This window comes from Bubalus kerabau, chromosome 2 (assembly GCF_029407905.1).
Source record: "Bubalus kerabau isolate K-KA32 ecotype Philippines breed swamp buffalo chromosome 2, PCC_UOA_SB_1v2, whole genome shotgun sequence".
NCBI lineage: Eukaryota > Metazoa > Chordata > Mammalia > Artiodactyla > Bovidae > Bubalus > Bubalus kerabau.
In genome coordinates, this window is record NC_073625.1 from 126,900,936 (window position 1) to 127,018,933 (window position 117,998).

At 41.2% G+C, this 117,998-nt stretch overlaps 3 protein-coding genes and 2 long non-coding RNA genes across 11 annotated transcripts; 2 read left to right on the plus strand and 3 right to left on the minus strand.

Annotated features, from left to right (window-relative positions):
* Positions 1–16,395: 16,395 nt before the first annotated feature.
* On the minus strand, positions 16,396–49,086 carry KNG1 (kininogen 1). 3 transcript variants are annotated; one of them, XM_055568795.1, is made up of 11 exons: positions 48,895–49,086; positions 46,666–46,776; positions 45,583–45,667; positions 32,951–33,123; positions 31,679–31,786; positions 28,440–28,524; positions 26,198–26,364; positions 20,258–20,365; positions 20,055–20,141; positions 18,605–18,682; positions 16,397–16,720 (listed from the first exon to the last, which is right to left on the minus strand). In XM_055568795.1, the coding sequence occupies exons 1-11, from the start codon at positions 49,084–49,086 to the stop codon at positions 16,610–16,612; spliced, it is 1,305 nt and encodes a 434-aa protein (XP_055424770.1). In that variant the 3' UTR covers positions 16,397–16,609. The 3 variants fall into 3 exon arrangements, with proteins under 3 accessions (XP_055424771.1, XP_055424770.1, XP_055424769.1); XM_055568796.1 differs by lacking the exon at positions 18,605–18,682 and having other exon boundaries at positions 16,396–16,720; XM_055568794.1 differs by lacking the exon at positions 16,397–16,720 and having other exon boundaries at positions 16,819–18,682.
* On the plus strand, positions 36,238–47,144 carry LOC129643744 (uncharacterized). 2 transcript variants are annotated; one of them, XR_008710478.1, is made up of 4 exons: positions 36,238–37,259; positions 42,790–44,921; positions 45,231–45,510; positions 46,479–47,144. It is a non-coding gene; the product is annotated as an uncharacterized LOC129643744 (long non-coding RNA). The 2 variants fall into 2 exon arrangements; XR_008710479.1 differs by having other exon boundaries at positions 45,312–45,510; positions 46,479–47,143.
* Positions 49,087–55,367: 6,281 nt separating the features above from the next.
* HRG (histidine rich glycoprotein) lies at positions 55,368–65,143 on the minus strand. 2 transcript variants are annotated; one of them, XM_055570314.1, is made up of 8 exons: positions 65,038–65,143; positions 63,638–63,753; positions 61,811–61,927; positions 60,942–61,032; positions 59,356–59,522; positions 58,315–58,395; positions 57,505–57,606; positions 55,368–56,285 (listed from the first exon to the last, which is right to left on the minus strand). In XM_055570314.1, exons 1-8 carry the CDS (start codon positions 65,054–65,056, stop codon positions 55,440–55,442), a joined length of 1,539 nt encoding a protein of 512 aa, XP_055426289.1. In that variant the 5' UTR covers positions 65,057–65,143; the 3' UTR covers positions 55,368–55,439. The 2 variants fall into 2 exon arrangements, with proteins under 2 accessions (XP_055426289.1, XP_055426288.1); XM_055570313.1 differs by lacking the exon at positions 65,038–65,143 and having other exon boundaries at positions 63,638–63,844.
* A 306-nt stretch (positions 65,144–65,449) lies between these two features.
* On the plus strand, positions 65,450–68,810 carry LOC129644894 (uncharacterized). Its single transcript, XR_008711038.1, has 2 exons — positions 65,450–65,914; positions 67,671–68,810. It is a non-coding gene; the product is annotated as an uncharacterized LOC129644894 (long non-coding RNA).
* An 11,175-nt stretch (positions 68,811–79,985) lies between these two features.
* FETUB (fetuin B) lies at positions 79,986–100,715 on the minus strand. 3 transcript variants are annotated; one of them, XM_055568801.1, is made up of 8 exons: positions 100,579–100,715; positions 95,176–95,404; positions 94,747–94,857; positions 93,280–93,367; positions 90,896–91,065; positions 90,083–90,184; positions 81,515–81,604; positions 79,986–80,518 (listed from the first exon to the last, which is right to left on the minus strand). In XM_055568801.1, the coding sequence occupies exons 2-8, from the start codon at positions 95,401–95,403 to the stop codon at positions 80,144–80,146; spliced, it is 1,164 nt and encodes a 387-aa protein (XP_055424776.1). In that variant the 5' UTR covers position 95,404; positions 100,579–100,715; the 3' UTR covers positions 79,986–80,143. The 3 variants fall into 3 exon arrangements, with proteins under 3 accessions (XP_055424776.1, XP_055424777.1, XP_055424778.1); XM_055568802.1 differs by lacking the exons at positions 81,515–81,604; positions 100,579–100,715 and having other exon boundaries at positions 95,176–95,523; XM_055568803.1 differs by lacking the exons at positions 93,280–93,367; positions 94,747–94,857; positions 95,176–95,404; positions 100,579–100,715 and adding an exon at positions 93,541–93,649.
* Between the last annotated feature and the right edge of the window lie 17,283 nt (positions 100,716–117,998).

Consider the following 117,998-nt stretch of genomic DNA (forward strand, 5'->3'; position numbering starts at 1 on the left):
TAGCAAATTCACAAGTATTTATATATTCTAGAAAACAAGAAGACAATTAATTTATCACCAGACCAGTAACTTACTAAAATGACAAGCATCAAGCAATCAAACTTTAGATGATAAATGTGATGAGGAAAAATCATAAACTTTTCTGTGACAAGACAATCGAATTAAGACATTAAAAAAAAAAAAAGGCCTGATTTGTGATGGGTGTTTCCCAATGTGCATCACCCGCATGATACATTAGCCAGATCTCCTCAGAGCAGGACAATGTCATCAACCTTTGAGAAAAACGGACTCTTTCTTGAGACACCGGCATTGTAATTTGAAGATTAATATTCTTTTTAATCCCCAAAGGGGGTCACATTGGTCAAAGGCTAACTCTGTACACATATAACTAAACATCTCTGATGAACTTGGTGTACAAGGCTGAACTGTCAATGTGTTCCATAAATTCTTTGTCTCAGGATTGTATAAAAATACATCTCTAACTCTAGGCCAGTGGAACAATTCTGGAGCTTCTGCAAACCTGTGTCCTGGGATATAGTCCTCTTCTTGGCTTGATTGTGACTAGATTGTCCATCAACAAAAGTAACTTATACAAGATACAACAATCTCTGAGCTAAAATATTTCCAACTTACTACATAATTTTTCAGCTCCTAACTGCCTAAAGTTTCACCAATCCACTTGTATATGCCCTCTGTTCTCAGGGGAGTACAATTTGAGAACTTATTTTTGCTTGTAAGATTTTATCTTTAGTGATATCAGTGTTACAAAATCTCTTTGAGGGTTTTTCAGTGTAAAGATTTTTGCAGGTATCACTTCCACTGGCACGTCTTTATCCTTGGTGTAACAACCACTTTCCTCATTTATGACACTAAGTTCACCTTTACAAAATTCCCCTGGCTCCATGCCTAGATGCAGTGGTACAAACATTCTAATCATTTCCAATTTCACTTTTTTGGCTGCACTTTCATCTTTCTTAAACAATTCTCTCTTTTATTACTGGAAGACAAAACAGCGACTGCATACTGAATAACAGATTCATGGTGTCATCTACAGCGGAGAAGGCACTGGCAACCCACTCCAGTACTCTTGCCTGGAAAATCCCGTGGACGGAGGAGCCTGGTGGGCTGCTGTCTATGGGGTCACACAGAGTCGGACACGACTGACACGACTTAGCAGCAGCAGCAGCAGCAGTCTTCTACAGACTTTGAAAGAATGGATGTGATTGGCTGCAGATCTTGCTACACATCTTTTATTTCCCTAGTGCTTTGAGGACGGTGAAGTTCGTACTATGTCGTTGCAGGCAACGTCCTGTGGTAACTGAAGTTTGCATGGTGCTGTTGGGGGACTGGTCTTAGTTTAGACCACTGTGACTGAAATCTGTGGTTATCAGAACTGTGCAAAATGAGGATCACCTGTAGTTATTTCCTAGTGAGAAAGTGATCAAATACATTTCTGGCAGAAAAGATCATCAGTGTAGAGGTTCTACATTATTCATTTTGTAGTCTTTGGAACCAGCTTACTCAAGTCAAAGGTGAAACGCTGATGGATAGCAAAGGTAAGTCTATGTTTAAAAGAAATGAAGTACTTGGAGACAAGTTTGAACCAAACTTTCCCATCAACAAGCAGGCCAGTTGAATGTTCCACTGAGAATTTTCTGTTCTCTATTAGTTCCTCCCTTCTCCTTCTCCCTCCTTTTAGTTATTAAAACACTTCTAATCAGAGATTTTTAAAGTTTAACCTTCAGAATTACCCAGGGCTTGGTAAAACACAGATTGCTGGAAATTTTCATGCTCTCACAAGCTCCCAGGTAATGTTGATGGTCTGAGAACCGGACTTTGAGAACCACTGCTTTTCATGATAGACTCAAGAATGGAATGAAAACCTCTTCAGTTAAGTGGATAATTCACAAGCTTTTTGACTAGTAAAACCTTACGATCAATTGATAAAACATGAGCAACCCTTTCAGGCCATAATTTAAGTCTCTTAAGCCAAATCCACAATTCTGCAGATGCCACTTTTTTCAATATGAATTCAGTTTGTCTTATCGTACCACGTGCATGCATGCTCAGCCGCTTCAGTCCTGTCCGACACTGTGTGACCCCATGGACTGTGTGGCCCACCAGGCTCCTCTGTCCTTAGGATTCTCCAGGCAAGAATACCGGAGTGGGTTGCTATACCCTTTCCCAGGGGATCTTCCCACCTAGGGACTGAACCCACATCTCCTATGTCTCCTCCATTGGCAGGTGGTTCTTTACCACTAGTGCCACCTGGGAACCCCTTATAAAATACAAAAATAAATATTTAAAAATCTTCAGAATACTATTTAGTTATTTTGAACATTTGCAAAAATATTCGTGATGAAAGTTAAAATCTAAAGACAAAAAGTACAATTTATTTTGCTGTGTAACAGAAAGAAATGTTTATGCTCTTAATGGCTTGATTTTTGAATCAAGTAAGTTTTGAAACATAGTTTGAATGCTCACAGAAGTCAGAATGAAGTCTGTGATGTAGTACTGTACTAATGCTAATTTCTTATCTTTGATAATTGTGATATGATTATGCAAGATGTTAACATTAGGGAAAGCTGGGTGAATGGTGATGTCAAGAACTATCTGTATTATTTTACAATTCTTCTGTAAGTCTAAAATTATGTCACAATTTTAAAAGTTTAAAGAAATGCATAGGAAGAGCACTCTGGTATATGCATACTTATACATCAAAAAGAGTTTTCATCTGTGGGAAATTACTTGGGTTTCCTCCTTTGTCTCTACAGAATAGTTCAGTTGCCACATTCTTTCTATTTCTCAGTCTTGGGATAATTTCAGAGATAGTCTAAATGGATTTTATTGGGATACCAATTGAAATTTGGTGGAGGTATAAAAAATGTCTACGGAAGAGGTTTTTTGAAATTGGTAACATTTCACTCTTATCCTCTTCTTCTGTAAGTTTTTATTTTTATAATTTTGAATAGGTAACACATTTACAAGATTTAAAGTTTAAAATGTACGAAAGTGTATACAGTGACGAGCCATCCTCTGACTCTTGTCTTACTCCTGGATAATTTTCTCCCCAGACTCAACCAATAATATTATTCTTCTGTATCCTCTAGATATATTTGTTAACACATAAGCAAGAAAATGCATGTCTATTTTATAGAAAATGATAGCCTCGTTTACTTTTCTGTATCTTTTATTTTTTAAACATATTTTGGAGATACAGAGTCCGTATCCATGCATAACAGCCTGCTTGATCCATCCTGAGGTCTGCATTGTATCTCATTATACGAATGTAAACAGTTTATCTCACTGATCCCCTTGGTGGACATTTAGATACTTCCCATCATTTGCTATTACACACAGTGCTGCTGTGAACAGCTTTGCCCTATCATTATTTGCACATGTACAGTTATATCTGTATTAAGTGTAATTCAAGGATCATATATGTGATGTTATAATCTGGAAGAGTTCATTATTATATGAACTTTTTGATAGGCAGTTATACACACTGTACCAAATGCAAAAGAACAAAAGTAGATGGTAATTCATATTCCTCTCCCCGGAGGTAACCTCTGCTACTTGCTTCTTGGGTATGGGCAGTATTTCTGGCCACTTTAACCCAGGTTTTTCACAATCTTTAACCAATGGGTTGGTCCTTCCTTCCTGCCTTCTCCTCCTTCTCTCTTTCTCCTCCTCTTCTTTGAAATTTCTATTTTAACATCACCCTTGATTAATCTAAGATGGCAAAATCAGTGAAGGCATTACTATATATACATGGAGCCTTAAAACAAAACTTTTTTTACAATCTATCCAGTGAAATGTATCCAGCTATTTTTAACAGGCAGAAGTGTTCCAGACCTGGAAATAAACTATTTCTTAGAAGTCTTTTTTCAAATAATCATTGTGTCACCTTTCTATGTGCGCTGTTTCCACGCATCCTAAAGAGAGGCTCACAATCATGAGAGCACACTCATATTAACAACTCTTCACTGAGTTCCCAAGGAGGGGAGGAATGCTGCCTCTTACCATCGTTTTCAACATTGAAGTAATGACCAAAAAAAATGGCAGCTTTTACAAGACTCTGGAGCAATTCTGGAAAAACTACAGCATATAAATCAGGCCCATTCACTCCTGGACTCCCTTTCTTGTTGGCAGGTGCTGACCTGAACGAGAGAAGGGAGTCAATCTTGGCTACTCTGGGGAGCAACAAAGATGGTTGTGTGAAAATGATATCCTGTGAGTGCCTAAATCTTCTGAATTTCTGGTTAAGTTATAGAAATGATATATGATAAGGTGGCCCAAAGAGACTGGACAGTTGATAAAAATAATGGCAAAAGTGACTGAAAATTAAAAATGGATATGTTATAACAGCCATAGAGAAGTAACAGTGGAAAATATAATTCTTTTAGCAGTGAGGAACCTCAGTACAATCGTGAAGTATTCAAAAGTACCCCAAGGATCAGTATAAATATTGACACACTTGGGAAAGGAGAGAGGGCACACACAGAGGTATGACAATTTTTACTCCCATGTTAGAATATAATTTAGGAAAAGAACTTCCACCTGCTTCATGTTGACAATAAATGACATACCCAGAGACCAATTTTCCTTTCATAAACAAGTCTCCTCTGTTATATATATATATTTAAATTATTAACCTTAATATAACTTGGATATGCACATGTGCACTCATGCAATGATATAGTCATCTAAGTTTAAATAACAATACTTAAAGCTTTAAAACTCCAGCTCTTAAAACAACTTTATCAAGTATATCATCATTTGATGTTTATATATATAATGGCTCATCAGGTAAAGAATCTGCTTGCAATGCAGGACAGAAGATGCAGGTTTGATCCCTGGGTTGGGAAGATCACCTAGAGGAAGAAATGGCAACCCACTCCAGTATTCTTGCCTGGGAAATCCCAGGGACAGAGGGCCCTGATGGGCTACAGTCCATGGAATTGCAGGAAGTTGAATATGACTGAGCAACAAGCATGCACATGCTTTTTTATCTTGAGTATTCTGAATAAAAAAGTGTTCATGCACAAATGAGAATACATGTATAAAACCATGCACAGGTATTATGTAGGAACTATGCATTTCATTTTTTATTTCTCTCTGTGTTGGGAGACCATTCTCCATGGGTTTCTCAGGATTCTGCACATCCTAAGAGCAGAAGCAATGACTTCCTTTGTTCTGGACTATCTTTCAAAGATGTCTGTACTGTCAACAACCAGGAAATAGAAATTGTTTCTCCCTCCAGAGCAAAGGATGTGTTTTATTTACTGCCCATCATGATAATGTCCCCCTCCAGTATAAAGGTTAGATGATCTTACTGCTCATTGTGAAATATTTGTGTTCTTTAAATTCAGGTGTCCTCCCTTGTAAATGCAGTCCACTATGTGGGCAATGCAGGTACATCCTGACGCTCTTTGTGTTACTCTGTAGAAACTGGCACATAGGAGATTGATGAAGCACTGGGTTGCTGGGAAGAATACTGACTCTGACCCAGGCATCTCATGCTTTCTCCTAACGTCCATGAAACTGGGGACGACTAGCTTGTTGGCTGAAATTAGAGTAAAATCTTAGATTCTTCACAGTTCTTGGTTCTCTGAATTTTAATATTTTTTAAAGTTCCCAGGGAAATATTAATTCATAATTAAGTATCTCAATAAACTATTAGTCTAAGTTTCCAAAGACAATCTACAATTTTAGACAAATATATTAAGTGGACATTAAAGTCCAATGCTGATTTTAAATTTTTATCAGAGAGCTGTCATAAGTTATAAGCTTATACATAAAAGGTAGTGGAGAAACTCCACAATAAATTACAGTATTGTCTAAGCTTTTTGAGACTAGTTTCTAATGATACCAGTCATTCAAACAAAAACTCAATCCAATTGTATGTCATACATGTTTATATATTTTAAGCAATAATAATTTATAGGGCAAGTGTTTAGAATTATGGAACTTTAGCGTTTTGTAAAATGTTGAATTTCTCACATGAAATAAAATGTGATGTTGCATTTTTATTTCTCACATAGCAAAACCAGGAGAAATACAGCTATCTTCCACATCCAGAATATATGAAATAAATTATTAAAGTATTTGAATAGTATTATATAAATCTGGCTTATAGTTTACTGTTTATTTAATTTTATTCATGTATTTTAAAAGTAACATGAAAACTGTGAATCTTGGTTAAAAGGATTTTTCAAAGTCTTTTCAATTGGAAGCTGTATCTTTATAATTCATCATCTTACAAATGAAAGGGGTCTCCTGTATTTGTTTAATCTTTTCCTTCCCTTTTTATAACTACTCACTTTTGGCCTGTGGTCAGTCTGCCATGTTTTACATTATAAATTCTATCTCTATTTTTTACAGTATAAATAAGAGAGACAACAGGTCATTCAATGAAGTTAAATTTTCCTTTTCCTCATCTAAAAATGTTTTGAGAGTATTTATAGTAGAAAATGGTAATGTTTAAATTTGTATTATTAATAAATTATATTAAATTATTATTCAAAAATATATAAATTATTAAATTTGTATAATATAGTTATCTTTATACATTTATATATTTTAAATTTTATTTTGGTTAGAGTTTTAACTCTCATCTAAATTTAAAATTTTCCACTTAGAAGTTACCTTTTCCTAGAAAAAAGACCTTTTAAGTTTCAATTTTCTGAAGACTGATGTTAACCTACTTGATTCCTTTCTATAAACTCTAGAGTGTAATTTTATTTGCAGACAGAGTGACAACCCAGCATTTATCTTTCTTCACAGCTTAGAGAATTTCCCATCAGGCTTAATGTTTCACTTTTTTTGGAGAATCTTTATGATCCTTTCCCTTAGACTCATAAGTCTTAGTGGTCTTTTGTCACCAATTATAGGAGGCCCATTGAATTTGAGAAATTTAACTCGACTTCCTTTTCTAATTTCTTCCATGCTTGAGTCATCCTATATAATGCAAAGACTTCTACCGAGGGAGGCTCTTGCCCTCTGTCTTTTGTGGCGTATCTACACTGGTCCTCCAGGACAGAAATCTTTTGTTGCTTCAGAAAGGCTACCTTGCCCTTCAGAATCCTACATCTTCCTGGGTACATAAGAACTTGCATATAGGAAAAAAATCCACAGCATATAACAAAAGGAATTGGTGAACTCTTAGGCAAACTGAAATGATGCAGCAGCCCTCTAAGAACAATGAAAAGAAAGGATGGCAATACATTCTTTAAAAAGAAAAAGCACTTTCTTCAAGTGGCCTTGAGTAGCCCGTGAGGCTCCTCTGTCCGTAGGATTTTCCCTGACAAGAATACTGGAGTGAGTTACTATTCCTCCAGGGGATCTTCCCCATCCAGGATCGAACCTGCATTGCAGGCAGATTCTTTACCGGTGAGCCACTACGAACTTCCCACAAAGACCGTCACTTCTGCATTTATCCTCTGGGGGGCAGCAGTTCCCCGTATAGGAGGAAAGAAACCGGGGGAAGGTGAGGGCCACTTGTGCTCTTCAATTTGTTTCTCATTTTTCCTGGCCACGAGGGAAAACTTGCTTCTTGCTGGGGCTAAACTTTCACAAAGAATCCTCACTCACTTGAATAAGATTTAAGCTGAATCACCTTTCAAATTTAGAACACTTATTCAGAAAGTAAAGACTACTGTGAGTCAGCTACTCAGATGAGTCTCCGCCTATTTTATGGATCTACCTTTTCTAGTATCCCCAGAGTAACAGCAACAACAAATACCATACTTACTGAATTTTCTTACCCGCTACAGTTTCTCAGCAGTGTATCATTGTTAAAAAGTTGTTCATATGTTTATCACAGTTGGGAATGAATTTATGAAAATCAAATCTATGGGCATAAAAAGTGGTCACGATATATTCTGAGTAAAAATTAGAGATTATATGTTATATTTACAAGATAATTTCCTTTTTGGAATACCCATACCTTCAGGTAGTTGGAGAAAATATTTCTGAAAAGTCATAACCAAAATTTCAACAGTAGTTTCCTTTGGCTGATGAGATTGAAAGCAGTCAAAATGTTAGTCACTTAGTCGTGTCTGACTCTTTGGCACCCCATGAACTGTAACCTGCCAGGCTCCCCTGTCCATGGAATTCTCAAGGCAAGAATACTGGAGTGGGTTGCCATTGCCTTCTCCAGAGAATCTCCCCGACCCAGGGATGAAAACCAGGTCTCCTGCATTGCAGGCAGATTCTTTATCATCGGGGCCACTAGAGCAAGTCTGATGAGATGACAGGAGTTCTTATTTCTTGCTTTACCTTATTCTGTATTTTCTACATTTCCCACACTAAACATTAAAGTATGTACTATAAAATAGTATATAAAAAGAAAGAATACAGATGTCAGGAACCTTAGAGAAAAATTAATAGTGAATTTCAACATTTAAATGAATATTTGCATGTGAATAGCCTCCATCTTAGTCCTACATTTTCCTGTCTTATGTTCTGGTTTATATTGATTAATATTTACCTAGAACTAGCACATAGAACTAGCGTAAAGTTGTTTAGGGCTTTCCTGAGGACTCAACCGGTAGAAAATCTGCCTACAATTCAGGAGACACAGGAGACAATCCCTGGGTCAGGAAGATTCCCTGGAGAAGAAAATGGCAACTCACTCCAGTATTGTTGCCTGAAAAATCCCATGAACAGAGGAGCCTGGTGGGCTATAGTTTATGGGGTTTCAAAGAATCGATACGACACAGCACACAACAAAAGTTGTTTTGAGGTGATTAAGATTTTGGAATGAGGGTAGTAGATGTTCAAAACAGAAATGAAATGCGGGAGAGAGGTTTCTGCTCATTATTAGTCTTTCAGGGCAACTGAGCAAACGTCACTGCCTATCTCTTTCTCCTCTTGGTCCATAGGTTTAGATTGCCTCATTATAGAATTCTAGGATCTTGGAGGACAATAGCCATCTATGTCATTCTGTCCTGCCCGCCTACCCAGCTCAGAGACCCTCCCCAGAATACCTCTAACTTCTGACCTCTTCAGCACCTCTGGAAATGTGGAGCTCAGTTCTTTACCCTGAAATACTCTTTCCCTTGGCCTGCCTGGGACACTTCTATGCATCATTCAATATTCAAATCAGGCGCGCAGTTTCTGTGAGGCCCAGTCATTGGTCTTCTAAGTGTGGATTTTGAGGTCAGAAAGACGATTCAATCCTGCCTCTCCTCCCAACACTTGCTGTGTGATTTTAGCCAGCTTATCTCACCTCTATGAGGTTTTCTTACTTGTAAAATGGGGTTCACAGAGTGATAATGCGTATGCACTCCTCAGATGTGTCCAGAACATAGCAAGCAAGTAATAAATGGTAACTGCTACCATTAACATCAGTGGTTTCAACCCTGACCTGCAGATTAAAATCACCTGCAAAGCCTTTAAAACATGATTTAATAGGTCTGGGACGATGCTCTAACAGAGTTTGTATTTTCCGAAAGTTGCCAGGTGGGGAACTGTTACACCAGCAGTTCTGAAAGTCTGTTACCTGAATCGGAAGCACTAGCATCTCCTGGGAACCTGTGAGACACTCAAATTCCAGGGCTCCACCACACACCCACCTTGTAAGAAACTCTGGAAATGGGCCTCAGCAATTCAGGTTTTAACAAGCCTTCCAGGAGATTCTGATACATGCTAACATTTATGAACCACTACACTAGTTGGAAGCAGAACCACTGTGAGAACCACACTATGAGGAATTTATCTTAGAAATTAGACTTTGTAACAAGTGGTGCTGGGAAATCTGGTCAACCACTTGTAAAAGAATGAAACTAGAACACTGTCTAACACCATACACAAAAATAAACTCAAAATGGATTAAAGATCTAAACGTAAGACCAGAAACTATAAAACTCCTAGAGGAGAACATAGGCAAAACACTCTCCGACATACATCACAGCAGGATCCTCTATGACCCACCTCCCAGAATATTGGAAATAAAAGCAAAAATAAACAAATGGGACCTAATTAACCTTAAAAGCTTCTGCACATCAAAGGAAACTATTAGCAAGGTGAAAAGACAGCCTTCAGAATGGGAGAAGATAATAGCAAATGAAGCAACTGACAAACAACTAATCTCGAGAATATGCAAGCAACTCCTACAGCTCAACTCCAGAAAAATAAATGACCCAATCAAAAAATGGGCCAAAGAACTAAATAGACATTTCTCCAAAGAAGACATACAGATGGCTCACAAACACATGAGAAGATGTTCAACATCACTCATTATCAGAAAAATGCAAATCAAAACCACTATGAGGTACCATTTCACACCAGTCAGAATGGCTGCGATCCAAAAGTCTACAAGTAAAAAATGCTGGAGAGGGTGTGGAGAAAAGGGAACCCTCTTACACTGTTGGTGGGAATGCAAACTAGTACAGCCACTATGGAGAACAGTGTGGAGATTCCTTCAAAAACTGGAAATAGACCTGCCTTAGGATCCAGCAATCCCACTGCTGGGCATACACACTGAGGAAACCAGAAGGGAAAGAGACACGTGTACCCCAATGTTCATCGCAGCACTGTTTATAATAGCCAGGACATGGAAGCAACCTAGATGTCCATTAGCAGATGAATGGATAAGAAAGCAGTGGTACATATACACAATGGAGTATTATTCAGCCATTAAAAAGAATACATTTGAATCAGTTCTAATGAGGTGGATGAAACTGGAGCCTATTATACAGAGTGAAGTAAGCCGGAAAGAAAAACACCAATACAGTATACTAAAGCATATATATGGAATTTAGAAAGATGGTAGCAATAACCCTGTGTACGAGACAGCAAAAGAGACACTGATGTATAGAACAGTCTTATGGACTCTGTGGGAGAGGGAGAGGGTGGGAAGATTTGGGAGAATGGCATTGAAACATGTAAAATATCATGTATGAAACGAATTGCCAGTCCAGGTTCGATGCACGATACTGGATGCTTGGGGCTGGTGCACTGGGTCGACCCGGAGGGATGGAATGGGGAGGGAGGAGGGAGGAGGGTTCAGGATGGGGAACACATGTCTACCTGTGGCGGATTCATTTTGATATTTGGCAAAACTAATACAATTATGTAAAGTTTAAAAATAAAATAAAATTAAAAAAAAAAAAAGAAATTAGACTTTACACCATTGTGGGAGGGGCTAGGGAAGTAAGATCCAGGGAAAAGGCAAGAACTGTTTGTCTTGTTCAATGTGTATGTATTTTTAGGGCTTAATGCTGTGCCATACACAAGTTCCGTTTACTTCAATTCAGGAAATGTTGACTGAACATTAAATTTCTTTATGGCAGTGTGCCTGGGCCCTGGCAATACAATGCTGTATGAGGCATCTCAGGTTGCTTACAGCCTCTCAGATTCAACTTTTCCTTCCTGCTCTCATTGCCCCTTAAGCACACCTCTACCTACTGCTGTAATCTTTATGCTGATCTATATACACTTTTTTAAAGTTATAATTTACATTTATTTGATAATTATGGGTGTGATAAAAATTGTATACTTTTCAAATGTTTATTGGCCTTTAAAATTTTTATTTATTTTAATTGGAGGCTAATTACAATATTGTGGTGGTTTTTTCCCTACATCGACATGAATCACCCACACATGTACATGTGTCCCCCCACCCTGAATCTGCCTCCCACCTCCCTCTCCATCCCATCCCTCTGGGTTGTCCCAGAGAACTGGCTTTGAGTGCCCTGCTTCATGCATCGAACTTGCACTGGTCATCTATTTTACATATGGTAACTATATATACACTTTTATATGTCTATGTCCACCACTAAATTGATCTTCTTAGGGCAGGAACAAACTTTACTTATTTCCTAGGAGATGCTTAAAGGCAGTTGTATTCTTGGGCCTGGCTCTGTGTTCCAAAGCGATGGGTTGTGTTCCCCTAGTGAAAAAAGATAGGAGGGAAAAGCCTGGTGTATGAGTCAAGGTTTGATCAGGAAAGCAGAACCACTGTGAAGATTACAGTACAAAGAATTTACCTTAGAAATCAGACTTTACACCATAGTGGGAGGGGCTAGGGAAGTAAGATCCAGGAAAAGGAGCTGAAAGGTTACAAATCAGCCCTCCTCAGGCACTGGTACTTTAAAAAATTATATTGGAGCATAGTTGATTAACAACGTTGTGTTAATTTCAGGTGTATAGCAAAGTGATTCAGTTATACATATATATGTATCTATTCTTTTAAAAGCAGAGACATTACTTTACCAACAAAGGTCCGTCTAGTCAAGGCTATGGTTTTCCCTGTGGTCATGTATGGATGTGAGAGTTAGTCTGTGAAGAAGGCTGAGTGCCGAAGAATTGATGCTTTTGAACTGTGGTGTTGGAGAAGACTTGAGAGTCCCTTGGACTGCAAGGAGATCCAACCAGTCCATTCTGAAGGAGATCAGCCCTGGGATTTCTTTGGAGGGAATGATGCTAAAGCTGAAACTCCAGTACTTTAGCCACCGCATGCGAAGAGTTGACTCATTGGAAAAGACTCTGATGCTGGGAGGGATTGGGGGCAGGAGGAGAAGGGGACGACAGAGGATGAGATGGCTGGATGGCATCACTGACTCGATGGACATGAGTCTGAGTGAACTCTGGGAGTTGGTGATGGACAGGGAGGACTGGCGTGCTGCGATTCATGGGGTCGCAAAGAGTCGGACACAACTGAGCGACTGAACTGAACTGATTCTTTTAAAAATTCTTTTCCCACTTTGATTATTACAGAATATTGAGCAGAGTTCCTTGTTCTATACAGAGGCATTGGTGCTTTTAGAAACCAGAAATTTTAGGGAAATCTGGACAAACACATCCGGCTGCCAGAGGGACAGTGAAGGAGAGTTGGTGAAGACATCTGTGGAAGGTTGTGGTCCTGGTGGGACTCGTGTGGCTGGAGGTCCACGTGGCTGGTATTGGGGCGGCGGGGGGTTGTCACATTCAGAGCAGGGAGGATGAAACCAGCAGGAGTGAGCAGCATCTCTGCGTCTTACCCCACGACTTTCGGGAGTAGCAGCACTGCTCCATTTCATTTTCTCAATCACAAATAAATTTCTCCTCTGAACAACTCTAGCCTAGAGTCACATAGCAAAGCAGTTTTTTTTTTTTTTTTAATAATTCCTATTTAGCCCAGTTGACACAGTACTAAGTCACTCAGCTGGTAAATATTACTCACCTAAAAAGCTTGTATTTATATTCTCTCCAGGAGCTACTGTTTCATCCATTTTTAAATTGCCGTAATAGACTAGTGTTATTTCCAGACGCAATAGAGTACCATCTCCAAACGTCATGTAGAGAAGATAAAAGGCAGGAGAGCTGTTATAACAAAAGTCTGCTGCTAGTTTTGGGTTTCTAGCTCAGTAGTAGAAATGAAGGTTATTTTCAGGGAACCATCTCTTCATGTTCTTTTTGATATAAGGAGTCATGTTATTGCAGGTTCTCACATGTTTTCTACAGGCTTAGTCCATAAAACTAAGCTATCTAATGCTACTTCCCCATTTATATGACAGGTCCCACACTGATTATTTCAATCTGTTAGGTAGGTAGAATAGGAAACAGGAGTCCAAAATGGCAGTGGCTAAAAGACAAGGAAGGGAAAAGCCCGTGAAAATAGAACAAAGGAAGGTCAAAGAAAGGTCCGAGGACCTGAGTGAGGACCTCAGGTAGAACAAACAGCACTCCTGGCTAGCCCAATTTACATAGGGCAGGCCCAGGGGGATGCAAAAAAACATAAAAAGAGAAGCCAAAGCACACACTGTCTTTCTCTCTCTCTCTCCCCACCGCACGCTGGCGCGCTCCCCCACTCTCTTCTTATCGCATCCTTGAGTTGGCATGCCCTCAGCCTCGAGGATGGATTCTCTTGCTATTTTCTAAATAAAATAGAGCTGTAACACTGATTTGTCTAAGAGCTATAACAGAGTCTGTCCAAGACCCAAGAGCTGTGACACGCCAAGGGCTTTAATGTCCATCGCTCCAAATCTTTGTTGTGATGAGACAGAAGCGAGACAAATCTAAACTGACAAATCTAAACTCCCACTTGGTAGCACAGGGAACTATACTCAATATCTCTTAATAACCTATAATGGAAAAGAACCTTAAAAAGAATATATCTACCTATCTATCTATATATATACACATAGGTATACACACATATGGGCTTCCCAGCTGGTGCTAGTGGTGAAGAACCTGCCTGCCAATGCAGATGTAAGAAATGCAGGTTCAATCCCTAGGTCGGAAAGATCCCCTGGAGGAGGGCATGGTAATCCACTCCAGTATTCTTGCCTAGAGAATTCCATGGACAGAGTAGACTGGCAGGCTACAATCCTAGGGTCGCAAAGAGTCAGACATGACTGGAGTGACTTGGGAGAAGGCAATGGCACACCACTCCAGTACTCTTGCCTGGAAAATCCCATGGACGGAGGAGCCTGGTAGGCTGCAGTCCATGGGGTCGCTAAGAGTCGGACACGACTGAGCGACTTCCCTTTCACTTTTCACTTTCATGCATTGGAGAAGGAAATGGCAACCCACTCCAGTGTTCTTGCCTGGAGAATCCCAGGGACGGCGGGGCCTGGTGGGCTGCCGTCTATGGGGTCGCACAGAGTCGGACACGACTGAAGTGACTTAGCAGTAGCAGCAGCATGCATATACACATATGTCAATCATTTGCTGTACAGTTGAAAGTAATGCAACATGTTAGGTCAACTATATTTTGATAAAACTTTTTTTTAAGAACCATCTCACTTGGGCTTTACTTTCTCTCTCCACTTTGGTCCTTCCACCTATTCAACATCTTCCCATCACATTAGTCAAGTTCACTGCTCCACAAAGATGCTGTTTGGATTAAATATCTGTTCCCTATGCTTTGTCTTGGTTTCCCAAAGGGACTGTAAGCTCTTCAAGGTAAAGCATTCATGTCTTTTGAAATTTATTTCTCTTCTTTTTGCTTTGAGGCTCCCATAGGCTGAACGTGAAGTGAAGTGAAGTGAAGTGAAATGAAAGTCACTCAGTTGCGTCCAACTCTTTGCGACCCCATGGACTTCTCCATGGAATTTTCCAGGCCAGAATACTAGAATGGGTAGCCTTTCCCTACTCCAGGGGATCTTCCCAACTCAGGGATTGAACCCAGGTCTCCCACATTGCAGAGGGATGCTTTACTGGCTAAGCCACAAGGGAAGCCAAAGAATATTGGAGTGGGTAGCCTATCCCTTCTCCAGCAGCTCTTCCTGACCCAGGAATCGAACTGGGGTCTCCTGCATTACAGGCGGATTCTTTACCAACTGAGCTATCAGAGAAGCATATAGGCTGAATATGTGAACCCAATTCGACTAAAAATGACTAGAAGCACCAATCACCACACACATGCTCTGAGCACTCAGGATGCCTCAAACGTGTGATAAGCTGCCAAGTATTTAAACTAAGACTGACAAAAAAGAAGACACATCCACTTCTGTCGTCTTGTTGATGGCATCTTCATCTTAGTCTGTAATTCTTTAAAATGATTGCACAAGTTTCTTTTTGTTGACTGCCTCTTCAGTCTGGACAGTACAATGGAGGGGAATGTTTTAAATAAAAACTCAACATTTAAAATGTAATAAAAATATTTCTTTTTCTCAGTTGACTATGGTAAATAGCTAATGCCTGTGCTTGACTCTGTTCTAGTTTACCATGAGCAGGACTCAGAATAGCACCAGATACGATGAAATATTTCATAAGGGCTTTGGAGTGAAATCATAATCATCCCAGAGTCAGAAATTATCTTGATGTGTTTTTCGTAATGACAGTATTGATAATACTGTAAAGCCCCGTGATAACACAGTGTGCTAAAGTTCAAAGGTCTGAGTTTGAATACCAGCTCTGTCGCATATTAACTTTGTGACTCTGGGCAGGGCTCTATGAGCTACAGCTTCATCGTAAAGGAAAGGTGATCACAGAGACCTCAGAGTGGTGGTGAGGATTAAGTTATGCCACAAAAGGAGGCTTCAATAAGTGTTTGTTACAGAAAATCCTAAATCTCTTATCTTGTATTCTAATGGTTTTCTATTTCTTTTCTTTTACCCAGATCAGAAAGATAATTTTATATTTTCTTTCAACTTTTTTGAGACTCAGTATTTTCTGATAATGAGAAGTTGGTAGATATATTAACAAAAGATTTTTTTTCTTTTTTGGTAATAATTTAGATCATAAAAAATAATATAATAAGACAAATTCTCTCAGCATTGGGTTGGCAATCAGGAGGAGAAGGAAGAAGGAAAGGGAGAGAGTCCTTAGATCCTTGGTGGAAACATGACCCACTACCCCTTGACTGAGCACCCATGACAAGGTCTCTGTGATAGGGAAGCCCCAGCTACGGGATCCTGCCTCAGTGAACAAGAATGCTCCAGGGCTGCACTGCGAGCCCCTAGGGCAGAGCCCCAGTGCTGGCTCTCTGATCATCTCAACTTGGCTGCAGGTTGGTCGTGACTGAAAGGAGACCAGCGTGAATTAACCAGGAGGGGAACATAAAGACAGAACTTTATTTCAGTCAGTCACAGAGGGATAAAACAGCATTCTTCTCTATTTAAATTCTACCCCACCTTCTCGTCCTTCCACGCAGGGCTGCTGACAGAGGTTGTCGGGTCTATTGTGCCAACTGTGGAGATTCTGCCGGTAAATTGAGCTCACCCTGAGGTGCTGGCTCTGCCCCTGCCTCTTGAGGTCGGCCCTCGTATTCACAGGACCTTATGTGCGTCTGTAAGTATAGTAAAACTCTGTTAATCTGAGGTTATCATTCAAAGAGAGGAAGGTGAAGCCACTAATTGACAAGATGAGACCTTTTCCTGAGATCATTGGTTCTTTATTTGCAAGTACAGATAATATTTTGAATGAAATAAAAACTCAGTGGCTCAAATGCATCCAATAAGTTGAAGAAACAGTGATGGGCATCCACAGGTGAGTGTGGGTGTATAAAGCCCTATTTCCCTAGGCAAAAGCACAGCAGGGGCTGTGAAAGACATGCCTCCATCACATTACCAGTAAATTAAAGATAATCATATTATTCTTTCCTGCAAAAGTCCATATACTTCAATGTTATAGAAAAAGAAAATGCAACTATAAAGGCTAGAAAGAATTTCTCATAAAATTTCTGAACAAAATTTGCATCACATATCATGATATTCCCTTATCAATTATTAAAAAAAAGATTTCCTCAAGCAGGCCAGCCTTTGTATTACTTCTGCTTTCCATCCTTATCATTAAACTCAGAGCTATTGAACTGTAAGGATTACTCAGTCTAATGCTGGCAACATACAAACAAACAGAAAACTCCTATTTGAAAGCCCTATTGCAAAGCATAGTTAATGAGTAAACAGAAGTTACTGACTTACAAGAAACACTCTCACCCAGAAAGAGAATTATCAGAATAGCTTTGTCACATGGGAGTAACTGTTTGAGATTACTAACCCATTTTGGAAACAGAAAGTCAATTAATTTATTTTCTCTGTCCTCCCTTTGGCCAATCTGTCTTTCTCTCTTTTTCCTCTTTGACCTCTGGAGGTTTTTATTATTTTTTTCCTCCATTAAGAAGTTCGGCATTCAGTCTCTAACTTCCCTTATTGCCACATATGGACCAGATGTTACAGTTTATTCAAAATGTCAGGAATCTTTGTATGCAAATTGATGATGTACATTTGAAGGTACACATTCATTATCAGAAAAGCAACTGCAGTAGGCCACAAGTATATTAGTTTGTCCATTTTCTGTACTAGTTAAGAAAACTTGGGAGGAAACCTCAGAAAGGAGTTAGAATTCTGCACACAGTTTTATGTCATCCATAGAGATTGATGGGGAGTCTCACCATTTATTTCTCTCTAGGCTGTTCTGAATGTTCATGGTTTTTGTTGTATTATATGAGGATCTTTGGACAATGGGGACAGGGGTTGATGAGATGTTAAAGAAATACCCCTGGCTGCCTAAATTAAGGAATAGCATCAAAGAGATCAAAATCATGAGACTCTTTCATTTCCACAGTTGGATTCTCTCCATTAACTGGCTTCCAGGGGCGACCAGGACATTTGGGGGAGGTTGTTTCTGGAAAATCTGAAATCAATTTAAATGCAAGGCTATTTGGCTGTATCTGGATGTCAGGGATCCAGTTATCATCACTCTCTGTGGGAGGTGGTAGTGTATTAGGCATCACAGTTGCAATGAGATCTGAGTCCTGAAAGTCAGGAAAGGTAATGGCTACACCTGGCTGGGCTAGGGAAGAGAGTGTTGTCTCTTCTGTCTTCTCTTGCATCTGTGCAGAGGATGTAGTGCTGTCTTCATAAGGACTTGCCAAATAGTGTGTCCTCCAATCATAATGCTTTCCATTGTTTTTTCTTTTGTTTTTATATTTTCCGTGGCCATGACCATGCTTATGTCCATGGCCAAGACCATGTTGCTTTTGATGTCCATGGCCAAGACCATGACTCCTATGGTGCCCATGACCTTGGTCATGCTCATGTTTATGGCCAAGGCCATGTAATTTTATTTGATTTCCATGGTCCCAGCCATGCCCATGAGTGGGTCCTTGTTCTTTTCCTGAATCCCGCTCTTCATCTTGTACAGGTGACATGGCAGAGTGGGGTAGACTTACAGCTGTGTTTCCTTCAGTTTTCATCACTTGAACTGATCGGAAAGGTGAAAAACCTGGAGGCCTTTTCATGAGTGAGGTCTAAACAGGAAATATTAAGATGAATGCATTACTGTGAAAACCACACTATCAAAAAAGAAAGAAGGGATGGGGGCCTGACAATGCTATCTTAGTTTACGATAGGGAACGTCTTTGCCAGATTTTAAGTGCTATATACATTAATATTCCATAAAGGATGAAAATGAAAAATTTTTCCTCTTTTGATTGATTTAATAACTTAGAGATATTGATTCTTGTTCCTAATAATACTCTAAAATAGAGAGTTTTTAATCAGGAAAAACTGGATGGTTAACTACATGATCTCTAGGGTACTCTCTAAGCCTATGATTCCATAAGCCATGGCACATTATTTATTAATTGATACTATTTCTATTAGCATATTACTGCTTTTTATCCAAAAAGACCTTAACTGGTTTTAAGAATGGAATATATAAGCAGCATATATCTACAATCACTCTGCTGAATTGAAACACAGGATATATATGTTCACAAGCTTGAAACACAGCCTTTGTATAATGTTTGTATTAGACTATATACATACCTACATATGGCAAAAACCTAAATGCAGAACAAAGGGAGCAGAGGCAACTTGCATTGAAGCTATGGATTTGTGGGTTATTTCTACCTACACACTTACTACCTGTGAGAATGTGGTGGTTGGAGGCAGTGTTTGGTGATTTAAAGAGTGTGGTCTTTGAGGTCAAACAAGCCAGAGCCTACTAGCTATCAGTATGATGGTGAACAGAGTAGGCTCTGATTTGACCTAGATTTGTATCTGAGCACCACTAGCTTCACTTCCCTTGTGTGTAAAATAGGAATAATAAAATCACCTGCCTCGTAGAGTTGTCAGGAGAAAAATATGTGTCAATGTCAAGTCCTCAGTACAGTGTCTAAGATGGAGGAAGCACTTGATAAAGTTATTATCCACTTTAGGACTTTAGCATCTTTGTAATTTTTAGTGTCTCAATCTTGAAAGTAGGGAAAGTACTACTTACCTCCCAGGGTTCTTTTAAGAAGTAAAAAAATGATGCAACTTAATGCTTCTCAAACTTGCATATGGGTATGACTTTCCTGGGGACTGTGTTAAAATACAGCTTTTGATTCAGGAAATGTAGAGTGGGGTGTGCGACCTGCATTTTTCCTAAGCTCCTTGGATGTGCTTCCCTAAGAGAACCTGTGAACTCACGGGACACTGGCCGTGTCAGAGGAGTGATTAAGGGGACAGCTGCTCTCCCTTTCTAGCCATAAGAAGAGATCAGCATAGAAATGTGAGTGTTCTCCCCATTTAAAAAAGATAGTCCTCCAATTCATGTAAATAGTGGTTCATTTTCAACCTCCAAATATTTTCAGAATGAGCATAGTTAACCCAAAGCAACTGCGATTAGAATCATACCTGTCCAAGTGATTGACAGTTGACAGTAGGGTAAACTTTTCCCTCCCAAGGCACCATATAGACATTAGCATCACAGTGTAGAATTTGCTATCCATGAAAATCGAAGCCAAAGAGAAAACAGTGTTATTCATGGGATACATAAATAAGCATAAAACATCATACAGATTTCCAGAGAATCAGTAAGACAGCTGCATTATACTCACACCATGTATATTGATCTCACAACTCTTGGTCAGCTCTTCATTACTTCCCTTAGGACATGTGGTTTCCCTTGCTATGAACACAATAGAATACTTTAGTCCAGCTACCACCTGGAAAGTGAATTAGCACAAAATAGGAGCTTAATTAATGTTGTGTAATAAATCATACATTTTTATCATAAGGGCTTTTAGGGGAGAATCTTGACATTTAAATTATGTACTGAACAAATAAGAGTTACCCTCAAAAAGTATAAATATTTGACAACAAAACTTTGTATGTACATTAAAATATTTGGCAATCGGGCTTATTTCCTTTTTTAAATGGGAAAAGAAAACCATGCTATCATTTTTGTTTTTCTATTTTCCTGAGTTTTATTTTTCAGCAACTGCAAGATTCACCAGCAATTCAAAGGCTCAAGTCATAATATGTAGAATCTAGGACAAGTAGGAAGAAAACTTAAATATTTCCTTTAAACACACCTTTTTGTTCTACCAAAGCTTGAATCAGAGAAAAGCCTCTTGATGAAAGTGAAAGAGGAGAGTGAAAAAGTTGGCTTAAAGCTCAACATTCAGAAAACGAAGATCATGGCATCCAGTCCCATCACTTCATGGAAAATAGATGGGGAAACAGTGGAAACAGTGACAGACTTTATTTTTGGGGGCTCCAAAATCACTGCAGATGGTGACTGCAGCCATGATATTAAAAGACGCTTAATCCTTGGAAGGAAAGTTATGACCAACCTAGATAGCATATTCAAAAGCAGAGACATTACTTTGCCAACAAAGGTCCATCTACTCAAGGCTATAGTTTTTCCTGTGGTCATGTATGGATGTGAGAGTTGGACTGTGAAGAAGGCTGAGAACCGAAGAATTGATGCTTTTGAACTGTGGTGTTGGAGAAGACTCTTGAGAGTCCCTTGGACTGCAAGGAGATCCAACCAGTTCATTCTAAAGGAGATCAGCCCTGGGTGTTCTTTGGAAGGAATGATGCTAAAGCTGAAACTCCAGTACATTGGCCACCTCATGCAAAGAGTTGACTCATTGGAAAAGACTCTGATGCTGGGAGGGATTGGGGGCAGGAGGAGAAGGGGACGACAGAGGATGAGATGGCTGGATGGCATCACCGACTTGATGGATGTGAGTCTGAGTGAACTCCGGGAGTTGGTGATGGACAGGGAGGCCTGGCGTGCTGCAGTTCATGGGGTCGCAGAGAGTCGGACATGACTGAGTGACTGAACTGAACTGAACTGAACTGCTATAGAAATTATGTAGATTAAATTATGTGATTAGGAAAGTTCTTTGGATTTCTAGCTTGCTTCTCTGAGGGATTTTTTTTTTTAATATTAAGAAACTATTTTAAGCTCTAGCAAGTTTTAATCATTATATAATACTGTCTTCTGTTAATATTTGTGGCCCAATTTTTTTTCTTTTTGGTCTAGAATACATGTACTTTATTTACTTAAAAATTAAAGGTCATTGTGTGGTTTTTTCCCAATATACTGACTTCAACAGAATCACAAGCACAGTTTTTTTTAAAAAAGCTTACAGCCTTTACAGACTTGAAAAATATACTTTTTAAAATGTTTTAAAATTATATATATAAATTTAAAAGGTAGTTAACGTGGCTCAATTTTCAGGCTAAGTTATTCAGCATTTCATTCTAGGATTTAAATGTGTGTGTGTATAATATTATATAGTTATCAAAAAGAATATATTATACATACCTGTTTCCTGGAAAGCTGACCATTACTGAAAAAATAAAGTTATGGAATGATAGTATAATTCCATAATATAAGTCTTCCGTTTTTCTTTGTGTTTTTTGAAAAGCATGGAGGAATTGAAATGGGAGGAGGATGAGAAGAGCAGAGAACAGGAAGAGCTAAACTACTCCTCTACCTTTTCTGGCAACATTTTCTAGGTAAGCACAGTAAAATTTATAAGACAAATTTGATAACTTGTAAAACTCCAGACCTATATAAGCTGGGCAGGGAAGTCCAAAAAGTGTTTTCGAGTGTATACATTGGTGATCATGAATTTTGTTGCTTAATTTGAGAGTATACTTTAATCCAGTTTTCTGACATTGTTGTTGTTATTTAGTCACTCAGTTGTGTCCAGTTCTATTGAAACCCCATGGACTGTAGCCCACCAGGCTCCTCTGTCCATGGGATTTCCCAGGCAAGAATATTAGGGTGGGTTACCATTTCCTTCTCCAGAGGATCTTCCTGACCCAGGGATTGAACCCCAGTCTCCTGCACTGCAGGTGGACTCTTTACCTCTGAGCCACAGTTGATTAATATGATGTTGCCTAGGAAAGTTGACAATATATGACAAAAATCACAGCTGTTGGCTTAATTCTATTCAGGGTCCAGAGGGGAGGAATAAAGTAGCCCTAGTCATGGCAACCCACTCCAGTATTCTTGCCTAGAGGATCCCAGGGATGGAGCAGCCTGGTGGGCTGCTGTCTATGGGGTCGCACAGAGTCGGACGTGACTGAAGCGACTTAGCAGCAGCAGTAATATCTTGTATTCAAGAACCTCAAAATCGCATCTATATTGCTGTTCTTATCAGAAGTCTTCCCTGCTTAAATCTATCTTGTCCAAGTTTTGTTTTTAAAGTATAGAATACTACTTAGTAACATAAGTTCCAAATGCCTAAGACATTTAAACTAAATAAGCTAGAAAGGTATAAAAAACATTAATCAGTTCTTAGGGTGATGAGGCTTTTCATAGGTGAAAAGCAGAGGAAAGAACCTAAAGGAAGGGGGAAAATGTCAAAATTTGACTAGACAAAAATGAAAACTGATTCTCAAATGTCACAGTGAATAAGGTAAAAAGGTAAACTGGGAAAAATATGATGTAGGGTCAGTATGCTTATACACAGAAAGCCCAACACTAAAGAAATGAACCAAGGACATAACCAGCTCTTTTGGAGAAGTTAAAAAGATCATTACTCCTGAACAAGCTGGGCTTCATTAATAACCAAGGATATGCACATTTAAAAAACTATACAACATCATGTTTAACCTTGCATCTTGTCAAGGATAAAAAACAGAGCTGACACCTGGTGAGGTGTGGGAAACACGGAATCTCAGTCACTGCTGGTAGTATTCGAATAGGTCAAGTCAAGACCATCAGCCAGTGTCTTACATCCACATGGTGTGAATGTAAATTGACATAATTGCAAATCATTTGATGATCTGTCAATTTGCATCATAAATCTTAGACATCTACATATTCCTTGACCTTTCTAGGACTTTTTGTCAAAGGAAAATTCCTGAATGTGCACCCATAGATCCTTGAAGTGTTTTTATCTGAGCAGAGGCAGGGAAGAACATTGACAGCAGCCATGGGGATAGGGCAAAATGAACGGTATATGACAGAAATCACAACCATTCACATGAGAAAACAAAGGATTTAAGAAATGTTTGTTATCTGAAATATGAAACCAACCTGGAATGGACATGTACCCAAATAGGACTAAACATGCAAAGCCAAGGCAAGACTAAAATTGTAAAACAAATTAGCTATTTGGCAAATGGGTCACTAAGAGACTAGCTATTGCAAATTCATTATGGTAAGCTGATTTCCAATAAATCAGCTGCTTCCACTAGGGCTGCCTTGAGTGACCAAATTGCTCTCTTTAAATGCAAAAATAAGTAAAAAGTCACCTCTTAAAAGTAAATTTGAAATTCTCACAATATTCCAGATTAATTTAGCAAGTAAAGGGATGTAGCTTATTCTATTGTGGTTTTCCTTGTACCCTTAGCATAAACACATCCATTCTAGTATGTTGACTAATTTACAGAAAGAACTGGGACTACCAAGAGGACTAGATACACACACTTGAGAATGAGTGGTTCTTTCCTGACAGCAACTCTTTGACGTGGATTATGTGGTGGAGTACTGGACTGTTCCTGCATCAGTAAGAATAAGGGAATTTTACAGAAAAACAGCGAGAAGAAAAGTTGACAAAGACAAGAGCAGCATGAATTGGTACTCCTTTCAAGTAAGCCTAACATGGGTTATGTGCTAGTGAAATCAGGGAGAGGATATGACATCCAGAAATAAGTGTCTGAGTAGGACAGAAATCATAGTGCCAGTTTTGATTTATTTTAATATGGTTTGTTCAGGTCTTCCTCCCCCCCAGCATATAAAACTAATACAGGAAATAAGGAAGATTACAATAAGCAGCCCACTGTGACACCACCTAAAAGCTATGAATAATCTGAGACATTTCTTTTCAGTACTTTTCCCTGTACTTTTTAATAACATGATCAAGAACAGAATGTTTATTCAATTTTATGGCCTCTTTTTGCATAGTATAACACAAGCATTTTCTACATCAAGAACTCCTCACAAAGATGGTTTAAAATTGCTGCTTAATACTCCATTGTAAGGATATGCTAGACACAATTTGATCATTTCTATATTATTGATCATTTTGAGAGTTTACTATTTTATTTTTTGCTTTTATAGTTAAAGCTGCAATGAATATTATTGTATTTAAAGACTTTTCTATTTTATAGTTCTAGAAATTCAATTACTGAGCCAGAATGAACTTTTAAAGTGAGATTTTCTTTGTAGACTATAAAGATCATGTTTTTTGTGTGTTAATCACTTAGTCCTGTCTGACTTTTTGCCACCCCGTGGACTGTAGCCCGCCAGGCTCCTTTGTCCATGGAATTCTCCAGGCAAGAATACTAGAGTGGGTTGCCATTCCCTTCTCAAGGGGATTTTTCCAACCCAGGGATTGAACCTAGGTCTCCAGCATTGAAGGCCGATTCTTTATCATCTCAGCCATCAGGGAAGCCTATAAAAATCATGTTTGTTTGCAATAATAGTTTTTTCCCTTTGGTCATGTTGCATGGCTTCTGGGATCTTAGTTCCCTGACCAGGGTTTGAACCATGCCCTCAGTAGTGACAGTGTGAAGTCCTAACCACTAGACTGCCAGGAAATTCCCAGTTTGGCTCCTTTTTGATGACTTTTCTTTAGCTTGTATTTAGGTAAGCCAGTTTTGAGGTTCCATAATAGGAATCTGTCCATAAATACATCGGTCATATGCTGTTGGAGTTTGAAGGGATTTGGGCTTTTCTGATCCAGCCACAAAGGTTTCATGAGCCTGAATAACTGCCCAGGGTCACCCAGGATGTGAGTGGCAGATGCTGTTGCAGAGCTAGGCCCTGTGACCTCCAAACAAGGATACTCCTTCATCTCTACTGACAGGCATGGAAGGAGAGATGAATTCCTAGAAGGGACACTTGTAGAGGGGAAGGCACCCGAGGCAGGGAAAAAATGAGATGGAGATGAGCATGCAAAGAAAGTCTGGGCAATGGCTGGCTGATGTGGCTGAGCCCAAGGCACTGAATGATGTTATAATGACAGATGGATCTAGAAAGGCAGAGGATAAGTCTTGTTTTTCCTAGCTCTCAATTTTCTTAATTATACAAGTTGCTAGTACTTATATGGCACTTTAGATTTTGAGAAGTGATTGACATATGTTATTTTTTTGACCCTTCCTATAGTCCTTTATGGGCTTCCCTTGTAGCTCAGTCAGTAAAGAATCTGCCTGCAGTGCAGGAGACCCGGGTTCAATCCCTGGGTTGGGAAGATCCCCTGGAGAAGGAAATGGCAACCCACTCCAATATCCTTGCCTGGAAAATCTCATGGACAGAGGAGCCTGGAGGGCTGCAGTCCATGGGGTCGCAAAGAGTCAGGCATGACTGAGCAACTAACACTTACTATAGTCCTTTATGGCTAGAAAACGGAGACAGTGCTTTAAATGACTTGTCCAAGATCACACATCAAGCATGCTGTGAGGTTGGGACTTGAAATTCAAGTCTACCAAATCCCATTTGTGAGGTATACTGTTTCCCAATCCAGAGCCAAGATCAGTGGCAAAATTAGTAAACAATTTGCAATAGACTATCACTATAATTTACAGACCTGTACTGTTGCTTTTTTCACAGTGTCAATCTTGAAATAGAAGGTTCCATTATGCTCTTCATTAAGCTTTTCGATGGAATGCTTCAGAGCTTCCTCCAGGTCTGGGCTGTCAACAGGTATAGGTTTGGGGCAGCCGACACAAATCATGGTGGGTACAAAACCCTTCCCTGAAAGATGCAGATTTCACATCAGTGTGTGCCCTGAAGTAGCAATCTAGCCTAGTACCTTTTCCACATGTGATCCAGCATCCACCAACAGAGGGCCACGTGGCAGCCCAAGACCCAGCGGTGGAGGTTGTCTGTCAGACCTCTAACTGACTATCTCTCCTCTTTTCCTCTTCTAAAAGCCAAGTGTGTTTAGGGAAACTTTCAATCAGAAGGTGACTCAATCAATATGCTGCTCTTTTCTGGAGTTTTTGCATTTTTAATGGAAACTGTAAAAAGCAATGCTTAACGTAAAGGAATGATTTTCTTGCGGGAAAAATTTAAATCCTATGATTCTGGTGAGCAGGAAACTTCAGTAATGCTTCATATTGTGCAATGTACACAACTATTTTTGAAGTATGAGAAAAGCCAACCCTTGGTATAAGAATATTCAAGATGAGTCCAGATGTTCAAGCTGGATTTATTTAGAAAAGACAGAGGAACCAGAGATCAAATTGCCAACATCCGTTGGATCATCAAAAAAGCAAGAGAGTTCCAGAAAAACATCCATTTCTGCTTTATTGACTATGCCAAAGCCTTTGACTGTGGATCACAACCAACTGTGGAAGATTCCTCAAGAGGTGGGAATACCAGACCACTTGACCTGCCTCCTGAGAAATCTTTGTGCAGGTCAAGCCGCGAACAGTTAGAAATTGACATGGAACAACAGACTGGTTCTAAATCAGGAAAGGAGGACGTCAAAGCTGTGTTGTCACCCTGCTTATTTAACTTCTATGCAGAGTACATCATAGAAACACTGGGCTGGATGAAGCACAAGCTGGAATCAAGATTGCCGAGAAAAATATCAATAACCTCAGATATGCAGATAACACCACCCTTATGGCAGAAAGCAAAGGAGAACTAAAGAACCTCTTGATGAAAGTGAAAGAGGAGAGTGAAAAAGTTGGCTTAAAACTCAACATTCAGAAAACTAAGATCATGGCATCCAGTCCCATCATTTCATAGCAAATAGATGGGGAAAAAGTGCAAACAGTGGCAGACTTTATTTTGGGGGGCTCCAAAATCACTGCAGATGGTGACAGCAGCCATGAAATTAAAAGACACTTGCTCCTTGGAAGAAAAGTTACGGCCAACCTAGACAACATATTAAAAAGCAGAGACATTACTTTGCCAACAAAGGTTCATCTAGTCAATGCTATGGTTTTTCCAGTGGTCATGTATGGATGTGAGAGTTGGACTATAAAGAAAGCTGAGCACCAAAGAATTGATGCTTTTGAACTGTGGTGTTGGAGAAGACTCTTGAGAGTCTCTTGGACTGCATGGAGATCCAACCAGTCCATCCTAAAGGAAATCAGTCCTGAATATTCATTAGAAGAATTGATGCTGAAGCTGAAACTCCAATACTTTGGCCACCGGATGCGAAGAACTGACTCATTTGAAAAGACCCTGATGCTGGGAAAGATTGAGGGCAGGAGAAGGGGATGACGGAGGAGGAGATGGTTGGATGGCATCACTGACATTATGGACATGAATAAGTCCATAAGCTTACTCTTGAGTAAGCTGTGGGAGTTGGTGATGGACAGGGAAGCCTGGCATGCTGCAGTCCATGGGGTCGCAGAGCATCCGACACGACTGAGCTGACTGGTATAAGAAATACTAACTTGACCTTAAATATGCACTATCACCCTTTCCCCATATTATAACATGCAAAGGAAAAAAAAACTATAATTGAAAGGATCTTATTCTGAGTAGTTAAAAATGAGATACAGCTCCCCTAGTTCACAATATCTAATGCAGAGACAGCTGGTATACAAGAAAGACCAGCTGACGTAATCAAAGGGTAGCTTTGCCCAAAAAACATAGGTTTTTCCTTCTGTCACTGTATTCTCTTTGGCCACTTGCTGAGCAGTCTCAGGTGTACTTGCTGTAGCACAGCAGGGCAGGTATGGGACCCAGTGTTCCTAGTAAGGTCTGTGGGTCATGTACACTTTATCATGGGAACCAAAGCACAATAGGTATGGAAAGACCTAGCCAGTTGTCTGGGACCAGCATGAACACCAACACGTATTATCCCTTACCTGGATAAAGGTCACATTTCTGCGAGAAGGAAGAAATTCTTAGCTGGACATCTACATGTGCTTTATCTGTACATTCACCAATATCCTGTTTTTTAAAAAGCATATAAGACCATAAATTAAAAATGTTTTTAAGAATCTTTAAATGACTAGTAAAATTAAAATTAGGATGTTGACTCTGCAAATTATTGTATAGAGAAAAACAAAGCAAAACATAGTCTATATGCAAAACACAAAAAAAAGAAACAATGAAAAAGTAGCACCACCACCAACAAATACACACACAAACACACAGAGACATGAAATAAGATGACAAGAATACCTAATGTAGAAATAGTAGCTATACAAGTGAGTGGGTAACATTTTCTTTTAGCAAGACAGAGGCTTTCAGATTAAGTTAAAACCAAAGTCAAGGTACTTCATCTTTAAGAATAATAGCATATAATAAAAAACATAATGAAAGATTAAACATAATGGCAAGGGACTTTCTGTGGTGGTCTAGTCATTAAGTCCCCATGCTTCCACTCCAGGAGGCATGGGTTTGATTCCTGGTTGGGGAACTAAGATCCTACAGGCTGGGTAGCACAACCAAAAAATTCAAAAAATTTTAATAGAGTAAAATAAACATCAAGGATAAGCAAAGCCATATGAAGCAAGGGTTAAGTCACTCAGTCATGTCTGACTCTTTGTGATCCCATGGACAGTAGCCTGTCAGACTCCTCTGTCCATGGGATTCTCCAGGCAAGAATACTGGAGTGGGTTCCCATTTCCTACTCCAGGGGATATTCCTGACCCAGGGATGGAATCTGTGTCTCTTGTGTCTCCTGCATTGGTAGGCAGATTCTTTACCAACTGCATCACCACCCAAAACACAGAAATAGCTTTATTCTAAAAGATATTTGGTGAGGTATTAATTATAATAAAAACAGAAACAACATATTTTGTTGCTTTTGAACATAGGACCAAAAATAGGAAGGTAATTTAAAAAGCAATCTATGGTATCTTCACTAGGATATTAAAAGTTATTTAAAAAGAAGTTTATCAAGAGTTTTAAAGACATAGAAAAAAATGTAGCATATAAAGTAATTATAACTAATAAAACACACACATAAAACCAGTCAAAATTGGCCATATTCCCCACCAAAAAAGATAAGAAGGAAATACACTCAGATAACTTTGAGTGTTTGGATATATGATGTAACATTATTTTTTTCCTTTGTTTTCTTATTGTGTTGAAGATGCCTATAAATGTATATTTCCAACAAAAGAACACACATGAATATAACAAATGTCATGTTTTTTAAAGATATAGGAAATACCACATTTACAATACCTTAATTCTGGATGGGGACAAGTATACTGGAGGTAACTCAAAAGTTCTCAGTATCACCAGCACCTTTGGTCTACCTGAGAAACTTTTGATCATCTGACCCCAGACCAATGAAATCAGAAGGTCTGGGGGAATGGTTTGGGAATAGGTGTTTTTAAAGCTAGGCTAGTGATTCTAAGGTGTAACATGACTGAGAACTACTTAGGAAACTCCTTAAATCTTTGCTTTTCAAATTTTAATGTGCAGATGAATTGCCTGAGAATCTTGTTACTGATAATATGGAGATTCTCATTCAGTAGATGTAGGTGGACTTGAGATTCTACTTTTCCAAGAAGCTCCTTGGTGTTGCTGATGCTGCTGGTCTGTGGACCACACTTTGAATAGCAAGGCCTTAAATCTTACCAATTGTGGGCAAAATAATTCATTTGCATTTTATGTTCTTTAATTAGTGTAATAACTCTGTGAGATAGATACTATTATTCTTCACGATTTTACAGATGAAGAAGTGAAGGCTTAGGAAAATTGTACCAAAATCTGACTGGCTTTGTTACCTCAACCAGCCTTTGCATTTCTGTGTTGCAAAGCGAAAACTTAACTGGGGCTTTTATAAACAGATGCAGCAAGATTAAAGCTAGATAACATTTAGGCCTATATAACCTCAATTTGAAGCTAAGCATAAAAAACAGAAGATGTTATAGATGCTTAAAAGGCCAGATTCAATTCAAACTGACAAAGTTACACAGTGACTAGAACCTATGATTTTAGAGGGTTTCTCTCTTCTCTCTTTTTTTTTTTTTAACTATTTTTAAAAATTCTGGTAAAATATATATACAATTTGCCATCTTGACCATTTTAAAAATTATTTATTTACTTGTGGCTGTACTTGGGCCTGTGCTGCTGTACGGGCTCTTCTCTAGTTGCAGCTACTCTCTGGCTGCCGTCCAGGCTTCTCACTGCAGTGGCTTCTCTCGTTGTAGAGTACAGGCTTTAGGGTGCTTGGGCTTCAGTAGTTGCAACTCCCGGGCTCTAGAGCACAGGCTCAGTATTTGGGGTGCACCAGCCTAGCTGCTCTGCAGCATGTGGGGTATTCCCTGGTCAGGGATTGAACCCATGTCTCCTGCATTAGCAGGCAGATGGCTTTACCACTGAGCCACCAGGGAAGCTCCTTAACCTTTTTTTTTTTTTTTCCTTAACCATTTTTAAGTGTATAATTCAGGGACATTTTACAGAGTTGTGAAACCATCCCTATTATCTATTTCTAATAGTTCTCATCACCTAGAATGACTAGGCGAACAGACTTGCAGCCACTCCTTGCTTAAAGCACAGCCTTCTGCTAAAGTGCATATACCCCTGGAAAGGACCTTATGCCTGATCATCTTAACATGCATTAACTCCTGCCACCTTTAGATGCTCTCTTTTAACATAATTTTGGTTCAGTAATAAGATATCATCCTACAAAGGATCACTAAAGGAGAGAGACTCAGGATGTATTTATTAAAGAGAAAAGTAGGGGAGGGAGGGTAAGAAAACAAGCAGAGACAGTTGGAAGTATTGTCCTGGGAAGAGTTCAGAAGCCTTGTAAGGCTGTTGAGCACACAGAAGGAAATAGAGATAGGAAAGCATGAAGACATGAAAAGACAAGCTTAACTGTGGCATCGTTTTGTCTCAGGCTATTGCTAGTCCCTGGATATATCTGTAGATGCTTATTGCCAGGTGTGTAGACTCTGACCCCTGGGTAAGCAGCTTGACAGGTGACGTGAGTTTCAGATTCTCAATGGGACAGTAAACAGAACTGTTGAATGTCATCTAAAATTTTAGTGACCAAGTCTTCCTGTACAGCTGAGTTTCCACACCTGTAAATACTGGACACAAAAGGCTAAGAACTTTATAATTAGATTTTTTGCCTACTTACACCACTTGAAAGGGACTTGCAGTCTGCAGTTAAGAATGAAAATTCCTCCTTGGAACAATTAGTTTGTGCAATTGAGTAATTAATTTCATAGTTCCATCCAGCCACCACCTGAAACAATTTTGGATTAAATATTTAAAGGTCAGTTTAAACATTATTCACAGTGTTAGAAGGAGCTTAGAATAATATCTGGCATTTAGTAAGTGCTCAAAAAATACAAACTATTGTTATTACTAGGCAAAAATCATTACCAAATTAATATTGAGCACTTTATGATGCTCACACCCTTCAACACAACACACACATACAGCTACACATCTGAAAATGAAAAGCAATTTATAGATAGAGTTACTGTATTTTCTTAAGTAAGACCTAGCAATATTTCCTCTGTGGGCAGCACGAAAAAAAATAATCTGTTAAATTTTATAAAATATTAATAATGCTTTTCTAGATGGATAAAGAAAACTTGGGAGCTGGAGTGGCTTTAACCAGTAGGTCCTTAGGCTCCCAGATGGCCAGGCAGTAAGATTTCTCCTGCTTTATCTGAGGTGGGTCCCACCCTGATAGCTGGATATGAACAGAACGAGTAGAGCTTGCATCTTGCATGAAGGCAAGCTCCAGAAGGTCAGCTAAAGGTCAATTTAAAAGCAAGGAATGCTACTGACCAAAGTGAGTCCTCCATAATTAGAGGCTGAAATTCAAGGGGCCCAGTCAACTGTCAGTAAAGGCTTCAATGGAAAAACCAGATTTTTCCATTGAAATTAATATTAATACAAGTAGATATTAATACAAGTATTTGCTCTTTTCTCTGATGAAACCGAGACTATAATTTAGAGGGTACCCAGCAACTGTGCCAACCTTTTTAGGTATATTTTAATATTGGGGGTCATGTTTGCCTCATGATAGCTAGGTGATGATAGAGTCTTCTTAAAATCCTAAGGCCAGAATGACTTTTTTTTTCACCAATGACTTTTCCGTTTCATAGCACAAGCAGAGCTGACCACCCATTCATTAAAACCAAATCTCCCAGGAAGAAAGTCTGATTAGCCTCCTTTCCCCTCTTTACACATTGCAGCATCCAAATCACTGTGCCTATGGAGAAAGCCTTTGTTCCCCCAAGCGGGTCATATGAGAACATGGAAGAGTTCCTCACCACCACCTGTGGAATCATATTGTCCTCTGGCCAAAGATTTATTTTAGGTAAAGAAATTCTAAACCTTAAAGGTCTAACACATTTTAGCAATACTATGGCAAAAGAAAACTTAAAGAACAGACCTGTTTTTGGGCTCTTTTTACTTCTTTCAGATCAAAGAGGTGAGAATGATTGGTGTTGTTGTTAAAATATTGGATAGCATATCTCAGAACAGGCTCCAAGTCGGGGCTGTTAGTAGATATGGGATGCACACAGCCAAGGCACTCATACTGGGCTGTCACCACGGGGCCCTCGGCTTGACAAAGAGTAGGCAAAACGGCAGCGTTAAGGAACGAAATCTACATTCACATACATTGCCCTGAATAAGTCAGATAATTCATCAATAAAAAGCCTTGATAACAAACTTTCCAGTAAATCCTAGTAAGCACTAGAAAAAGAAAACACAAGACTGCTTTTGAGTCAGAAGGAAGGCCTACCATTCGCTTAGGAACATCTTGTATGCATTCTGTTGTGCATGGTTATTTAAAATTTATTTTAAAGTCACTTAAAATTACAGGAGTGATACACGAATCTATCCTCATAAAAATCAAAACATTACAGATGTATTTTAATTTACTTTGCAGTGTTAATGAAAGCCCCTTGAAGCTGGACTCAGGGTGTAATACATTCTATATCCTTTCTACTGAACAAACATGTATTTCACACCTGCTGTAACATGTCCTGTGCTGAGCCTGGCTGTGTGGATACATAAATTCATTAGTAATGTTCACTGCCATGAAGGAGTTGGACAAAGTCAAGGGGGAGAGACAGAACTGGAGATGGATGATTTCAATATAATTCAGCAAGAACCTGGAAAGGCAGGAGCCCAGAGTAAGCACAGGAAAGGCTTTTCGGAGGAAAAGACTCTGAGCTAACAAGGGTGAAGAGCAGTCAAGGTAAACCTCACAACCCGAGGTGTGAGGCCTGAGGAGAAGGGACAAATGGGTCTGGATGAAGCAGGATGAGGCAGGGACAGAGGTGTGGGACAAGGTGTACACACAGCTTATCAGTTTATAGCAGGAGACAGGGAAGGGTGATTTGAGGTTTGAGCAGTCGGTAGGGAAGCAGGGAAGCAGGCTTCCCTGCTAGCTCAGTTGGTAAAGAATCCTCCAGCAGTGCAGGAGACCTCGCTTCAATTCCTGGGTCAGGAAGATTCCCCAGGAGATGGGATAGGCTTTCCACTTCAGTGTTCTTGGGCTTCCCTAGTGGCTCGTGGCTCAGACGGTAAAGAATCTGCCTGCAATGCTGGAGACCTGGGTTCCACAAAGAGTTGGACACGATTGAGCACAGAACTCAGCATTCAGAAGAGAGACCTCTGTTGTGCAGCCTGAGCTGTGCTCTGTAGGCCTGGATTCCTATCTTCCTGGGTCACCCTCTCCTTTGACGACCCTGGTGTAAGCTATGGCGCCCTCTCCTGGAAGATGCACATACTCACAACTTTCTCCACTCAGCTGGGGGCCTTTCCTAGACCTTCTGAAGTGAATTAAGAATGGAATGCAAGCCCTTGCTGCTGCTGCTGCTGCTGCTGCTAAGTCACTTCAGTCGTGTCCGACTCTGTGCGACCCCACAGACGGCAGCCCACCAGGCTCCCCCGTCCCTGGGATTCTCCAGGCAAGAATACTGGAGTGGGTTGCCATTTCCTTCTCTAGTGCATGGAAGTGAAAAGTGAAAGGAAGTCACTCAGTCATGTCCAACTCTTCACGACCCCATGGACTGCAGCCTACCAGGCTCCTCCGCCCATGGGATTTTCCAGGCAAGAGTACTGGAGTGGGTTGCCATTGCCTTCTCCGATGCAAGCCCTTAGGGAGAAGGAAATGGCAACCCACTCCAGTGTTCTTGCCTGGAGAATCTCAGGGACGGGGGAGCCTGGCGGGCTACAGTACAAGGGGCCGCAAAGAACTGGACACAACTGAGCGACTTAGGACACTTTTCCTGTAAGAACGGGAAGCCACTGAACGAGTTTTAATAAAACAATGTAAAATGTTTAAAAGGAGAGAGTTTGTATTAGATTACCAGTGTTCATAACAGATAGCCTTCACCCCCTGATCAGTGACAGCACATGTGGCCAAAAGGGGAAGTAATGAAGGAGTCCTGGGTCCCTTGACCCTGGGGCTCTCACTATCCAAGGGTGTAAGATCCCTCAGTCAGCAGCTCAACACAACCCCCTTTGCAACTGTGGGTCAGCTTTCTTTCCATAAACGTGTCAGGAAAAATACTTACTGGGAAATATTCATAGCTTTACCCCCTCCTTTCCTTGTAGAAGTTAGATTGAATCAGGATAATGGGCAAAGTTAAAAAACCAGAGGGGATTACATGGGAAAGATGAGAGAAATTACTGATGTGAAAACAAAAAAAGATGAACACAGGAGGTGAAAGGGGGAGATGGAGAAAGCCCAGAGGCTGGTTTGCTTGACCTCAAGGGCAGCTCCCAACTAGGGTAGGAGAAGAGATGGAGCAACCTTCTGAGGGTGAGAAGAGCAGAGAAAGATGCAAACTCAGTTTTTTCGGGTAACCGAATGATTTTTCCACCCCGTCCCAATTTCTAGAGAGACTTTTAAATTAAAATAAAGATTTAAAATTTTGAAATTCCAAAACATATCTGGCCAAAAAGGTTTCAGATAAAGGATTGTGGACCTAGCAATAATTTCTGAAGGTGTAGCTGAGTATTTTTTCTCATGGTACATATGTGCTGTGCTCTGGATAATGTTAAAATCTGCTTACAATATAGAGTTCTTAAGCTGAATAATAAAAAGCTATTCTCATCAGAAAATTTTAATGACTTGTGATTTCTGTTTTGGACTCTCTTTCTTTGAATGCAACTTCTTGCAAGAATGGGAACTCAAGGGATGTAGTTTTTGTGGGTACGCTATGGATGATTAAGGCTGAAATAGAAGAGTCACCACGACAGTGAGGTTCACCAGGGTGGCTGAAGATGCTGTTCTGGAGCTCGCTTGTAAGCAAAGGCCAGTTCCAGAATGGCTTTTGTGACTAACATCACCTAAATGTGTCCATCCTTCTGTACCTGGCACATCTGCCACAAGAGGAAAGGAGCTAACAGTGGTTATCTGTTGATAAGCTGCTCCATACTTAGAATCTAAAGGACTTTCATTTATGAAGGGTCTATTCCAACCACTCTGCTAATTACTAGCTGTGGGATCTTGGGCAAGATACTTGCCTGCTGTGGGCCTTAGTTTCTTCATTTGTGAACTGGGATATTACTATTTGACTCATAGAGTTGTGAGGATTAAATATGTTACTGCATATGAAGTGATTAGAACTGTGGCTGGTAATAAGCGCTCAATAAATGTTAATTGTTACTACTTTTATCTTGACTTCATTCATACATTGCCGGGAGCTGGCATATTGCATATTGAGTGAGGATCTGGAATAGCTCAACTAGAATTCTATCACTGCCGGGGGCCAGCGTGAGGCACTCCGCCCATGGCAAAGGTCATGAGGAAGGAGGCTCGGCATACGCAAAGGCTGGATCGAGCCTCAGGAGTCCCCCTGGAAATTCTCGAGCATCTACCCCCAAAACCAGAGTCTGCCTACTTTCTGCTTTGTGCTTTCACCTACACCTCTGACTTTACAGGGGGCTGTCCCCCACTACCTCTCTCTGAAAAAAGAGTTAGCTTACAGCTCCAGTTAATAATTCCTGGGTGTGACAGTGTTTAACCTACAAACTCCTTTGGAAATCCTCTAGCCTGCCTGAATAGGTTTTTCCGGCCACATGTGATTGTTCAGAGCCTCCCAACTGTGAGAGGCAGGAGATGTTCTAACTGTCTAAACACAGATTCCTTTGAGTAGTTAAAAGATTGATTAGAAATTGTATTGGTGAAGGGTTTTTCACTTATTGGGCCAATGTTTGCTGCTAAGTCTCCATACTCCTTACCTACTGTGTCCTTGGCAGTGTATTGATTGATATGATGGGTGTATAGAAACGTAAAATGCAGCTTTGTCCAATGCTTTTTTGGAGGCTGGTGCCTGACTTTGGAATAATCACCTTTAGAGAAAAATAAGTTTCTTAAAACGTTAACAGGCCTCCGGGCCAGAAGATGATGTCAATCACCTGAACTTTTGCATATGATAAGTTTGAAAGCCTGGCTTCGATTAGGACCAGGAACTGCTGTCCTTGCATGACTCCACCCCTTCCCCCATTATCCTCTATGCACAACTTAAGGTATAAAAACTACTCTGGAAAATAAAGTGCGGGCCTTGTTCACTGAAACTTGGTCTCCCCATGTCACTCTCTCTCTCAAATTCTGGCTGAGTCTCCATCTGGAGCGCGGAACCCGCCACGCTTGCTAATTATGCCTGGGCTTCTAAGATCCGACCTGGGAGGCCTCAGTGTCTCCTCTCCTTCGGGAGAACGGAAGGACGCCTGCGGCCTACGTAAGTGGTGCAAACTTCTTGTCTTGAAGTTTTATTGGTCTCCCGCGTAAACCAAGCTACTCAGCCTCTTTTCTCCACTGAATTTTCCTACTGAGCTATCCTCATTCTATTACTCTTTATATCCTTAATTAACGTTTAATTAAGCAGTTGTTTCCTGACCCTCGCCTATGCCGTCTCTCCTTCGAATACCCTGGATCAGCCGGGGCTGGACCCCGGCAGGTGGCGCCCAAGACAGGCTATTCGAAGGTAAGCTCCCAGCAATTAGGGTCATCAGCCCTATTGTCCCCCCTTCTTGGAACAACTGGGTCATCGGCCCTCTTGTTCCCCCACAGAGCAGTTTGGGTCATCAGCCCTACTGCTCCTCCCTCGGAACAGTTTGGGTCATCAGCCTACTGTTCCTCCCCCGGAACAATCTGGGTCATCAGCCCTATTGTTCTTCCAGTGTTCGGGACGGCTAGGACCCCACTCAAGGGTGCCGCGGATCCCCCTGTAGGATAGACAGGGCGAGAGGAGTGGGAAGTGTTGAAAGTGTTAACGAGTTACACTTAGAGAGAGAAAATGGTTTCTGAAGTTAAAAGGCCAAAGAAAAGCCTGATCTTTTAAAAGCTAAAAGCTTTATCTTCTATTATACTTAATTTTCTGACATGGGTAACACTGAAACTAAGAATGGCAACTCTTTATACAAGTAATCTTGAAACTGTTAAAAAGGCTACTGTTAATTTAGATACTTGGGTGAAGGTAAAAAACAACTAAAAACTTATCCTATAAATATGATTAAAAATGTTCTGGACCCTCGTCATGAGGCTGTGGGATAGCCTATGGGAGAGGCTATAGCGGTGGATGGTAGTGGGTCTCCACCTTCTGCGCAGATCATATTTTCTGCCATTGACAAAGGAAAGGAGGGAGACTGTGCTCTACCTCCCGAGGAAGGAGAGGGCTTTCAGGACGCTGCGGCCGGGCGCCCTGGCGAGCCCCCTCCCCCTCTACACAAACCTTTAAAAATTTATCCAACAATTTCTGATTTAAGGCGACTACCCCACCTCCGCTTGCACCTCCCAGGGCCTAGGAATTCCCCAGTTTACATCCAAAGTCTCCCAGAGCATTGCCTAAAGCTGAAAAAGATAAAAAAAGATTTTTTTTTAAACAAAGGAGCTTTTAAAAAATACACAATATACAGAGCCTGCTCCTTGCACAAAATCCCCTCAGGGGGGGCCTCACCCAAGCAAAAAAAAAAAAAAAAGAGAGAGAGAAAAATAAAAAGAAAAAAGAAAAGAAAATACAGAAAGATCTAAAGATAGAAAAAACTAAAGAGTGAAAAGGAGAGAGGAATGGAGAAGGAAGGAATCAGGGAACGCAGCAAGATAGAGAAAGGAAGAAAAGGAAGTTAAAAAGATACAGAGAAAAAGATAGGGAGAAAAAAAAATTAGGGAAGAGAAGAGGGTAAAGGGAAAGAAACGAAGGAAAGAGAAGGGTAGCGAAAAAGGAAGGGTGAGAGAAAAGTGAGAAAGGCAGGAAGAGAGGGAGAGAGAGAGACAGTAAGAGACGCTGTGACCTGGTGCCCTGGCGAGCTCCCTCCCCCTCTGCGCAAACCTTAAAAAAAAAACAAAAAACAAAAAAAAACAAAAAAAAAACAAACTTATCCACCACTTTCTGATTTAAGGCCATCGCTGCCGCCTCCATTTGCGCCTTCAGGGCCCAAGAGTTCCCCGCTTTTCCCCCAAAGCCTCTCAAAGTGTTGCCTAAGCCTGAGGAAGATAAAGTTTTTGAACAGTGGATCTTTTAAAACAGACTGCACAATATGCGGAGCGTGCTCCTTGGAGAAAACCCCCTCAGGGGGGTCTCACCCAGGCTAAGGGGATTTAGCAACAATATTAACCCCTGACTTTCGGGCATTGTAGGACTTGTGCTAGGGCGTAGCTTGCTTTCTTTTCAAAAAATTTCGGTGGTGCATGATGTAGTAGATTCTGGTTACATTGAGAAATTAAAGTTTTTGATCTCGCCGCATACCAAAACTGTGCAAATTAATAAAGGCCTAAGAGTAACACAGCTTTTGCTTTTACCTTATCAGACAGGAAAAAACTTGACTTCTCAAGCTAAGAGCTACAGACCATTTATATCTAGTGATCTAGCCTTTTGGGTGCAGGAAATTACAGCTCCAAGGCCTTTAAAAGATCTTTTAATTCAAGAAAATAAAATGTCAGGGCTATTAGACACAGGAACAGATGTCTCTTAACATTGCTGGGAAAGACCCAGCTCCTGGGTTGTTGGCCCAGCTCCTGGCCAACACATACTACTGAAAATGAGTTGGTGGGATTAGAGAAAGTGCTTTGTGGGGTGGGAATGCTGTAAAGAAAAAGATGAGGGAGAGTTTAAAACCTTGAAGAGTAGTGAGTTCCCCGTTGCTGGAAGTATTCAAGCAAAGATTAGATGGTTATTTGTCATCTAAAAAGCTATAGACCAGATTTAGGTTACAAAGTGATAACTGGAGAAGCTTATAAAGATGTGCAACACCTCTTTACTTGCTTCTCATATTTAAGTCTGCCAAAAGTTTTAAAAACTGCCCCCTTTGAAGTGCAGAGATTGTTTACTAACTTTAAATGATTTCCAAAAATTATTAGGAGACATTAATTGGATACGCCCACATTTAAAACTGACTACTGCAGATTTAAAGCCTTTGTTTGATTACTTAAAAAGTGATCCTAATTCCAGTTCTAAGAGAAAGTTGACTAAATGAGACAGAGTCAGCTCTTGTTAAAGTAGATGAGACTTTAAATGATCAGTTAATTAGGATTAATATTACCAAAAGATGAGATTAAATTATTCTTGCCACAAAACATACACCTACAAGGCGCTTGTGACAAAAAGGCCCATTGGTTCCATCTATCAGTGACCCCAAGAAAAATAGTTTTATCTTTTCCCAGCTTGGTGGCACAATTAATTATAAAAGGAAAAAAGAAGTGTGGAACTTTTTAGAAAAGAAGTAGCAAATATAGTAATTCCATTCAATAAGGATCAACTGCAAGTCTTTTACAAAATAGTGATAATTGGCAAGTTGCCCTGATAGATTTCAGGGGTCAAATTTTGTTTCATTTGCCCTCAAGCCCCCACAGTAGTTAAAAGTTCAAAAATGTTAGATTGGAAGTTTGAGGATACCTGTGGAACTTTCCAACCCTATGTAGTTCCTACGTTCCCCTTTACCCTATGGGGGAGGGCTGTCTGAAATAGGAGATACTCAGAGAAGGGTTTTCTCAATTTCTTAGTTATCAACAGGCAGTACAATTAACAATACTTTATATATTGTTATAAATACATAATATAAATATATTTGCCTAATTACAGTTTGCCTAATTAGGAATGGGTAGAAATAAAACATAATAAAGGTATACCTAATTTTATTTATAGATCTATACTTAATTAATTTGTATATAAATTAATGTGTATACTATATATGCACATTATATATATACTGTATAATTAAATATATATTGCAGTAATGTAATGTGTGTGTGGCTGATATTAATTGGTATAGATTGATGTGCTGTGATGATATATGTTCTATATACTGTATAATTATATATGTGTGACATGTACTATTGCAGTACATTGGTTTGTGTAGAGGGGGAGGGGGCTCGCCAGGGCGCCCGGCCGCAGCGTCCTGTAAGCCCTCTCCTTCCTCGGGAGGTATTAGCTGTGTACGTGTTGTATTGCTGTAATATATATTAATTAACATATTAATTATACAGATTAATTCAAGTATATTGATTTATATATATTATATGTCAATAAGTTTATACTTGTTGCCATATATAAATACATATATAAATACATTTTGCATTTAGGTATATCTGTATACTAAAATGAGATAAGGAGGTTATACATTTATTATTTAAATTTATACAGAGACCTAAACTAAACATTAGACCTAAATTAACATATCCCTAACTTTATGTTGTTAAAATGTAAATTTTAAAAATTTTAAAAATTAAATTGACAACTGCTTGACAATTCCTTTGCCATAAAACCCTCATAGGTGTAATTGGGGAAGCCAGACAAAAAATTGATTTTATGGCAAAACGGCCCCCTAGAGTGGGTCCATCTTCCGGCTCAAACTAAAAAAGTAGCGGCTTCTTATCCAGGATTGATAGCTACTTTGATACTAAAGGAAAAAAGCGGAACATTAAATTACTTGTTAAAGAGCCATCAGAAATTGTAATTCCATATAATAAAGAACAACTTGATGCTCTTCTAATGTTTGATGAGGATTGGCAGATTGCTATAGGAAATTATTTTGGCCAAATTCTGCATCATTTACCTTCACATGTTTTGCTAAATTTTATGTCTAAACACCTGGTTATTTTCCCTGTTAGATGTAAATACTCTCCCATCTCAGATGCTCAAATGGTTTTTACTGACGGGTCTGCTAATGGCAGAGCTTCTATAGTTACAAAAGATCAGCGTAAAGTTTTACATACGCAGGAGACTTCGGCCCAGAGAGCTGAACTCACAGCTGTTATAGAGGCTTTTATTATGTTTGCAGATGAGGAATTTAACCTTTATTCTGATTCTCAGTATATTGTCAGGTTGTTTCCACACATTGAAACTGCGGTTTTGCCTGAAAATAAAACTACCATATTTCATTTGTTAACTAAATTACAGCAACAAATTTGGAAAAGAAATAAAATATTTTTCATTGGACACATTCGGGCTCATTCCGGATTGCCCGGCCCTTTAAATGCCTTTAATGATTTGGCTGACTTGTTAACCAGAAATACAGTGGCTACTGTGATTGAGGAGGCCAGAGCCTCTTACTTACTTCATCATCAATATGCTACTGCTTTAAGATATCAATTCCAAATTCCCAGAGAGACTGCTTGAGAGATTGTGCGTTCTTGCTTATATTGCCCCACTATTTGTAGTAATCTACCTATGGGAGTTAATCCTCACGGTCTCAAACCTAACGTATTCTGGCAAATGTATGTAACTCATGTCTCTTCATTTGGAAAACTGTCTTTTGTTCATGTAACTGTAGATATCTTTTATCACGTTATTATTGCAACTGCTCATACCAGAGAGGCAGGTAAAGATGTGATACAACATCTCTTTACTTGTTTTTCATATTTAGGCCTGCCAAAAACTCTGAAAACTGACAATGCTCCTGCTTACACTTCTAAGTCTTTTCAGAAATTTTGTATAAAGTTTCAAATTAAACATAATACAGGCATCCCTTATTACCCACAGGGACAAGCCATTGTTGAAAGAGCACATCAAACATTAAAAATCCAAATTCAAAAACTAAAAAGAAGGGGAGTTTAAGTATAGCTCTCCCCATCAAATCTTGAAACATGCTCTTTTCGTAATAAATATTCTAAATACTGATCCAGCCGGAACTACTGCAATGCATCGTCATTGGTGGCTGGAGCAATTAAATGCAAAACCATTAGTCAAATGGAAGGACCTCCTCTCAGGACAATGGAAGGGTCCTGACCCATTATTAACTAGCGGTTGAGGATGTGCTTGTATTTTTCCACAGGATGCAGATTCTCCAATTTAGACAGGCTGATTCGCCATGTTGCAGTCCCCCAGACATCCAGTTCACCCATTGCTTCGATCACAAAAGAGGAGCCTGCCAGAAGGGGAAGCAAGATAAACATCGAGATCCCGGCGGGACCGACGGGGCTGCTGCAGCGCGAACTCCAACCAGAAAATAATTCTACTTATTCTGTTTTGGCTTGTCTACCCTCTCCTTATGTTTTTCTCTTTACCAATGATTCTGGAAAACTTAATGTACATGTGACTTTTCACTGGTGGACCCAATGTAGTGACTTGTGAACAATGTATGCTCTCATCTTGTTTAAACCCTCAATATAATGTTTGCTCCTTTGTAGTGTTACAACGTCCACCTTATCTTATGATGTAACCACTTATTGATATGTTAATTATGGTCTCGCTGTGTTACAACTACAAGATTTAATGTGATCCTGATGGTTTGTGGGCCTACTTATTTTAGGAATATCAGCTTTAATAGCAGCAATTACTTCTGTTACTGCGGCAGCAATATCATTGACTCAACAAGTGCATACTGCCCAATATGTTGATACCATGTCTAAAAATATTTCTCTAACTCTAGCAACACAGGAAGCTATAGATAGAAAGTTGGAGATGAGGGTAGACGCCTTAAAAGAGGCAATAATGCATACTGGGACTGAGTTACAGGCTTTAAAAGTGAAAATGGCTTTGTCTTGCCACGCTGATTACCGGTGGATATATGTGACATCTTTAAAGGTAAATGAGACAGATTATGAATGGGAGAAAATAAAAAATCATATCTCAGGTGTTTGGAACAGCTCTGACATTGGCCTGGACTTAGGGAAACTTCATAATCAAATACAGACCCTGGAACACTCTCGACTGGATTTTACCGCCGCTGGAGCAGCTAATGACTTTTTTCACACTTTCTCTAACTTCTTTTCAGGAAAAAACATTCTGTCTAATATCCTTGGACACATCGCTGCTGGTGCTTTAATTTTGCTTCTCATATTCATTCTTCCTTGTATTGTCAGGATTCTTCGGCAGAACATTCAGAAGCGACTGTTTTAAGAAATAAAAAAGGGGGAGATGCCGGGAGCTGGCATATTGCATATTGAGTGAGGATCTGGAATAGCTCAACTAGAATTCTATCACTGCCAGGGGCCAGCGTGAGGCACTCCGCCCATGGCAAAGGTCATGAGGAAGGAGGCTCGGCATACGCAAAGGCTGGATCGAGCCTCAGGAGTCCCCCTGGAAATTCTCAAGCATCTACCCCCAAAACCAGAGTCTGCCTACTTTCTGCTTTGTGCTTTCACCTACACCTCTGACTTTATGGGGAGCTGTCCCCCACTACCTCTCTCTGAAAAAAGAGTTAGCTTACAGCTCCAGTTAATAATTCCTGGGTGTGACAGTGTTTAACCTACAAACTCCTTTGGAAATCCTCTAGCCTGCCTGAATAGGTTTTTCCGGCCACATGTGATTGTTCAGAGCCTCCCAACTGTGAGAGGCAGGAGATGTTCTAACTGTCTAAACACAGATTCCTTTGAGTAGTTAAAAGATTGATTAGAAATTGTATTGGTGAAGGGTTTTTCACTTATTGGGCCAATGTTTGCTGCTAAGTCTCCATACTCCTTACCTACTGTGTCCTTGGCAGTGTATTGATTGATATGATGGGTGTATAGAAACGTAAAATGCAGCTTTGTCCAATGCTTTTTTGGAGGCTGGTGCCTGACTTTGGAATAATCACCTTTAGAGAAAAATAAGTTTCTTAAAACGTTAACAGGCCTCCGGGCCAGAAGATGATGTCAATCACCTGAACTTTTGCATATGATAAGTTTGAAAGCCTGGCTTCGATTAGGACCAGGAACTGCTGTCCTTGCATGACTCCACCCCTTCCCCCATTATCCTCTATGCACAACTTAAGGTATAAAAACTACTCTGGAAAATAAAGTGCGGGCCTTGTTCACTGAAACTTGGTCTCTCCATGTCACTCTCTCTCTCAAATTCTGGCTGAGTCTCCATCTGGAGCGCGGAACCCGCCATGCTTGCTAATTATGCCTGGGCTTCTAAGATCCGACCTGGGAGGCCTCAGTGTCTCCTCTCCTTCGGGAGAACGGAAGGACGCCTGCGGCCTACGTAAGTGGTGCAAACTTCTTGTCTTGAAGTTTATTGGTCTCCCACGTAAACCAAGCTACTCAGCCTCTTTTCTCCACTGAATTTTCCTACTGAGCTATCCTCATTCTATTACTCTTTATATCCTTAATTAACGTTTAATTAAGCAGTTGTTTCCTGACCCTCGCCTACGCTGTCTCTCCTTCGAATACCCTGGATCAGCTGGGGCTGGTCCCCGGCAATACATTATTATGATTACATCTTCAGATATATCATCTAGTTTCATCCTAAAGAATGATACAGAGTGGGAATTATTGTTATCTCCTTTCACAGGTAAGGAAAAACGAAGAAAGTGAGAGCTTTGAAAGATTCCAGGCCGGATCTGACTGAAAACCTGTGCTTTTCTCATGCTAGGACGCTACCCACAGTTGAGGCCTGTTCTGTCTTCTCATTCTTTCGTACATACCTAATACAACGCAGCTCCTGAGGAAGAGAATCCAGATAACACCAAGGGGATGATTGGCATGAGCCTGGGCCCACCTCAGGAGTCTGACGCGCCTCCCCTCCAGCGCCCCCACAAGGCTGCAAATGGTATCGCCACTGCTGCCCTCAGGTAAAAGGTTTTTGGCACCATACGAAATGGTTCGTTTCCCCCCAGGTCAGCTCCAGCAAACACATCAGCTACCTGGAGTGATCAGGCAGGTCTGGATAGCAACGGAGAACTTCATATTCCCTCTCTTGGCCACGGTCGCTGTGCACTCTCCTGTGGCCTAGGGGGGAAAAAAGATTGAAAAAAAGATTTATCCTAATCTTTCAGATGAAATCCACTTAGTACTATTGCTAAATATGGCTTTCCTTTTTAAAATCTTGTCAAGGTTTTTTTTCCTAAGCTGAGTTTTGAGACACAAGAATAAGTATTTTTCAGCCAAATCATTATTTTTTAAAAGTCACCAATATTCATGAGATAGAGGAGAGGCACTCTAAATGATGAGGTTTTAAAGTATGAATCTTTGTTTTGAGCCCTGGAGATATTTCCTTTCCATCAAGATGCACACCATGGCTGTGAATCAGCCTGCTAAACTCTCCTCTTGATTAACCTCTCAATTTCAGTGTTCAAACTGCATCCAGGAAGCCAGGGTTTTGACATAGAAGAAATGGCTCCCTGGATTATGAGGAGATTGGCTTGGTTCCTGGCAGGCAGCTTCACAATCTCCCTCAATTATTATGGCCAAACCAGCAGCTGTGCTGTGCCAGGGCAGGGTAGGCATTAAGTTAAGACCCTTTGTTATTAAAACAAAATCATTTACATAATGTGTCTCATTTTTTTCCTTCAACAAGCTCATGGAGTCAATTTGATCTCCCCTTGCAAGGGAGCACACTGGTTCCAAGTGATCAGCTGGTTGAAGGTAGAGCAGGATTTGTACTCAGGACTGTTCAGTTGAAGCAGCCACACTCTCCACTCACCAGCCCCAGATCTCAGCCAAGTATTGATCTGTTGCCTCTCTGGGCCTGGCCCACATATCCCTGTTGGTCATTAGAGTCCCCTTCCTGTGAGAGGGCTTTCTCCATGTTTAACTGCAGGCCTCTCTACGCCCCTTCCACCTATGTGAGAATACAGACATCAAGCATTTGGCTGTTCCACACAGCTGAGGGTGTATGCGCATCCTATAAAAGCAGCCAGCAATATTAATCATCTCCAGCACCGGTGGACAAGTCTGGCACACTTGGCAGAGAAAAATGGAGCCTCAGGAACGGTCAACACACTCACAGCTTGTGCAGAGTCCTTGTAGTCACAGTCCTGCCAAGTTTTGTTACTTTGAAAAGGACAGTCGCCCTCCTTGATTTGGTACTTCAAGGAATAAAATGTGTCAGGATTATCCTGAAAAACAGCAACCATGGATAGGTAGGTCTCATCTAACTGACCCAATAACACATCATTTGAGATCTGGTACAGTTATGAATATTTGACCTCTATTTGATTCAACTAAGGCAAAAACATTAATTAAAATACTGAAAAAATATTGAAAGTTTATAAATATTTGCTTGGAAGAAATTCAAAATATACTATTTACAAATATACATATTTTTAAGTTACAACGTAGATCCATAGTATTAGCCTATTTTTGTAGAAACCAATTTATACATAAATATATGATTTTTAAAAGTCTGGAAAACTATGCAGTGAAACTATTAAAATACGTGTGTTTCAGTGGTGGGAGTTCTCTTTCGCTTTTCTCTTTAAACAAACATTCCTGAATTATCTATTTTTTAAAACAAACATCTATCATTTTTACAATTAGAAAACAAACCATACACCTTTTTAAACTTTCCCAAAAAAGTAACTGTTATCTGGATGGTGAGATTAATTATGAATAATTTTAGTATTTTTGTTTGCATCGTTTTGCTTTCTATTTAGTCTAGCATGTCATGAAATAATAAATAAACCTTTTAAAGTTTAAAGGTGCTGAGTTAGACAAGCTTCCAGATGCAAAGTCTGGGACCTCAGAGAGGATGTTGCCCAGCTTTTCAGTTGGGAGGTGAGAGTAGGGAGGCCCCAGGTGGATGGCATATGGCTTAGGCAGCCTCCCCACCTTGGAAAGGCAGAGCCAGCCCAGGATTCCAGGTCTCCTGACTTACTGGAAAGTGCTCTCTCCACATCTCTGGGAGATGATGTCATTAGACAAAATAGACTCTGAGGTTCCTTTCAGGTTTCAGATTTTAATAAAACCTAAGTGATCATGGTATAGGCAGTGTCCACATGGCAAAGTGAAGATGAACAGTGATTCTATGGACATTGTAGAATAAACTAGAATAAACCACATTTGCCATGGATGTCAACCAATAAAGACAACACCAATAACCTGTTGCTAGAGAACCCTAGGACTCACATGCATGCACAAGTTTGTGAAAGAGAAAGACTGGATTTTCAGAAAACAACAACCAAAAAAAACCTCTATCCACTGGAATTTTTCCTGTCTCCTCATCATATCAATAGCTGTTTGTTTTTTTTTTCCTCCACCAAACTAATCGATTGCTTAACTATCACAGAAACACAGTGTTTTATAGTGAAATTCATTTAAATAAACTATTGAAAGATTTGTATTTCTTAAAGTCACACACACTGTCAGGCTTTGTCTCCATCCTGTGTGTGTCAATCAGTGATTAAAAAAAAAAAAAAACTAAAACCCAGCTAGAACATGGCTGTTACCTTGATGCATTGAGCCACATTGATTTCAGGATAGATATTTTGTTCAACACAGCTGACTCCTCTTAGACAAACCTTCCTTTTCCCCAAGCATAACTGAGGTTTAGTTGACAAATAAAAGTTGTGTGTACATTGTGCAATGATCACCACAAACAAGCTAATTAACACACCCATCGTTTCACATAGTTACCTTCATTTTTGTGGTGAAACACTCAATCTTTGAACAAATTTCCAGTAAAGCTTTAATAACTAATCACTGCCCTGTGCATTTGATCCTCAGTACCTCGTCATCTTATAACTGGACATTTGTGCCCTTTGACCAGTGTTTCCCCATTTCCTCCACTGCCCGGTTCTGGCAATCACCATTCTACTTTTGGTGTCGGTGAGATGGAATTTTTAGATTCCACACAAGTGAGATTGTATATTTCTTAGATGTACTCCTTTAAGAATGGGCTTTCCTGGTGGCTCAATGGTAAAGAATCCAGGAGATGTGGGTTTGACCCCTGGGTCAGGAAGATTCCCCTAGAGAAGGAAATGGCAACCTACTCCAGTATTCTTTCCTGGGAAATTTCATGGACAGAGGAGACTCGCAGGCTACAGTCCATGGGATTGCAAAAGAGTCGGACATGACTTAGCAATTAAACAACCCCAAAGCTTCCCTTTGATTGTCAGTTCTCTGGTGATTGGGGTGCATATGTGGGGGTGGGGTGGGGTGGGGGGGTGAATGGGGCCTGGGCTCCAAGTGACAGCACAAATCCCAAGTGACCCCAAGGTTAAACACAGCTCACTCACCATTCTGGCGACCTCAGTTACACGGTACAATACAAACTGGTTGCCACTTTTGTTTCCACTGTTATATTTTGTCAGAGCAGTGTCCACAGCTTTAAACACATCCTGGTCGTTGCAGTCGATTTCTTCAGAGGACTCTTGGGTTAAACTTGGTAGCAGCCTGGAACAAAGGAAAAGGATGGTGATTAATTTCATGATTTAACAGTCTCCCTTTAGGAGTTTCACCAGGAATTGGGAGCCAGTTGGGAGCCAAGACACTGATGTTAACTAGCTTCAGCCTCTGTCTCCTCTGGGCTCTGCTCTCTCTGCCCCAGTGCTTTTGGACCCTGGCTGATTCCTGATGTCATGCACTATTTGTCCTATTCCAAAAGGACAAAGGACCCTGGTGGGTCATCCAAACAGATTTCAGGCTGAAACATTACAACACTGGGGTGATTGACCTGCCTGTTTGCATTTGGGGAGCATGTAGGAGCACAGAGCTCATTTCCTGGTGATTGCACAACTTTGTTTAGCAAATCAGAGCAGACTCTCATAAAGGAGGAGGAAAAAAACCCACCAGTCACCTCTGTTATTCCCTTGTGACTTTTGCAAAGCCATTTATGAAGGCCACTGCATTTGACAACAATGCCACAGTAGGTACAATGTGCAGACACCTTTCAGTAACATTTCTCTGCAGGATAACTAGCTGCAGAGAAGAAAGCTGCCAGCAGTCATATTGCAGGCCTGGAGAACCCATGCACAGGGACATAGTGGGTGCTGGGTGGGGGGGGACCCACATCAGGATATTGGTGCAACTAAAAATAAAACATGGACATCCTTTCTGTGGTCTGTGGTCAAGCCAGGCTCTCTCTCCACTCACTTGCATTAGTTCTAGAAAGGAAAATGCTCCTCAAGGGTGGAGACAGAGGAGAACCATAAGAAGAGATTAGTTGGGTGAAGCCCTGCATCCCCAGTCCTTGCTTCTGGTTTGGTGGCTGTGGGTGTCCTTCACTGCCAAGTCTCAGCCACCTGTCTGAGGAAGATCAATTATTCGGGGAAGGGTGGTTTAAGAGTAGGCTAAAGATGAGGGCTAGTCCCTAGAAGATGTTTACCCTCAAGTCTTATCCCCCTCCCCCACAAAAAAGGTGTTTGACTTCTTTGTCGTTGATAGGGCCTCTAGCTCAGCAATTCAGTCTCCCCAAGAGTCCTTGGAAAAGAGGAGTCAGTGTGGACTGAATGGTGGCCTTGCCTCAGAGTGGCAGGAACATGAGACTTGATTGTCACCCGAACTTGAGTCCAGTCTAGCTCTGTTCCTTCATTGCTCTGTGATCCTGAGCAAGTCAGGGTCATATAACCTTTCTCAGCTTCAGTTGCCTCCTCTGTAAAATGTAGAATACTATCTTCACTTTTTTTTTTTTTAAAGTGAATGTTAATATAATACATGCACTGCTGCTGCTAAGTCACTTCAGTCGTGTCCGACTCTGTGCGACCCCATAGACAGCAGCCCAGCAGGCTCCCTCGTCCCTGGGATTCTCCAGACAAGAACACTGGAGTGGGTTGCCATTTCCTTCTCCAATGCATGAAAGTGAAAAGTGAAAGTGAAGTCGCTCAGTCGTGTCCGACTATTAGCACCCCATGGACTGCAGCCTACCAGGCCCCTCTGTCCATGCACAACGCCTGCTAATTAGTTCTTACAAATTATAAATACATTTAGAGGAAGATGGTTAAGAATCCATGACTTATGGAAGTGGTTTCAGGTGTGTGGTGATGGTGTGTGTGTGTGTGTGTGTGTGTGTTATGGTGTGTAGGGGAAAAAGCTAAGGTGAAAGAGACGGGTAAATTCCTTGGCTGAGAAGGAGTGATAAAGAAGGAGACGTGGGTTTGATCCCTGGGTTGGGGAGATCCCCTGGGGAAGGAAATGGCAACTCACTCTAGTATTCTCACCTGGGAAATCTCATGAACAGAAGAACCTGGTGGGCTACAATCCGTGGGGTTACAAATGGTCAGATATGACTCAGCAACTAAAATCAAAAACACATTAGATGAGGGATGTTAACTAAACCTATTGTGATGATTATTTCACAGTTATGTAAATCAAATCATCATGCTATACAGCTAAAATTTATACAGTGATGTGTGTCAATTCGGAGAAGGTGATGGCACCCCACTCCTGTACTCTTGCCTGGAAAATCGCATGGACGGAGGAGCCTGGTAGGCTGCAGTCGTCCATGGGGTCGCTGAGGGTCGGACACGACTGAGCGACTTCACTTTCACTTTTCACTTTCATGCATTGGAGAAGGAAATGGCAACCCACTCCAGTGTTCTTGCCTGGAGAATCCCAGGGACGGGGGAGCCTGGTGGGCTGCCGTCTAGGGGGTCGCACAGAGTCGGACACAACTGAAGTGACTTAGCAGCAGTGTGTCAATTATTTATTAATAAAACTGACAAAAAAAAAAACACAGGACTTGGCAGTGTATGTGCATATTTGTGTGTTCAGTCACACAGTTGTGTCCACTCTTGTGAAACCATGGACTGTAACCTGACAGGCTCCTCTGTCCATGAGATTCCCCAGGCAAGAATACTGGAGTGGGTTGCCATTTCCTCCTCAGGTGATTTTCCCCACCCATGGACTGAACCCATGTCTCCTGCATCTCGTCTCCTGCATTACAGGCAGATTCTTTACCACTGTGCCACCTACAGGAAATAAACAGCAAAGGATGTGACTTTGGAGGAGGTTGATCTGGATTGTAATCCCAGCCCCACAATTTACTTACTGTAAGATCCTAAAAAAGTAATTAAACTTCTTTGGGCCTCATCTTTCTTCTCTAAAAAATAGTAATCATGGACACCCATTTTCCTTTTCTCCTTGAAATACAGCTAGGCTTCATTTTCTGAAGCCACAGTGATGATACCAGTAATCAGTACTAGTGTTTAATAACGAGTATCATGCAAACACTGACCAAGCAGACCAGATACAACTCATCAGAAGAGTCACCAGCGATAGACAATTAGTGGGACTCCCCACTGAATGCGAGCCCTGCAGAATCATATTTCTCCATAAAGGCATGGACACAGTGCTGGCAGCTTAATTAGAGAGTGGAGAAAGGTGAAATCCAGGAAGACCCCCCCCCCCCAAAAAAAAAACATAGCTTAATAACTCTCAGAAGCATTTGAGCAGGATTTTATAATTTATTAAGTCCTTTCACAAACATTGCTTGAATTATTAAAACAGTTTCCTGGAAAACACAGTATTGAATCCTCTCAATTCATTTCAATTAAATGCATTCATAATATGCAAACAGTTGATACAGGTGAAAAAGGGGGTAAGAAAGGATTCCTACTTTAGGGATTTTACATTGTGCTAGAGGTTTGGACAATATACCATTGATTGCTTCTTTTCTAGATGCTTTTTGTTACATGATAGCTAAAAAGTATGTGAATGTTTAACTTTTGCTATAAGTAGTAAATTGTGGGGCTGGGATTAGAACCAGATCAACCACCTTCAAAGTCACACTCTTTCTTATTGGTTATGTATGTGACTATATGGGCTTCCCAGGTGGCTCAGTGGGTAAAGAATCCACCTGCAATGCAGGAGATATAGGAGACATAGGTTCAATCCCTGGGTTGGGAAGATTTCCCTGGAGGAGGGCATGGCAACCCAATCCAGTATTCTTGCCTGGAGAATCCTATGGACAGAGGAGCCTGGCAGGCTACAGTCCATGGGGTTACAAAGAGTCGGACACGACTGAAGCGACTGAGTGTGCATGCACGCACACACCTGTATATACAGGCAAGTCCTGCTGAAACTGGACCCTTTGGGGCCTTCCTGGGACAGAACCCCACCCTGTGCCCTCTGCCTGCCTCTTGTTTGTAAAAAGTCTCCTAAACCTTCGCTGAGTTCCAAAGAGCAGATTCATACAATTACTAAGTAGGGAAGTGAGGGAGTACAAAAACAAAGGAAAAGCAAGCCCAATATAGTCTTAAACCATGACTTTTATTTTAAACTGATACCTTGCTTTATGACCCAAATTGCCCTGTGGCTTTAACCAACTGGCTCCAAGAGGGCTTAAAATATATGACACTGGCGGGGTGGAGTGGGGTGGTGGGGGGAGTCAATTAAGAACTGAAACTCCTGACCCATCACAAAGACCCTGAGAAATAATAAAATGCCTCAACCATTGTTATTACTTTGTCCTAGACAGAAGTTGAGGGATCACAAGACACTGATTAACTGATTTGCTTTGCAGGAAGCCATAGATTGATCACAATCACCGAGAACACATCTAGTCACAGGACAGTGCCAGGGAATCTGCAACTGAGACATCCTGAAATCACAAAGACCCCTCTCCTTTACCTTTTGTGCCTTTCAGAACCTTGTTCCCCACTCAGTCAGCAAGATAAATTGAATTTGACCCAAGTCTAGCTCTCCCATCATCCATGTTGGTGCCTCTTCAGCTAATACACCTTTCTTTGATCCAAACTCTTTTTTTTTGCCTTACAGTATGTCAGGCACACAAAGTTAGGTTCAAACACACTCTAGGCGGGGGGTGGTGGGGGTGGGGGGAGGTGAGGGGAGACAGTTTCTTTTGCTCTTTAACATTTATTTTTATTTATTTGTTTGACTCATGGGGTCTTAGATGTGGCATGCAGGACCTTCTGTCTTCTTTGCCGTATGTAGGATCTGTAGCTGCAGCATGCAAACTCTTAGTTGTGGCACGTGATCTGTATGTGACCTCTAGTTCCCTGACCAGGGATTGAACACGGATATCCTGCATTAGGAACGTGGAGTCTCAGCCACTGCACCACCAGGGAAATCACTCGACAACACTGCATTTGAGTCTTCACTTGAAATACCACCATAATCAGCCTGTATTCCATTCCAGCTCTTGGACTGTGCATCTTCAGTGACCTCCTTACCCTTCCAGTTTTACCTTCTCTATCTTTGTGCATTTCTCTTTCTTCCCAGCTTAAGAACTTGGTCTCTTTCACCCTTAGCTTTTTTCCCTGCCCCTGACCACCACCCCCCACCCCCGACCCCGCTCCATCCCCCAGCCTCACCATTAGAATCTACCTCCTTCTGCCAAACCCACACACCTGAAACTGTTCATTAAGTCAGGTGGAGAGAATCTGAAATCTTGTTGTCGTTCAGTCTCTAAGTCATGTCCCACTCTTTGCAACCCCAAGCAGCACGTCAGGCTTCTCTGTCCTTCACTATCTCCTTCTGATTTTAGCCTGTGTCTGAACACTTGATATTTTCCCTGGTGGTTCAGCAGTAAAGAATCCACCTTCAGTGTTGGAGAGGTGGGTTCAATCCCTGGGTGGGGAAGATTCCCTGGAAAAGGAAACGGAAACCCACTCCAGTATTCTCACCCAGAGAATTCCATGGACAGAGGAACCTGGAGGGTTATAGTCCATGGGGTTGCAAAGAGTCAGGCACGACTTAGTGGCTAAACAACAAAAACAAAATACTTGAGACTTGATGTGGGAAGAAGGGAAAAGAAAGATTTGAGTGTGAAAAAGGAGTGTTATGGCAGTGAAAATAAAGTGAAAAGAGGCTCTTATCTGAGACTACTCTGGGGAGAAGATAGGAAAAGGACGGCAGTGGGCAGCTCGGTCCTGCTTTCTAGAAACGTAGCCTGGAGGCAGCAGGATCTCAGGGAGAGACTATATGACCATATGGAATGACCTCTTGGCAGTCATTCCATTAACTGTCTTACAGAGACTCCTGTAATGCCAGTTTGATATAAAAAAAATCAGGTAAACGAGACCTAAAGAATCATGTGAACAGATTAGTAAGCATTCCTCAGCAGGGGGACCTGGTGGGCCAGTGGTGAAGAATCAGACCTCCTTCTCATGCCTACCACACAAACACCTTGGCACTATGAGAGTAAAACCCTAGAACTGCTTTGTGTGGGGAGTAGCAGAAAGTCCAAGAAGGCCTGAGGTTAAATTTCCCATTAGCTCAGTAAGGATGGCAACTTAAAATAGAAATTAATTTGTTCCAGAAATAAAGTGGTATTTTTTGTGCACTTGAATTTATGGTTATGATTCATGCTTGCAGCCTTTTTTTTTTTTTTAACAATTTATAGCATGAGCTTTGTTTCCTTAATAATTGAATTGAGAATTTGTTTTCCCAAAAGGAAATTTAGGGGACTGGATAACAAGTGGAAGAGAATTTGGGTCACTTTTATAAGAGTAATCCTTTTAGTGATAGTAAATTCCTTCTAGGTAGGTCCAACCTCAGCATAAGTACCAGCAAAGGAAAGGTGCCAGAATTAAAGGAGTTTAATCCAAGAAAGAAAGAAATTTTGAGGATCAGAGATTTGCTTCAAGTGATATAGTAACCAATGATGACTTAACTTCCAGTCTGTAGCACTGATATCTTTCCTCTCCTTTCCTTTTGTCTGTCTATTCTTATGTCATTTCCTCTCCTACCCACATTTTGCCCTATGCTGAGTATGAAAGTAAGGTTATAATAACTTGCAATTTTGCATATATTACTGGTCACATTTTATTTATGGTTCTCATTCATAACATGACTCATTTTTCCCCATCAAGGAAATCAGACTTTATTTTGGCAATGTATATGCAAAAAACTTTGATATATGTAGAAACTTAATGTTGAATGTCCCAGGACATGATTCAGAGGCTGACTGGGGGAAGGCCTGAATCTCTGGCTGTAGGGGATTATTGTGGTTTGGCAATGAGAAGCTGGGAAAATTGGCTTCTGGAAGAGGGAGAACTTCACCTTTCTTTAGTGAAGGAAGTCGGTGAATATATCCAGTTGGTCTCCAGTGGAAGCGAAAGTGTCCTTTACCTGGACCTCTTTCTTTGGAATGCCTAGGTGGTGGGCCACGGCCTTGGCGATGGTGGTCTTGGGGATCTTGCCTATGTGGTGGTGGGTCACAGGGTCCATGGTCATAGAAATCATGGTCATGGGGATGATGTCCATGAGGATGATGTCCATAAGGGTGATGTCCATGGGGGTGGTGTCCATGGGGATGATGTCCATGGGGGTGGTGTCCATGAGGATGATGTCCATGGGGGTGGTGTCCATGAGGATGATGTCCATGGGGATGATGCTCATGAGGATGATGTCCATGGGGGTGGTGCTCATCAGAACTATGGTCATGAGGGGGCCTATGGTTCCCCTTGGTGCCAAAGGGAGGGTGAGGACATCTTAACCCTGGAGGGGGAAATGGTAGAGGAGCCCTTGCTTGAAATGGTGGACTGTCTGAGTGATTTTTGTGTTCTAGAGGAGGTGGGCATCTAAAGTTATATGACTCATGGGGATGACCATGATCTTTAGATCCACTGGGCTTAAATGGAGGCCTTCCAGCAGGAGAATGCTCATGCTCGCCAGAGTGGAAGGGACGGCCTAAATGATGTTGCACACCACTGAAGTTTCTATGTTCCTGATGGTGGAAACAGAAGAGTGGATATCATCATGTAACACAAAAAGAAGCTAGATGTTTAATTTAATTTATGTCAATGGCATCTAGATTTTAGATTCCACAGCTTTTTTAAAAGTAGGATATCAAAAAAGGATTTCTCAAATTCTTATCTAGCCAACTCACATTCAAAATACAAACAAAATCAAAATACAAACAAAACTATCATTTATTACCATCATTATTTCACAATAGAAATATTTTATTTTAATAATCAAACAACATTTGATTATTTTAATATTTTTGTTATTTTCTGACTCTTGTCAGAGTCAGAAACTTAATCTCAGAGTAAAGGGTAGTCCTTTAGATGAAATAAACATTATATTGTGAAAACACTCATTATTATTCTTCCCATCTCAATATAAACTGATGAAATTATACTATAAAATGATCCTTATCTATAGATCAACCTTTGGAAAATTAGTGCCTTATAATTTATATTCTCAATGAGAGTCGAGGTTTTTGGTACAAACATCTCCTACTCCTAAAGAATGATCACTTATCTCTGTGTACTTCTCCTTGTTCAGGTTTTAATTTTTAAGAAATCTGTGGAGCCATGTTCATGGTGACAAGCCTGCCCCCTCCACTTGGGGTGGTGCTGGTGCATGGGCACTGGATTATGCTCAGGTTTTTTTTTTTTTTCTGATACAAAAAACACTGTGAAGAATATCTTGGTATCAAATAAGAATTTTCTGGGACATATGTAAAATACTGTTTTGAGTCTTATTTCATACACCTTTATATAGTAGATTTTAGCATTTTTTTAGGTTCTATGCCTAATATTGAAATTAAGTGTCAGCACTGGAGTCCTGACTACAAGGGCCACTTTCAATTCATTAGAGGTTGGTTGAATTAATCATGATTTTACTTTTCCAGCAAATCTTACCCTTCTCAATTCTTGGGGGGAAAAAAATTCATATTTTTTGTGTCATATCAGCAATTTGTACTGTCCCAATTGTACTTTCCCTGTTCTCTCTGTATTTCTCCTCTTTGTCATCCCTACTCCCTCATCCACCATCTCTCTTTCTCCCTCTCTGTCTCTCTCTGTCTGTCCCTCTTACACACACACACACACACACACACACAATACACACCAACAACCATAAGAACAATATATGCTGTGTGTGTGAAAATATCACCTATTTTGGCACTGATCATGACAAAGGCTACTTAAGCAACCCACCTTAAGGTTGAAGACTTCACAGTTTGTGACAATGTCTTTTGGGGTTTCCAAGTCAGAGGCTTCTGCATCATAGAACAAATCTGCTCTGCAGAATCCAAAGATCTGTAAAGAAGCGATAAACCTGTTAGGGTGTGTGTTTTTGAATGTGTCTGTGCAGGTGGTAGGAAGGTATCCAGCTTTGTTGTGAACTCCCAGACATGTGGGAAAGGAAAAGAAGCTTTAGAAAAATCAGGGTTGTTGTTTAGTCATTAAGTTGTGTCCTAAGGAGGGTAAGATACACCAGAAAATAAGGAGATCTTCATGCAGATACCTGAGTATCAAAGGATAAGTGACTAGGGGAACAAGCCCTTTGCTTGAGCATCAGGAAAACTGGATTCTAACCTCAGCTGGGTTGTGAACATCAGGCAGGACCCTTTGCTGAGCCTCAGTTACCTCTTTGTCAAATGGAGTCACTGTGAGGTGTAAATGAGGTGACATGAGTGACAGCACCCTTGGGTGTCAGTTCTTAACACAACCTAGTTATTTGTTTTAGTTTAATCCTAATGGGTAAAATAAATAAATAAATCCAGTGCTAAGTGTAGGTAAGTAACATGTATAACTTTATAATATATATGATACTCTCATGATTCACTTAACTGCTCTGTGCCTTAGTTTCCCCATCTGTAAATCATGAATAAAAATAGTATCTACTTCATAGGGCAGCAGTGAATTAATAAGGTAACATATGTAAAGCAGTTAGAAGGATGCCTGGCACATAGTAAGTGGTTTCTGAATGTTACCTAGCACTTCGCACACACTGATTATACTCACATGAGAGTGTCTGGGAAAGTGGTGACTGGAACAGTTCCTCACAGAGAAGTCCAGGAAGTAACTGGTACCTTCCCCTCCTCTCTAGAACAAATTGGATCCAAGCAGTTTTAAGAATATAAAAAGTTAAAAAAAAAAAAAAAAGCAGTAGATGCTTACTTTCCAACATACTATAAAGTACTATGAGGATTCAAAATCTCCAATGTGCACTATTTTTCTTATGGTCTCTGCCTTTAAAAAATTTATCACATGAGTGATAAGGTGATTATTATTTCATTGAAAGTTTCAACTAATACAGACATAATTAAGGGTAGTGTGAAAAATCAACCTTTGTGCCTCCCATTCTCAGAGGTACCACTATCATCCACTTGATGGATTTTTCCTTCAAGCCTTTTCCTAAATATGTTGCACATATACACATATATCTAATTATTTAACATAAATGGGATCATAGTCTTAAATATTGTTCTGTAACCTACTTTTTCCATTAGCAATATATCTTGAAACTCTTTCCAGTGCATAAACATTGAAAATGTTGTTTTTAGTAATTGTGGCATATTCATTCCATTGTTTGCAGGCACCATAATCTATTTAACTGCATTTACAAAATGCATGACCAACATCAACTAGCTGCTGCGCAAGGCTAGCTTGGGTGGGAAGCACTGAGGTCCTTGGAATGGGAGGCAGAACTGTCTCACTCCAGCCACACCACTAGGAGTGGTGAGGTGGGTGCTCTGACTCTCTGTTTTCCATCATAATACAGGAGATTAGGACCAGATGATTTTAATGACTCACATAAGTTTTATTATTCTCTTCTGTCTTTCCCTCTTCCTTGTTTGGGTTTTTCCTTTTCTCTGTTCAATATTCACACACATATACCCACAACTCCAAAAGCCAAAGAACTGAAGAAGGGAGTCTCAATTTAAAAGGCCTCAAATTAAAAGGTCGAGTGAGAGCAGCAAAGAGGCCCAGGGCTGCCAAGCTCACACCGGCTGCGCTGGACTCTGGGCCCTTGGTGCTAGCTAAACACTAGAGGAGACTCACCGCTCTCATAGCCCTCTTCACTTTGTCCACTCTGAAAGGAGCAAAGTCAGTGTTCTCCCTTTGGTACTTCTCCAGGGCTTTTTCAGCTTGTTTTCTGTACAGTTCAGTATCCTCAAAGAAATCGAAGAGCACCGGGCTGTCTATAGTATTGGCCAGTGCCGAAGAGACTGGAGAAAGAAATTGGCAGTTTTGTGGTTACTGAGTTGGAAGCAGTAATGTCAATGTTGGGATTTGATACATGTAAGCGTAATGGCAAGAATAACAATAGCTTCCATTTTACAGATGGAAATTGAGGGCTGGAGAGGTAACTTGTCCAAGATCAAGTCAATCAGTGGCAGAGCTCAACTTAAACCCAGATCCTTCTAACGCTCAAGTCTCTGTTGTGACCCCTATTCTTGACAACCCATCACTCATAAAGTGCTAATGTTGTAATGAACTCTTCCCTGTCTCTGCCAAGGAGAGAGGCATCGTTAACACAAAATTTTGCCCAGAGAAGAGAAGATGCAGCTCAATCTTTCTTTATGGCAACCTTGTGTGGGAGTTGCTTGACTGTAGAATTTTTATATATTGAGCCATGTTAAGATTAATTATTTTAAAAGAAATTCTGTGATAATTCTTTCTGAAAAGGTGAATTTAAAAGGTGTGTAATTTAGAGTCGGTGCCACTGGAATAGGGTCATGTCTTTGCCACACTTTGGCTCTGTTCCCCAGGCTGGGTCATTGAATCTCCTTGAGGTTTATTTTATATCTAAAATTGAAAGTATTGTAATCTTTACTTCATAGTCTTGTGAGATTAAACAAGTTAATATACGTATAACTGCTTTGTGAGCATATGTAACTTTCAGTCGTTGAAGTCAATACTTGAACGCTAAGTACTTTGCAAAGTGTACTACACAGGCTATCCATTTAATTCTGGGAGGAACCTGAAGGGATAATATTATTGTTATCCTCATTTTGCAAAGGAGGAAAGCTTGAAGAAGTAACTTGCCCTTAAAACCATACAACTAGTAAGTGTTGGGGTTGGGGTTCAAACTCAAATTGGACCCCAGAGCCTATGTTCTCTACAATGATGTCATATTGCTGCTGCTACTAAGTCGCTTCAGTCGTGTCCGACTCTGTGCAACCCCATAGACGGCAGCCCACCAGGCTCCCCCGTCCGTGGGATTCTCCAGGCAAGAACACTGGAGTGGGTTGCCATTTCCTTCTCCAATGCATGAAAGTGAAAAGTGAAAGTGAAGTCGCTCAGCCATGTCTGACTCTTAGAGACCCCATGGACTGCAGCCTACCAGCTCCTCCACCCATGGGATTTTCCAGGCAGGAGTCCTGGAGTGGGGTGCCATCGCCTTCTCCATGATGTCATACAGCCCCTTGTGAATTTCTGTTTTTAGATGTTGAATTTCTATAAAAGAAGATGTGCCAGTAATAGGGAAAAATCTCTCTTCTCTTCTCAAGAGAGCCAGTAATAATTGTATCCACAAGGGCAGGAACCATTTCTGATACATACTTCATAGACTTCTATGATGAATACCATTTGATTGAATTTTGTATGAACCTAGAATTAATTAGCATTTTAACAGGCAATCATACCAGAACTTGTGGTGCAGTTAAAGTCATTCACTCTAAGATCCTCAGGCCCAGCCAAAAATGTTATAGCGATTACCTTACATTGTCCAATCACCTGTAAGAAAGAGAGGTTTATGTTATTGCCTACTTCTTTCCTTAGGTTGACCCAAGGGAAAAAAAAACGTAAGGCAGCATGCTCCCACTATCCATCTGAAATTATTGTGCTTCCTCTCACCAAACCCTCTCTCAAAAACATGTATTTTCTTAGCATAGTTCTGTGAGCTGGATATGCTACAAGCATCCGAAACCCTCATGAGAACCACAGAGAAAGTGTTGAGAGAGATCATGGCCATATCCCAAACATTTTCAAGGAAAAAAAAAGCTAAAACTGCTGGATATGTAGTCATCTTATTTTCTGGAACTGAAATCTTATATCTTTGCTCATTTATCTTTGCACCTTCCTCTGTGGCAGAGAACCTGGGCTCTGAGAACCCATGTGCAATGTGCAGAACAAGACTCAATTCCTTATGGTGACTGCAACTAATCCCTTTGGCCATTTCTGTTAGGGAAACCAGTATTCACAGTTACAGGTTCAGAGGTTCTTAGACATTAGGTGATTTGCCCAAGGTCTCACAGCTGGTCATGCTCTGACATGGGACCATAAGCCCCACTGACTTTTCTTGAACTGGTTTCCCAGTATGGCTCTCAAGAAAATATTACTTGAAGTCAACATAGTCCTTATAAGCCAAGAGGCAGAAGTTTTGCTCTTATTGTTTTACTGTGTAAGCTCAGGTGTGCAACCACCCTGGGCAAGAAGATATTTCTTCTTCTTTCTATCTATTGATAGAAGTCAGGAATGCTAAGAGGAGAGGAATAGTACCTGGTTTACTTACTGTTTCAGATGGACGACGAGAAACATCCAGCTCACAGTCATCCGGGTGCTTCCTGGATAGGACTGGACAGTCAGATTCTTTCACATCCAAGACTAAATAGTAGACAGCTATGGATTCCTGGGGAATTCCAAGAAAGCAATGGCTGGGTAGTATGTGGAAATCCAGAGTTTTCCAATAAAAATAAGCTCTTTATTTCTTAAAGGGAATTCCTGTCATTCTACTCCTCTCCAAGTCATTGCAGGTGCCCTACCTTTATATCATTTGATCTGTTTATTTGATAAAAAGCATCAGCAAGTTTTCAACTGGTCATAATATTGCTTCTGCCCATGAATTTTAAAGAACAATCACAAAAAGGCAGTGTTGGTTTGGGTGGAAGTATTGAAGGTACAAGACTAGAATATAAGCGATGACAGCCATATTATGGCCTCCATTCTATATGTACATTTGTGTCCTCTCACCCAGTTCTATTCTTGAACTTGGGCTTCTTGTCTTTTTTTTAATAGATTGACTCTTTTTTTTTTTTTCCTTTGGCAGCATGTGGGATCCTCGTTCCCTGACCAGGGATCAAACCTGTTTCCCTTACAGTGGAAACTCCGAGTCCTAACCATTGGACCATCAGGGAGATCCCAGATTTCTTGTCCTGATTTCACTTGCCCAAAGCTCAATTCACTCTCTTTGCTTACAAACTAGCTCTGTCCCTCTACCTCCTTTGTCTAATCAGAGATGCCATTATTTATTGCCTTAGTCCTTGGCTTAAGGAATGTCTCTCTTCCAAGATGATGGCTGTTCCAAAACCCACAGAGAACCTCTGGAACCCCTCTGCCTTTGCTCTGTTTCTGCATACCTTCCTTCCAGATTCCCTACACACAGAGAGGGGGTACACCAGGAATTCTCCTAGAAAGCCATCATCCAAGCCATTATGCTATTCAAATCCTGCTCATTCTTCAGGATGCAAATGAACCCTTCTCCCATCCATCATAATTGATCTTCTATTTGACCCCTCCAGCATTTATTCCACTCAGTCACCTGAGTATATCCCATCTTACCCAGTTCACCTATGTGTGTGAGCTGGTGATTATTTCCTTGAGAGCAAAGCCCATAGTTTATTATAATCTTTCTCTTATAGCACTTAGCCATTGATTGGGCTCTGCATAAGTACTTATAAGTATTTAGAGGCTGATCAAGGACATAATGACTGTGCTTAGTAGCTTCAGTCATGTCCAACTCTTTGCGACCACATGGACTGTAGCCCAACAGGTTCCTCTATCCATGGGATCTTCCAGGCAAGAACACTGGAGTGGGTTGACATGCCCTCCTCCAGGGGATCTTCCCAACCCAGAGATGGAACCCACGCCTCCTATGTCTCCTGCATTGGCAGGAGGGTTCTTTACCATCAGTGCCACCTGGGAAGCCCAGGACATACTAGTAACAAATATTAATTCAAAGGATAAGAGAACAATTAGAGCAGCCCTGAGGGCTTCCCAGGTAGCACAGTGGTAAAGAATCTGCCTGCCAATACAGGAGACACAAGAGACACGGGTTTGATCCCTGGGTGGTGAAGATCCCCTTGAGGAGGAAATGGCAACCCACTCCAGTATTCTTGCTTGGGAAGTCCATGGACAGAGGGGCCTGGCAAGCTACAGTCCATGGGGTCGCAAAGAGTCAGACATGACTGAACACAATACAGCACAGAGCAGCCCAGAAATGAAACCAACAACCCTGACCAAAGCCAATCCACGGTGCAAAGTGGCAGGCTTAGGAGCTAGCATCTCCTTTGGCCCTGGTCCATCACCTCCCCACTCAGCTCTACCATGGGAGGCTCCTCACCACTTTGTCCAAGTGGGCATCAGCGACCCGCAGCAACTGGAAAAGGTAGCCATCCCACCGTCCTTTATTGATCAGGTCCAGAGCTTTCACAGCCACAGGCTCAACGGCATCGCAGCCTGTGGGATTCACAGCACAAGAACACTGCTGTGTGATCAGAAGGATGGACAGCAGTGCTGCAGTGAGTACCTTCATTTGGTTAAAATGTGAAAAGCATCCCTTGCTCTGGGATACCATGGCAGAGAAGTTTATTCAAATTTTCTAAAACGCACACACAACTGATTAAGCAAGATTTTATACATTTTTGTTATGTAACCGGGGATGTTCACCTTGACCCCTGGTTCAAATATCTGTCAACATTCTGTAAATGATTAGTGGGCTCTGGGGACAGAAAGTTGACACATGCCATGTTTATAAACATTCCTCGTTTTGAGGCTAATGCCCTCAAAACCACGTGTCCCAAAGTGGGGAAGACAGTGAGATGTTTTATAGTAATTGTTCAGAGACGGTGTGATCAGCTTGTGGTCATTCTTCTAATGGGTTTGAGGTGTGGTAAGTACGAGTCAGCATTATCAACCTTCAGGCCTGACAGGTCTAGGGTCTGTGTGTTTGGAGGCAGCATACCATCATTAATTGTTAACTTCTCCCACCTGGAGGGGGTTTCAGTATCTGCAAAACAGCTTAAAGATATTGTTGTGTGTAATGGTTGAAGAGGAAACGGAACCTAGGTCCAAGGCTACTCTTGACTGTTTCTCCTGGTCTTGAACCCCTGTGCATGCTAAGTCACTTCAGTCATGTTGGACTCTTTGTGATCCCACGGACTATAGCCTGCCAGGCTCCCCTGTCCATGGGATTCTCTAGGCAAGAATACTGGAGTGGGTTCCCATTTCCTTCTCCAGGGGATCTTCCCCACCCAGTGATCAAATCCGCATCTCTCTCTTACATCTCCTGCATTGGCAAGCAGATTCTTTACCACTAACACCACCTGGGAATCCCCTCTCTTTTCAGATTAACAATTGCTTGAATTGAAAGTCAGGGAAGGTCATGGAGGCTTCATGAAGAACATGAAGGTTGTTCCCTGTAATCAAAGAAATGGGGGACACAGAAAAACCGTGTGTCCAGGAGCCCCACAGGGTCCTGCTCAGTATTACTTGGGAAAAAGTTGGGAGCACACTCATGTAATTCCATGACCCTTGAAGTATACTAAAGAGAATTAGTTCATGTGGAAGAGGAAGGTGCTGAAGGTAGCAGTCAAGTCATTCGATGCCCTTCCCAGAGATAGGGTTAGAGGGCATATACCATTGGATGAGGGACCCAGCACTGGGGGATAGGGCTGAGATTAAGCTAATCCCCCATCTGCACCCCTCCTGAAAAAACAGTATAAGTGCACAGATCCCTCATACCAGTAGAGCCCAGCAGCATCAGAAAGGATGAGAAGTCAGCCCAGGTTGCTTCCCCACTACCAGTGACTTACAGCACCTGCCTTCCTCCCCAGTCTCCTTGCAGTGTCAGAGTCTATGGCCATGGTTCTCAGCCTTGAATTCATATTGGAATCACCTGAGGAGCTTTTCAAAATCCTTATGTCCAGGCCTCCCCAAGAGCAATTAAACCAGGGGCTTTCAGAGTGGACCCAGGTGTTGGTAGTTTTCCCAATGTGCAGTCAAGGCAGAGAACCGGTTGAGCTTTGGACACAACCCCAGGGAATGGAAAGAATTTGAAGAGAGAAGCCATGGGGAAGGTGTATGGAATGAGACCTCACTTCCCAGAGTCATAGTCTGATATAGTGAGTTTTAAAAGGGGAAGAAATCTGTTATGAATTATATTTGAGATTGTACCTTTAATAATAGTAACACTAGCTTTTAAATATCCAAACCAGACGGCTTCAGTGTAATTTAGAATGACAGGAATAGTATGGAATCTGGCCAAGGTGTTACTCAGCGGCTCCAACACAGGGACGAAGGGGAAGGTCATTGATTAGAACACAGCCGTATTATGTTTCAATGGAGAACAGGTTGAGCTCATTAATTAGGCTTTTCTAGTATTGCTACACTGGCCACACCCAATATTGAGTGCCCTGGGTGAGTCAAATGCTGGTGGAGGGAAAGAGATTGGAACACTGAGGGGATGGAAGACGGCGCTGACAGTGAGAATCAGCTTTTCCTGAACACTGTTGTAGAAGGACTGATGCTGAAGCTGAAACTCCAATACTTTGGCCACCTGATGAGAAGAACTGACTCATTTGAAGAGACCCTGATGCTGGGAAAGATTTGTCACACAAGTGTATGTTCCTAGGTTCTTTGTCTCGTCACAACAAAGATTTGGAGCGACGGACATTAAAGCCCTCAGCGCGTCACAGCTCTTGGGTCTTGGACAAACCATGTTATAGCTCTTAGGCAAATCAGTGTTACAGCTCTATTTTATTTAGAAGATAGCAGGAGAATCTATCCTCGAAGCGTGAGGGCATGCCAACCCAAAGACTAGAAGAGAAGAGAGTGGAGGAGCGCACGGGGGAGGGGAAGGGAGGGAGAGAGGGAGAGAGGGAGAAAGAGCACACGCACACGAGAGAGAAAGAGAGGGAGAAGGTGCTTTGGCTTCTCCTTTTATGTTTTTTCCTCCACCTGGGCCTGCCCTACGCAAATTGGGCTTAGCCAGGAGTGCTGTTTGTTCTACCTGAAGTCTTCACTCTGGTCCTCGGACCTTCCTTTGACCTTCCTTTGTTCTATTTTCACCGGCTTTTCCCTTCCTTGTCTTTTAGCCACCGCCATTTTGGACTCCTTTTCCCCATTCTACCTACCTAACAGATTGAAGGCAGGAGGAGAAGGGGATGACAGAGGATAAAATGGTCGGATGGCATCATCGACTCAATGGGCATGAGTTTGAGTAAACTCCAGGAGTTGGTGATGGACAGGGGGGCCTGGTGTGCTGCAGTCCATGGGGTCGCAAAGAGTCGGACATGACTGAGTGACTGAACTGAACTACACTGTTGTGTTAAGACCTAGGGGTAGTCATGAGAGCCATGCATTCTCTTCTTGCTTTATTTTTTGGCTGTGCATGTGGTGTATGGGCTGTTAGTTCCCTGACCAGAGATTGAAATCGTGCTCCCTGCATTTGAAGCACAGAGTCCCAACCACCAGACCACCAGGGAAGTCCCTTCCCCTTGCTTTATCGAATTTTAATAACAAATAGTGTACTAGTGATGTGTTACGTTTCTTGCTAGACACTGACTGAAATAGGGTCAAAGACACCAACTGATACCCCGACTGAGTCATTTTTCCATCTTAAAGGAGGCGGATAAGGGTAATAGTGTGTGAATGTTGTCTATTGCTCTTAAGCAAATTATACCAAGGCATATGAACCTCTTCTGGGAAACAGCTTCCAGGACGGAGGAGAATAGTCATATCTGCGAATTCCCTGTTGTATGAGTTTGCTAGGGCTTCCAGAACAAAGTACCACAGACTGGGTGGCTGAAATAATAGAAGTAATTCTTTCATAATTCTAGAGACTAAGAAGTCCAAGATCAAGGTGTCAGAGGACTGGTTTCTTCTGAGGCCTCTCTCCTTGGCTTGTATGGCCATCTTCTCTCTGTCCCCACGTGTTCTTCCCTCTGTACGTGTCTGTATGCTAAATCTCCTCTTCTTATAAGGACACATACTGAATTAGGACCCACCCTAATGACTTCATTTTTAACCTAATTACCTCTTTAAAGACCTTACTTCCAAATACAGTCACGTTCTGAGAAACTGGGGATTAGGACTTTAGTATATGAATTTTATGGGGACACAATGCAGCCCATAGCACCTGTCCAATTTAAAAAGATGTGTGTGTGTGTGTATACGTGTGTATATGTGCAACTACATATATTTGTGTGTGTATATGTGTATAATATATATGTATAAACACATTCATTGTTATACAGTTTTTTAAATTAAAAAATTGGGAGTAAATGTTATCTAGTTCCTTAATTTCTGCTCTGGGAAAAAATTTTTAAAGGAGTCAGAAAGTTCCCCAACTTGAAACAACATTTTGTTCTCCCCAGGCTTAACCAGAGGCTACAGGCAAATGTCATTTCCATCTACCCCATCACTACATTTACCAGGTTCTACTGGTTCCAAGCAGGAAAAGGAGTTCGTCAAGGCTGTATATTGTCACCCTGTTTATTTAACTTATATGCAGAGTACATCATGAGAAACGCTGGACTGGAAGAAACACAAACTGGAATCAAGATTGCCAGGAGAAATCTCAGTAACCTCAGATATGCAGATGACACCACCCTTATGGCAGAAAGCGAAGAGGAACTAAAAAGCCTCTTGATGAAGGTGAAAGTGGAGAGTGAAAAAGTTGGCTTAAAGCTCAACATTCAGAAAATGAAGATCATGGCACCCGGTCCCACCACTTCATGGGAAATAGATGGAGAAACAGTGGAAACAGTGTCAGACTTTATTTTTCTGGGCTCCCAAATCACTACAGATGGTGACTGCAGCCATGAAATTAAAAGACACTTACTCCTTGGAAGGAAAGTTATGACCAACCTAGATAGCATATTCAAAAGCAGAGACACTACTTTGCCAACAAAGGTTCATCTAGTCAAGGCTATGGTTTTTCCTGTGGTCATGTATGGATGTGAGAGTTGGACTGTGAAGAAGGCTGAGTGCCGAAGAATTGATGTTTTGAACTGCAGTGTTGGAGAAGACTCTTGAGAGTCCCTTGGACTGCAAGGAGATCCAACCAGTCCATTCTGAAGGAGATCAGCCCTGGGATTTCTTTGGAAGGAATGATGCTGAAGCTGAACTCCAGTACTTTGGCCACCTCATGCGAAGAGTTGACTCATTGGAAAAGACTCTGATGCTGGGAGGGATTGGGGGCAGGAGGAGAAGGGGACGACAGAGGATGAGATGGCTGGATGGCATCACTGACTCAATGGACATGAGTCTGAGTGAACTCCGGGAGTTGGTGATGGACAGGGAGGCCTGGCTTGCTGCGATTCATGGGGTCGCAAAGAGTTGGACACAACTGAGCGACTGATTTGATCTGATCTGATCTGAGGTCTTGAATACTATTCAGACATGTGAGAAAAAAAAATCCACCTTCAAGTGGAAGGTTTTGCAGACAATATCTGACCAATACTTGGTGTTGAAATGATTGTGGAATAAAGGAAGAGTGAAGTTCTGATGAATCCCAGTCTCTTGATATCCTTTAATTTTCATATTATTTAATCAAAAGAATCACACTATGCTTTTGTAAAAAATTAACAGAAATCTCAATTACATAGAGTTGGGAAACCAGAAGGGGGAGCACTCATGCCCTGTGATGGGGCAGAGCCTAACAAACAAGAAGAGAGACTTCTGTCCTGGCAACAGCTCAGCCAATGGAAAGCCACGGACTCTGTTTACTATAGCTCTCTCAACTTTCTTTTCCTCTTTATAAAAGTTTTCCTTCCCTTGCTGTCTGGGGAATTCTCTGCAGCTCTCTGAGTTTACAAACCCTAAATTGCAATTTTCTGCTGATCCCAAATAAATCCATCTTCGCTGGAGAGATAGCTGGCAGTGTATTTCTTTCAGGCCAACAGTTTGGTGGCCTGTACAAGGCCCATAGAAGTTGCCCAGCAGCTCCAGGGTTGGTGAGCAAACAGGTGTGGTATCCACAGTTGAACCAATTGTTGCTCATGGCTTTTCCTGCCCAGGAGTTTGAAGGTATAGCTTTCTGCCCAGGAGTTTGAAGGTATAGCTTTCTCCCAGATTTGAGCTTATACCTTCTTTGCTTTGTTCAGTTCAGTCGCTCAGTTGTGTCTGACTCTCTGCAACCCCATGGACTGCAGCATGCCAGGTCTCCCTGTCCATCACCAGCTCCCAGAGTTTACCCAAACTCATGTCCATTGAGTCAGTGATGCCATCCAACCATCTTATCTTCTGTCGTCCCTTTCTCCTCCTGCCTTCAATCTTTTCCAGCATCAGGGTGTTTTCCAATGAGTCAGTTCTTCGCATCAGGTGGCCAAAGTACTGGAGTTTCAGCTTCAACATCAGTCCTTCCAATGAACACTCAGGACTGATCTCCTTTAGGATGGACTGGTTGGATCTCCTTGCAGTCCAAAGCTCCAGGCTTTATTCGGCATCTGTTTAAAGGTTTCCCCTTTCTGGTTAAGGCCTTGTTCTGCATGTGAAGTTGGCACTTCTGCCTAATTTGAGGTCAGGCTGTTTCACTGAACCTGGCTAGGCTTCACCTATTCCATTTGGAACAAAGGCTGCTTAAACAAAGGATACCTGAAGCTGGATATCCTTTGACTCATTCCTCAGGGAACAGGGGATTTTTTTCTGAATCAGTGCGGAGTTTTTCAGCCTTTGGCATACTCCTTTGGAAGCACTGTCTTCTGGATACTGGGTTTATAAAGCTTTCGGTCTGGATCCTTCAGACTTTCAAGGTGTCTCAGTGGTAAAGAATCTGCTTGCCAATGGAAAAAGATGCAGGAGATGCAGTTTGATTCCTGCACGGGGAAGACCCCCTGCAGGAAGAAATGGCAACCCACTCCAATATTCTTGCCTGGAAAATTCCATGGCCAGAGGAGCCTGGCAGACTACCGTCCATAGGGTCACAAAGAGTCAAACACGACCAAGCATACACACACACACACACACACACAGATACACATACTGGATCCTTTAGGACCAAGCTATCTCCTTAAGACTGGCTGGGATCGGCCTGCTAGCTGCTTGAGCTATAAGATATTTGAGTTGTTTGAAATTGTTCTTTACTGTAGAGGAAAAACTCTAAGAAATGTGATCCCAGTTATATAAGTATTTTTCAAGGTGCCCCCCATTACAGAGACTCCTGATGATTTTATGTCTAAACATCTTCCTCATATTCATTTCTAGCTAAGTAAGTGGACTTGACCAAGGCAATTTAGAATACCAGTGGTAATTGTGGGGGACTTTTGAAAGTCACAAATTTAATTTCCTTAAAATCGAACTGGACTACAAGAGGTCGAAAATTTCCAGAACTAAGTGGCATGCTAATTTCACTCATTTTGAGACTTCTCAGCTGTTATCAGGAGTCTGAAATTGTCTCTATAAAAGATTAACTGACGCAAACAAGTGATGGAAGAAAGATAAACAGGCTCCCAAAGCCTGAAGCTCTTTTTCCTTGGTTTCTTTGTCCCAGGCTTTGCCTCTGGCATCATATTCTTCTTTCTTTTCTATAATTCCTGTGCCTCCAATATATCTTCCAATCCTTCAGACAAATTCTCCCATCAAACTTTCCTTTTTCTCGGAAACTCCCCCCACTCCCTTACCAGCGTGGTTTCTCTGACTTTTATCAGCTAGTTCATATGCTCATTGGTGAAGACCAGGTCCAGTATTGAATGAAAACCAGTAACTGGGGAAGTCCTGAAAAGTCTCTAGAATTACAACTGGGAGTCCAGTCCACTAACTTACTATTTTCAGGCTCAGGCAATCCCTAGCAACCTCATTAAAAAATTCCTAGGGCTTTTCCAAAGTCTGTTGATGGGAACAAAATCCAGGCTTGCAAATAAAACTCTGATGAACCAGTTCATGAATATCACAGTAGACTTCAGATTCTGGTCTTCCACATGATGTTGATTCCACCTGGGTAGCTTTTAACTCTATGTTTATTAATGGGCTGAACCAGGATCTTTCCCTTCTAAAAGAAGGATCAGGATAGAATGCAACTATGTCTGCTCAGATTTAGTGAATTTGCCAAACCAGCTCTCTCATTCTCTAGATGAGTCACCTCCAAGGAAGACAGCCAAAATCCTAATATTCAACTCCAACAAATGAAGGCACCTAAACGAAATGAAAACCTTCCTGGCTTCCTCTACTATTGCAAAGGACCAGGACTTTGGAAAAGAGATTGTTACAAATTTAACTGGTTTAGGTACCCTTAGCCCTCCAACCAGCCTTTCCAGCATCCTCCTGATTGTCGATGATGAAGCTTCAAGGAACTATAGGAGCTCTTCCTAATAATCCCTCTTAAATGCCTTAGAGAAACATTTTTCTGTATTGGGGGGTGAATCTTTTCTAGTCCTAAATGACACTAGAGCCATACTATTTTTGTTCTTAATATATATGTTTTATTGAAGTATATAGTTGACTTCGGAGAAGGCAATGGCACCCCACTCCAGTACTCTCGCCTGGAAAATCCCATGGACAGAGGAGCCTGCTGGGCTGCCGTCTCTGGGGTCACACAGGGTCAGACACGACTGAAGCGACAGCAGCAGCAGCAGCAGCAGCAGCAGCATAGTTGACTTACACTAGAGCCATACTCTTTGTTGTTGTTACTCAGTCGATAATTCATGTCCGACTCTTTGCAACCCCATGGACTGTAACATGCCAGACTCTCCTGTCCTTCACTACCTCCTGGAGTTTGCTCAGACTCATGTCCATTGATTCGGTGATGCTATCTAATCATCTTATCCTCTGTCACCCACTTCTCCTGTCCTGAATCTTTTCCAGCATCAGAGTCTTTTATAATGAATTGGCTCTTTTCATCAGGTGACCAAAGTACTGGAGCTTCAGCATCAGTCCTTCCAATGAGTTTCTGGGGTTGATTTCCTTTAGAATACACTCTTTGTACTCAATCCAAAGCTATAGACAGACCTTTCCTTGAAGCACTAAAACAGTTCTAACAGTGGGGCACTCCAGTGAGCCTCAAGAGGTTCCTGTGTCTGAACTCATTCCCTTTTGTTTAGGCCTTTTGAGAGATATCCACTTTCCCCTTAGCTCCTTTCAGTCATTTCAGTCGCTCAGTCGTGTCTGACTCTTTGCGACCCCATGGACTGCAGCACGCCAGGCTTCCCTGTCCTCTGCCTTCATTAATTTATTAGAGACTTCTTGGAGAAATATACTGGAACATCTTTCTCCAAAAAGGGGGGCATAATTCTAGAAAACTGACAGTCATCATCAAAGTGACCCATGAGGTGAATTAAATGATCTTTTGATCTTTTATTTGTTCCATCTCTGTCAGTAGTAGAGTAGATTCTGGAAATCTGATCATTTGTCTCTATTGAATCAGCTACCACTTTCCTTATGGGCACGATCCACAGATTACTTCCCATCAAGATTCGAGTAGATCCCTCAAAACTTCTTCCCAGAATTAATCAATACCCTGTTTGTAAAGAAAACCTTCAAGGCATAAAGCCCATAATAGAAGGTTACAAGGCTCAAGGCCTCATTTTCCCTTGTACATTAATAGCTCCTGCATACTTCCCATATTACCAGTGAGAAAATCTAAGGACCAAGTGTTGAGATTTGTCCAGGACCTCTGAGGCCAGGGGCGGCGGCTGGGAGGAGCAACCCCACATCCAAGGAGCCGTGGCTGCTCAGGCGCAGGAGGGCCTAGAGGAGCTATCCCACGTGAAGGTCAGGAAGGGTGGTGGTGAGGAGATACCCCTCGTCCAAGGTAAGGAGCAATGGCTGCGCTTTGCTGGAGCAGCCGTGAAGAGATACCCCACGCCCAAGGTAAGAGAAACCCAAGTAAGACAGTAGGTGTTGCAAGAGGGCATCAGAGGGCAAACACACTGAAACCATACTCACAGAAAACGATTCAATCTAATCACACTAGGACCACAGCCTTGTCTAACTCAATGAAATTAAGCCATACCCGTGGGGCAACCCAAGATGGGTGGGTCAAGGTGGAGAGATCTGACAGAATGTGGTCCACTGGAGAAGGGAATGGCAAGCCACTTCAGTATTCTTGCCTTGAGAACCCCATGAACAGTATGAAAAGGCAAAATGATGGGATACTGAAAGAGAAACTCCCCAGGTCAGTAGGTGCCCAATATGCTACTGGAGATCACTGGAGAAATAACTCCAGAAAGAATGAAGGGATGGAGCCAAAGCAAAAAGAATACCCAGATGTGGATGTGACTGGTGATAGAAGCAAGGTCTGATGCTGTAAAGAGCAATATTGTATAGGAACCTGGAATGTCAGGTCCATGAATCAAGGCAAATTGGAAGTGGTCAAACAAGAGATGGCAAGAGTGAATGTCGACATTCTAGGAATCAGCGAACTGAAATGGACTGGAATGGGTGAATTTAACTCAGCTGACCATTATATCTACTACTGCGGGCAGGAATCCCTCAGAAGAAATGGAGTGGCCATCATGGTCAACAAAAGAGTCTGAAATGCAGTACTTGGATGCAATCTCAAAAACGACAGAATGATCTCTGTTCATTTCCAAGGCAAACCATTCAATATCACAGTAATCCAAGCCTATGCCCCAACCAGTAATGCTGAAGAAGCTGAAATTGAACGGTTCTATGAAGACCTACAAGACCTTTTAGAACTAACACCCAAAAAAGATGTCCTTTTCATTATAGGAGACTGGAATGCAAAAGTAGCAAGTCAAGAAACACCTGGAGTAACAGGCAAATTTGGCCTTGGAATACGGAATGAAGCAGGGCAAAGACTAATAGTTTTGCCAAGAAAATGCACTGGTCATAACAAACACCCTCTTCCAACAACACAAGAGAAGACTCAATACATGGACATCACCAGATGGTCAACACCGATTTCAGATTGATTATATTCTTTGCAGCCAAAGATGGAGAAGCTCTATACAGTCAGCAAAAACAAGACCAGGAGCTGACTGTGGCTCAGACCATGAACTCCTTATTGCCAAATTCAGACTTAAATTGAAGAAAGTAGGGAAAACCACTAGACCATTCAGGTATGACCTAAATCTACTCCCTTATGATTATACAGTGGAACTGAGAAATAGATTTAAGGACCTAGATCTCATAGATAGAGTGCCTGATGGACTATGGAATGAGGTTCGTGACATTGTACAGGAGACAGGGATCAAGATTATCCCCATGGAAAAGAAATGCAAAAAAGCAAGATGGCTGTTTGGGGAGGCCTTACAAATAGCTGTGAAAAGAAGAGAAGCAAAAAGCGAAGGAGAAAAGGAAAGATATAAACATCTGAATGTAGAGTTCCAAAGAATAGCAAGAAGAGATAAGAAAGCCTTCCTCAGCGATCAATGCAAAGAAATAGAGGAAAACAACAGAATGGGAAAGACTAGGGATGTCTTCAAGAAAATCAGAGATACCAAAGGAACATTTCATGCAAAGATGGGCTCGATAAAGGACAGAAATGGTATGGACCTCACAGAAGCAGAAGATATTAAGAAGAGATGGCAAGAATACACAGAAGAACTGTACAAAAAAGATCTTCACGACCCAGATAATCACGATGGTGTGATCACTGACCTAGAGCCAGACATCCTGGAATGTGAAGTCAAGTGGGAATTAGAGAGCATCACTATGAACAAAGCTAGTGGAGATGATGGAATTCCAGTTGAGCTATTCCAAATCCTGAAAGATGATGCTGTGAAAGTGCTGCACTCAATATGCCAGCAAATTTGGAAAACTCAGCAGTGGCCACAGGACTGGAAAAGGTCAGTTTTCATTCCAATCCCAAAGAAAGGCAACGCCAAAGAATGCTCAAACTACCGCACAACTGCACTCATCTCACACGCTAGTAAAGTAATGCTCAAAATTCTCCAAGCCAGGCTTCAGCAATATGTGAACCATGAACTTCCTGATGTTCAAGCTGGTTTTAGAAAAGGCAGAGGAACCAGAGATCAAATTACCAACATCTGCTGGATCATCGAAAAAGCAAGAGAGTTCCAGAAAAACATCTATTTCTGCTTTATTGACTATGCCAAAGCCTTTGACTGTGTGGATCACAATAAACTGTGGAAAATTCTGAAAAAGATGGGAATACCAGACCACCTGATCTGACTCTTGAGAAATTTGTATGCAGGTCAGGAAGCAACAATTAGAACTGGACATGGAACAACAGACTGGTTCCAAATAGGAAAAAGAGTTCATCAAGGCTGTATATTGTCACCCTGTTTATTTAACTTATATGCAGAGTACATCATGAGAAACGCTGGGCTGGAAGAAACGCAAGCTGGAATCAAGATTGCCAGGAGAAATCTCAATAACCTCAGATATGCAGATGACACCACCCTTATGGCAGAAAGCGAAGAGGAACTAAAAAGCCTCTTGATGAAAGTGAAAGTGGAGAGTGAAAAAGTTGGCTTAAAGTTCAACATTCAGAAAACGAAGATCATGGCATCTGGTCCCATCACTTCATGGCAAATAGATGGAGAAACAGTGGAAACAGTGTCAGACTTTATTTTTCTGGGCTCCAAAATCACTGCAGATGGTGACCGCAACCATGAAATTAAAAGACGCTTATTCCTTGGAAGGAAAGTTATGACCAACCTAGATAGCATATTCAAAAGCAGAGACACTACTTTGCCAACAAAGGTTCGTCTAGTCAAGGCTATGGTTTTTCCAGTGGTCATGTATGGATGTGAGAGTTGGACTGTGAAGAAGGCTGAGCACCGAAGAATTGATGTTTTTGAACTGTGGTGTTGGAGAAGACTCTTGAGAGTCCCTTGGACTGCAAGGAAATCCAACCAGTCCATTCTGAAGGAGATCATTCCTGGGATTTCTTTGGAAGGAATGATGCTGAAGCTGAACTCCAGTACTTTGGCCACCTCATGCGAAAAGTTGACTCATTGGAAAAGACTCTGATGCTGGGAGGGATTGGGGGCAGGAGGAAAAGGGGACGATAGAGGATGAGATGGCTGGATGGCATTACTGACTCGATGGACGTGAGTCTGAGTGAACTCCGGGAGTTGGTGATGGACAGGGAGGCCTGGCTTGCTGGGATTCATGGGTTGGCAACGAGTCGGACACGACTGAGCGACTGATCTGATCTGATCTAAGCATAAGCAACATTGTTATCCCTCATACCTTACTAACATCCATTCTCACTGGAAGAAAATTTTTTTTTTACTGTAATTGATTTACGCAGTGCATTCTTCAGTATTCTATTTAATGAAGCTAGCTAGTACCTTTTTGTCTTTACTTGGGAATAAAAAAATTCACCTGGAAAGCAATGCCTCAGGGTTATACTGACAGTCCTTCTGAGGGCTGATCTGAGATATTCTTTCTCTCTTTTGTGTTTTGGCCACATCATGGGGCTTGTGGGATCTCAAATCCCTGACTAGGGATTGAATCCTTGCCTTTGGCAGTGAAAGCGCAGAGTCCTAACCAGCAACTCCAGGGAATTCCCTGGGCTGAAGGTTGATTGGGATGATATAAAGTTCCTTAGGGGTTTTACTTTGTTGCAACAAAGTAAAAGGTGGATCCTTTGCTTCTTCACTGTCTTTTTCAAGCCTTCTCACATTAAGACAACATCCATTTGCTAAATCTTTTAGCCTTAAAGGGACTTAAGGTTGTCAAAGAAAAATTGTAGCTTGTCCAAACCCAGGTTTGATATTTAGAGCATCTGATAACAGAACAAGGTCTGAACTGTAATCCAGATAAAACCTCACAGTGTCCTAAGTCCCATCAGACCTAAAACTAAGCAGAGCTGTGAGGTTTTCTCAGGCTAGTTGGTTATTAATGAATTTAGATTCCAAATTTCTTTCTTATGGCCGAACCTCTGTGTTTTACTCAGCAATAAAGGCTGCAGTTTTGTGGGAAGAACTGGCAACACAGTCTTCGAGGCGTTAAAGGAGAGTCTGATGAGCTCTCACCTGACTTCAGGCATCCCAATGATCAGATTCCCCTTTTCCTTTTTGTATATGAAGAGGAAGGGAATGCCTTAGGGTACTCACCAAAAACACAGGGACCACCGTCAACTCACAGGGTATTATGGCCAGCAACTGGATCCTGTGGCAGAGGGACACCTCCCTTGCCTTAGAGCTATTACAGCCACTGCCCTTTTGGTTAAGAGCACTGAGAAAATTGTCGTGGGATCCTTGTTAACTATTTTTGTACTTCATACAGTTAGAAGCCTCCTGAACTCTTATCATGCTCAACATTTCTCAGCCAGTCACCTTACCTCTTTCTTATGAAGTCCTTTTGTTAACTGTTGCTCACATAACTCTTTTATGTTGTAATAGCCTTAACCTGGCTATGGTCCTGCCCTTCGTCACTGACGAGAGCTTCGAGACTGCTTAACGCTGATAAACCTGATCCCTGTACTGATCTGTAGGAAATTCCATTGGTAACACTAGTTTCTCATGGTTCGCTGATGGCTTTTATTTAAAGGTGACAATGGCAAATATCGCGCTGGGAATACCTTTTGGTCTCCTTTTGATGGGGTTGAGGCAGCATCTTTACCTAAGGCTACTTTGGCATAACAGGCTGAATTATATGCTCTTACACAGGCTTGTTCTTAAGCCAAGGACAAAACTGCCATTATTTATACTGATAGTAGCTATGCTTTCAGAGTAGCTCATGATTTTAGAATGTCATGGGGGAAAATGTGGCTTCCTTACTTCTCCGGAAATAAAATTTTTAAATGGTTCCTATGTTTAGCAATTATTAAAAGAACTGCTTTAACATATTGCTTTAGCTATTATTAAGATCCCTGGGGCATTCTAAACTTGATTTTCTAAGAGAAATTCACCTTTCTGAGATTTCTTCAAGGAGTGCTGCCCTTAAAGGGACCCACAGGAGCCAAACCCCTGTCATGGTCCAAAGGGCTATTTCTCAAGTGATAATTTAGAAAAACTGGCTACAGAGGCCCCAAAACTGGCCTCAGAAAAAGAAAAAACAAGATTTTTCAGCAATTGTTGGTTTGGTAAAAAGAGAAACCTCTAGTTTGGACCAAATAACAGCCCAGTTCTACCGGTGACTGTAAACTTCCCACTTCTCACCACTGTGCGTGCATTAAACCGTTGGTATCCTGACAAAATAGCTTCATGAACCAATACTGGATTTCAGGCAGCTTGCTCCATCCAATGGATATAAGAATATTTCAGTCATAGTCTGCATGTTTTCACACCAAACTGAAGCCTTCCCTTGCAGACAGGCTACTGCCTCTTCTGTGGCTAAAGTCCTCCTGAAAAAGATGCTCCCTATCTGGGGAGCTCCTCTTAAACTTCAGAGTGATCAAGGAACACAGTTTACTTGCCAGGTGTTTTGATAAATATGTGCTGTTTGGTCACTTTTACACTTTCATTGTGCTCACCACCCTCAATCCTCTGGCTTGACAACATCATTAAGACTCACTTGGAAAAATCTGTAGAGGCCCTCCAACTACCCTGACCAAAAGCATTGCAATTGGTCCCTCTAGATCTCAGATCTACCCATTTTGGAACTCAAAATTTGCACCCTTTGAGATGGTCACAGGACACCCAATGCACTTGGTTCCTGCTTCTTTTGACTCACAGCTGATAAAGGAGAGATATTCCAATACTGCAAAGGGCTAATTGTTTCTATTAAAAATAACCATGTTTTGGTAAAGCAATCTTTTCACAGTGTGCCCTTAGGAAAAAAAGACCTTAAACATCATACCTTGCAACTGGAGATTTTGTCTGATTTGAAAAGACATCGCCAGAAGAACTCTCCTTCAACCTTATGGAAAGGCCTCTATCAGGTACTGCTAACCAGCTCTTGTGCCACCAAACTCCAAAGAAAAGACTCTTGGATTAACATGATACATCTAATGAAAGTGCCAGACTCTTATTGGACCTGCCCATCATCTGGTGACCTGAGAGAAAAGTTTCCCCAGAACTGAAGCCGATGACCAGGCCTGTTAGAAATTTGTTAACAGAATTTTGATGATATAATGCTTCAGATGATCTCCAATGTCTAGGATCTTGGTAAAATATTAACTTTAGATGAAAGGACCTGAGAGTTCCCTACCCTTTCATGTCATTTAAATGCAACCTAAACAGGTTTGTAATCTTTGTACTTTCCCTCCAATTTGAGACACTACACTCAGGAGAGGTCCTTCCTGACACTGAATGACAAAAAGCCATGGAAGTCAGAAAACCCGACTCTTGATCAATGGTGTTTTCAGAGAAAGATCTTGATCAAAAGGGGAGAAATGTAAAAAAATAATAAACCAGAAACCTCAATTAAATAGAGTTGGGAGCCAGGAGGAGGAGCTCTCACATGTGACAACAATACAGCCCAAGAGAAAGAAGAAAGACTTTCCTTTCCTGGCAAGGACTCAGCCAATGAAAAACCATGGAAAACTTTGTGTTTTTGTGGCCCTCCCAACTTCATTTTCCTCTCTATGAAGGCTTTCTCCTTCTCTTGCTGTTTGGGGACTTGGTGTGGCTCTCGACAGTTGCAGATCCCAAATCACAATTCTCTACTGTCCTGTGAATAAATCCATCTTTGCTGGAGAACTATCTTCAGTCTATTTGTTTTAGGCCAACGTCAGAATGATGAGGATATTCCTAAGGTCCTCCATCAGAGACACTTGGCTAAAAGTAAGAAGTCATTACAAACAGAGAAGCATCTATGCATGGCTTGAGGCCTTGCATGGTTTAGGAAGCGGGTAGCCCAGTGTGCAAAGTCAACAGTTGAGCTTTATTTCAATTTCTGGGCAACATGAGACCAAGAGAGGTCCAAAAAACTTACTTTATTAGCCTGTTTGAACTATTTCTCTGTCCCCTTTTCCCCACCACCTCATATCTCCTGCAGGACAGTACATCCCCAGGAATCCTCTATATGGTTCTCATGATGGAAGAATAAAAGGGTAGCCCTTCTGAGCTGGTCCTGGACACTCAGCAGAGCGCTGTTCTTTTGAGGGGAAGGGCAGGACAACCACCTTCTCCTCCATGGGCTCCTGGAAGAGGAAAGAGACATCCAGGGGTTCTCCTTGGGGATTGGTGGTTAGATCAAGCTGCACAGGGAAGGTCTCAACAGGGTCCTTTTCCTGGGAAACTTCACGCTTCTTATCCCAGTCAGGAAGGTACTGGACAGACCCTTTGGGCACAGCTTTGGCAGGTGAGTTGGTGGGAGCTGTGTTTTGCTGTTGGAGCTCTTCCGCCTTGGAGGGGTTTGCAGGTCTCTGGTTTGCAGTAGCGTTTTCACCTCTAGGTGTGGGAGCCTGAAAAGAGAATGCTTTCAAATAAGGGAAAGTCCTCCAAGAAAGTCCCTGATATGCTTGGTACTAGATTATTCTGGTTGGTACCTTTCTGATGGAATTCTCAAAAGAAGATTAGCTAAGTGGGCCTCTGATTAAAGGGAATTCCCTGACATCTAGTGGTTAAGACTCTGGGCTTTCACTTGCCATTGGTCAGGGTTCAACTTCTGATTGGGGAACTAAGATTCCACAAGCCATGTGGCCCAAAAAATCAGAACAGATAAGGGCTAGGGGAAACCAAAACCTTTGGAAACTGGACTGTAAGCTTCACAAATTTTGGAGCTGAACAATGACCCAGAGAGGTAAGATGGCTTGTTCAAAGTCCCTAATAAGCTGCCTCCCCACTCCCAATAGTGGTGGCAGAAGCCACCTTTACTGATTGCTTATTCTGTGCCAGGCCCAGAGCAGTCCCCTTCAGTCGGATCCTCTGACCTATGTCTCATGGAGATCTGAAGAAGATAGGTGTTGCAATCCCATTCTACAGGGGAGACATCCAGGACTCAGCGAGGTAGGAACTTGTCCATGTCCACACAGCTTGTAGGAGGCAGAACAGGATTGGAACCCAGGTGGCCTGTCTTAGCCACCTCTCATCTATACCAGGCTGCCTCATGGTAAGTGCTTAACAAATACTTGCAAAAAGGGATTCAGTGTCTCCCTGGAAACAAATTCTACCTATGGTTCAGGAGAAGACTCTTTGGGACACTGAATTTAATGTCACAGAGAGCTGAGCCATTCAAGCTAAATGGGTCTTACTTATCCTGTAGGGAACATGCTGTAACTAAAAGAAAGTGTAGCAGATCTTCAATCAGCTACCTTGTGGATGTGGCCTTAGGGCATCCTGAATAAAGTGGTGATCATGGATTTTAGGAAAATAAAAGGAGAATGTAGGGTAGAGGCAATTAAATATAGATCATCTGCTCTTTTATTCACAGAAAGACAAACAACTTGACTAAAAAATACCTGTGAATTAAAGAAGGAGCAAGTTACGGAGATAATCTTGCCCTGGTTTCCTTGTGGTTCACCCAGAGAACCATGGCAAATACCAACAGGCTAAAGAAAAAGAAAATACAGTGTTATATGTGCACATATGATCGTAAGTGGAATCAACTTCATTTTTGCTTAGACACACAGCCAATCAACACGCTTATGCTCCTACCATGTAATAGGAGATTGTGGTGGTGCTGGTGTAGTCCCTAAGTTATGTCTGACTCTTCTGACCCCATGGATTGTAGCCTGTCAGGCTTCTTGGTCCATGGGATTTTCCAAGCAAGAATACTGAAGTCGGTTGCCATTTCCTTCTCCACGGGATCTTCCCAGACCAGGGATTGAATCCCTGTCTCCTTCATTGCAGGCAGATTCTTTACAGACTGAGCCACAAGGCTCTGAGCCAATACTTTTGGAGGAAGAAATGGCAGCCCACTTTAATACTCTCGTTGGGATAATCTATGGACAGAGGAGCCTGGCAGGCTACAATCCATGGATCACAAAGAGTCAAACACAACTGAGGACTGAGCACAAGCCAATTCTTTAGATCATCCCTACCAATTAATCACCCAAACTAGGCTAAATTGCCTCCAATGAGAGAAACTCAGGATTTCTTGAGGAACAAACTCTATTAGAAAATTCTTTGTATTGAGCAGAAACCTATGTCTATAGGACACACACAGAAATCCGGATCTATCTCTTGGCCACACTTCTATCCTTGCATCAGCTAGAAAACTTGCTGTCATCTCTCATGCAGCAGCCCTTTATGTAGGTTTCCCCTGAGATTTTGCTTCTCAGACAAGACTACTCTCAGCTCCTTAAACTTTATTTAAAAATAAAATGTTTATTTTCTTATTATAAATGTAATAGTTATTTAGAATAAGATAAACAAGAAGAAAATGAAAAGACCTGTAATTACATGAAAGATACCTGTTTCCTACAGTGATTTGATTTCTTTTCTTCTGACATTTTTCCCAATGAATACACATTTTTTCTTCTATAAAAATAGAATTATACTGTACATAATATTTTACAACTCTCTTTTGTCATTTAACAATATATATAATGAAAATCCTTTTTATGACACTGCATAGTTTTCCACAATTTTCTTTATAATGGCTACCTAATATTCCTCTGTGTTATTTAACAAGTTCTCTTTTGTAAGACAGTGGATTAAATCTAAATTTTTATGTTTAAACATTTTCACATATCCTTATGGCAAATTCTTAGAAGATAAATTTTAGAGTCATAGAGCATGTACTTTTTCAAGTGTAAACAGAGGGCCATTGTAAAGCAAGAGAAAACTACAACTACAGGTCCAGTAATGTGAAAAGAGGAACCAGGGATCAAATTGCCAACATCCGCTGGATCATGGAAAAAGCAAGAGAGTTCCAGAAAAAACATCTATTTCTGCTTTATTGACTATGCCAAAGCCTTTGACTGTGCGGATCACAATAAACTGTGGAAAATTCTGAAAGAGATGGGAATACCAGACCACCTGACCTGCCTCTTGAGAAACCTGTATGCAGGTCAGGAAGCAACAGTTAGAACTGAACATGGAACAACAGACTGGTTCCAAATAGGAAAAGGAGTACATCGAGGCTGTATATTGTCACCCTGTTTATTTAACTTCTATGCAGAGTACATCATGAGAAACACTGGACTGGAGGAAGCACAAGCTGGAATCAAGATTGCCAGGAGGAATACCAATAACCTCAGATATGCAGATGACACCACCCTTATGGCAGAAAGTGAAGAAGAACTAAAGAGCCTCTTGATGAAGGTGAAAGAGGAGAGTGAAAAAGTTGGCTTAAAGCTCAACATTCAGAAAACTAAGATCAAGGCATCTGGTCCCATCACTTCATGGGAAATAGATGGGGAAACAGTGGAAACAGTGTCAGACTTTAATTTTGGGGGCTCCAAAATCACTGCAGATGGTGACTGCAGCCATGAAATCAAAAGACGCTTACTCCTTGGAAGGAAAGTTAGGACCAACCTAAACAGCATATTATAAAGCAGAGATATTACTTTGCCAACAAAGGTTCGTCTAGTCAAGGCTATGGTTTTTCCTGTGGTCATGTATGGATGTGAGAGTTGGACTGTGAAGAAGGCTGAGTGCCGAAGAATTGATGCTTTTGAACTGTGGTGTTGGAGAAGACTCTTGAGAGTCCCTTGGACTGCAAGGAGATCCAACCAGTCCATCCTAAAGGAGATCAGTCCTGGGTGTTCATTGGAAGGACTGATGCTGAGGCTGAAACTCCAATACTTTGGCCACCTGATGTGAAGAGCTGACTCGTTTGGAAATACCCTGATACTGGGAAAGATTGAGGGCAGGAGGAGAAGGGGAGGACAGAGGATGAGATGGTTGGATGGCACCACCGACTCGATGGACATGAGTTTGGGTGAACTCTGGGAGTTGGTAATGGACAGGGAGGCCTGGCACGCTGCAGTTCATGAGGTCACAAAGAGTCGGACATGACTGACCGACTGAACTAAACTGAACTGAATGTGAAAAGACTTTAGACTCTTTTCTCTAATCCTCTCTTAATTCTTCTTGAAACTCAGAAGAGCCACAGTTAAATAAAAGATTGCAGGAGGGGTAAAAAGAACAAAAGGACAGGCCTTGACTCCTTCTTCACAGCAGGTCCTAAGCTCTAGGTCAGGCCTGAGCCTCAGAGAGGAAAATGCTTTGAATTGGATATGAGATAGAAGTTTTGATTTAGAATTGACTAAAAGGAATTTTTTAATACCTGAAAGTGAATCTTAATAATCTAAATGAAATCATTCTTATTACTGAAACTAGTAATAAGAACTAGAAACTAGAAAACTATGTGATCTGCCCAAGATGGTATCGAAAAGTCAGACAGGGAGATTCCACAGAAGATGCTGAAGATGTTTTCCCAATTATTCCTTAATATTCAATTGACTGGTTATAAAAGTCTTAAAAAAAAAAAAAAGTTTATTTATTTGGCTTCATAGGGTCTTGGTTGCAGCATGTGAGATCTAGTTCCCTGACCAGGAGTCAAACCACAATCCTCTGCATCGAGAGCACAGAGTCTTAGCCACTGGACCACCAGCTACTGCTAAGTCACTTCAGCCGTGTCCGACTCTGTGCGACTCCATAGACGGCAGCCCACCTGGCTCCACAGTCCCTGGGACTCTCCAGGAAAGAACACTGGAGTGGGTTGCCATTTCCTTCTCCAATGCATGAAAGTGAAAAGTGAAAGTGAAGTCGCTCAGTCGTGTCCGACTCTTAGTGACCCCATGGACCGCAGCCCACCAGGCTCCTCTGTCCATGGGATTTTCCAGGCAAGAGTACTGGAGTGGGGTGCCATTGCCTTCTCCAGACCACCTCTCAAAAGCCTTTTATAGAGACCTCTCTGAGACATAGTTCAGATTCAAAGACACAAACAGGTTGAAAGTTAAAAGATGGACAAAGTTTTACAATGCAAGGAGTAATCGAAAAGAGTTGGGAATGACTGTACAAGTATCAGACAAAATTGACTTTAAGACAAAAATTGTTACTAGAGACAAGGAAAAACATTTTATAATGATAAAAGGCTCAATTTATTAGAAAGACACAACTATAAATATATGTGCCCTTCACAACAGATCCCCAAAGTACATAAGCAAAACCTGACAGAATTCAAGGAAGCCATAGGTAATCCAACAATAATAGTTGGAAACCTCACTTTTAATGAATAAAACAAGTATGCAGAAAATCAACAAAAAAAACAGAAGTCTTGAACAACACTATAAACAAACTAAAGCTAACAGACAACTACAGAAAGTTTTACCTAACAATAGCAGAATACATTCTTCTCAAGTGTACATGGAAATTTCTCTAGGATATACCTTAGGTTAAACGATAAAACAAGTTTCAGTAAATTTAAAAGAATTCAGATCACACAGAGTACATTCTCCAACCACAATAGGATGAAATTAGACATGAATAACAGAAGGAAATTGGAATTTTCACAAATATGAGGAAATTAAATAACTCTCCTAAGTAAGCATTTGGTTAAAGAAGAATCACAAGGAAAATTAGAAAATATTTTGAGATGGATGGGAACAAAAATAACGTGAATAACTTGTGAGAATCGATTCAATCATTGCTTCAAAGGAAATTTGTAGATGCAAATGCTTATGTTAAAAGAGAATAAAGATTGTAAATCCATAACCTAAGCTTCTACTTTAAAAAGCCAGAAAAAAGAAGAGTAAACTAAGCCCAAAGCAAACAAAAAGAAGGTTATAATAAAGATAGAGAGGAATATATATAAACTAGAATCTAAAAAAGTAAAAGAAAAAAATAAATGAGACTGAAAATTGATTTTTGGGGGGGGAAAAATTAATAAAATTAACAAAGATTTAGATAGACAAAAAAAAAAAAAGACTCAAACTACTGAAATTGAAATTAAATAGGGTACAAACCTCTAATATTTCAGAAATTAAAATGAAGTACTGTAAACAATTGTACACTGTCTAATTAGATAAGTTAAATGAAATGGATAAATTCCTAGGAAGATATGAACTACCAAAACTTGCTCAAGAAGAAATATAAAATCTGAATAGATTTATAGCAAGTAGAGAAATTGAATTATTAATCAAATAAACTTCCCACAAAGAAAAGCTCAGGCCCAGATGGCTTCACTGGTGAATTCTACCAAATATTTAAAGAAGAATAAACACCAATCTTTCACAAATTCTTCCAAAATAAAATAGAAGAGGGAAAATTTCCCAACTCATTTTATGAAGCCAATGTTACACTTACATGAAGATCAGGCAGAGACAACACGGAATAACTACAGGCCAATGTCTCTTATAAATATAGATTTAAAATCTTAAAAAACTGGCAAACTGAATTCATAAACATATAGAGGGATTAAACATCACGATCCTGCGAAGAGTTGACTCATTGGAAAAGACTCTGATGCTGGGAGGGATTGGGGGCAGGAGGAGAAGGGGACGACAGAGGATGAGATGGCTGGATGGCATCACTGACTCGATGGACGTGAGCCTGAGTGAACTCTGGGAGTTGGTGATGGACAGGGAGGCCTGGCGTGCTGCGATTCATGGGGTCGCAAAGAGTCGGACACGACTGAGCGACTGATCTGATCTGATCTGAAACATTACAATCAACTGTGACTTATTCCCAAAGCACAAGGTTGTTTTAACATAAAAAAATCATTGGTATATATAATACTAATAGATTAAAGGAGAAAAAAAAACAAACTTTTATCTCACTAACACAGAAAAAACATTTGGCAAACTCGAGCACTGTTTTTCACGGAGAAGGCAATGGCACCCCACTCCAGTCCTCTTGCCTGGAAAAATCCCATAGATGGAGGAGCCTGGTAGGCTGCAGTCCATGGGGTCACTAGGAGTCGGACATGACTGAGAGACTTCACTTTTCACTTTCATGCATTGGAGAAGGAAATGGCAACCCACTCCAGTGTTCTTGCCTGGAGAATCCCAGGGACGGGGGAGTCCGGTGGGCTGCTGTCTATGGGGTCACACAGATTCGGACACGACTGAAGCGATTTAGCAGCAGCAGCAGCACTGTTTTTCAATAAAAACATTCAACAAAACTAGGACTAGAAGGGAACTTTCTCAACTTGATAAAAAGCAGCTATAAAAAGCCTACAGTTACCATCATATTCAATAATGAAATGCTGGATGCTTTCCTCCTAAAATCAGGAATAAGATAAGGTTGTTTGCTCTTCCCACCTCTATTTAACATTGTACTGGAAGTTCTAGTCAGGAAAGTTAGGTAAGAATTAAAAGTCATTCAGATTGGAATGGAAGAAGTAAAACTGTATCTCTTTGTAGAAGACATGATCTTGTATACAGAAAATCCTAAAGACTCTACTAAAAAACTGTTAGAAATAATAAATGAGTTCAGCAAGGTTACAGGATACAAAGTGAAAATATAAAAACCAACTATATTTCTGTATATTTGCAATGAATAATCCAAAAATAAAATGGAAAATTCAAATACATTATATCATCATCAAAGAGAATAAAATACTTAGCTATACAAGAAAAGTGAAAGTTTTGTACACTGAAGACTACAAAATATTGTTTAAAGAAATTATATAAGTACTAAACAGATGGAAAGACTTCCTATATTCATGGACTGGAAAAATTAGTATTTTTAAGAGGATAGTACTTTCTACATTTGGTCTAGAGATTCAATGAAATCCCTATCAAATTTTCTGCTTTTTAAAGATAGAAACTGACAAGCTGATTCTGAAGTTGACATATTATGAAAATGCAAGGGATTCAGAATACTCAAAGCAATATTGCATAAGAAAACAAAATAGGAGGGCTTACACTTCCCAATTCAAAATTTACTACAAAACTACACTATTGGAGATAGTGTGGTACTGGTATAAGAATAGATGTGCAGATCAATGGAATAAAATAGAGGGTACAAAAATAAGCCCTTACATTAATAGTCAATAGGTCTTTAGAATGCATGTCAATACAATTAAATGGGGGAAACAATAGTAATAGTCTTTTCAACAAACAGTGCTGGGAAAACTGGATATTCACAAGCAGAAGAATGAAGTTGAACCTCCTAACTCATACCATATACAAAAATTAACTCAAAAATGGGTCAGAGACCTAAAGCTAAAACTATAAAACACTTAGAGGATTACATAGGAGTAAATCTTAGTGATCTTAGATTAGACAATGGAGTCTTAGATATGATACAGAAAGCACATTCAACAAAAGAAAAAAAACAGGATTTCATTAAAGTTAAAAACTTTTGTACTTCAAAGAACATCATCAAGAATAGAAATGAATAGAAAAATCAGATAATGGGAGAAAATATTTGAAAGTCATATATCTGATAAGGGAATCATATTCAGAATATGTAAAGAATTCTTACAATTCAACAATAAAAAGACAAATAATCCAATATTTAAATGACAGAGGATTTGAATAGATGTGTCTCCAAAGAATACATACAAATGGCCCAAAAGCATATTAAAAGATACTCAATATCATTAGCCATTAGGAAAATTCAAATATAACCAAAATGAGAGACTACTTATACTCAGTAAGATATCTATAATAAGAAAGATAATAGTAATGCATGCATGCATGCTAAGTCATTTTAGTCATGTCTGACTCTTTGCAACCCTATGGACTGTAGCCTGCCAGGCTCCTCTGTCCATGGGATTCTCCAGGCAAGAATACTGGAGTGGGTTGCCATGCCCTCCTCCAGGGGATCTTCCTGACCCAAGGATCAAACCCACTTCTCTTACATCTCCTGCATTGGCAGGTCGGTTCTTTACCACTAGCACCACCTGGGAAGCCCAGATAATAATAGGTATTAACAAAAACATGGAGAAATTGAAACCCTCACACATTGCTGATGAGATTGTTAAATTGGTGTAGTCACTTTGAAAAGTTTGCTGTTAGTCAAAAGGTTAAACATAGAATTCTCATGAGTGTGTGCTTAGTTGCTTAGTCACGTCTGACCCTTTGCAACCCTGTGGACTGTAGCCCACCAGGCTCCTCTGTCCAAGGAGTTCTCCAGGCAAGAATACTGGAGTGGGTAGCCATTCCCTTCTCCAGGGGATCTTCCAGACCCAGGGACCAAACAGGGGTCTCCTGATTTGCAGACAGATTCTTTACCATCTGAGCCACCAGGGAAGCCTAGAATTCTCATATGACCCAGCAATCCCACTCCAAGGTGTATACCCAAAAGAAATGAAAACATATGTATACATAATAACTTATACACAGGGAATTCCCTGGAAGTCCAGCAGTTAGGACTCAGTGCTTTCACTGACATGAGCCTGGGTCAACCCTTGGTTGGAGAACTGAGATCCTCTGAGTGATGTAAGGGGAATGACTGCTAATGGATGTGGAATTTCTTTGAAGGTTGATGAAAATATTCTAAAATTAGATAGTAGTGATGATGGTTCAACTCTTTGAATAGACTAAAAAGCCCTGAATTGTACACCTTAAAAGGGTGAATTTTATGGTATATGAATTATATCTTAATAAAACTTGTATTATAGCTAAGTGAATAATGGGGGAAAACAGCTTGCATTTTGCCTAATTGTGCTATAATCCACTGTGCCAATTGACATTCCAACCAGGTGTGCCTTAGATGGTTTCAAGGTGGCACATTTGCCATCTTGGCTGCTTTCTTTGAAATAAGTCCTGTTTGATTTCGTCTTTCTTAGTAAAGAGTGGTCCAAGGAATGGAACATCATGACGTATTCCAAATGTAACTGGTTTTGTTCAGATAAAAGCAGGGCCACTACCAACCACTGAGAGATTTGTCTATATTTTATAGCCTTCTGTGATCATTTTTTGCCAAGGCACCACATTGCTGATGAAAACTGCATTTATGATCAAATGTTATTGCATCTGGGCCATCTTTAACTAGTCAGTTGCTCCTTAAGGTGAATGAAAGTGTCTTGTGCATTACAACACTTCACATGTAATTTTACACATTATGAATACACATAGATGATCTGTGGGCACAAATCTTGAGTTATGAAAACATTCGGCAATACTCACCACAGAGTCAGGGGACTCCAGTCCACAGCTGCTACCCTCCGACTTGGTACATGGTGATTCTTTGATCAAATATTCCACAAAGTAGGCAGGGCCAAACACCCACTAGTATGAAACAAGAGGTGAGAAATAAACATCAAACCTTCCCAAGTGGTGCCATGACTCAGCTTTGACAACATTAGATTTACAGAAACCACACATCCCCAGAGTCACTGTCAACAAAGGCCGCTTTTTGTCCCTGTGATCCCCTCCATGACCAAACCTTGTATTATGATTTTGTTATTTAGAAAATGTAACTTTTTCCTTACCTTTCTTCCCTTCTTAAGGATTTAAATGGGCTCAAACACCTTCCCTTGGGTGAGCTTATTTTTCCCCATGTAAATTTGTTTTTAAATTAACTTTTCTCCATATGATAGATACCAACACAATCCATATACAAATGAGCATTTCCTCTAACCCATAAAACTCAACACGCACTCCTGTATTTAAAACACAGAATAGAAGTTGACTTGTTAAGTGGTCTGTGGTCAACCAGATGTGGGACTGTGGTAATAAACAGTGAAACTAAGTAGAATAACCCAAGGAGACCATGAGTCCATTTCCCTTCTTGCCTTCCGGGCAATGAAATGAAATCAAATCACACAATTCTAGTGGAAATCCCACAGACAAACTCAGAAACTAGCACAATTGAATGTGCATCAAGGTTACCAAGGTAGGAAATTAGGAAAAGGCTCTTAGGTTCTAATCGAAGGGAGTGCCTTGATACCATGGCAAGAATTATGAGACATGTTGTTGTAGCTGACATTTCAGACTCACCTGACTAGAAGTCTTGGTGATTTTGACGAGAGAATACTGCTTTGAGGGGCTCCCACTGTTGTATTTTGCAAGAGACTCAGTAGCAGTTTCCATGAACCTGGGGTTTGACAAATCATAAGGGCTGGTGCTGGGGCAGTCAGGGCACGTCATGATAATCGCACTTTGAGAAACTGTAAATGCCAAAGAGAGCAAGTTTAAAATTAAACTCCTTAATGATGCATAATTCTGTAAATCACATGATCATAACAGAAGTGGAGATCAAAAGGAGAGAAGATAACACCGCACACTGTCAAGGACGGAGTGGGAAAGCACTATTTAGAAATTTAGCTTTCTGCCGAGTGTTCTACAAGGAATGTCTATTACTTTCATGATTTAAAAAGAAACAAAGCAATATTTTTTTTTCACCTTACACAAATCTTTTTACCTTAGAAATTTGGTTTAAAAACACATATTACAGTACAGTTGACCCTTGAACAACATGAAGGTTGGGGTGCTGACCCTCCATATAGTCAAAAATCCCAGTTTAACTTTGTTTTGAGCCCTCTGTATCCATGGTTCTGTACCCACAGATTCAACCAACCAAGTATAGTGTAGCATTATAGCATGTATTTCATGAAAAAAAAAAAAATCCATGTATGAGTGGACCCTGATAGTTCAAACACATGTTGTTCAAGGGTCAGCTTATATTGGTATAAAAACCTTTTCCCAATTAGCTCACTATCTTCCAGCATCACTGCCTCTGTAAAGAGAATGAGTTGGGATTTCATTACTGTCATGTTCTATTTACCTTTTAGTCACCAGCACCTAAAATAATGTCTGACACATGGATGGTGCTTAGTAAGTGCCTGCTGGATGAATGAGTGAGTGAATGACATATGGAAGGCGGAAAAACACCCTCTTTGGTTAGACAATGAGCTGGAAAACAGAAATTGATCCAATCACTATATGACTGAAAAGGTTAATCACACTAATGATACAGCTAGAATGTCTGACTGGGAGGGGCTGGGGGTGGCATAACTAGTGTAAAAGTCACACTAGGAAGCTTGTCTAGCAGTTGTTCTAACAAAGCAAACACATTGCTTTGATCAACTGTGGTTTTATTTGGATGTATTTGGGCATATTGTGGGGGAGTGACATCCACAGCTTGTCACTCCCAGGCACGTGTCATTGCCTGACCTCCCATACCTCTGGTACCTAGGACTTCCATTTCAGACTTGATCTGTTTTATTAGTTGTTGTCCTCGAATTTATTTTAGGTGAGTCTCATCTTCACAACCAGGAAGGTTTAGCTCTGTTGCCTTGTCTTTCAAAGGAACCAATGGTATTGTTATCACCTAGACCTTGTTAGAAATGCAAAATCTCAGGCTCTACCCCAGATCTACAGGAATCAGAATCTGCACTTGAATGAGCTCCCTCAAGGGAGTCACATGCACTTAATAGTTCGATGAGTAGCCATCCTATTTTCCCGTGCTTGGATGCTTACTTTTCAGGACCCAGAATGAATGTATGTATTTGTTCATTTCTTCAATGATATTATAGACTCCTTACCCTTGATAGGTGGAGGAGGAAATGGTAACCCACTCCAGTATTCTTGCCTGGGAAATTCCATGGACAGAGGATCCTGGCAAGTTATAGTACATGGGGTCGCTGAGTCTGACATGACTGAACCTGCACACACATACACACACCCACTTGATAGGAACTGGGGGAGAGTTGTAGCAGAGAGGAAGAAGGGATAAAATGTTCTACAAGATGTAAGACAGAGGACCCCAAATCCAGGCAGTGCATGGTCTGTGCTCCATGAGTGGTTAGGGTAAAGTTGTATAGGGATGTAGAACAGGAAAGCACTATTTCTTGTTTGTTTCTGTTCTGTTTTGTTTTCTTGAATAGAAAACACGGTGGAAGAAGCAGCCTTGCCAATGATCTTTAAAGAATGCTTAGGAGTTCCAAGGGCAGAGGTTATCCGTGGAGGGTATCCTCAGCAGAGGGAGAAGCACAAACCAGATGCAGAGATTGGAGAATGTGATGTGTGTTCAGAAGACAGTAAGTCATCTGGTTGAATGGAGTGCAGAATCGGTACAGTCAGTGAAATAAGGCACAGGTAGCTAGAAAGGAAGCCTGGGGACCAGTCATGGAGATTGTGCCATTTACATCAGACTGAAAATTTAGGATTTGATGTAAGACACAATGTAGAGCTTTTGCAGGTTATTTAGAAAGATTAATTGTGGGAAGAGGAGCAGTGCAAGTGCTGGGTATACAAAGAACCTGGCTTTGGGATGAATGAGAAGTGAGGATGGAAGAAACCCTATACAGTACAGCATAGTAGAGTTAAATGCTCTTTTTTCATCTGTTATTAAAATGAAAAAAATGAAAGTGATCTCTTACCTGGGCGAAGAGTACAATTATAAGCAGGTAAGTAGAAAATTCTTTTTTCCTTGTTAATGTAAAATATTGCTTTGCATTGGCCATAAACCTAGAACCAACAAATGCACTTCATGACACAGTGGAATGAACTAAGACTTTAAAAAATACCCCTGAAATGAAACTGGACGTTTCATTTTTAAGGAACAAGAAACTCAAGGTCAATTTTCATAGTTTTTGGGTGGAGTAAACTGCCAGCTGATCATTAAACAATTTAACCTTCACCTGAGACACAGCTTGACTTCTTCCCAGCCTCCTTCCTGCTTAGATGTGACTGGGTGTAAATGAGCTCTAACCACAGCCAAGTGAGCAGAAGGGATGTACAACCACTTTTAGGTCTAGCCTGTAAAGCGCCCCCCCACGCTATCTGCCCCCTATGCTCTTTCTCTTTCCACTGCTTGATGCAGATGAGCATGGTGACCACTGAAGCCACGAGGTGAAGGCTACAGAGTCTATGGGGCCACAACATGGAAGTATCCAGTCTCCAAATCACTCCTGGAGGAAAGCCCCTTCCTCATCAAGGATTTCTATTTTAAACTTTACATGAATGGGAAACCAAGTTCTATCATTTTGCAATTGGTATATCCTTTTTGGTGTATGTGTTATAGCAGCTAGTGATACACAAATATATTTTGTCTATTAAGCTAGTGCCTAACAAACATAATTCACAACAGGGTATATAGACTGTTTTGCTTTCCCAAACCAGGTAGGTGCAGTTTGACAAGTTTGGTTAAATGACTAGAAAAAGACATCTTTGTCAAACTCTTCACTTCTAGATACTTATATCACACTTCTAGATACTTATATAACACTTATATCACTTATAAAGTTTCATATAAATTAATGAAAATAATCTCAGGATAGTTGAAAACCAAGTGAAAACTGATGATGCTCTTTTCGAGCCTCTTCAATGGTCCTCTTTAAAAGGATCAATTCTGACTCCCTTTAGGTTCTGTGATACTACGAAATCCTTCCAAAGCACCTCTGAGAGCACTCATACCACAGCCCTCCCTCTCCCCAGCCTCAAATCTCATATAAGTGTTCTTGAAAACAAAATAAAGAAAATGAAAACTGAATTCCAAAGCTCCCCTGCCATTGCTTCTACAGTTTTCCTTAAACATACATCCAGAGCACTAAACCTCAGATCTTTGTCCCTCAATTTAAGCCTAGCTCAGAGCCTACAGGAAGGTTTTGGAGGCAGAAAACAGTTTGGGGGCAACATTTCAACTCTGGGATCATGACCGCAGTGGGAATGTCAGAAACCCCCTCTGATTAAATTATTTTTTCTATCAAATTGAAATAACCACATAGGCACCCTGCCCCAGAGATTATAAAGAGGGACATTTAAAGATGGCAGATGTTGAATAATCTTCATCCTGTAGACAGAGGACACCTAGTTTCCCCCCTCAAGCTCCTGGGGAAAGTACTCACCGATTCATGAAAGATCCTCACTTCACAGTTCTTCCATGATGTCCTGCTGAGCACATGGCAGCCAGTCTCTAACACGTCCAGTGTGAAATAGAACAGAGATCCCAGACCAGCCTGTGCAAGGGGGAAGAGAAATGCACAGCTCACATGAAGCAGAAACCAGCCAAGAAACTTTCTGTTTTATGGCAAAGCCAAAGGCTCTAATGTTTGTGAAGTGTTCCTATAAATGATGGGACACAAGTTTCAGAGTGGATACCATTAGCACTTGTTTCTAATACTACTAAGAGGCAGTAGCACCCTAGCAGAGGAGAGCAGCGTGTACTCAGCAGGGTTTCTGACTCAGAAAGCACCAGCCAACAGGTGCCTCTGGGTTCCCTTGCCCTGGCCAGCCTCCCCGGCTAGTGCAAACACCTGCACTAAACCACCACTTACCTCCTGTTTGTGTTCACGGGCATCGCTCACTCGGTTGAGGCTCAGCACATAACCGTCCTTTCGGTCCCTGTTGATGTCCTGCAGGATGTCATTTGCGATATCCAGCACATAGGAGCTGTTGCAGTCAAGGGAGAGGAGAGACGAGGGCCTGGCGGCTGGCTGGGGTGGAGATGTAGCCCCACAGCCCACGGCCAGGGTGCAGAGCGCCAGGAGTAGGAGCACATTCATCCTATAGTGAGAAGGGGTGAGTGTGCGGAGCTGCAGGAATGAGGCTGTTTATAGGATCTTGAGGCCAACTTGTGCAGCTTTGTAATCACAATCTAAACCAGTGATCCGGATATGAAGCACAATGTTCTATTTTATCTCTGAAATTCCAAATGTAGATTTTGCTGAGTCAGTACTTTGGATGGGATTTGCCACTATCTATAACCTTAGACCCCAGAGTAATCTCACATTCATGTGTACATGTAAACAGATTGAAGTTTCCTGTTACCCAAGAAATCAATACAAACACTTGGGTCAAGGCTCCTGGGAGATCATTATTGAATTCTGATTTGTGTTCAGGGCTCTAGCTGAGTCAGAATAGGAAGACTATCACCTCCTCTCTCATTATCCCTAACACCTTGTCTCCAGTCAATGTCCTGGCCACACTCACCTTTATTTCAGGCTTGGAGCCCGGAATCAGTGGTAATGGTGCTCAGTGACTTCATACTCCACAACCCGGGTTCACCATTCTTGTTATATCAGAAAAAGGGCTTTAAGCCCATATCATATACATGAAGCTCTGGTGAGATCCCTAAAGCATTTTGGAATCTGGCTAGAAAGGGTTCTGTTTCATGGCCAACAGGCACATGAAAAGATACTCAACATTGCTAATTGTTAGAGAAATACAAATTAAAATCATAGTGAGATACCACCTCACACTGGTCAGAGTGGCCATCATTAAAAAGTTTATAAATAATAAATGCTGATAGGATGTGGAAAAAAGGGAACCCTCCTCCACTGTTGGTGGGAATGTAAATTGGTGCAGCCACTATGGAGAACAGTATTGAGGTTCCTTAAAATATTAAAAATAGAATTGTCATATGCCCCAGTAATCCCTCTCCTAGGCATATATCCAGAGAAAACTCTTAATTCAAAAAAATACATGCACCCAAATGTTCATAGTAGTACTATTTACTAAGACATGAAAACAATCTAAGTATCTACTGACAGATGAATGGATAAAGAAGATCACATATCTATGATATATATGATATATATATATATATATATATATATATATATATAAGCTTCCCTAGTGATTCAGATAGTAAAGAATCTGCCTGCAATGCAGGAGACCCAGGTTTCATACCTGGTTCAGGAAGATCCCCTGAAGGAGGAAATGACACCCACTCCAGTATTCTTGCCTGGAGAATCCCATGGATAGAGGAGCCTGGCAGTCTACAGTCCATGTGGTTTCAAAGAGTCAGACACAACTGAGCAACTAACACTTTTGCAAATATGTATATATGTGTTTATAATGGAATGTTGTGCTCAGACGCTCAGTTGTGTCTGACTCTTTGAGACCCCATTGACTGTAGGGGTCCCCTGTCCATGGGATTCTCCAGGCAAGAACACTAGAATGGGGTGTCATTTCCTCCTCCAGGGGATCTTCCCAACCCAGGGATGGAACCTGCTTGTCTTAAATCTCTTGCATTGGCAGGTGAATTCTTTACCACTGGCATCACCTGAGAAGTCCATAAAGGAATATTACTCAGCCAAGAAAAAGAATGAAATAATCCCATTTGAAGCAACATGCATGGATTTAGAGATTAGCTACTAGGTAAAGTAGGCCAGACAAATATCATATGACATTGCTTATATGTGGAATTTAAAATATGACACAAATGAACATTTTTACACAATAGAAACATACCACAGATGCAGAAAACAAACTTATGGTTACCAAAAGGGAAAAGGGGAGGGAAGGATAAATTAGGAGTTTCCGATTAGCAGATACAGATACTATATATAAAAGAGATAAACAAGGTCCTACTATATAGCACAGGGAACTATATTCAATATCTTATAATAAACCATAATGGAAAAGGATATGAAAAAGAATGTATACATATGTTTAACTCAATCACTTAGCTGTATATTGGAAACTAATAAAACACTGTAAATCAACTGTATTTCAATTAAAACTAAATACTTTTTAAAAAGTGTTCTATTTAGCCTCATTTAGGTTTTTTAAAATGAAGACTTCATTTACATCAAAAAAGTGAATGGCAGGTCAATAATTCTCAAATGATACTCCAATTCCACATGTTTTTTCTTTGGAGCTGTGTGCAAGCAAACTTGTTCAGAGATTAAAATCTAATATTATTGTTAAGAGATAGATACTTTGGCCATTTGATGCAAAGAGCTGACTCATTGGAATAGACCCTGATGTTGAGAAAGCTTGAGGGCAAGGGGAGAAGGGGGTGACAGAGGATGAGATAGTTAAACGGCATCACCCACTCAATGGACTCAATGGACATGAGTCTGGACAAACTCCAGGAGATAGTGAAGAACAGGGAAGCCTAGTGTGCTGTAGTCCATGGGGTCACAAGGAATCGGACACGACTGAGCAATTGAACAACAAAATCAATGATGCACGGGTGATCTGGAATACAGGAATACACTGGTTTGGACACTCACTTTTCTCTTTTAACTTCTTTTTAGGGTTCTACTTAGAAGTTACTACCGATTGGAACTTTCTCTTTGAAAAGCACATACACGCATTACAGACAGTTGGTCACGAGAGAGGAGAAGCTTCTAGACTATGCTATCACAGAAGGTATTCCATAGAAACCTAGTCCATGAGAGGCATTCCTCACCCCTCTCTCTGCCTAGCTCCCTTCCACATTTACCCACCCTCTCCCACCCCTCCTTGTCCTCAGTGTTCTGTGCTCAAATAAGTTTAGAAATTGCTGCCTCCGTAACTGCACAGTTTACAGAGTCTCAATACACATGAGCACATTAAAGGCTCTCTGAAGCTTTGAGGTGAGGAAACCTATTTATATTGCAATTTCCTACACTAACTTAACTATAGGAGAGATTTTTGTGATACTTATTATTAATAATAAGCTTTGGAATTGCTGTACTGGTAAATATGAATAGCTAGCTATCTGTGAGGTTTTTTGATAAGAAACTGGTCAGAGGAATGAAGACTTTTTTACTGAAAGTATTCCAGCTGGATTGAAAGAATGTCCCTCCATGAAACATTTACTATTACCTCTGTTTACTTGAAACTTCAATTTCACACTAAAATATAATGATTTGCATTACTAGTAAGGACTACTGTAATTAGTTACTGTGATAAAATTTAGATTTTTATTTAAAAGTTGAATGAAGGGACTTCCCTCATGGTCCAGTGGTTAGGAATTCGCCTTGCAGTGCAGGGGACCCAGGTTCCGTCCCTGGTCTGGGAGCTAAGGTTCCACATGCTGTGGAACAACTAAGATGCAACAACTGAGCCTGAGAGTTACTGGAGAGTCTGAGTGCCTCATCCAAAGATCCCACATGACACAACTGGGACCTGAGGCAGCCAAATAAAATAGACAATGTTTTTTTTTAATTAAAAAAGAAAAAAACATTGAGTGGAAAATAGTTTTTCTTCATTGACTGCCATGCACTTGGGGGACACTGTAGATCACCTGGTGGTAGCATACAGACTCTCAGAAAGGTACCCTTAATGGTAATTCAGTGATTCCAACCATCAAATTTCTGAGATGAGAAAACTGAGGTTTAGGAGGAGAAGCCTGGGTGCTACAGTCCATGAAGCTGCAAAGAGTCGGACACAGCTTAGTGGCTGAACAACAACCTAAACAAAACTCATAAATGGATTAGTGGCAAAACCAGTTACAGAACCCTTCTAGTTTAGAATCCTTTTCATCAGAGCAAACACTACAGTAATAGCCTAATTGTAAGTCTCTTAATTACCAACTAAATGAACCTGGAAAGTCAGTTAATCTCCATAAACCTCAGTTGTCAGATCTGTAAAATGGGCTATCTACAGCACCTGCCTCACAGGAGATTCTATACATGGGGGGCTAGGCTCACGCTTGGCACCCAGGGCAGCTAGTGTTACAGGTAGAATTATGGCAGTTACTTGAAACCCCGTAGCACTGAGCAAGGTCAGGGTTATGCCAAAAAGCATGTTAGCATCTCTGGAATCAAGGGTTAATAAAACTAATTAGCTTAATAAAACATAGCCCCTAATTTCTGCAAGCAAATAATCAGTTTTCAAAGCTTAATTTATAAGTTCAAATCTAATGATCCCAACTCCTTAGAGATGGGCTTCTCAACTAAGAGCAACACTAGGAAAATGAGTATGAAAATCAGAAGTGGGTATGGACACCAGACATTCAATTATTGGGATACAACAAAGATTTACAGCCAGCAAGTGAACAAACATTCACAGAGCTCAGATGATGTGGAGAAAGACGGTGAGAAGCAAGGAGGAGACAGGACTGGAGAGGGGCCAAAAGAGGAGGAGATAGTTTGAAACCCGAGGAAATGCAGTGGATGTGAAGGGATAAAGGCCTTCACTGCAGCTAAGAAGAAAGCAAACAGATTCAAAGGGGATTAAACTCTGACTGATGGGAGAAGAAACTGACTTTGACTCAAATGTCCGGGCTCGGCCCTTCCTTAGCTGTGTGACCACAGGTGAGAGATTCCTTAACGGTGAAGACACTGTGGGTATCGTAACGGTTAGTTTCCTTGCCCTCAAAACAGCAGCACACACCTGCACATATAGACACGCCTACACATTCACACACACATACACACTTGCATCTGCTTGTAGAGAGGGAAACACATTTGGTCTTTTCCCAGGAGCCCCACCCCAGCTTCACTTCTGTTTGGTCCCCCATGTGTGTGAATGATTTTAGTATCAGCAGAGAAGTTAATTCAGCATAGGAGTGTGAAAGAAAGGTTGTGGAACCACGAACCCGGTTTAAATCTTGGTGTTGGTTTAGGGTAGTCACCTAATCCATTGCTTTCCATAAAAACACACTGCGAGTCATGTTTAATTTTAAATTTCCTAGTAGGCACATTTAAAAAGTAAAAAAAGCAGGTGAAATTAATTTTAATATTTGACTTAATCCAATAGATTCAAAATTTCATCGTTTTGATTTTCGATGTGAGCAGCAGTAAGTGGCAGCTTGCAGAAAGCAGCAGCGAGCAGTAGCTGGAAGCAGGGTCTTCATTTCCCAGACCAGGAGTCCTAACCACTGGACCATAGGAGTCATATGCTGGGAAAGACTGAAGCCCTAACTTCAATCTAGGGCTAAGATCCCTAGTCTTGCAAGAACAAATTCAGGCAAGGAGGCAGAAGGTAAAGAGAAAAGTAAAGTTTACTAAAAAGAGAAGTACCTGCTGAAAGGCACCTAGGCAAGCTCAGAGAGACAGCCGCACCTTTGGGAAGTTTAAATCCTTAATGCAGGGGAAGTTTTCTGGGTCTTCACTTCCCTCAGGCCAATCACCTTGCTTTGTCCCCTCCTTGGGTAATTTGCCTCAGGACCCTCCCCTGGGGTCCACATGCACACCCTAGCCAAAGTTGGATCTTGAAGTGAAGGCTTCTGGGAGGAGTATGACTCATTATGGCCTGGAATTATCCTCTGACTTTTGACTCCAAGGAGCCTTTCTCCCTTATCAGACAGTGTTTTTTCCTTTCTTTGTCCTTGCCATGATTATTCCCTTGAGGTAAGAGACAAAGACTGGCTATTTACCCTGTTTTTGTTGACTGTAAATTCCTCAACTGAAGCCCACCTATCTCTTATCTCAAGAAATGAAGAGAGGAGGCTCAGTTGAGTTCAGTTCAGTCACTCAGTCATGTCCGACTCTGCGGCCCCACAAACTGCAGCACACCAGGCCTCCCTGTCCATCACCAACTCCTGGAGTCCACCCAAACCCATGTCCATTGAGTCGGTAATGCCATCCAACCATCTCATCCTCTGTCGTTCCCTTCTCCTCCTGCCTTCAATCTTTCCCAGCATCAGGGTCTTTTCAAATGAGTCAGCTCTTCACATCAGGTGGCCAAAGTATTGGAGCTTCAGCTTCAACATCAGTCCTTCCAATGAACACCCAGGACTGATCTCCTTTAGGATGGACTGGTTGGGTCTCCTTGCAGTCCAAGGGACTCTCTAGAGTCTTCTCCAACACCACAGTTCAAAAGCATCAATTCTTTGGCACTCAGCTTTCTTTATAGTCCAACTTTACATCCATACATGACCACTGGAAAAACCATAACCTTGACTAGACAGACCTTTGTTGGCAAAGTAATATCTCTGCTTTTTAATATGCTGTCTAGGTTGGTCCTAACTTTCCTTCCAAGGAGTAAGCGTCTTTTAATTTCATGGCTGCAATCACCATCTGCAGTGATTTTGGGGCCCCCAAAAATAGTCAGCCACTGTTTCCCCATCTATTTCCCATGAAGTGATGGGACTGGATGCCATGATCTTAGTTTTCTGAATGTTGAGCTTTAAACCAACTTTTTCACTCTTCTTTTTCACTTTCATCAAGCAGCTCTTTAGTTCTTCACTTTCTGCCATAAGGGTGGTGTCATCTGCGTATCTGAGGTTATTGATATTCCTCCTGGCAATCTTGATTCCAGCTTGTGCTTCTTCCAGCCCAGGGTTTCTCATGATGTACTCTGCATATAAGTTAAATAAGCAGGGTGACAATATACAGCCTTGATGTACTCCTTTCCCTATTTGGAACCAGTCTGTTGTTCCATGTTCAGTTCTAACTGTTGCTTCCTGACCTGCATACAAATTTCTCAAGAGACAGGTCAGGTGGTCTGGTATTCCCATCTCTTTCAGAATTTTCCACAGTTTATTGTGATCCACAGAGTTAAAGGCTTTGTCATAGTCAATAAAGCAGAAATAGATGTTTTTCTGGAACTGTCTTGCTTTTTTGATGATCCATCGGATGTTGGTAATTTGATCTCTGGTTCCTCTGCCTTTTCTAAAACCAGCTTGAACATCTGGAAGTTCACGGTTCACGTATTGCTGAAGCCTGGGCTTGGAGAATTTTGAGCATCACTTTACTAGCGTGTGAGATGAGTGCAGTTGTGCAGTAGGTTAGCCGATTGCAAATTTCCAACCTGGAGCCCATCCTACCTCAATTTCAATCTGTAATTAATAGGAAAACTTATGAATGACATTTTTCTATTCATTTTACACTGTGGCACACCTTATTTAAGCTGCTAACAGTCAGATGTGGCCGCTGACTAGACGTCAGAGGCTCCCTGCTTCTAAGGAATATAGCAGAAACTGCCAGATCCTGAGGCCTCCATGAACACAGGTCACAGGAAAAGTAAATGCAAGATGCTTGGCACAACCCTGGTGCATAGAACGTGCGGGATAATGTCTACTGTCACAGCCGTAACTGTCCTTGTGGTCCTCATCTGCTCTCACACGGTACAGTCCCCATGTGACTCTGCTGGCCAACTTTTCCCAGCCCACCTGAATGGAGTCACCACTAAGAGAGTCAGGTTAGGAGAAACAGAGCTGATTATCCTTGAGCCAGGAGGGGGCGGCTCCAAGCCTCCCAGTCCACCCACCGCCTGACAATGGTGTGATTCAGGGCAGCGATATAGGATTATTGACTTTACAATAGAGGGAGGTCAGCCAGGTGAGGCATTGTTTGCTGCAGCTAGGAGAGGCTCAGTCCATGGGATTAGGTCTCTGGGGAGGTAGAAATATGATATCAAGTCTTGACCTGAGAAGGTGGGTTGTGTACTCAGGAAAAACGTGCAACAGCCACAGGTCCAAAACTTCAGGCTGGCACTGTCCTTGTTAAAGATGATCTCCACGGCTGGTTGGCCTGTTTTTCCTTCTCCTTTCCTCCTTTTATCTTCTCTTCCAGAAATATTTTAATCCATTTACTACCAAGGCTTGGCATTACACATAATAAGCACCAGTGCTAAGTTCACTGTGTGTGCCTAGCCCTGTGCTAAATATTTTGTTGTCTTCTTCTCATTTAAGGTCCTCAGCCAATCCAGGGCTATAGGTATCTCTATTATTCCCATTTTTCAAATAAGGAAAACTGAGGAACAGAGAGGTTAAGCATCTTATCCAAGGTCTTACAGCAGGGGTGTGCATCTAGCCTGTATGGCTTCAGAGGAGGAGGCAGAGTTCTTGTTTTCAATGAGTGGATACTAGGAAAGCAGTGGGGGAGGAATTAATCTTCTGGAGAAGTCAGGAAAGGAAGTGACATCCTGGCTGGGGCTTGAAGGATGAATAGGAGTGTGCTGATGGGCAAGGTAGGGAGGAAGCGGGGGCTTCCCAGGGAAGCAGGAGCCAGAGCAGTTAAAAATAAAAAAAATGTGGATAACATGATTTATTTTCTTTGTCCTTCCAACGCTTCCAGCTGCCTCCTCTATAAACGAAATGGTTTTTGTTGCTCCCAACCCACCCAGTAGCTTCAGGCCTTCCCTTGGTAATCTGTCTCCTAAAGTTCCCTGCCTCTGGAACTTCTCTCTCCTTCACTTTTATCAATCATATGTAGGCAGTGTATGAAAAAATTTAGAAGATCTAGAGTTCATCTTTCAGTATCAAAATGTTCTTAGGGAAAATCTGCTTTACAGCATCAAAAGTGGGATCTTCTTCAAGAATCTCTATGGTGTTGTGGCCAAGAGCACAGACTCTGGGCTCAAACAAGCCTGGGTGTGATCCCAGCTGTACCACTCATCAGCTGTATGTTAATAGATTGAGGCCGCAGTTAACCTATAGAAAGGATGTGAGGTCAGGCAGGATCCCACACAAATAAAGTGCCTGACACACAGCTGGGTCTGCACACCACCAAAGAGATTCTAAAAGATAACAAGGGGCCCTTAAAGGAAGACAGGTAGGATTTCCAAACCACATCTCACACTAACCTTAAATGAAGGAGGTTGGAGGCAACAGTGCTGGTTTATGAGGAAATATCAAGGATGTCTCAACTTTGCAGGGCACCTAGGGTCACTCAGGCCTAGGGCCTAACTCACACTAACCCAGTGCAAAAACAACTGATGTACAAACCAGACCCTGAAGGTTAGTTTATAGTGGAGAGGGATGCCTCTCTGGCATCTCCCCAGCAGGCTGGACAAACACTGACAAATTCTTCCTCTCTAATCACCCTTTTATACCCTGCAAATAGTGTTCACTGTCACTTTAGAATGCCAGGCAACAGTACATTTGATTGTATTGTTTTGCAATTTGATTGCATTGTATTGCAATACAATGCAAGCTTCAATAGCTTGCATTCAGTGCTGGGCAAACACCCTGGTTCCTGAATTGGAGGCCTGGTCCTGTGAACAAGGGTAAGTTTTCATTAGGGATAGTCTATCTCTGAGGAGCTGCCAGGCACCTTGCTCAGACCTGGGTACTTCTCAAGTTATCTCATCAGCACCTTTACAAGCAGCCTGGGAGGATGCTGCAGTCTCTGCAGATGGCTTCCTTCATCCAGAGGTGTTGGTTCTCATGGATTTCACTCCCAGTGGCTGGTTTTATCTCTAAATTCTACCCTAACCAATACTGCCTGCATTGACCAAGGAGGGGAAGGGGAATTAACACCACAGCATGCCAGCACTGCTGAGTGTGAGGTACCTACAGTCAACCCTCGTAAAGCCTTGTTGGAAGTTACCTTCACCACCACGTGATGACCATGTCACCCCACAGCACGTGTCCTTTCTAATACCCCAAGTGTAAGATCTGCCAGGTTAACAGGACCAGAACCTGGTCTTAGGACACATTCTCACAGAGGGGCTGCAGCTCTGATGTATTTTGTTTCAGTGGAAGCTCTGTTATGATTCAGTTGCTTCTTTTCTAGATTTGGTCTGCATGTTGGGGTTTAAGGAGATCCTGATGAAGAAGTAAAAGAATATGGGTTGGAAGCTGGGGAAATGGGTGTTGGTGATCAAAGACTGCACACTTTCAGTTATAAAATGATTAAATTCTGAGGATGTAATGTACAGCATGAAGGCTACTAGTTATCAGTATTGTACTGTATACTTGAAAGTTGTTAGGAGAGTAGATCTTAAATGTTCTCATCACACACACAAAAAAGGGAAAAATAGTAAGAACATTAGGTGATAGATGTGTTAACTAACTTAAAATGAGTGTGGTAATTCATTTTGCAATATGTATACATCAAGTCATCATGTTGTATATCTTAAAATTTACACAGTGTTTGGTGTTAATTATATCACAGTAAAAACTGGAAAGAAAAAAGGATATGGGACAGCCAAAGTTGAATGGGATGAGAAAGACATGTGTTCAATGGGAGTTCTCACCAAATCCCACCAGATGGAGGTATATATAGTAATAATTAAAAGAGAATTCTAGACATAAATAAGAGAGAAAAAATATATTACTCAAAATTACTAGTACTATTTTTGGAGCATTCCTTTTTGTATAATTTTGACCTTTGGAATCGTGTTGATGTTTTCAGTAGTCAAAACAATAAAATTAATTCAATGAAACTGGGAGGAGGGAGCCAAAATGGAATACAAATGGAAGCAAACGATCTGTATTTCAAATGAATATCAGTCACAGTGAAAGGGAAAAAAGAGAATTAATCCAAGTAACTTTTGAACTCAATTCTTTGATTGCATATTATCAGTCTAAAAAAAAAATGCAAACAAATCTAGAAACTCTCCTTAGCAGGTTTGTTTTTCCATAGTGGAATCAATGTAGTAATTCCTAAAACTATGCTGTGTGTTGTAATACTGAGCAAATAACAGTTCTACTGTTTGGGAAGCCAGGTTCTCACTGGGGAGGAGAATGCAAATGGGTGAAGACAAGAAAATACTGTGAGTTGGAAAGATACTAGAGGAGGCAGTATAAATTTATAATTTTACATAGACAGCATGAGTGACTGTTGAACCACATGAAATTACTATTCTTTCCAATTCTGTCTATTGTGAGGGTCTAGAAGCAAAGGTACTCAGTAGTACTGAGTACATCACGTGCTCAGATCTCAATTTTTAAGTAGTGTTTCCCATGAAAAGCAAGCAAAACCCATTGAAGAAGTGACTGATTCCAAGAAAAAAGTACAAGATGGCCTCATGCCAGAAAGTAAGCACCTACTGAAAGAATGATTAGTTCACTTGAAGAGGAACCACTTGAAGGAAATCAGTTGCCAAATCTGGGACAGCCTGCACATCAGAACAAAATGATAAGAGTACTGAATTATCAGATCAGATCAGATCAGTCGCTCAGTCGTGTCCAACTCTTCACGACCTCATGAATCGCAGCACGCCAGGCCTCCCTGTCCATCACCAACTCCCGGAGTTCACTCAGACTCACATCCATCGAGTCGGTGATGTCATCCAGCCATCTCATCCTCTGTCGTCCCTTCTCCTCCTGCCCACAATCCCTCCCAGCATCAGAGTCTTTTCCAATGAGTCAACTCTTCGCATGAGGTGGCCAAAGTACTGGAGTTTCAGCTTATTGAATAAACTAGTGACCCATAAGTCTGTACTGATACTAACTAAATAAGGAAGAAGGAAAAACATTTGCTTACAATAAAATGCCAATTACTAAATATAGTTGAAATTACAGAGCTAGAAAATCAACATTATAACCATCAATGTAAAAACTAATTAAGGCAAGAATCATTAGTATACATTAAAACTGAGTGAAAATTTTATATATGGAATAGGTTATCTATATAGTGTCAAAATATCTCCCCACAAACTGCTTATTAATTACTATTCCTTGTAAAGGGAGAAATTATAATTACATAAGCTGAGAAACCTGGAAGACACCACCCTAGCCAAATGATCAAAATTAGCATCACCAATAATGGACAAACATACCATGTGTTTCCTGAGGACCCAGCATCACTTCCATGGTGTTCTTGTGGGAAGGGAGAAAGGATAACCTAAAGCTAATCACAAGCAAAGATTAGACACATTTCTAGACACACTATGTGTGTCGAGGGAAGATTAGACACACCTGAGCAAAACTAGTCTGTACTCTTCCACAATGGCAACTCATGAAAGACAGAGAAAAGCCAAAGAACTATTTTAGACTCAGTCAGTTCAGTCGCTCAGTCGTGTCGGACTCTTTGCGACCCCATGAATCGCAGCATGCCAGGCCTCCCTGTCCATCACCAACTCCCAGAGTTCACTCAGACTCACGTCCATCGAGTCAGTGATGCCACCCAGCCATCTCATCCTCTGTCGTCCCCTTCTCCTCCTGCCCCCAATCCCTCCCAGCATCAGAGTCTTTTCCAATGAGTCAACTCTTTGCATGAGGTGGCCAAAGTACTGGAGTTTCAGTTTTAGCATCATTCCTTCCAAAGAAATCCCAGGGCTGATCTCCTTCAGAATGGACTGGTTGGATCTCCTTGCAGTCCAAGGGACAAAGGAGATTTAAAAAAGACTTCATAACTAAAGACAATATGTGAGTCCAGTTTGATCCTGGATTGAACCTTGAGATAAGGAGGAAAGATTGCTTCAAAAAACACTGTTGGGACAATTGACAAGTTTTGCAAATGGAATATAAGTTATAAAATAGTATATACATGTTAAATTTTCTGATTTGATAACTATTCTGTGATCATGTAAGAAAATGTACTTGCTCTTAGGAAATAGACCTGAAGTATTTAGGGATAAAGAGAAAAGTGATATCTGTAACTTATTCTCAAATGGTTATGAAAAAAATAGTATTAATCTGACTCTGTGTGTGTGTGTAGAAAGAGAACGTGACAAAATAGCAACAATTTGTTAACCTGGCCAAAGAGTATCTGAGAGGTCTTTGTACTACTGTAATTTTGAAGATAATATAAATAAAAAGTGAGAGATACTATAAAGTTGCTTGGAGAAGGAAATGGCAACCCACTCCAGTATTCTTGCCTGGAGAATCCCATGGACAGAGGAGCCTGGTAGGCTACTGTTCATGTGATCACAAAGAGTTGGACACGACTGAGTGACTAAGCACATAAAGTTACTAGTTGTTTAAATACCAGATAATGATTAAGAATTAAGAAATTATTAATGGCATCCTTTGCCATAATGCCCAAATGCTATGGCATTTATTCAGTGGGCACATTGAATGTGTCCCCCTAAATCTACATGTTGAAGACCCCATCCCAGTGTGATGGTAATTGGAGGTTGAGGCCTTTGAGAGGTAACTGGGTTTGGATGACATGATGGGGTGGACCCCTCATGATGGAATTGGTGCCCTTATGATAAAAGAAGAAGAAACCAGGACTCTCTCCCTGCATCATGTAAGGATACAGCTAGAAGGTGACTGTCTATAAGCCAGGAAGAGTCCTCATCAAGAACCCAACCAGGGGAATTCCCTGGTGGTCCAGTGCTTAGGGCTCCACAGTTTTACTGCTGAGTTTGACCCACTGGCCGAGGAACTAGGATCCCACAAGCCTCAGGGCCAAAAAAGAGAAAAATGCCCATAAAAAAGTCATCCAGGTTGACATCTAGATCTTGAACTTCTATCCAAGGACTTCTAACTTCCAGAAGTGTGAGAAATAATTTGTGTTGTTTAAGCCACTCAGTCTATGGTATTTTTTACATCAGTCCAAGCTGACTAAGCTCTAAATTACAGAAAATACTAAATATAAAGTAATCTCCCAATGAGAAGATTCAACTCTTGAGGGCCAAATGCTTGTAGCTTGAGACATTCCCAATAACAGCATTATACATGGAGATTGGGCTGGCCAACCCTCACTTTCTGTAAATGGCATAACCAAAGTCCAGAGAAATTAGATGATCCTCCCAAAACCTCACATCCTGCAGGGGCTGAACTCAAGACCCACCTCCACCCCCAACCCGGAGACCTTCCAGATGAGTGGGTGGTGTTTGTTGTTCTCTTTCATCATGGAATTTGTTGGATCGATACTCAGACAGATAGACTATTATTAACTACAGGACAGAACCAATAGACACGCCCACAGCTTTGACACAGCTTCTGCTAATGCAAGGGTCCCTGACCTCTGGTGGGCTTACATTAGAGGACATCGATCTTGGGAATGAATTTGTTTTCACCTTTCCCAGTGCCGACACGGGCCTCAGGGGTGGGTGCTCTTTAGTGGGGCCTCTGCTGTGTGGTGTGGAGGAAAGGCTGGAGCTTATGGTTGGGTGAAACTGTCAGATAGAATCTGTCACTAGCTGTGTGATTTCAGGCACACTGTTTTCTCTGGCACTCAGTTTTCTCACCAATATAAACAGAGACAATATGTATATTTTACAGGACTAAATGAGATCACGTATGTGATGTATGGCCAGACAGTCGCAAGTGTTAATATTTGGTAATTTTTTCTTTTTTCTTTTGGTCCCAAAGCATTTATGCCTGTTAATGGAGCTTTAGATAGAGGGATGATTTACTACAAGTCACTTAAATATTTTTCTTGCTGTAATATTTTCTTGCTAATAATATTTTAGAAGTAATTTTTGTGTATTTTAGAAAAATTAAAAAAAAACAGAAAATAAAAAAGATAAGAATATTTCACTACACTTTCTTCTATGCATACATTACATATATTTTATATAAAATAATATAATGCTGTGCTTACTGTATTGCAAGTTGCTTTTAAATCCAACAATAGATCATTCCCATCTTAATACATGGTCAAACTGTAGCTGTACAAACCTACTTGTACAATTTAATTTTCAGTTACTACATAGTAATTCATTGACAATTCATTTGATTATTGAAATTAGTTCTCTTATAGATACCAAGATTGTTTTCAATTTTCTGCTGTTATAAAGAATGCTACATTTAATATTGTCATGGGTAAATCTTTGTTCACACCCTTAATTATTTTCTTAGTACAAATGGCTAGAAATGGAATTATGAGGTTAAAGGACATTCCTAATGCTACAATTTTTGCTATGATTTACCACATTGCCCTCCACAAAATTTTAAAAGGTAGCATTCACACCAGCATTGTATAAAACACTGGGAAATGATCTTCATTTGAATGTCCCAAGTTTACACTTTTGGGCTCCTCACTGGACAGATGGAGCAGGACTATGATAGGATAGGGATGGGGGTGGGGTAAGAAGGAAGTTGCTTCATTCAAGTAATGTCCTAAATTATTCTCCAGTGAATGAAGCCATGACAGGAACTATGCTAAATGCTGGTGATTAATAATTAAATTCCATAAAAACATCATATTGCCTGCCTGAGGAGCAGATAACAATACCATGTGATAAATCTAAGCACAAAAGTTAAGCCTAGGGATTAGCCCTAGTCCTGGGTAAATGGAGGGGCCAAAGGGAACAAGCAAACATTTCCTGGAGCATGTGACATCCTACACAACTCTTGAAGCAAACAAGAGTTAATTCCATGAAGAAAGGCAGAGGGATTAAGTGATCAAGACCTCCAAGTGGGAGCACACTCAGGGAAGTCTAAACACCAAAGAATTCAAACCGGAAATGTTCTAAAAAGGCTTTATACCTGTGGCGGATTCATTTTGATATTTGGCAAATCTAATACAGTTATGTAAAGTTTAAAAATAAAATAAAATTAAAAAAAAAATAAAAAATAAAAAGGCTTTCTAAAGAAGTGCCTATTTTTTGATCCACTCCATCCTAACTTGAGAATAATTTGCTCCAGTGGCATGAGGTGGATAACAGACACTGTGGGGCTGCAGGTGGCAGTCATTGACCACAGGGAGGGCATCTTAACTTAGGAGTGAAGGGCCATGCTCTTTAGAATGAAATCCCCATCTGGCTTGCGATACATAATTGGTGACAATTCCCGGCCTCTTCTGTGTTTTTGTTATTTTTTAAAATATTTATCTGTTTGGCTGTGCCGGATCTTAGTTTCCACATGCAGGATCCTTAGTTGTGGCATGCAAACTCTTAGTTGAGGCAAGCAGGATCTAGTTTCCTGACTAGGGATTGGACTCAGACTCCCTGTTTTAGAAGCACAGAGTCTTAGCCACTGGACCACCAAGGAAGCCCCTCTCTTCTATCTGTTAATGGGTAGTTTTTCAAGTGTTCACCTTTTCTTTGGAGTTAAGATATCTGAACTTCAAAAATGCTATTAATTTTGGACAAACTGGGCCCCAAAGATTATGGGTAAATTTTCTTTTGCTGCAGTTTTATGTGACTTGGGTGTGTGTGTGTGTGTGTGTGTGTGTGAATTAAAAGGGGAAGGGGAAGAGGGGAGAAGGGGAAGGACAGGGGAAGGACAAGTTACCAAACCAGAGGGGTAGACAGGCAGGCAGAGAGCTGAGGGCCTCCTGTGCTGTATGATTTGCATGGCATTCTCAAAGCACTGGAGTCACGGGAGGATTTTATAGACTAAGTTCTCATGAAGATCATTCCAGATAACAGTGATAAAAGACCCAGCTTCTGCAGGATACCCCCCTCACTAAGGTAAGAGGCAAAAGAATGGACATGGGCTTCCAGCTCATGCTCATGTGTTTCAGCCTGCTCTCCACCCCCACTTCACAGCAATCTTCTCTTTCAGAACACCTGTCCTATAGACTTCAGGCTCCAGCACCAAATAGAGAGACAGCCTTAGAGGGACTGTTTATCCAGCCTCCACAGCACAAAGGGGTATACAACTGCAAAAGCCAATTCCTTGTAATACCCCGCAATGGTTCTGCTTCTTTGGTTGAACCATGACTGATGCATCACCTGTCAGAGGTGATGCTGCAGCAGAGAGAGGTGATAGTGCAAACAGAAACAAAGGGATGACTCTGAGCTACACTAAAGTGTATAAAGTCAAGACTTGGTGACCCATTAAGTATGGCAATGAGGAGAGAGAAGTGGTCAAGAATGACCTCAGAAGTCTCAGGCCAGGTATCTGGGCTGAGGAGTTGTGATATGAGGTCATCACGAGAGTGGAGCAGTTTAGGGAGGGAAGGAGGTGGAGAACTGAGTTGGGACTATTAAATCTGAGAGCGTGATGGATCTCTACATGAAGATTTATAATAGGTATTGAATATATGGGACTGAGGCTAAAAAAGGATAAGATCATCATCAATACCACAGGAGGTAAAACCATGGGAGTGAATAAGCTCCCTTCTGGTAGGGCAGGTTAGGTTGTAAGATGAGACTCAAGGTCTCATATATATAAGAAACAAGCAGAACTAAAAAAATAAATGTCTGAGATTGAAAGGCTGCAAAAGAGAAAGCCAGGCTCCACAGACAAGGGACTGAATTAAAAAAGGAAATAGGTGATCAGAGGGTCATATGCCAATGAGAGTTTGAACAAAAAAAGGGCTAACCAGATAACCACTTGATTCGGCACCAGGAGGTTTCTGGGACCTTTGTTGACAGTGGTGTTGGTGGAGTGGTGGGGCAGGGTGGGGTGGAGAAGCCAAATTGCAGTAAAAACGTGGAGGCACTTCTGTTAAGCCCAGGTTAAAAGATGCAAAATTTTTAACTATGAAATGAGAGGGAAACAGACATAACACTTCACCAGATGACAAGATGTACCAAGTCCTGATATGAAATCCTAGTATTAAATAAGCATACTAGCATTTTCTATCTGCATTTCTGAACATGTTTAGGGCTGTCAATGAGCCCATTCCATTATTTAAAAAATTGTTTTAAGCCCATTGATGTAGTTCTTTGCTAACCTTATCCCCACCCACCTCTATAATTATAGCTGCAAACAATGTTAAAAAATAGCAACAAAAACTTAAAAAAAAAAGAGAGAGAGAGAGTTCAGGAAGTTGAGACCATTGTTCTTAAAAGCTTGGCTATCAATAAAAGAAAGCAACATATGATAGAGAGGAATACAGCATTTAGGAAGGACCTTTAAAACGAATGGAAGAGATTCAAGTACATTTCTGTACTGATCTACTGGGGGAGATATAGGGCCATTGGGGTGGGAAATTGTTTAAAAATACAGCAGAAGGACAGAAGGAAGAAATTTTATGGACTAAATGAATAAATAAATTGAAGTTATATATTGGATGAGATTGCCAAAGGGAAGTGAAAGTCGCTCAGTCATGTCCGACTCTTTGCGACCCCATGGACTGTAGTCCATGAAATTCTCCAGGCCAGAATACTGGAGTGGGTAGCCTTTCCTTTCTCCAGGGGATCTTTCCAACTGAGGAATCGAACCTAGATCTCCTCCATTACAGGCAAATTCTTTACCAGCTGAGTCACAAGGAAAGCCCAAGAATACTGGGGTAGGTAGACTATCCTTTCTCCAGTGGATCTTCCCAACCCAGGAATCGAACAGGGGTCTCCTGCATTGCAGGTGGACTCTTTACCAACTGAGCTACCGGGGAAGCTTCCTGATATGAGCTTCCCTCGTGTATGATATTGGAGAAGGCAATGGAACCCCACTCCAGTACTCTTGCCTGAAGAATTCCATGGACGGCGGAGCCTGGTAGGCTGCAGTCCATGGGGTCGCTAAGAGTCGGACACGACTAAGTGACTTCCCTTTCACTTTTCACTTTCATGCATTGGAGAAGGAAATGGCAACCCACTCCAGTGTTCTTGCCTGGAGAATCCCAGGGACAGGGGAGCCTGGTGGGCTTCCGTCTATGGGTCGCACAGAGTCAGACACGACTGAAGCGACTTAGCAGCAGCAGCAGCCCCATGTATGATGTGGGCTTCCCTCATAAACCATTGAAACTTCAGAGTAACTCAACTCTGTTTTACAAAACATCTCTGTGAAGTGGAGGAGGTTGAATACAATACAGGAAAAATATTAATAGTGTTTGTATCTGAGATATAGGACTATAGGAGGCACTTGTTTTTATTCTTTCAGCTTCTCAGTATTTTCCAAATTTTTTTTAGTGAGAATGTAGCATTTTTTAAAAATTTAAGTAATAATTTTTTGAAAGGAGATTTGATAGTAAAGGAGAGGGAAGGGATAGAAATTGTTTTGAAAGGGATGCAGGCTTAAGGGGAGAGTGGTATTTTAAGGCAGGGATTATCTGAGAATGTTTGCAGTCAGTGGGGAGGGCGAGTCTGATGTTAGGGTAGAAAGGATGCTGGGAAGGGCCATGTAATTAGGGAACATGATGGGGTAGAATAGGCTAGGGGGATAGCTGAGAGGAGAGAAAGACCCCTACCCTGAGCAAGAGAGAAGGAGGTAAGAATGGATGACTTTGGAGATAAACTGGAGGGAGGTGGAGGGGATTTTGGTCTGGGATCTTTCTGTATTTGGAAACTGGGAATTTCAATCTGTTGAGGGTTGAAATATGGGAGTGTTATCAGGGCCTTGAGGAGGCAACTTTTGCACTCTTGTGGATTAACTACTGGGTGTGCTCAGTTGCTAAGTTGTGTCTGACTCTTTGTGACCCCATGCACTCAGTGTAGCCCACCAGGCTCCTCTGTCCATGGAGTTTTCCAAACAAGAATACTGGAATGGGTTGCCATTTCCTATTCTAGAGGATCTTCCCAACCCAGGGATCCAACCCATATCTCTTGAGTCTCCTGAATTGACAGGAAAATTCTTTACCATTGTACCACCTGGGAATCCCACTGGGCATAGTGGGAAATAGAGGGAAAATGAGGAGCATGAGGTTGGGAGTCCTGTGGTCCCACCTGAGGATAGAGCGCAATGCTTGTCAGTGCCCCAAGAACAAAGTGATGGGAAGCCCTTCAGCCAGACCCAGCAGGCTGCAAACAGAAATGGGAACGCCCAGCTGGAACTGGGCCCTGGAAAGGCAAAGAAGGTCAAGACTTGCAGAGGGTGCTGTGTGGGTATCACTGAAATTGCTGACTGTGAGATTGGGGCTCATAGGCAAGAAAGTGAGACCAGGAGGAGTCCAGTAGACTGGACTAATAGAGACAGAGGGACTGAAGCCCTCAGTGAAGCTGAAAAACCAGTTTACCTTACCCAAGGGTGTGTGAGAGGTGGAGGAAAAGGCGGCTAAAGGACCAAGCAATGGTGTAGCGAGATTTACTGTTCAGGATGAGGACAACTGCTCCATGAGGGTGTGACTGTGGGGACAAGGGAGTCCCTGAAGTAGTGTCACTGTACCATGTCTAATCTCAACAAAGACTTTGTTTGAGGCTTTTTAAGGACAAGGCCATGTCCTGTGTAGACTGAAAAACAAAGAGATAAATTAAAATGGACCAGACAATCAAGGTATGATGATAGATAGAAAAGGGGAGTAGCAGTTTTATAAAGACTTATGCTGATTTAAGGAATCTAGACTTTATTCCTTGCATTAGAAGTTTCTAATTTTTTTAGACTCATGTACCCTACTAATAATAAAATGTTTGAATATGGATATGTATGACTAATTATTATATATGTCTATATCAATAATTGATATGCTCAATATTATCAAAGCTTAATTTCTTTCTTTGCAGGTAAAAATAAAAGTAGAACCCTTTAAGAAAATGAGAAGGCACATACTGGGAAAAATTGTTTGCAAAAGACATCTGATGCAGGATTTTAATCCAAAATAATGAACTCTTAAAATTCAACCATAAGGAAATGAGCAACCCAATTAAAAACTAGGCAAGGAGAGAGACAAAAGGGCGGAGAAGCAGGCGGACGTGGAGTACAGCTCTCTCCATGGAAGCATCAGGAATACACCATCGGACACAGAAGATTCTGCAAAACACCAGCTGAGAGCGAGTAGGAGTCCCTGACTGCCAGAAAGGAATATGTGGACTGTACTGTGATTAGTCGCTCAGTCATGTCTGACTCTTTGTGACGCTATGAACTATAGCCTGCCAGGCTCCTCTGTCCATGGGGATTCTTCAGGCCAGAATACCAGAGTGGGTTGCCATGCCCTCCTCCAGGGGATCTTCCCAACCCTGGTTCCCCACACTGCAGACAGATTCTTTACCATCTGAGCCACCAGGGAAGCCCAAGAGTACTGGAGTGGGTAGCCACGCCCTTCTCCAGGGGATCTTTCTGACCCAGGAATCAAACCAGGGTCTCCTGCTTTGCAGTTGGATTCTTTACCAGCTGAGCTACCTGGAAAGCCCCAAAGGAATATATAGGGCCTCACAAAACTCAGTAGGACGAAGGAAGAAGGGGAGGAAGAGGAAGGGAGCAGGACTGGACCTGGACTGGTGGGGTGGGGGACTGAAGCAGGGGTGAGATCCTCGCATCAGAGCAGCTGTCTAGGACAGTGGAGAAGCATCTGAGGCTGTTGGAGAGTGCGTTAGCTCACCTGTGACAGTCTGAATGGAACAAGAACCACATAGACAATCCTTGCTGCAGCCCTATGCATCCTGGACAGGGATGCAAGTCCTCCTGGCACACGAGGTGCCTGGGAGCTGGAGTAGAGGGATGGGAGAGCAATCCCAGGGCAAAGTCCTCTGTTGACTGTAGGGAGACAGCCCAAGAGAACATGAGGGAGATCATGGTGGGTAATGCTGGAGAGGGGGTGGAGAAAAGGGAACCCTCTTGCACTGTTGGTGGGAATATAAATTGAGATAGCCACTATGGAAGACGGTATGGAGATTCCTTAAAAAACTAGGAATAAAATGACACAGCAATCCCACTACGGGGCATACACCCTGAGGAAACCAAAATTGAAAAAGACACATGTACCCCAAAATTCACTGCAGCACTATCTACAAAAGCTAGGACATGGAAGTAAGCTAGATGTCCATCGACAGATGAATGGATAAAGAAGTTATGGTATATATACACAAGGGAATATTAGTACTGGAGTGGGTTGCCATTTCCTTCTCCAAATGGAATATTACTCAGCCATAAAAACGCATTTGAGTTAGTTTTAATGAGGTGGATGGATTTAGAGCTTATTATACAAAGTGAAGTAAGAAAGAGGAAAACAAATATCATATATAAATGCATATATATGGAATCTAGAAGATGGTACTGTCAAACCTATTTGCAGAGCAGCAGTGGGGATGCAGACACAGAGAACAGACTTACGGACAAGGGTGAGGGAAGGAAGGAGAAGATGAGACGAATGGAAAGAATAACATGGAAACATATACACTACCATAGGTAAAATAAATAGCCAATGGGAATTTGCTGCATGACTCAGGGAATTCAAACAGGGGTTCTATAACAACCTAGAGGGGTGGGCTGGGGTGGGAAGTGAGAGGGAGTTTCAAGAGGGAGGGGATATATGTATACCTATGGCTGATTCATGTTAATGTATGGCAGAAACCAATACAATATTGTGGAGTAATTATCCCTCAATTAAAAATAAATACATTTTTTAAAAGAGGTAAAGAATGCGTAAAAGACCTGAACTTCACCAAAGAAGATATACACATAGCAAATAAGCATATAAAACATGCGATGTGAAACATCATATATCATTGGAGAGAAATGCAAATTAAAACAACAATGGGATACCATTACATACCTTTTGGAATGGTCAAACTCCAAAATACCAAACCATTAAATCCTGGTGAGGTGGTAGAGCAACAAGAATGCTCATCCACTGCTGCTGGGAATGCAAAATATTAATAGTACAGCTACTATGCAAGACAGTCTGGCAGTTTCTTACAAAACTAAACATAGTCTTACCACACAATCCAGCAGTCATGTTCCTTGGTATTTGCCCAAGTGAACTGAAAATTTATGTCCACACAAAAACCTGCACATGAAAAAAACCTATACTTGGATGTTTATAGCAGTGTTATTCATAACTGTCCTAACTTGGAAGCAACCAAGATGTCCTTTGGTAAGTGAATGGATAAATAAACTATGGTACATCCAAGCAATGCAATTTTTATGCAGCTCTAAAAACAAGAGTTATCAAGCCATAAAAAACATGGAGTAAACTTAAATGCGTATTACTAAATAAAAGAAATCTATCTGAAAATGCAACATATTGTATGATTCCAACTATATGACATTCCATAAAAAGGCAAAACTATGGAGACAGTAAAAAGATTAATGGTTGCCATGGAATGGATAGGG

Coding starts and splice junctions, on each gene's coding strand:
- KNG1 (XM_055568794.1), bottom strand. CDS start 49,086: ATGAAATTAATCACCATCCTTTTCCTTTGTTCCAGGCTGCTACCAAGT. Junction 28,525..31,678: donor GCAAGTCCCTTTCAAGTGGT/GTAAGTAGGCAA, acceptor TTTAAAAAACAG/GATATTGGTGAATGTACAGA. Junction 20,142..20,257: donor GTGAGATCAATATACATGGT/GTGAGTATAATG, acceptor TTTCATGGATAG/CAAATTCTACACTGTGATGC.
- HRG (XM_055570313.1), bottom strand. CDS start 63,829: ATGAAGGTACTCACTGCAGCACTGCTGTCCATCCTTCTGATCACACAG. Junction 61,033..61,810: donor CTCGTCGTCCATCTGAAACA/GTAAGTAAACCA, acceptor TCTTTCTTACAG/GTGATTGGACAATGTAAGGT. Junction 56,286..57,504: donor GTGAAGTCTTCAACCTTAAG/GTGGGTTGCTTA, acceptor TTCCACCATCAG/GAACATAGAAACTTCAGTGG.
- FETUB (XM_055568801.1), bottom strand. CDS start 95,403: ATGAATGTGCTCCTACTCCTGGCGCTCTGCACCCTGGCCGTGGGCTGT. Junction 90,185..90,895: donor TCACCAAGACTTCTAGTCAG/GTGAGTCTGAAA, acceptor GTTTCATACTAG/TGGGTGTTTGGCCCTGCCTA. Junction 81,605..90,082: donor TGGAGTCCCCTGACTCTGTG/GTGAGTATTGCC, acceptor CTTTTTCTTTAG/CCTGTTGGTATTTGCCATGG.